The sequence below is a fragment of the Echiichthys vipera genome (assembly GCF_963691815.1).
Source record: "Echiichthys vipera genome assembly, chromosome: 15".
Taxonomy (NCBI): domain Eukaryota; kingdom Metazoa; phylum Chordata; class Actinopteri; order Perciformes; family Trachinidae; genus Echiichthys; species Echiichthys vipera.
The window spans coordinates 27,254,733-27,398,911 of NC_139840.1; the positions used below are offsets into that span (position 1 = coordinate 27,254,733).

A 144,179-nucleotide genomic window follows, 5' to 3' on the forward strand; every position below is an offset into this window, starting at 1 on the left:
TGTGGTCCATTAATAATATTATTTTAATAATTAACATTGTTAATGGTTTAGGTGAAAAAGAATGAAAAAATAACAGGAAGTTTTAACTGTGAGACAAGTCTTATTTACATTAAACTCACCAATTAAGATTACATCTTAATGCAGACAAAATAGCATGTTCTGGTTGTAAGTGATTTTGTTGCCAAACTATTTGTCGTCACTGTGGTTTGCCAGGCAGAGATTTCAGGAAGTCAGAAATACCATGCCACTAGGCTAAAAATGACATAATAAACCAGTTGTTTGAGCATGTACTGTATTGTACTGATTGGACCTAACCTTTGTTGATTACATTATACTGGATATGTTAAGACATCTGACACACTTTATCAGTTGTTGTTGCTGCATATCATCAATAATAATAATAATAATAATGATTCAATAAAAATAGTTTGTATGTGATATGTGTATCCAGAGGGGAGATGGGGTGATTCTGCTGATCTCAGTTTGTGTGTGTGTGTGTGTGTGTGTGTGTGTGTGTGTGTGTGTGTGTGTGTGTGTGTGTGTGTGTGTGTGTGTGTGTGTGTGAGTGTGAGAGAGAGTGTGTGTGTGTGAGAGTGTGTGGCTTATCCAAGCTCACTGGGAGTTACTGTAGCTTGTTAGCAGCCCTTATACCAGTGGAGCTGTCAGGTGTTGTTAGGCAGTTGTGTCACGGGCCCAGTAGGACAGAGGAAACTCTCTCTATCACACACACACACACACACACACACACACACACACACACACACACACACCACACACCACACACACACACACACACACACACACACCACACACCACACACCACACACACCAACATCCCACATCTCCACTACAAAAGCAAAAATGCAAGTACACACACAGCCATGCATGCAGCATACACATCAACACTGTGGCCATGGCTGTTCATCTGTAAAAAAAAAACTGCCTTGCGAGCAGTCTGAACCCTGGAGCAGTTTCCCATAGCTGCCTGAGATGTGAGCTCACTGTTTTATAAGATCAGAGAGAGTGGACTTCTTACAGCACTGTTACCTGCTCTAATAGTGCAAGCTGATTGGATGGGTTTGCCTAGTACACTGAGAATAAAGGAAAAAGACAGGCTTTAAGATGGAAACGGAGGTTCACTTTTAATACTTCTCATCCCTCTGCTGCTTGTGTTTGTTTAGATTTATTGGTTCCAGTTCTTGAATCATCCACCCACTCTTTCAATTTGGTCCAGGGTCTCAGGGCGCACTCATACTTGGCCCAGATGATTTGAGCCAGGCTTTGGCGTGATTGGCCGTTGGGTGTTGCCCCAAGTGACGGCTTGTTCTTGGTTACCAACTGAGTCACTCAGAGCCTTTGTGTGTGGGACTTGACTTGAGGTTGATGTTTTAAAGGTGTGGTTACATCACACTTTTGCCCTACAAATGTTGACTCCTTCTACAACAACAGACACATCCAATAATGTGTTTCCAGTTCCATCTCCCGTCAGCTCCAATGCACTTGTTGATCACTGGTATCCAGTTTTGACCATGTGGATGTGCATTATCAACCGATCAGGCCATCATCCCTCCATTGAATGGGTGTGCTAATTGTATAGATCTGAAGATGCAGATGCAGCACCATCCATATTTGAAGCTTTGCCTACTGTCATGGCAACAAATCTGTGTTCTAATGGTAGTTCACCACCAGCTCATTGGTTTTGCTGATGCTGAGGTTCAGGAGATTGTTGCTGCACCATGTGATGATCTTTCAGTCCTCTGTACCTGTCTGTGAAAAGGTGAAGACAGCATGTCTCTCACTGGAAATAATTCGTATAGGCCTGTGCTCAAAATATTCTTATTGTGACGTATCCCGTGCTGATACATGGACTGATACGGATGTTATTATATCGATACAGTAGCAAATGCTTGACGGCAGTTTTGAAAAAAACAAACATCACCTGTGGTGCAGTGCACAGTTAAGCCAATAGGTGGCAGCCAAGGCCAATACACATTAGACACAGTGAATGTCTTAATTTAAAACAAACATTCGTTTACGCATGTTAAGTTTAAAAATGTAACAATATTTTATTTGCATTTATTAATAACTACTATATATATATAGTGATTCTACGAAGTAATAAAGAACAGCTAATGTAGTGAATTATTAAATCAATCAATCATGTATTCAATCACTTGTTTACATGCACAGCAGTAACCCGGAAATGGTCTTTCCCCGGTTAAGGGAATAGGTTCAGGTTATTGAAGTTCCCCACGTTTACATGAAAGGGTGATAAATGGGAAAATGAGGGAGTGACTCTTCCTCTGGTACAGTAGGTGGAGCACCGCCAACATACAGCTGATCTGACTACAGCTTTTTTCCGGTTCACCTTTGTCAAAATCACAAGCGTGGGGAAAACCGGCGAGTTTTGGACAGAATTATGACAGAAACAGGTCTTCTTGGTAGTGATGTCAGTTGCCATGGCAAAGTCCTCCCTCAGTTTAAAGGTAACGCTCTATTGTTTTTTCACATTGTTTTCAGCGCTGTTGCGTTCCTGGCTTATTCTATTTCTGGGTCAAAAGCCACTGCCATGGAGTGGGGAGGGGGCGTTATTACCCACAGAGCATGTGCAGAAGAGAAACCAGATAATACTCCGGTTCAGCTGTTTGAATGCATGAATATTTGGGTTACTGAAGGAGTTCTCTAGGTCTGTAAACCGGGGTATGAAAACTCTGATTTTACCCGGGGTACGGTGTTTACATGGTGTTTGAGAAACCCGAGTATGCCCTTAACCCAATTATAATCAGGTTTTTAAAGTGTATGTAAACGAACTGAGTGGTGGAAATGGCCAGGTTTTACCGGGGGAACGTTGCTGGGATGGGCCCGGAAAATTATGATAATCACTGAAGATACTTTTATATTCCCAGGTTTTTTTTATTATAAACAAATAAATGCACAATGATATAGAATATTCTTTCTGTTCAAGGGAAGAGCTGAATGCTTGATGTTTTTCTTATTGATTTTACTCATTATCATGAGAGCTGCATAAAAAACGATTGCAAAGATCTACTGATTATTTCCCCCGAATTTTATTAATGCCATATATGGATTACACTGCCTATTCAGCTTCATTAAGCATGTTCTACTATTCTCTGCTCTGCTGTTCTCATGCTGTCTTCCTCTCCACTGGTCTCCTCAGTTCTCCTTTCTGTTAGAGACAAATCACTGACAATGAAGAATAATAGTTCATATTAATAAACTACTTGTAGGCTACCAAATTAATTCATCATATGTATTGAAATTCTAAAATTAACATGAAATAAATATAATTTAGCTTCTAAAAAGAGAGGGTTGACACTGCATCCTCCCCTCTCCAGTCTATTCTGTCTCAGTCCTGTCTCATTCCTATGAATCAGTTTTCATTCAGGCATTCATTAGACTCTTTTTTTTTTTTCTTTTTTTCATTTTTTCATAAATACAGCCTGCACAGTTTATTAACCCTTCTTCGTACAAAGCACCTAGCATTGTTTAAAAGCTCAAGTCATGCCGTTTACAGAGGTATGCCTGCAAGCTAGTTCAGGCAGTTCAGGGGTAACGTTATTTGATCATCATTCCCCAGTATCTCCAGTGTCCAGTATGTAAACGATCTGTGGGGACTTATGAAGTCTAGATGACAAACTCTACCTATGTTCTGCTGTTGTAATAAACATTTCAACGTGAGTTGTCTGACAGAACACCAAATGTGCATTTGATGAATAATTCTACCAAGACAAAACCACGCAAATTTGAATGCAAAGTCAGGCTCATCAAATAATCAAGATCAACATAACTTAACATGCCCAGATATGTAAAAGATACTTCAATATTAGAATTAGAAATTGGAAAGCTGTCCATCGACTGTCGACTTACCCCTCGGTCCACCTGTAGGGGTAGGGGTGTCTCAATTCCATCTGGCATCGAGGGGGAGGGCTAAGGGAGAGGGCTAGATAGCCCTCCGAACAGAGATTTTCCAGACCCACACTTCAAACGGAGGGGTATGAGATTCATTATTACATAGGCTCCAAAGAAACCAGTGACAGACACGTTATAGTTAGCATGTTGTGAAGACAGGCAACCTACACAACCTTTTCGCAGTCTATACTACAGACCATAAACTGGTCCACCAGCATTCCCAGGCATTGGTGACATATTCGTTTTCTGACAAGTCCTCACTTTGCTGTAGAAAAGTGCAAGAGGATGCCAATAGCCCACCACAAGCGATAACAGCTGTGGACGACACGTTGAATCTCCAGCAAAACAAGCTCGTCTGCTTACATAAAGTGGGATCTGGCCTTAATACCTATGAGAAAATGATTCAATGTCTGGACAGACCTGATATCTGTAAACAGATTCTGCATGCAAAAGCAGAATCTGTAGGCATGGAGACAGATTTGGGTAGCAGAAGTGCTCTGGTTTCTGTTTGCAGTGCAGTAGTTATTATCAATCATGTTTGAGCAAGCTTTGGATACATGCAGGTAAACAATCTGTGTGGAGAGCAAACAAGGCACAACGCATCGCCCAAAATGAAATCACAGAACCCATGCGCTATTGGCGAAAGCGATTCAGCTTTCCATTAGCTTTTTTTTAAATTATTTATCTGCAGTCATATGCAGATATCTGTTTATAGAGAAACCGTCTCTCAACTCCAACTCCATTCTTGTGTCACAAGTTAATAATCAGACCATATATTCTGGCTACTCCAGAAAGCCGGAAATATTAGCCGTTGTCGTCAGAGGCTGAAATGTCCTCAGACAGATAGAAAGTGATTCTGAGATTGAGACCGACATGGATGTAAACTGTAATTTGACTTGTTGGTGGTTATTCTAGTTAGTACAAAATTTCTAATTGCAAAATGTAACCTATCCTTTAAAACATTTCTCCCCTAGCTTCTTTTGGTAACATCATGCAGCACAACACTTTTATTTCCACTCTATTGAAATAGTTCACGGGTTAGAACTGTCACCGCATAGCAAGTAAATCTGGGTACAAATCCACAAGCCGCCTGCGTGGAGTTGGCATGTTCTCTATGTGTCTGTGTGGGTTCACTCTGGGTGCTCTGGTTCCTCCTACAGCCCAAAAACGTGGGTTAGGTGAATGTGATGATATGATGTGGTAAGTGTGAACGCGTTATGTGTGATAGACTGGCAACCTGTTAAGGGGCTACCTGCCTCTCAACCAATGTTTTCTGGGATAGACTCCAGTCCTCCAATCCTGCACACAATAAGCGACTATATGGGTAAATTGATTGGCAGATTGGTGAATGGATCTGGAATCAAAATTAAGTGATAAGTTAAGATTTAAAAACACAAGTAAAATCGGAAAGGTATCACATGTGTGTTTATCTTGATGGTTTGTAATGTTTGAAGGTTTTTACTATGAAAACAAAAAGGATCATCAAAATCTGAGGCATGGGACAAGACCTTGGCCCCTTAAAAACAGGACTGTGGGGCACATGAAGACACTACAATTAAAGGTCAAAAGTTTAAAAGCTGAAAGGTCTTAACGTCTACAACACTAATATGATTTAATTAAACCCAGAGGCTTCATCATTGCCATGGAATGACTTGTTGTTTGTTGGACTTGTTGCCTTGCATTAACTGTATTGCCCCTCTCTCTTCCTGTCTTCCAGAGTCTGCAGCTCTCCTCTCAGGGACGGTATTCTGCATTCCTTCTCTGGTCACAGGCCTGCCTGGCATCTCTCATCTATATCATTTCTCTATCCATCTGCCCATCCTTCCCCCTGTCATGAAAGGCCTGTCCAGTAGTCGGAGTCACCATCACGTGGTCTCCTATGAACCATCATATGATCTATTGGGTCACCATGTTGACCGCAAGCCATATTTAATCAGCCAGAATGACATGCCTGTGCCCATTCCCATGCCCCATCCAGCTGAGCTGTCCTACTACAATGCTCAGCGTACCCCGTACCCCTCTGACAGCAACAGCATCGTCCCATACGGAACCTTCCCAAGGAGGTGCCACTCCACCTCCTCATCTCACCATCCTGAGGTAAAGGATGAGTGTATGGCCATGGTACCATATATAGGAGGAGGAGGGGGAGGAGGAGGAGGAGGAGTTGGAGGAGGCTATGGAGGTAAAACGCCCACCCGGGTACCAGCAAACTTTGCGGACCCGTTTGAGCGTCAGCCATCATTGTCCAGAGATGGCTACCATACACTGCAGTACAAACGAGGAGTGCTGGCCCACAGTGGGGGTATGGGGGCCAACAACAACAACAATGACAGCCCAGGGAGAATTCGCCACCTGGTCCACTCAGTCCAGAAGCTCTTCACCAAGTCACATTCATTGGAGGGGCCACACCATTCACAGTCTTCCAAGGGAGCCAATAATGGGAGCGTTAATGGTGGTGGTGGTGGTGGAGGAGGTGGTGGTGGTGGTTCACGGGCCAGCCCAGAGGGTGAAACTCCAGTGGGACTGCGCCACCGGAAGCGCAGCAAGAGCCGTGAGCGCTGTCGATCAGCAGAGCCCAAGCATCGAATCCACCACCACCACCACCACCAGCTCCACGGCTCAGCATCTGCCCCAGGCTCCGGATATTGGAGCTCAGATGACAACCTGGAACGGGAGCTGTGTCTCTACCACCCTCACCACCACCAACCTCCACCCTCACCCTCTCCCTCCCTTTCCCCCTCGGCCATCGCCATGACAATGGGCCGGTATCCCGGTAACAGCCACGACAAGTTCCCCCAGACTCCCCTCCCCAGTCTCTCCTCCTCGCAGTCCCAGCAGTACTTCATGATGGACCCTTACGGCACACTTAACGAGCACACACACACCCACGCACACCATGGCCACACACACCACCATTCTGCACTCAAAGTCTCCCGGAGCAACAACGACGTGAAGTATGCAGCGCCGTCGGCATGTGTGCCAATTAGTGGTAGCAGCAATAACAGCGGTGGCGGTGTCGTTGGAGGAAGTGGCCCCTTGCTGCCACCGAGTCTTGTGGATGGGCCCCTTGTGAAGAAAGGGGCATGGTCGTCAAGCCTAACGGTGAGCAGGGCCCGAGAGGTCTACACCAACAACAGCAGCCACAACCAGCTACGAGCCAGCGCAGGATCCGGTAACCTAAACCTAGATAGAGCTCTAGTCAAATCTAAGGGCAGTCAGCAGCAGGAGCGCTCTTGCCATTTCTTACAGGTAACTAATTCCTCCCCGACTCCCATCCAAAACCAGTCAATTCACTATTCTCCCCTCTGTCGCCTCCCTTTTCTCCACGACTTACTTTCCTCACCATTGTTTCCTTTAAGTCAGTGGTGTCCAGTTTTGTGGGATTCAGGTTTTCATTTATACCAAACACTACACTCTCTGACTCTGCTGAAGAACAGCTTCAGTTAGAGGGGTGAAATCAGGGGAATTCAGTAATACAATGGACAGGTGGTCATTCTGAGGTTTTGGAAAATTCAGCCACAAATTCCAGGATGTGCACAGCGGCACATTCAGTTCTTATTTTTTGTGTCATTTTGGTCACAAAATATTACTTGAGCAGGAATTATCTGTAAAAAAATTGAGGTTATCCATATTCAAAAACCATTTCAGGACACCGGACATTTGCTTCTTTGAAAGTCCTCAGAATGATCTGTGATATACCAGTGAGAATCACTGCAATCTATTGCCACCATCATTGGGAAAAGTACTCATGATTACAACTTGGACTGCTACTCGCTGTTCTAGTTGTTGGGAACATTAGGAAATCTAAAATTTGATTATTTACACACAACATTAGTCATCACAACTTCTTTCAGATATTTATTTACAATATTTACACATAATATTGATCATAATGAGCACAGAGAGATGATAATATCTGAAAAACAACTGTGTTTTTTAAGTTGTATAGGTTGCACAGCTGTGTCCATTCCAACAGCCAGCCGTCTGCCAGCTTACAACACATGCTAACTAGAACCACTGTTCACCACATTTCTTTTTAATTTAGTAACATCATGTAGCACGACAATTTCATTTTAACTCACAATAGAAATATTGTGGCTCAGGGGTTAGGTCAGGGTTTTTCCGTAGAGGTTGCATGCTTTCCATGCTGTATCCTTCAAGGGATAACCCCCATAAAGTTGCTTTAGTGTTTGGCTGGAATGACAACTGCAGATTTACATTGCCGGAAACACTGACTGGATATCACTGCCTAAGGCTGGGGAAACACTACAACTGGCAACATGAGCGCTTTATGATTCAGTCTTAACCACATTCATCAACCTACAGACTTTGAGCCATTTGGATGAAATAAAACAAATCTATCCCTGATTATACCTGGGATCACAAACTACCGATGTTTCATTATATCATGTATTTGAATAATTTTATTTAATTTAAAAATATTTGCAGATAGTCTGCAGATCATTTTTTTCAACATTTCCATTAATCAATTATTTGATCCTTTGACATGAAATGTCAGAACATGAAAGTTTCATGAGGCTGAAGGTGATGTCATCAAATTGTTTGTCCAAAACATTACATAAGATGAGAAAAGCAACACATATATATATTTCAGAAGCCGAAAAAAGGTGGATGTTTGGTATTTATGTAAAAAAAAAAAAAAAATAGTTGTATATCTGTTTTGTTGACAAACTAATCCATCAATCAACTAATCATTTCAGCTCTAATTAACATATTGTTGGATAACGTGTTAAATGAGTAACTAAACCCAAACTGTCTGAAGGCATTTTCTAACCTGGACCCTTTTCCCACATGTATTTCTGTGTAAGTGACTAATGGCAACAATTTATTTTAAAATTGGTCCAGTATTGAGGCGAGGGCTGCAGCCTGGCTGCTGTGAACCAGGCTGCAATGTAATCAAATGGGGCAACTGCATACCGACAATTCATGTCAACTAAAAGTATTAGTTTTTACACTGACAGGCTCAGATTGTTATTATACTTGTCTGACTACATTATATAAAGATGGAGAGGTTGCTGTTATCCTGCCATGCTGTAGTATGCAGCTACTGATGCAGTTCAACACAGTAGCTTTAGCTAATAGCATTAGCTATTAGCTATGGTCTTTGGTAGTCTTCTCCACTTTGTTTGGCAGTAGTGTCCCGTTCAAACTGCAGACCTGATGGTCTGTAAGGTGCAGTGTATCCCACAACTTGTGCCTGTCTGCATGCAAAGTAAAGTTACTCTATGAAAGCTGTGTAGTGTAGCTCCACATAGAGTTGGCACAATTTGGAAATGCACAAAAATAAACTTCACAATTCTCTCCCTCTCTGAAGTTCGACTCTCGTGACTTCTGGCTCCACCCCGCAAGATTTCAGAACAAGACTTTACCTTCTTTCCATAATGTGGTTAGACACTTAATAACAATAATAACAATCTGAGCCTATTGTCGGTGTGCAGTCGCCCCGTTTAATTACATTGCAGCTCCGTTCATAGCTGCCAAGCTGCAGGGCTCACAAAAAAGGTTCTTATTATTAGTCACTTAAACAATTTCAAGGAAATAGGGTCCAGGTTAAAAATACAGAAACTCCCCTTATTATTTATTTTATTTTAATTCTCCACAGTCACTAAACCATATGATTGTTACTCAATATGAATTAAAATGCATTTTTTTACCCAACTATGTAACATTTTTTATTGATTGCTATAATTTGGAATAATAATTACTTAGATTTGAATAAGCCTGCTGCTAGTGAGCTAGTCAACATCACTGTACCTCCATTATGGAGTCTAACCTGCACATTTGGGATGCTTCAGCCCTTGGTGCATAAGAATCAGGTGGCAGAAGAACAATACTGTGGATTTTTCTTTGTGCCTGGACTACAGTTAAACATGTGTCCTTGATTCTAGTCAGATTCTTCTTACATTGAGTAAATAATTCCAGCCTATTCTCATTCTCAGGGTATCACATATCGCCTTTTTGTCACTGCCCTCAGCTTTTGATACCGACCGCGACACACAAGGTACCCTTGAGCTTCTGTTTAAAATGCACCAGGCTTTCAACTGTAAACCCATCTGCTGCATAATTAGACACTCAGAGCAAGTGCTCCATAATTAAGAGCGACAAAATCAGTGTAGGGAGGAGGTTGGGGTGGGGGATAAGTCACACAGCAGACCATGGTTCATGACCTGTTCATGTTACATACGTCACATAACATAACATAACCACACAGCTTTGTTTGAATTTACATGAACCACGTGTTCCCGGGTTCAAAACAGCGGCCGTAGTAGCCAGACTGGTAAATCCAGTGTAATAAATAGCGGACAAATCAAAGAATTTCATTACATTGGTGTAACAATCTTGCTGATATTGTCATAAAGCAGCCATGGGTACTCTGGGTACTTGTGCACGTTATAATTGAATTGAAAACACCCTGCTGTGGAGTTAAACAGTGCAATAATACAATAAGCTAAATCTCCAATCATCCTGGAAATGCAGCATAACTATGGCTAATTTATACACTACACTAGTCTAATGTCAACGGATGAACTGTGCAATATGTAGAATCATGTAGTATAAAACTGTTGTAGTGTGTCCTCACTCTTAGAGGGAACATTGCTCCCCACCACCACTCTATTATTCTGATCTCCCAAGAACCCCACTCCTCCCCTCCTGCCTTTCCTCCACTCACCCAACTCACTTCTTATCCACCCGACCCCCTGCCACACACAAACCCACCTCCACCTCCTTTACTTCCTCTTGGTTTGGAGAGCCTTCCTCTTCCTTCTCCTCTTCCTCCTCTTTCCTCCTTTTGAGTTGACGAGAGAAGTAAGTGCAGAGTCAGTAGCAGCCTTACTCTCTGAATGCTAGGTAATGACATGAACTCATGAAGAACGACATCCTTTCCCGTTTGTAGACTTCATTTTTAATTTAGTAGTGCTTCCCTTCCTGTCTCTCTACTAGTTATCTTGCCTTTCCTCATTGTTTGTCTCGATGGCTTGTTGTTGTGTCATGCTGTGCTGTTCTTTGAAGTGCTGTGTTGAGCGAAGTGTTGGGGAGGTCTTTAACTACATATAGGAGACTGAACAGTAACCCAGTGGTAGTTCAACTTATTTTTTAATTCGGTTTGAGTTTATTGATTTTGCAAACTTATTAGCCTTCCCTTCACTTAAGTACCCCCTCAAAATCCACTGGGTCACCAGCTTCTTTTTGGGCATTCAAATATTTTAAAACTTTTGTTAATATGGAAATACACATCGTTAGTTCAGTTAGATTTTCCCAAATTCCATCATGGGCACCAAAGCATGATTCATTCAGATTAACTGGAATACACAGAAGAGACAAGAAAACATGGTGACTCCCTAGCTGTTTGGTAGCTGTAAATTCCACATATGGGTCCATTCTGTGATTATTTATGTCATTTAAGTGTCCATCAATCCAAAGAATCAAAAGGGTTTTTCATCAAAATGAATCCATGTTGTGGATAATGTCATGTGGAGTCCATAGCTAACGAAACCAAACTGGTTCAGACTGAAAGTATTTCATCTTCTTCTTGCACAGGGTTGTTGGATATGTGTAGTTTCCTTAGATTGCTGCCTACAAAATGAAAGTATTCCCACCTTTTTCTGCTGACTTTTCACACTGGGACAGCCCCTGACGTACAGCAAGCACTCCCAGTGTGGAACATCAACATGGCTGCATCATGTCTCTAAGCAGCCATGATAGAACAAGCTGTCATTGGTTATCAACACGTCAATCATGAGGATTGTAGCCAATCATGTTCCCTTTCCATCGGTGTATTGCATGGGTAGTAATAATTAATGGGAGCCCAGCTACATCAATGTGTAACCTCTAACCTGTGTGTAACTGGCCCAGTCCCTTCTTAAAGAGCCAACCATCACATCAATGTGTTCAAACAACATTTGAATGAATGTAAAATGATTTATAGTCACCTAAATGCTTAAGTCTGCTTTGTCCAGGGTCACAGAAGTGAGTAAAAGTAACTGGCACATTGTGGACACTGGTTTTGGAGAGGTTCTGCCAGGTGTGTCCGGGGACATGTGGGTGAGGAACAGTGAGTGCAGGACAGGCTGTGTCCAGAGCGTAGACATGACAGTAGTGAATGATGGCGAAACAGTATGCAGGTTACATTATCAAGGTGTAACCGGGGTAGATAGTCTATATAAAGACAAACCTCAGATACAATGTCCATATAGCATATAAGCAGATTGCTTTGTATGAAAACTATTATCCCACCTTAGTGTGTGAATCTGGACAGGAACAATTCTGAAAACAAAATCCAACTAAAGAATGTGCCAACAAAAACTTGACACTTATGTTGTCTCTAGTCGAAACTAATGCACACACGCACACACAACCACTTACAGCCAAACTGCATGATCCATTCGAGGATTACGCCTAGCGGAGATATCTAAATGGGTTTTGGTGCCCCTCCTAAATAAATGAGATACAGTTGTCCCTCGCTATAACCCGGTTCACCTCGCAGTATCGCAGATTTTTTTAGTGCAATTTTGCATGCCTTTTTTTTTTTTTACAGCGCATTGTTTTCTGCGTCCTGATTGGCTTAGGGACTGTAGACCATTGTCAATCAATCTCCTCCCTACTGTGTCTCTTGTATAGTACAGAATGTGTTCAGCTTTCCAAATTTACATATACTTTACCTTCTTTTTCTACGAAGGTTTGAAATGTGAGAAAATGTTAATGCCTGTCTGAGAAAAGTGTATAAAGTGTGTAGTGAGGGGTTTTGCAACCTTAAAACATTTATAATCATTGTAAAAAATAAAGCTGACTACTGCGGATTTCGCCTATTGCGGGTTATTTTTAGAACGGAACTCCTGCGATTAACGAGGGACCACTGTAACTGGGGAGTACTGAAAATTCAAATAGAAATGCAGTTCAACTCGTTCAATGTGTAGTCAGTTGTAACTGTAAAAGTTAAATGGCCTCCCCAACACCTGCTGGTTGTTTATGTGTTACCTGTACTGTGCTGTGTGTGTGTGTGTGTGTGTGTGTGTGTGTGTGTGTGTGTGTGTGTGTGTGTGTGTGTGTGTGTGTGTGTGTGTGTGTGTGTGTGTGTGTGTGTGTGTGTGTGTGTGTGTGTGTGTGTGTGTGTGTGTGTGTGTGTGTGTGAGAAAGTTCTTGTGCAGGTGCATGGTTGCTTACACATGTATGACATACTGTGCATTTCCAAGAAAAAAGCTAACAAAGTTTAACATAAATTGTGTCTATAGAGACAGACTGTTATCTTAGTTTTCTCTAATGTCTTCCTGATCTGATCCCATTTTCATTTGGGTTTCATTTCATTTCAGTTTGTTGTCAATGCAAACTCCACACTTTCCCCCATGCTTACCTGTTGTCTTGATAAATTTAGAATAATGTCAGTACAATTCATGTCATACTCACCGCTCTGCTGTGCTCACTTGCTCTGGGTTCTTGTTGACACTTTTTTTGATTAAGTTCAGAATATGGCCATGGTACCATGCATCTGCATCAGTAGACCTGAGTGGGCAACAGATAGAGGGACTGATTAGTGGCTCACACTCTCTTTCTCTTTGCCTGCTGTAAAAGTGTAGCCTCGTGAGACCATCCTGACCTCTGAGCTCCACCGTATTTTGCTCACAGATCAGTCTGGTAAAGTGTGGTGGAGAAAATTTGGAGAACTTTGCCAGGCAAACATACAATCAGCAATGGTTTTGAGGTTTGAGTGTGACACATCACATGAAATTCCGACCTGATCTAAACAGATTTTCAGACAGCGGTAGCCCCAATTCTGTTAGCCGCTCGTTAACTCTTTTTTTCTCTGTGATCCTTCTGTTGGAGTATGGACTGGGCAGCTGAAATTGGGCCTTTTCTCTAAAAAAAAAAAGTAAATTTGTTACACAAACGGAAAAATATCCTTTACCGACATGTTGTTTACTTTCTGAGCTTTGCCCCGCGGCTGTTAGTACGTCATAGTCTTTGTTGATCTGATTGGTTGATTTGGCCCGTATATTGGTGATAGACAGATATTTTATCCAATCAGCAAATGAGAACCAATCCATCTGGCAGAGTCAGGTTAGTGAAAGTGGGCATATTTCACTTGTTTAAAGTCAGTAAGATTTTATAAAAACACAAGTTTTTGTCATATTTGCTGAAACTGTCATTATACGCTGACAGCAAAATGAGAAAGAGGATCTGTGGAAAAAGTCATGTAGCTCTGGCTCCATCTGCTTCACTCTGTTTGCTCCTAATAGCATCTGCAAGATTCCACCACGACCAACCTAGAGTAACCCCTCACAGCTGAGGGGTCTCTGACACAGTGTCAAAAACTACTCTGAACTCTGACCAAACTGTGAAACTAGGCAGCACTGAGAAATATGAATCAAGATACTCTCACAGTATTGCATATTTCTTGCAGAAAATGATTTCAGAAACATATTTTTGAGTACTGTTTAGCTGTAAAATGAGAAAGTTTGTGACCAAGTCGAGCTAAAACCAAACCCCATCCACCGGCCGAGTAACCATACCCAACCTATATTAAGCTATACAGACTACACAAATTGTGGCTTAAACTTACTTAAAATAATATTTGACCTCATGTTTGCTATGCCAACATAAACATTTTACCAAAATAAAAAAAACATGCTCATGCAGCCCCTACAACCCCATTGAGTTTAGTTCAAATACAACACAGACCGTGATTGTTTGAACTAGGATTAAACAGCTTGTGAATTAGATTTCAGTGAACAGTGAAGTACTCTCAAAGACAGAGAGGCTTTCAGGATTTGTTTTTTAAAACCTTTAAGCAAAAAGATAAATCCAAAAGGCAAACTAAAAAAAAATAAAGCAAGGTAAAACAGCGGGGGGTGGGGGGGTGGGGGGACTACATATCCCTCTCAAACAATCTGGTTCTTCTTTGATTGTGGCAGACAAAACACAGAGAGCTGCTGCTTCAGTCATGTCAGAGAACACATTAAAGCTGTCCTCATTCCCCTTGGCTCTATACTGTATGTTTAATCTGCAAATTATTATATTCAGCATGGCTGCTGGCTGCACTGCTACAGTACCTGTTATTTCTAATGCTGCTGCCGCCTGAAGCCATCACAACAGCCAAGTGTTGCCTAGGAAACTATCTACAGCCTGTAATACAAACGACACAGTAGATGCTCTGGATATACTCTTTACACACTGTCACTGTAAATGTCACATGCACAGTGAGTTATTCTTAAAACATGGACCGACAGACAGAGTATCGGTTGTCTTGTTACACCAATGCACCAAATCTCCAGAACACAGCATCTGCACTAATGACAGTGTGAACCATAGAAAGCAGTGTTCCACTGTTCCACAGCCATTACAGTAGAATGAGTATTGCGCCGCAGTGGAAGTGAGGCCTGTGCGTGGGCGAGAGGCGCTGCTGATGCTACTGCAGCTGGTTCTTTCCCCGCATTCTCTTTTTATAGCCAAACTGCTCATTTGTGTCTCTTTGACGTCACACACATACAGAGGGAGAGAGACAGACATTGAGCCCAGCAGATCGGTTCAGCCTCTTTCCCTCTGTGATTCATATATAATTAGTCAGAATAGCGGTGCAATTCTCCAGCTGTCTGTCTCTGTTATTGTCTGTCAAATTCTCACTCTGGCCTCTAGTCTGAAGGCGGTACAGGTGCCGGATTCGCTCCATCTGGCACAAACACATTAAAAAGGTTTGGCTAATTAAAAATAATGAGCTGTGGTGGGTTGTATATATAAACTCTAAGCTACATATATAGAATAGACCTGTAATCAACTATACAAAATCTATGTCAACTAAGATTTTACCTTTAACCATTTGATTAGCTGTTGGGGGAAAAAAATGTCACGTTATCTTTGGATTAACTGAATCATCCACAGTGCACGCATATATTCAATATCCCGTAAGAAATGACCTTGCACGGCAGCCATATTCTCACAATGTCACAGGATCATGTGAGAATCACAGGATTAAAGCTAGTCTTACCTTTCCGGCATGTCACACAGGGCTTAGTTAAAAGTCCCACCCTCTTCATCCTGCCTGACCTCTGACGCTCCCTCCTCCACTGACTCGCAAGCGGGGACAGCTGTAGGCAACTGGAAGGGACGCGGCGACTTTATGAAAGTAACTCCAGCAATTGTCCAACCAATGAGAATTAGGTCGGACTAGACCATATTGAACGACCAATCCACCAGAAGACGTCAGCAGAAATACAGGCATCATGTTACTTCATCACAGTTCAACATGCCATTATATTATCAGCAAAGTTTCAGTTTAGCAGTCTTGTTGTGACCCAGCAAAAACATGTGTAGGCTTAGGAAGAGGAGCATAGGTCAGAGGAAAAAACACTAGCTCTCAGAGTTTGGTTTTCTAAAGGTACTTATTTAAACATTCCCTTGAGCAACTTAAAAAGGTTGAATATAGCGAATGAGAAGAACACTACCATCTAGTGTCTCGAGATCCTAGTCGAATGTAGTAGTAACAAAAAAATGATTCCAGTCATTGTCATTATCAAACCCGTCAAACTTTTTAACATTAATTCAGACTGATTTTTTATTTTTATTTTTTTATGGAAAAGCGATATATTCATTCTGTACCCCTCAAAACGCCCTGGGGGTGTATTCTTTTTTCTCTTAAATATAGCTTTTAAAAAATACTTTTAAAATAAAGCTTTAACACTCCTTTGCATATCCAAACTCCAGATATATATATATATACTGTCATATTCCAACTGGGACTGAACAATCAATCTGTGATTGGATCCTGAACCTCCTGACGGGCAGACCCAGGCAGGACATTCAGACTCCGCCACATTCTCCACCCCGACTCTCATCACAGGAGCCTCTCAGCCTGCTCAGCCCTCTCATCTACTCCCTGTTCATGTAAGACTACATGGCCATCCATAGCTCTCATTAAGTTTGCTGACAATGCAACTGTCATCGGGCTGATCACCAACGGCGATGAGGCGGCCTACAGAGATGAAGTCAGAGCTCTGACATCTCGGTGCCATGACAATTACCTCCATCTCAACGTCGGTAAAACTAAGGAGCCAATTATGGACTACAGGAAGTGACAGGGAGAAGGGCACGCCCCCATCTTCATCAACCAGAGCACATGGAGAGAGTTGGCAGTTTCAGGTTCCTGAAGGTTCACATCACCTGACCTGGATTCGCCACACAGAGACCATCACAAAGACTGTAAGACAGCTACTCTTCCAATATCTCCACTGCCTGGTATGGCATTAGCACCGCCCTCAACCATAAGGCTCTACAGGGGCCTATTTTTTCTCTCTACATGAAGCCACGCTGCCCTTGAATACGGCATGGAATTTAAAAAAAATACAGTACAATCTGTTTAAAAACTTAAAAAAATAAATACCTGATTGTACCAGAGTCAATGTGACAAATGACACAATGGTTCCGTTCACACTGCAGTTCCAAGTGACCGCAATCTGAACAGCCAGGTAGCGTTTAATGTGACTTTGACGTCATTCTGACCCTCGCTGCACTGTTTTGGAAATGAATGACAAATAAAGTTGATTGAAAAAAAAGGTGTGCCACACGAGCCAGGGACAGAATGCAAACAAACAAGGAGGACAGCAGTGAAGCAGGCGGCCAGTGGAGGAAGAGGGAAGTTTTAGACCTCATTAGTGTTTGGGGGGGGCACTTCGGTGCACGCTAGACTTAGCATTTAGCCATAAAGTCCTACAATACCTGTCGCGGTCTCCATGTTGGCTTCAGCAACACTGTTGTGGTGTGATGTCTTCAATGATCAACTGTTGACACAGAAATCTGAAGACAGGCCACATTTAAAGAGGTAATGTGAACAGACAAACAAAAAATTGGATTTTAGCAATTAATCTTTATGGCTAAATGCTAACTCTAGCGTGCACCAAAGTGTCCCCCCGAAATACTAATGAGGTCTAAAACTTCCCTCTCCCTCCACTGGCCGCCTGCTTCACTGCTGTCCTCCATGTTTGTTTGGATTCTGTCCCTGGCTCCTGTGACACACTTGAAAAATATATATATATATATATATATATATTTATATATATATATATATATACTGTATATTGAAATTTTATTAATTTGATGGGATAAACCCCTTGAGTTTTACCAACTCGTTTTCGAGGGGGTCCCACACAAAACAGATAAACACAAAACAGACAGAGCAGTTAAAGATAATCGATGATAGAACAGACAGAAACAACTAAAAAGCACCACAATAATACAGAGCGACATAGAGCATTACACAGAAATAATAATTATAATTGGTAAAAAAAAAAGGGATCAATGAGTAAAACGTAAAAATAAACATAAACATAGACAGTGACATTGTACGATGAGATACTGAAAACATATAAAATCAGATTTAAGGTAAAGTCAAATGTCTATGGGTAAATGTTTCCAGTCAGAGGGAGCCCTAAACATAAAAGCTGTTTTACCAAATTGTTGAATAGTGTATGGGACTGTTAAAGGTATTGAGCAGAGCTTCTGAGTGAATAAAAGTGCGATGTATACAGTAGGGAACAAAAAAAAATAGGGCAATATGGAGAGTCAAAATGGATTTATTTAAACAAAAAAGTGTAAAAAAAAAAGAAAACTGACGTCTTTTGTCTAAGGGAAGCCATCCGAGTCTGCTAAACAGTACTGATGGGTAAAAAATGAACAACCTAAAATAAATCTACACAGCCGATTATAAGTAATATTAAGCGGCTGGAGATCCGTTTTGTTAGTTTGATATACAAGGTCTGCATAGTCAATGATAGGAAGGATGAGGATTAAAACAAAACACCAAAACCAAAATAAACTTTTTTAATAACGTGATCCATGTGTTGTTTAAATGTGAGTCCAGAGTCGATCAATACACCGAGTTATTTATTTAGCATCGATACCCTGAAGGATTTTACCGTTACTGGAACTTAAAACCAAAGAGCTGGATGGAATTCAGTATTTTGTCTTATTCCTAATGACACTGATTGTATATATATATTTACATTCACTTTATTCACTCAATACAGTCTACCACAAATTTATATTACTCTATTTCATATTTATTTCTGATTATGTTTTAGAACTATAATTGACTTGCATTGTATCAGACCCTTGTCTCTCCTGACATTTGGACTTAATAACATTAGTAATGGCTGTGTCCCAATACAGATGGGCCAGTTCCAGAGTTCTGGTGCTGTGTCTGCTCTCTGTCATGGCCTAGTGACACAGCTAAATGGAGCCGAGTCTCATTACTTTTATTAGTTCCACCTGTGCTTCTCCTTCTATGAGTCAACATATTCACTGTGAGAGGTCTGGAAAAGCTGCAACCTTTAGTTTTATTAGCCAACTCCTATTATCTGTATAATCATTATCATACATAATGTTGGAAAGAAGAAACAAAACAAAGACACTCTTAATGAATCATTACAAATGTGTGTTGGCTCTACAGTTAGCAGAAGCACCTGTAATAGTCCATAAATAGTCAAATCGAGCACATGATTCCAGCACACTAATTTTCGTTATTTTCAGCTCCTCTTTTATACAGTATTCCTAGAATAATCTTATAGAGACTGTACAGTAAGAGTGACTTTTTAAAGGTTTAATGTGTAGAATCTTTATTAAAAGCTATATTTATAAAAAAATATATAATAATACACCCATGGGGCATTTTGAAGGGTACAGAATGAAAGCATTGGTTTTCCATAAAAATATATATAAGTACGTAGTCTGAATTAATATTTAAGTCCCGTTGTGTTTCCATGGTAGCAGCCAATAGCGCTGGGCGTTGCTGGTTGCCAGTGTTGTCTGTTGTTGGGTGCAGCTACTGTAGGCTGGCACTGGGTGAAATGGAGTTTGCCAATCCTGCAGCTGCTTCGGAGCCTCAGTGAAGGGGGCGTTATTTGTCCCAGCAGCTGAGTGAGCGGAGACGGGCAAAAACCAGAGTCAATATAGGCCGAGCATTCACTCCATGGACTGAGAGAAAGGAGAGAAACACCATTAAAACACACGCCCAGATGGCTATGGTTTTCCTTGATCGCTAACATCACTTTCATCTTTACTTAGCTAGAACAGCTAACAGCTAACGACTAACGCTAACTGTCAGTCAAACTCCTCTAATACTTGTTTTTATGGTGTGATTTGTCGGAGGGGACGGGTTCAAACAGGCTCAAACAGAAAATATGGAAATCCCCTTTTAAAAATATTTCATATTCTTTTTTACATAATTCTATATTTTTGTCATATGGTATTGTAGTGACTGTTACATTTGTAATGTTTCTCACATTTTAATCAGACATTTCCTTGGAGTCCATGCCGACCTCAGAGAAAACAATTATTAAAGGAAAGTAGTTATTAGCACCAATTATCCGCCCTCAAACTAACAGTCCACTTCTGTTTCACTCTATTGACTCCTTCTTGTCTGTTCTAAACATGTTTGCAGGATTATCACTGCGAGGAAACAGTTGTTTTGTTGCTGTTGAAGTTTGTATTCATCTTTTCTCGATGCAGCACACAAAATACAGAGATTTCTTTTTGTGATTTTAGAGAACTGAACCGAAAGTAGCTTCTGAATAACAATACCATCTTGTTTCATCTTGCCTGCTACATCTGTATGTTAATTTGTAAATCTATATTTGTTCAGTTTATTTATTTATCTACCTTTATGCAGTTGGTGTCAGTAAAAAAAGTGTCAGTATCTTACTGTACTCCATATAACAAGTATTTCTCAATTAACAAACAGCCCCTGGGGTCAGATCAGTGCAGACTCATATAAACACAGCCACACACATGAATGCTCATGCACACATTACACATCCTCCTGTGCTCATGTATGGACACAGTCCTGTGTTGGAGACGTGAGCTTGCTCCTGGAAAGCAGATGTATGAATTAGCCAGAGAGAAATTTCAGACTCAAGTTCCATGCTAATTAGCTAACAGACTGTACCACAGCAGTGTGGGAGCCGTGTATGGATGCATGTGTGTAAAAGAGTGATGGATGAAGAGAAATGCCAGCCATCAGTTTAGTCCAGTCTGTTTTTGGATGCTACATCTAGCTCTGCATCCTGGTTATCGTTGTACAGCATGTTAGCTCTGTTTTCATAGGTTCCATGTACCATCAGGACAGTTTAGTTAGCCAGTTTGGTGGCTGGGACACAGACAGCAGTGGAGTGGATCCTCCTGACTGTGTTTCTCTGTCCTCTATGCCCGGTCATCAGGTACCTCAGGATGAATGGAGCGGCTTCTCTCCTTTGGGGAAGGAGGAGGACATCCCCTGTCGGAGGATGAGGAGCGGCAGCTATGTCAAAGCCATGGCTGAGGACGACAGCGGAGACTCTGACGGCAGTCCCAAACCCTCCCCCAAGGTCCAGGCACGCCGGGCTAGCTACCTGAAAGCCACACAGCCATCACTGACTGAGATGACCACTCTACAGTAAGATTTCAATGTCTCTCTCCTTTTTTCCCCTAACATTTCCCAGATGCACAGATCTGAAGTCCGTCCCTCCAAGAGTTGCTTCTCTTTCAGTTTATTCTAATTTCTGTTTTTTGTTTAAAGTTGTACTCCGTAAGATTTCCATCTATTCAACTGTCTTTTAAGTTCCTATCTATCACAGAGTGAGTTTGAATAATGGTGAGTGATCATGTTACCCACTAATGAAAGACCTTGTTGCCTTTTTGCTGAGTATGCTAATTTGTGTGTCTGTGGAGACATTCCCTCTCTGGATGTAAATAAGTCGTCATCTTAGTGACTCTGCTGACAGTGGGAACATATAGGGGACGGACTAGAAGTAGAGGGGTGAATGTGTTTCAATTTTACAAGTTTACAAAAAAAGAATACACAGTGACCATGAACATGACAATATGGAGGCTCTGAAAAAAACAGGCTCACCTGCAGTTACATCTTACTGACACAGAGGACGCTAGAAACAAGGGATCTCAAATCTGACAGTACAACTTTAAGGCAGAAATGTCTCAATTAAACCAATATAAAATGTTATTTAAATAGTACGCTGGACTTTTTCTATTGTTTTTAAACCATGCATGTGTTAATGATGCACATGGGCAGGCCTATTACTTTGTTATTTTACTCAAATATGTCTTTAAGTTTCAATAGGCTATATTTTAAAAGGACAAAACCATTACTATTTTTCTCCCTGTATTTGTGTTTCCTTTCATAGCCAACTCAAGGCCATTTGGGTTCATTAAGTGCAGACTTGATTAAAAGGTACAGAACGTATTCAGGTCATGTAGTTCACATCACAGCCTCTACCGACTTGTATTTTTTAGCCTAAAACAGTCATTCATGTTGGTTAAACTTGAAAATATAAATGATTGACATTGTAGGCAATAATATTAGTTAGCAGAACAAAGCAAGCCAGTTGTTTACTCCAAAATCAATTTGATTGGTTGTTAATACTTCTATCTTTGAGTTGAAGTTCAATACAAGGGACAACAGTTGCAAACTCTTAATTCTTTGGTGCGGGAAAGCCAACTTCCGAGGCTCACTCTCATTGTTGCTGTGCTGCCTCGAGCTGGAGTCCACACAGGTAAGAGAGCTTTAATTAAATTAAGTTAAAATGATACAGGAATTTTATTCAGAGTTCTGTTGTGCCGTGTTGTACGTTGTTTGATGGAGAAGGCGACCTACACATTTTAAGCATTTAAACACAAACAGTTTTTCAGTCATTAGCGAAAGCTAACGTTAGCGGCTAGCTTCTCTGGGCAAATACCAGCCTTCTGACTGGTTGGTATTGTGTCAGTTCATGTTCGACAACTTGTTAGAGCCAGTAACGATTACGGTAACAATGCCAATTCAAAATTTAGGTCACAACATTAGCTGACAATTCATGGCGGTGTTACCAACACTCTTACCAATTTAGCCCACATTGTTTATGCTCAAGGCCGCAGCAGCTGAGCAGCAGGGTGGTTTGGCAGTAACGACAGAGAGAGAAGCGGTAATTGAGCCGGCCACAGGCTGCAGCTGCAGGTTCGCTGTGCAGTTAGTTTGCTGTCTGCCTCTCGACTCAGTTCTCTTTACCATCTGTTGGTCTCAATAGGTTGCCAAATGAGTGTTGAGTAGGCTACAGTTACTTTAGCGTGTCCTTCCTATTTTAGACGGTCGCTCCCGGAGATGTTTTAAATTGATAAAATGTTTAAAATTTCTAAGGACTGCCTTACTAATACCCAGCAAATTATTATCTTTGTTTTTCAGATTGAAGTGAACCCACGCCGTTGAAGCTGTTCTGCTTAAACACTATCGACTGCATCACAGAGGTTCAACCTGGCCTTGCATCCACAGGGACCGCAACAGTTAGTGCTTTGAAAACACATTTTCAAGATTACACAGGGCTGTCCCCGGGCAAGAGAACTTGTCATTGCTGTGCTTGTTGTGTTTGATGGGACGGATTTGATGGTGGTACAGTTTAAATAAAACAAATGTTTTGAATGTACATGTGCATCTGTAATTATTTATACATTTGATTAGAAGTTATTGGTTATAACTTAACTTATAAAGATGAGTTACATTCTAAACTATTGCAGTGTGCAAATTTAAATTCCACTTAAATGATTCTGCTATACTAACTTAACCAAATGTAGGACTGTTGTGTAAGAAATCAGAGTTATTTCAATATAAAATGATAATTTAGTACAATTTACAGGAGAGTTAGCAGAAGTAAGGATTAAAAGTTATCACAATGTAAATGTATATGTGAGTACAACTTACATTTCAGTTGACAACATTTTTTGAGAATTCAGAGTTGAGCAAACTCAAAAGCAAAACTTTAAATATTTAGTTTAATTGTCCAAATTGAAATTTTATTGAAGTTTGTTGCCTTGAAATTTGGAGTTCACCCAACTTTTGCAGTGTAACAGCCACCATACTTGCTGGCAAAAGCTGGCAAAAAACATGTTGTTCATTTTCCTGCAAGTCTGTAAATGCATTACGATGACAGCATATCCTTATCAAAGGAACCCTCCACTGTAACAAACAACTGTGTAAAAAGCCTGACCCATATGGATTTTTTAAGGCCAATACAGATTTTAGAGGGGAAAATCCACCTATTACAGATATGGCGGCTGATAGTGATTGTTTTTTTGTTTTTTTAACCAATATGCAACCATTTTTCCCAGATATAGCTCTTAAGGTGTAATCTTCAGTGTGATTCACAGCATGAAGCCAGAAATATCACCTTCTCCTTATTAAGCTTTCACTTCTCTAAATAGTGAAAGTAATTACAGTCAGATAAACACAGGAATCCGGTGCACAGGCACTGACGAGAACTCGATGGGAGGGAGCAGAGGAGCTTGGTGGTAGAGGGGGAGGGGCGTGAGAGTTGTAAACATTCAAAATTTGACTGAGTCAACTCGATCTGCCAGACTTGGAAAATCCAGTACGCTTGAAGCAGTTTTACTTTACTATGAAAAAACGAAGGGATATTTGAAAAGAAGATCAGAAAGTAGACTGATCCCAACCCTGGGTGAGATGGCGTTGGCCTGTTTCAGTTTAACGTTCACCACTCACTGTAGGAGCCCATCCTACTGCTGTGATCTACTCAGTTGCTTTCAATATCACAGTCACCTGTGTGGTGTACTACGAAGCGCACTGAACGTCCCCAGGATTTCTTTGGATAACCTGCATCAACCAACACGAAACTGGCAATCACAGTTAAACGGTACCACAAAGCTCACTTAAGAGTCAATTTGTCAAGCCAGGGTTTCTGCTTTAGTTTCAATGTCTTCTCATAAAAAGGGTGTGCGCTCAAATATAATGGTAGGGGAAACACAGGAGTCATTGATCAGCCTGTGGTTTTAATTTTTCACTTGGGATTTTAAATCCAGCCCTCAGTGGGCTGATGATTTTGGTTTTCCATTTTTTGTATTTTAAACTTTTTTACCTATAGACCTGTGAATGTTCTCATTCGTCCAGGTCATCGTTATCCTCAAAGCAATTTCAGTCCAAAAACAACTGGACTGGTTGTTTGTCTAGGAAGACGTTTCACCTCTCGTCCAAGAGGCTTCATATAGAAGTCATCCTATAGACATTGTTTGAAAAACAGCATTTGATGCAATGAGTCAGGAAACATAAGCTACTCATGAAGTTACTATTGTGACCTGATTTCATTAATGAAATACAATCAGTTTATTTTTTTTCACACTGTGATTCTTGTGGTGTTATTATAATGAAGAGCACTGAAATCCATGTTAAAATCATGGCGCCTGCAGCAAGATGTGGTGTTGGCCTTAACATTAGTCTGGTTACCTAATTAAGAGACAGATGGGGCTCTTTGTGAGGGATGAACCTGAACTAACATCAGAAAGAACCAGAGGTGGCCTGCTCATTAGGAATCCTTTTTTATTTCTCTTTTTTCATTTTCTCACCAATGTCTGCAGTGTCTTTTTTAGGTATCTTACAGTATTCTTGATTCCCTAAATATTAGAATATGAACTTGATAAATATGAGTCTTAGATTGGCATAATTTTAAAGCACCGTTTGTTGTAAAGAAAAAAATACATGTTTTATTTTTATTTTTTTAATGAAATGACCTCAGTCCTTGGGGATTGCCATTCAGGTTGGAAAATAAATCCTGTGTTTTCTGAATTAAATAATTCTTCAAGCTGACTTCTAATCTGATACATTTAGTGAATATACACAGTTAGTTATCTCTTTGTTATTTGGCAGACTTGAAATGAAACCACTGTATTTTCATTGTCTGAATAATATTATTCAATAACATTTATTTGATTGATTGATTCTTTAATTGGTCACATTTGTTATCAGTACAGCTTGGTACAGATTCCAATCACATCAAATATTAAACATATAACATAGATAAACATACAGACAGACACATTACATAATACATTAGGTCCATGCTTATTTGTATGCCTCACCTTTCAGAGTTTAAGATGATAACTGCAGAGGGGATGAAACTGTTTTTGAAGCTTATTACAGTATTATTTTGCACATTATTACAGTACTTTTGATCTGTATATATTACTATTACTATAACTATTACTATTACTATATATATATATACAATTATTTCCCCCTAGGATTGGATTATAAGTATTTCTGATTCTGATTCTGAAATCGTTTTCGCCCTCAGCTGCTTCAGCAAGGCTGGGTAAGTCTGCTCCTGAGGGAGGTGTAATCTTCAGTGTGATCCACAGCATGAAGCCAGAAATATCACCTTCTCCTAATTAAGCTTTCACTTCTCTAAATAGTGGAAGTAATTACAGTCAGTAGTCATAGACGGCCTTGTACTTTTCCTGTCCTCTCCTCTTACTGTGTCGCGCTCTCTCTCGCGCTCTCTCTCTCTCTCTCTCTCTCTCTCTCTCTCTCTCTCTCTCTCTCTCTCTCTCTCTCTCTATTAGTGCACCATTGAGTTTGGGGCATCCTATAAATGGATTAGACCACTGTGTAATTTTACAAATGCAAAGGTGTAATACACCACACTGGCCATAATTCCATAACCTTTAGTGAATAAGTTTTCCATGTGACATAAGAATTGTTTTTTTTTTTAAACTACACATAAATGCACATCGCATGGGAGTCGAATCCCGCACACAGAGTTTTGGTCTGAGCCTAAAACCTCCTCCCCACCAGGTTTGGTTGAAAGCACGAGTTGCCATGGTGATACAGTGACGCTTAAAGAGAGCGTGACTTTCATGTCACAGCTGACATGCTTTGAGCGCAACATACCAAGCTAACCCACTAATTCAGCTTTGTAGTACACTCCTCTGGCTGATGCGCTGTATTGATGTTACCTTGCTGTGTGTGGCATTCAAGAATCTGAATGCACAAGTCCCGTTTATCTGTAAAAACCTCCAGAACTTTGGCTATGAAAAGTGAAGGTTGTTAGCTCTGAATCTAGCAAAACCTTAGCTACTACTACCCACTACTTAGCTTTATACAAATAATGGCACAATGACATCACCAATATGCAAATAAACGTATGACATCATTTGCACCTAAGCGCTCTAAGAACCACAGAAAACCCTGGAGTCTTAAAAGTCATATACTATATGGTAAACAACTTCTCATTAATAGACCGGGTAGGTATTGTCAGGAGATTGTCATATATTCAATGATTACATAATAAACAGTAACTGTTACAGTACAGCAAAACCTATATGTATAATTTTTTAACTTTCATGAGTTACATAGACACTTCTAACATTTATTCTGTATGTTTGCCTGGCTGGCTTTGTCAAATCAAGCAGACTTCCTCTCTGAAAAAAATAAGGTGTTCTAACAAGAAACACTAAGAAAACTGTGTGGTAATATAATGTACACAGAAGAGCTCATATCGTTCCTACTTGATTCCTATCAATAACCAAAAAAAAACAGCTCTAACGTTTATAAGATAATGATTGACACATGCTTGTGATTTCAAAGACGTTTGGGGGTAATAGATGATGTTTGATTACCTATTATTTTACACTTGGTTTTGTGGAAAAGAGGCTTTACGGTTTGGTGCACTCTATGATTAAAAAAGAGAAAAAAAGAAAGCCAACCACAGCTGGGGTATAATTCGGGCTGCGTTTATGTTTTTTCAAACCCAGATTAAGACCTAGAGTCAGTATGTATGTGTGTGTGTGTTTGTGTGTTTGTGTGTGTGTGTGTGTGTGTGTGTGTGTGTGTGTGTGTGTGTGTGTGTGTGTGTGTGTGTGTGTGTGTGTTTTTGGTTTAGTTTATTTATTTTCACAAAGGCACAATGTACTGTACATTGATGAACATTTTTTTTTAAATATGTAAAAATACAGATGGTCCCTAAAATTTAATAAAAAAAAAAACCATTATAATAGACACAATATATCTGTAGGAGAAGAGAGAAATACACGTATTATAATAAATTAATTACTCACCTCATTAAGTATTAATTAGGATAATTAGTTATTCCTCGTTAAAAAGGGGCACCTATAGACAGGTAATGTGGACTAAGCCCGATGGACACCTAGTCACCTGTAAGAATTAAAGGAAAACGTTTCTACCAGTTTCTCTTATTAATTAAACTAATCGCAATCTGAAAACGTTTGTTCTCGTAAAACAGTGACCTCAAAACTTTGCAAAACAGAATGAAAGCTCACAGACAACAGCTCAGGGTTTTGGGGGTTTTACTACAAAAATATTAATATATTTATATACATAATATGCATGATAGATTATAACATGAAATGACACAGAGAGGGGACGCTTTACTGTGGCACATACGTTCAGCATCCACAGTGTTTCCCACAGACCAGGTAGCAATGTGTGGTGCAGGACTGTACAGATGCCTCTTTTTGCCAGACACCTGGATTTGGGGGGCTCAGACAGACACTGTTGCCTTTTCTTTTACTTTATTATCATATTTGTTTGGATAATCTTTAACCAGGCCGCGTGCCCGATAAAAAGAGGAAAAAACAATACTGCAGCTGGACCAGAAGCCTGTTATTAAACACATTTTAAGGAGATTGATCAGTAGGTGTGGAATGATACACTGACTCAACCCACCATTGGATTCCATTCACAATACTGAGTTCACAATACGATGTTTTTAACAAAAAGTGATCAAATCTACAGAATATATAAGCTATTCTCTTCTCTTTTCTTTTTCAAATGAAAGAATGATTATTTCTGAGGTATAAACTGTAAAACACTGCACAATTCCTTTTCTTTGTTAAAGTTAAACTGAACGTTTATATTTGTTTAAATAACAAAAGCAATAATTGAATTAAAACACAAAGAAACTAAGGCTTAACCTGTGTTCCTACAGTAGTTATCAGCATATCTATATTTTCAGAAGCTGAGATCTCTGCACATTCGCAAATGAGTGCGTTTACATGGACATGAATATCCAGTTTATGAGGCTTATGATCATATTCAGGATATGGTGGTTTACAGGAGCACAGATACTCTGGTTATTCATATTTCTCGTACACATGATGAATACCATTCTGTTCGCAGAGGCGCTGTTTACAGAAACAAACCAGCGTCAGGAAATATGAAACATTTACTAAAACTACTCTTCTCCTGAACACACACACAGACGAGCCTCCGTAGAATACGGAGGCATTCCTAAAATGAGCTACGTAATAACTTGCTCTGCACCACTGCCAGCCTGTGTCACTGACAGCCTGTGTCACTGACAGCGTGTAGGACAGGAAATCAGTAGATAAGAAGATACACAAATTCTTGAGTTTGTAAAAGACAAAACTGAGTTAGAACCTCCAATAAATAAGGCCAGTGCGACCTGGGGCCTGTTTCACAAAGCAGGTTTAGTGAAAACTCTGAGTCTGTTAACCCTGAAATGAGGGAAACTCTGAGTTTTCCGTTTCACAAAGGGAGGTAACTCAAACCAGAGACAGAGGGGTAACTCTAGCCTGTTTCACAAAGAGAGGTAACTTAACCTCTCGGTCAGTTACCATGGTAACATGCTCTCTGAAACTAACCTGGTCGGGACCAGGTTTTTCTCAGAAAACCTTGAGTTTCTCTCTGTCTCCGCCCTCTTTCAGCCACACACGGTGTTTGATTTCCTCATTCGTTCAGTCAGCAGGCGAGTTTTGGCGTAGTATAGTTCCGTCTGTTTTTTCAGAAAATCAGACATTAGAAGTTATATTAGGTGGCGACTATTTCACTACCATGGCGTGTCCTTTTGATAACGATCCCGTGGATGAAGGTGCAGAATTAGTGCGCAGAGAATTCAATATTCGTCGGGAGATGATTATCAAACTATTGATTATAGATGTTCTTGCATTTCCAGGCAATTCTCTTTTTGAGCGGTACCGTTTCATATCACAGCAGATATTCTGTGTTGCGCTGCGTTTTTTTGAGTTTTTGTATACAACGTGTAAAAGTCATTCAGTAGGCCTATATATAAGTTATATTAGGTGGTGACTATTTCACTACCATGGCACGTCCTTTTGATAACGACCCCGTGGATGAAGGTGACGCATTAGTGCGCAGAGAATTAAATATTCGTCGGGAGATGATTATCAGACCGCGCATAGACGTCCTTAATATACTGCAGCCATAATTACAAAATGAGTGAAATGGATCTTTTGAGCAAGTTGAATGTATTGGACTTAGCGTTTCCTAAATATAATCCCAGCTTTTCTTGCAATTCATAGGTTCAAAAGTGTGTGCTTTTAGTTGGGTTACCGGTATATAAAATACTCCTATATAGCCTTCTGATCCAGAATATCACCTATAATGCGAGGGGGCTGAATACGCACAACACCCTTTCATGTCACAGTCCATCTCACCCCTCCTTTCATTTCCAACATTAACAACCAGTAATGCTCTTATATCACAGCAGATATTGTGTGTTGCGCTGCGTTTTTTTGCAAATGGGAGTTTTTTATACAACATTTATATGATGTATAAAAAACAGCCACTTACGGTAATATTTACTTTACCATGTAAAACATGCTCAAAATGAGGCGTCACCATGAGATTTTGCCAATGTTTTACCTGTTTGAATACCTGTGTGTTTTTATGTTTCATCTTAAGCTAGTGCCAAGTGCGCTTCTGCCCCGCGGGGTTGCACTTAAATGAAATAAATTAATAGGCTCCCACTCAAGTAGTTTCCCCTGTGATATTACTGTGATTACAACAGGACTACATTTAAACTTACGCACTGACCCGAGCAGCAATGTTCTCCTGCACCGTCTCCCTCTCTTTTGCCGCTGCAGCGGTGTAAACCTGCTCAAACTCACCGTATGAGCGCATTAATATTTCCAGTTCCAGTTGTAGCGTAGCCCTCCGCTTCCCCGTTGCCATGGTGACTCGTCGAATCAGGGCTCCATTGATGCTGCCTTTTTTTACTTGTGGTGCACGCGCTTAACTCCAGGTCAAACTACTCTGAGTTGATCAACCTAACGCAAATCTGCTGTTCTGGAACCGAAAACTCAGAGTTTCCTATCTCAGAGTAGATCAACTCAGAGTTCAGGGTTAGACTCAGAGTTTTTTTAACCTGCTTTGTGAAACGGACCCCTGGTGTGACTGTCCCATCTTTGCACCGCTGTCTAATAAGCCGACTGACGTAGAATGTCAACAAAGTCAATATAATAATAGTCATATCAAGAAGATGGTAGATTCATTTTTCATCTCGACCAATTTGAATCTTTACACATTTAAATCGATTTTAACTGTCTTGTGATGCATCATTACATCCCTAGCTCAGATTTCAGCAGCAACCTGAAGTTAGAGAGTGAAACTGTGCGTACACCACAGACTTTTGGCAAGAGAGAGAGAGCTACTCGATTGCAAATATATCTACTTTGTGTGAATTAGCCAAAATGTGGAGATGAATGATCCGAACGATATTTATATATTTAAAGATCGCTTTGAAAAAACGAACAAATCCAGAATCAATTCCTGGCACTGCGCCACACATTGGTCCATGTATGGGAAACACTGGGGTCCGGGTTACCTTGTGTTCACCCTAAATGAATGAATTGTGCTGTGAAGCACTTTGAGTCTGCCTTGTGTATGAAAAGTGCTATACAAATAAAGTTGCCTTGCCTGCCTAAATCTTCAGTTTTGATGCCAAAAGTCTTTTTGGACACTTCTGCAGGGACAGCTTTGACTAGGTGGATGAGTTGGTTGTTGTTGTTGGTCTCTTCTTGTGAGCTCTTGGTGAAGAGGCCTACAGGATGTTGATATAAACTTTAAAGACTAATGCTTAATTTCTCTGGCCAGAATAAAAATAAGCTTGTTCTCAAAAACACAAGCACTAACTTAAAACGATGTTTGACTGATTAATAAAATGAAATAGATAGATGTTACAAAATAAAAACAATAGACAAGACAAGACTAAACTAAAAGAAGGACAAAACTAAAGACTAAAACAAGACTGAAACAAGACGAACTGCACAAGACTGAGATAAAACTATAGACTAGACTAGAAGTGGAAGAGAAGAAGGAGGAAGTCGAGGAGACAGCTTGTTTTTGCTATCTTTAAGTCCAGCTCTAAGGTGTGGCCTGGATAATGAGATGGATTCATTTTCCCGCCTTAAGTGGGGAAAACTCCCTTTTTCCTTGTTCCAAAAGAAGAGGGTGGTTTTTTATATGAATAAAGCACATCAGACCAAATGTATGAATTCAACAGTAATTAAGCACAGTTACACATAATGTCAACGTTCTCTTAGTTAATATATCCAGTGGGAATGTTGTCAGTGACACATTCTATCAACACATTCATTAAAATAATCATTTGCTGATAATGACTTAATATATCTTGATAATGTGTTAAAATAACATCTTATATGATAATATACAGTATGACCGTATGGGACATCCATACAGACAGGGACAAACTTAAAATATAATCCCTATTTAATGTATTAATGTCAGTACAAGTGGTATCATGTTTAATGTCACAACAATTCTTTTAATGATTATTAAAATACCCATTTTAACAAGTTACAGTTTCTTTAAATAGTTGTTTTAATGACCATACTAAAATGAGTCTCTTTGGTCCACTACTTATCTGATCAGTTAGGTCTGAGAGTTGCTCAGAGTCATAAAAAGTATCACAGGTTTTGTGTGAGAGGAATGTTGGAGGAGTCTTCTTGAGTTAGAGTCAGGGTGCAATAAAGATGTATATCACACAGGAAGAGTGCAAGGGGGGGGGGGGGGGGGGAGTCTTTTCTCTATTAGTTAACTGATTCATTTTTGACAGTGTCTGTTTGTCTGACATCCATTAATTAGTCTTACAAGGTTCTTCTTTTAATGACCTTGACGTCATTTTGTTCACTCCTCAATGACTGAGTTCCTCTAAAGTGTCAAAGGATCACGAGAGTAAAGAGGGAGGGGGCCAGTTCATAGCTGAGCCAAGGAACAGAGAGGCCAGGAAGAGAGAGATGAGAGCCAGTTCTGGTCAGGCTGGCATTAGGGGCGCCATCACAAATTGTGTCCCCATTCTTTGATGACGACATATAAGGGCGATGCTTCCTACATATAATAACAGACTACAACAGATCAGCAAGAGTGGACGAGTTAAAAAAATATGTTGGAATTATCCCAACTAGTGACAACAGCTTGGATTTTCAAGAAGAGACTTTTTCACGATGTTTGGAAAAAGAGGTAAGAGTTGATAGGCCACGTTTTGCACTATAGGTATAGAGTTCCAGGTATTAGTTGCTCTGTAGGGAAAAAAATTGCTTGGCCAAAAGCACATCTCTGGTGCTGGAGCTAGACCATGAAGGAATTTAAAAGCTAAAATAGAGTCAATGTATTTCCCAGTGTTTCCCATATCCAGCAACTCAAGTTTTTTATGTTATGATACATTTTAGGTTTTCTATCTAAAACTTTTATAGCTTGTTTATATGTTGAGTCTAGGGACTTTAGAGTTGTCTTACAGGCTGAGGCCCAGCTGGTTAGACAATGGGTTATGTGAGACATGAGCATTGCATCGCAGTATAGCTAAGCTGCTTCAAAGAAACAATCTTACCTTTGAAGCAGCATAGCTGTACTCAGTTGTGATTTTTTTAAGTATGTAAACTCTTGTTGGTCTATTTTATTGCCTGTATGCCTGAAAAATAAAATGAACATAATTTTACCTTGGTTCTATTTCCATGGTTGTTTGCATTACTTTATGTTGAGCTCTGTAGCACTTTGAGATTGTCAAATGTAAAGTGCAATACGAATAAAATTATTATTATTATTATTATTATTATTATTATTATTATTATTATTGAGATGGACTTCATTATCTATTAAAAAAAGCTTAATATAAATATTATTTCACTGAATGAACCACCATTGTATTAAAATATATGCTGGCTGCTTCACAATCTGCTGTGGTTGTGCACGCTGAATGAATTCAGCAGCTGAATCACTGAACCACCACCACCAATCACCGCTGTTTTGAGGCGGCTCGAACTGTGACAAAATAAGAAGCTACTGTTCAGTGAAAACAACATGGCAGCTTCCACGGATGAGATGAGCGCAGTTATGGAGCAAGACCCTTTTTCAAAACACTTTTTTCTCTGGATCCTTCTGTTGGAAAATGGACCGGGCACCTGACATTGACTTTTATCCGTAAATTCACGTTTACACAAACGGCAAATATACTTTACCCACATGTTGTTTACTTTCTGAGCTTTGCCTCAACACTCTGTTAGTACGCCATACTCTTTGTTGATCTGATTGGTTTATTTGGCCTGTCTTTCACCATCTATGTTGATGATAGACAGATGATTTATCCAGTCAGCAACCAGTATTTCTGCCTCTTCCCACAAGATCTCCAACCAAGATGGATATACAGAGCAAATGTGAATTATGCGAATCAATCCATCTGGTGGAGTCTGGTTAGGTGACCACTGCTCTGACTGAAATAGATTATTGCATGTTGACCAAGTTTGTAGATAATCTTTTGTTTAACTCTACATCCCTGTCGTCCTTCTGTCAGGATTTCGACGGAGCACTCCCCCAAACTGCAGATCAGGAGCCACAGTTACCTGCGTGCGGTGAGTGAGGTTTCAATCAATAGAAGCCTGGATACCTTGGACCCCAAAACCCTCCTCAACCCCAAATCGCTGCTGTCCTCACCCGAATACCGCTCACGCAATGAAAGCTACATGAGAGCCATGAGCACCATCAGTCAGGTTGGTTGCCAACATTGCTGCCCCACCCAATCATTTTACCATAGATACACTGGATGTGATGGAATATGTGGGGGGTGGTCCACCACATTGAAAACAAATCATTTTTTTCTTCCATTTCAACCATTTCTTCTAATGACACTATGTCTAATTTTTTATCTGATGTATTCATGTTGGGAGATGACTCCAAGAGCTCCGGCATTATATACAGTATGACCAGCTGTGTCTTTCTCCTGCTGTCCTTAAAGGAGGGGTTCACTGTTTTCCAACAAAGACCTTATTCAGATGTTTACTATCATATATGACTATACATTACACTGTTTCACCATAATGTAATTTCTGATCCAAAGCATTTACCGTTAGGCTAAAACACAATCCAATTAAGTCATTGTTTACTCCCTTAAAAATCTGCATAGTCGTTGACAAAATGACCTCAACTCAAGGTCCCCTTACTCATCCGTTCAGAATTTTATGACCATATCACACGGTCATCATCAGCAACAAGACTTGAGTTTTTTCAGTTGCTAATTTGCCATCTATAGATGTTCAAAGTTCCCATAATGTGAGAATAAGGTTGTTAGGGTTTGTAGGTCTAAAGGATTGAGAAAAGCTGCTTCAGAGGGCGATGCCCAAAAACATGAAGCTATCAGTGAGGTTCTGGTATGCCCAGAGGTACATGCATGCATAGTATATTGCACATATCCACCTCTAGGCAGAAGAATTTACCCTATACATCCTAAAAAATCGGTGCAAGGCTGCAGCCAGTCCTGTTAGTCTTCCATGTAATCACGGTAGACTTTGTTGTTCCCTGACCTTATCCTTGTTCTTTGAGGCAACTAAGGTTTTGTAGTAAGCAGGCGTTCATCAACAGCCCTCTGTTGAAAAAAAAATTCTGTGATCATGTGGCTGTATTTAATTGGCCAGCACAGTATCTTTCCAAATGACATCAACTAACAAGACTTTTTTTCTTGCCTTCTGTTAGTCCTTGTAACCAGATGAATCTGCTGAGCTCATGTTTCATCTGCTCTGTGTTGCTTGGCACACCAGGTACGTCCGGCCTCTCTCCCATTTTGATAGTTTTCCAGCTGGCCAGAGTCTGGGCAGGCCAATCACAACCATTATCTCATGTGTTTAAAACGATGGCTCGACAGGGGGGCGTCATGGTTACTAACAGAACGGGCATTCTACATATAGCAAAGCTTACCCAGCTCACAACACTCAAATCAGAGTGTCAAACTAGGAAGTGCTGATCAAATATGAATCTATATATTAGATTAGATATTTCTCTCCTCAAATGTTTCCAGAAACACATTTTAGTGCATTTGTTTTGTTGATCTAAATGGTTGTAGGCCGCGTATCGTTGCTCTGATTGGTTGTTGGGCTTTCAAATTGTATCCAGATGCATCTGCACCTTTTATAACGTGCCTTGGAAATCAGAAAAGAACTGAGAGATTCCAGACTAATACATGTATGTGTATTGTCTGTGTGCCAGGCTAGGTGTCCGTCTGAACCCAATCTGAAACAGAACCAATCCTGAGGAGAAGCTCTGTTTTGGGGGCATCCACACATAACTGCCGTTGTTGCTCCTGAAACAGGAGTTTTTTGTAACCAGAGTCCAGGGTAAACTTTTTGGAAAAGTCTAGTTTCATCAGTCATGTGTGGACAGGAAAACCATTGTTTGACATCACACTGTACGAGTAAACAGTAAACAGTCAGTTGTATCCATGGAGACTTGTGGAGCGCTCTAGACGCGTTAATCGATATGGAGATATGGGGATTCTAGAGATAATTTTGTAAAACGTTTTAGATTTAGTTTTAGTTAAAAACCAATTGCCGGTCTTTTCTTCAACTGTTGAGCTGATCGCAAATAAGCACAAACCGATAAATGATAGGACACAACACAGTCCTGGCTGAAAAACAGTGCACCCATCCTTACTTTAAAAAGCATAAAGCTACTGTATGTGAGCCAAGGGCTGTGGACAGTGCACCAGCAGCATCGGCCGTACTGGAGAATGAGAGTCAAGTTTCCAACTCCACAAATCCATCCATCACATTACAAGTGTTTTCTTAAAGGATGTGTCTGGTGATACTGATATTTTTCATCTTGTCATCAACTCCCATGTGCAGACCTTAACCAACACTGAATCCTGCTAACAAGTATGTGTGTGTATCAAAGCCTTATACAGACACACAAACACAGACACACACACACACACACACACACACACACACACTATCTGCATACACTTCTACCTGTTTGAGTAGCATATGTTAAAACTACAGCAACCAGCTGTTTTAGGAAATTCCTGAGTCTATTTTTTTTTTTAAATGAAATGTATTTGTGAGCTGTAAATCTTCAGTAGGAACCAGTGCTCCTCCACCAGATGTCAGAAGGTATTGAGAGACAGCCTCGAACATTGTTGGTTCGGGTCTCTTTATGGGATTTATTGACAAAATGAAAAATACAGAATGACAGCAGAAGAGGTGACAATGCATCACATTGTAGTTGTGTTGGGGATAATTCATGACCGCATGGTTACTGAAGAAACTGCACACAGCACTGATGGATGCTTCTGTGGAGGTATTTTTCCTGGCTTATACAATGGTTTTGTCCACAATCCAAATATAAATATAGTGATATTCAATCATGTTTTGAGGTCATTCAAATGAGAACTTGGTGTTGGCACAATTTTTGGTAACCTTGGAATGCACGGTACTCCACTAAATAACCCCACTGCACCATTCCACACCTCTGCTTTTCTTTAAAGCTACAGTAAGTGAAATCAATCTGTGCCCAATAAGCCTTCATTTGTCCCACCTTAACCTTACCTTGAACCTCCTTTTGTATCACTCATCCTGAACCTGTCCCTAATTACCATCACCCTACTGAATTGCCTCCATTAGCAGTTTTAGTCTCCTCCTCTGCATGGACCCTACCATAAAACCCCAATTAAACAACTTACCACAATGTGCCTTTGTCTTGCAGTTGCAAATTCAATTTGTTTTCAATTTAAGTAAATGTGAAATGAAACTATTGATTAAATAATGGGATGTTGCAGTAGGCTTGCTGTTTTTATATGTGGTAAAGACAGAGAGACAGCAAGAATGTATCTATTTTTCATCAAATTGAAAAATAATAAATTTGACACCACAAAGACTGTGTTTGAGAAACATTATCTTGATTGTAATTTTACATATAGATGGCACTCAGGTATCCTCATTCATTTCTAAATATCAGTTTAGAAAGACGTAACAGTAAGTCATTTGGAGTAACACAGGTGTCTTCAGGATTAATGCAGGGATCAGGCAAATTTGTCCTGCCATTTTGAAAAAGTCCAAACTGCAGTTGGAGAAACTTTTTGTAGTTGTTGTGAGGTCATTGTTTATTTCCAGATACCTGAACCTGTCCAGTTTGCATACCCTGACTTGCCCCTCACCCATACAGCTCAACACAAACAGATCTGATATCCTATTGTTCTGTTATAATAATACCTGACCTGACCTGTTATCAAAGATATGCTCATGTTCATATTACACTTCTGCCCTTACTACAAGCCTGACTCAGAAGTTGGAAATTCCCAATCTCCGATGACAATGAATAAAACGTAGCATAACAGTTAGTGACGAGCTCCACCTGCAGACCAACCACTGTCAGCAGCGTCACTAACATGACGGCGTATTTACATCGAGGGAGGGGAGATGAGTTCCAGCTACAACTCAGATTATATGGTCATGCAAGACCATTGCTACATCCATCTCTTCAAATGAGGAGGTATCGAGACAAGTGTGATCAAGATCAACTGAGATCCAGGCAACCTGGATGTTCTCTGCTAAACATCCTGCAAACCAGTGTGGTTCACAGGATGTTTAATGATAAACAGGCGTTGGATGATAAACTGGACAATCTCCATGTCTGTATCAACATCCTGTCTACGAGTTGGCTGATGTTCTCACTTCCATCTTCAAGCTCTCCCTCAGCCAGAGCACCGTCCCCTCTTGCTTCAAGACCAAACCATTGTCCCCCTTCCCAAAAAGAGCCCACCCACCTGCCTGAAAGATTGCAGGCCAGTAGCACTCATTCCAATAATCATGAAGTGCTCTGAAATAGTGGTGCTGCCCCATATTCAGAGCAGCATACTGGACCCCCTGGAATATGCCTACTGTCCCAACAGGTCCACCTAAGACGCTATCGTTGCTGTCTTCCATTATTCCCCCTCCTAGGGCTGTAAACTAGTAGTCGCCACTCACCAAACGCAACTAAAATATTCCCCTGGGGCCGGTAAATATTTGTACCGATGGTCGTGCTCGTGCAGTTAATTATGCATGCTATAGCAAAACATTGTAGTAGATATAAAGGATTAATGATGATGGTAGCAAAAGTTAGCGCTAAACCGGTGATTTGTTGTGTGTCACACTGAAGTAGCTCCCCCGATGTCACTGCTGTAGAAAATAGTTCCCCTCAGAAGCAACGTAGTGTATGCGTCACCGCTCTTTAAAAGTTTGACGCAGTGACTGTGATTCAAGCGGTCCAGCCTTCTGTCTGACACTCTGTCAGAACTTCTGATTATCCAACTCTGCTCCCCAGACATGAAAGACGTTAATCCGAGCCCAGCTATGATGCTGTGGCAGGAGAGCTCAGTTAGAAGCCGGTCGCCTGAATGTTATATTATTATAATATATTATATATGGATGGTGGTTCTGAGAGGGTGTCGGCTGAAGACAGTGATGAGGAGTTCTGATTAGAGATGCAGACTGGATCGGTCCCATCTGTAGTTCTGATGAGTCATTATGAGTCATGTTTCCTTTGTCAAAGTTTTGCACTGTTGAAGTTTTCAATTTGCAATGTTTTAAAATTCAATTAATAAAATTAAAATGTATTTCTAAGCAATACTTTGGCCTCTTTTCCAAGCATGCATTGCTAAATAATAATGTTCAAGGAAAAGTACTGAAACAGATGGAAAAGCGACAAAAATAGGCAATTTATTATTTGGCCAGTAAAAAATGTACTTGGCTTTACAGCCCTGCCCCCTCCCACCTAAAAAAATAAAGAATCTGACATCAGGACACTCTTTGTTGACTACAGCTCCGCTTTCAATACAGTCATTCCCCACAAACTCATCCACAAACTGTCTACATTTGGTCTGCACCCCACTCTCTGCGACTGGCTCCTGGTCTTTTTCAATGGCAGGCCCCAGCCTGTCAGGACTGGGAATAGGACCTCAGCCAGCATTATTACCAACATTGGCACTCCACAGGGATGTGTCCTCTGCCCTATCCTCTAAACCCAGTACTGCTCGACCTTGGCCTAACAAAACGCTACACACCGACTGGAATTGAGGAGCTCATCTAACAGAAGCTAATTAGCAACAAGATGCCTCCCTTTTCCAAGGATGATTACCACAAACTGCTCCAGAAGATAGCAGTACTGGAAACAAAAATGCTTTGGCTCGAAGTGAACGTGGAGATAAATGGACAATATGGGAATGAAACTACTCTGCCGAAAACACTGAAAGGGAGCAGGCTTAAAGAAAGCTAACTAGCACCACCAAGACGCGGCAGAAGCCAGGTGTAAATGGCAGTAAATCAAACAGTCCTCCCTGGAACTCTGTTGGTGCAAAGCCAAAGCGCTACAAATTGCCTCCCTCACATATGGGAAGACAGTTATCAGGCAGAACCCAGCATTGGGAGACTCATCATGACACCGAGTGGCCTGGTCTCTTCAACCCCAATACCACGGAGAAAGCAACCGCGGACCAAGGCTACTACAAAAACTAAGGGCAAACTGCCCCAAGACACAGGGATTCTACTAGAGAACAGATTTGCTCCCCAAAAGAAGGCTCATCTCCCAGGACCAGAGAAAGGTTTGAGGCTACACCATATGCTAAAGGGCTACAGAAAGAGCTAACCACTGGGTGACAGAACTGCGAATGTGATAAAACGCTTTTGCAGTAAGAAAAACACCAAGGTACTCTGTTTTCCCAATGACATGGTGTCTGATGTCTCAAAGAAGATCCTTAAGATTGCTGCTCAGCATCCAACATCCCTCATCATCCACACAGGAGCCCTTGATGTTGTGAAGCAACAATCGGGGGTATTATAACAAGACTTCACTGATCTGATGAACAAAGTTCTGTGTTTAAATACTAAAGTGTTTTTCAGTAGACCTCTACCAACAGTTCGGCGAGGAGATGAGATATTCAGCAGGCTGATGATGCTAAACAGATGGCTCAAAGACGTGTAATTCTCAATCAATGAACTTTATTGACAATTTCAACATCTTTTAGGACGTAGGCATTTGTTTAAGGCAGATGGATTTTGCCCTAAAAGGTCTGGAGTACAGCTGCTTAGTTCTAACATTTTTAAAAAGTTTTGCGTCAGGCACCAGCAGTCCCTGTCAAGCACAAGAGACGAGAAAATCCAAAACAACAGATAAGACGACACTCTGGTGAGGGTACTGAGATAAGGATTCACCATGGAGGACTGCGGACTCAGAAAGAACCTGCAACGTCACGTGGAATCTCCCAAAGCCCCAACAGGAGACTCCCAATCTTCAGCCCCCCACTCTCTTTATTTAGTCTTGACTCCCCATTTCTGGATTTCCTAGAAGATGAAATTGAGCCTTGACAATACTGGAATCCAACTAACACCATGCCAGGATTTCATCCCCCCCCCCCCCCCCCCCCCATCAACCTCCCACATCGTCCACACCCTCCCACTCCACCACCTCGGAAAGAATCCTCGACCAAAAGTCGAAAAATTCTTGTTAGTAAATGACATCATTATGACCTATAATCTAGACTTTTTATTTCTTAGTGAAACATGGCTGACTGAATGAAGCTGTAGTACCATTCTCAATGAGGCAGCACTAACAAATATCGTCAAAGTGGTAAAAAAGGCGAGGGTGTTGCTGCCCTTTTTTAAATATGTATTTCAGTGCAAGGAAACTAAATTTGGGGATTTTGGAATACCTCTGTTTTTTAGTAAAGGGGGAGACAAAAGTTCTCTCCCTAATTATCTATATACCACCAAGATACCCAGGAAAATTCTTTGATGAGTTTGCTAAACTCTAGAGGTGTTGACATTACTTCTGTTGATATCAAGGACTTGGCTCTTTCTGATCATTTCTGTATGTTCTTTGACTTACGGATAACTCCAATCTTTCAGTTAACCTCTGTGTCTGTTATGAAAAGGTATATAAATGAGAATACCAGTGTTAAGTTTAGGGAAGCTATTGCAATGTCACCAAGTGTGAGTGCAGAGACAGTGGATTAACTCCTGGATAATTTTAAATGCAGATTCTCAAATGTCATTGATGCAACCAGCAACAGGATCACCATGTGGCACCACTTCTCAGTCAGAAGTCCCTTTCACACATCCACTCCAAACCGGAATTTATCGAGACATTACTTAGCAGAGCTGTATGTGTGAATGTAAAAAACTGGTTTAGTTGGACCAGACATCGAACTGAGTTAACCCTGCCAGCTCCCTAGTACAATACTGGGTAATCTCTGAGTTAGCCCATGTGTGAATACAGCTGCTAACGCTCTGGTGTATCATGCGCCGGCCAACAACGGAGCAAAACAAACCTCAGGTTAAAGAAGAAAGATGATTTATACAAAGAAACAACAAAAATGTCTTACTGGAGAGACGACAAGATTCAAGTACATCTGATAGAAAGGACCAACCCCAAATCATCATCATCAATCATCATGGCATTCTAGGAATGGCAAGATAGAAGAAGATACTGTTGTTTTTAACCATTTCAAGAACCGGCTTTGTCGGTGCACTGTAATCCGTTTCTAAACCAAACAGAGTATTTCTAGTAAATGAGAATAGGTCTGAGGAGTAGAATCTCCTGTTGTGTGCTGCATGTGTGAAAGAGAAACTCTGGACTATTTCTGAACCTGTTTCTTTTGTTGTTATTTGGAGTTCATATGTGAAAATGTATAGTGACTCTTCTGCTTGGGCAAACCAAATCCAGAGCTGACAACAGCTCGTCCCTCCCAGATTGTGTATTGCATTGCAGCCCTGTCAAGAGCTCATTAAAATTAAAATATCTGAAAAGTCTCCTCAGTGAAAGCTTAAATCGAGACCTGCATACAAAGTGTTCCCTCAAAATAGTTTTTACAGAACAAGAGCAAAGTGTCATCACCACCAATAAAATTTCCACCAAAGAATCGAGCAGTTAAGCGCAGGCATGTTTGTATGGTTTAAAATAGTCTGGAAGTTTCCCCAAAGTCCCTCCTCTTCATTGTTCCCTCTGTTTCTCCCTCTTTCTCTCTTTTCTCTCTGCCTGCTCCTCCTCTGATGTCCTTTCGTCTCCTCCTCCAGCTGAGCGAGGTGGAGGTGAACGGGCAGATCGAGCAGGTGTGTGAGCAGGTCTACAGTGCGCTGCAGGCCCAGGCCATGGAGGCTGCCATGGACAGCATGGAAACCATGGACACCCTGCCCATGCCAGGATGCTTCAGGATGCGGAGCCACAGTTATGTGCGGGCGATTGACCAAGGCTGTGCAGGGGAGGAGGAAGGAGAAGGGGGGAGGCCGCTGATCCTGCTGCCTTCCTCCCCACCACACACGTCTGCCACCACTGTCAGAACCATCCAGAGCAGCACAGGTAGGGCACCAGAAGCAGGAATGGATGTTCAGTCTGAATTCGATTGTATGTCTTTTTCCCTTTAACATAAGTGTGTCCAAACCTATCATACCAGAGTCCACATGAAGAAAAAAAGTATAGTCCTTAAGTCATGAACCTTTTCATTTAGGAGACTATCTTAATAGGTTTTAAGCACTTTGTGTTTTATGCAACCATAATGAGAAGAGATGCTGGGTCTTGGAAGGAACAATTGCTGGTGCCACATCTGTGGAAATCTTTTCCAAACCCCTGTTGATACTGTGAGCTACCACTACTTGGGAAAGTATCATCAATACTCATCATTTCAATACTGAACGTCCCCCTGTACTCCTTTCACATCAGTAGAGAAGGTGTTTGACAACAGCTTCATGTCCTTTTCAGTGGCAACCTAGTCTCGCTTTGCCACCTCCTTCTCCAAAATTGCAAATTCCCTGCAAAATGCTACAAAAAATATAAAAACAATATTTTCACTGTGTGGTGAGACTTGCCAAAAGAAAAGACAAACACAACTTGATGGTCAATAACTTAGAGGTGATGCCTGCATATACTTTAGCTCTGGAGGAGCTCATTAAAGTTTATGGGCAGCACCTTGACAGTTAATACACAAGGACAAACAACAGATTAAACATGTAGACAAATATATGGCAGAGGGAAGCTGTAGAGTTTTTTTCTTTCATCTTGTCCTTTTGTTGAGGGCTGCTATGGCTGCAGGCACCAGGCTTCTGCCAATAGCGGGCCCTACTGCACACCAGGGACTTGAACCTGCGTCCAGAGGGCATGATGGTGAAGTGGAGTTTGAGTGGGTGTGTGTTGTCCTGTACTATTGTCCATGCATTGCCTTGAGATTGAGCTCTGACAGTGTGGGTGTGGGAAAACCATTTAATTTAGCAGCTATGTTTGTGACTCATGTGAGTTTGACCCGTTTTTTGACAGTCAGCATGTTAAAGAAGCAGGTAAAACAGTAACTCACAGCAGATGATAGGCCAGCCAATCATGCTTCTAGTAAGCAAACATGCTATGTCATCTGTTAGACAGCAAATGTCATAAGCATATTATTTGTAGATCTTTACAATCATTCACTAAAAGAACCAAGCGGACCTGCCTTATTGCTCGAAACAAACCACTTGCCCTTTTTTAGGGTGTAGGTTGCTAGCTTGGAGGTTGCTGTTGTTTCCCGTGGCAAAGGGGTTTTGAGAACGTTAACGTGCAGACCACATGCCTGATGTCTGGCTTTGTCCCAGCATTGTTAATCTGTTGAGCCAGAATTATGGCAGCCCAATCTTGAAAGCCAGTGATTAGTGGTGTGAGCCAGTCACATACTTCCCCATTTTCACCGAATTTTGGGCATTTAATATCTAACACAGTTGTGAAGTGTGAAGCATTGCCTTCAATGATTTGTCTCTCAAAATGCTGAAGTTGACAGTATTTCATGTGTGCATATTGTATATTTGTAAGACAAGCCTTTTTTTCCTCGAAAGCTTTTTTTTCATTGTGTACAGTGAGCTCAACTAAAGAAGTGAAATTCATTTATTCATTTATTATATTAATTCATTTAAAAGTAGGTTCTTTTATTTCCTTACTACCATTTTCTCTTCAGCTTAAGTTTAACCCTCACATATATGATCATTACTGGGATGTTACATCACTGGCTAACTGAATCAGCTTCACAAGTCTCTCAAGAGAGCTGACAATTTTCTGGCCTCCATTTTCAAGTGACTTCTTTCTATCAACTCTCATGAGATGGACATTTTTCACATGATAGTTTGAATGTTAAAATGAGTGGTGGGACACAATTCAAAAAATGAATCTAATTAATCAAAGGCTTTTTATTTAATTAATCGTGATTAATCGCATATCAGTATGATAATAGGATTTTGATATATGACTTCATATATTGTAAAAAATAAAACAGTGCTTAGTACGGTATAGTCAAGAAAAGTGGAACCCTAAAATTGCAAAAATATTTAGAATAATATCCTTTGCATGAAATAAACAGTTTAACATAGAGTGCTTTTTCTCCATGTTTTCAAAAATAAAAACAAAAATGATCCATCAACTAATGACAGTCCCTCAGGAGTGTTGTCTGTGCTAATGTTAGCTGCAACATGTTCAGTGTTGTCTGTGCTAACGTTAGCTGTAGCATGTTCAGCGTTGTCTGTGCTAACATTAGCTGCAGCATGTTCAGCGTTGGGGTGGAGCGGAGGCTGAAGAGGTTCGGGGGGGGGGGGGGATTTTTACACAGCTGTGCTCTCGTCCATGTTTCCACTTGGTCATTTCTAAAGCCCAGTTCAGACCAAAGATTTGCAACGTAACTGATTTCCAACGTCACAGGTGAAAGTTGCAGTGGTGTGAACTGACCCATCTCGTTGCTAACCGGCTGATGTCTTCACAAGCGATTCAACTTCTCTGCTACAAATTATATAAAGCTACGAAAAAAAGCCTGAAAAGTCTGAAGGCAGAACGGAAGTACAGAGAGGCGTTGCTATGGAGATGATACACCGCTTCGTTGCATGGGTCTGAACGGGCAGGTTTCAGAACTTTGCAGACCTGAACATTGCAAGTTTCAACTCGTTCGGAATTTGGTCTGAACTGGACTTTAGAACTCAAATGTCGGCCACTGAACCCAGCAACAGTTCATCATCTGCTTCTCATCGGTTTCATTGCTCTTGTGTTGCGTCCTGTGTGTCAGTATTACGGGTCGGACAGGAACCTGTGCAATGAGAAACATTCCGCACTGAGTGCAAAAAAAAATTGCGATTAATCGCATTCTTTTTTCTGTAATTAATTAATCCTAATTAACGTGTTAAAGTCCCAGCCCCAGTTAAAATATATAATTTAAATTCTAACTATAAAGCACGGGATCTGTGTACGTTTGTTTGTCTGTCTGTGTGTATGTCCTTGGCATATCTCAAGAACCATTTATCTGCATTTCATCTGACCAAATCTGCTGTAAAAACTCCACCTCTGCATCAAACCACCGCGGGCCATTCGGCAGCATCTTTTAAAATGTCCGTCGGGGGGAACAGACGCATATAAATAGACATTAGGACAGCCGTCAATGCTCAGACCCCTGCTCGTACACGTGCATCCGTGCATCCATGCTTTAAGAGATTCCACCTCTCTCAACGAGGCTGCGGCCGGCAAGCGTGCCATGCTAGGGCACGGTACGAATGGACAGTGTGAGTAGGCACTAAGTAGGTATTGTATTTCATATGCTTCTAGTTGCCAGTAATGGCACTGATGGCAACCAATGGCAAACTGGCAACTGTTAATGTTGAGCTCCACCACCCACACACCCAAGCAAGGAAACCGGCCTGTTCTGAACAGGAACTGCACAAACTCTTAGTAGAAGAAGAAAAAGAAGCAAAGGATATATTTAACAGCAAATAATTACCAGTGTTTCCCCTACCATTATATTAAGGGGGCACCCCGCCCCCCCCTGAAAATTAATTTTCTTTAATTGTATTTTCTGAATAGCGTCAGATCCCCACAGGTGTCATTTAAGGATCCCTTTCCTATAGAACAGCTCTGTTCCTTTTACTATATTGCAGTATTAGTCTGATTATTGTTTGTATGATTGTGATCTTTCTGTCACGTGATTTTTACAACCCCCCCCCCCCCCCCCCCCCTGTAAACCTAGGGGAAACACTGATTACAGAATATCAAATGTGTATAAATGCTAATGTGTAAGACTTGCTAACTAAAACCAAAGGTGAAAAAAATAACAACCACATTCCTCTTGAAATAATGTAGGCCACTGGTTTAACAGGGATCAGTTCATACCTCATTTTATTGTCTTCTTTTCATTTTAATCTGTAGACTTGTAGATTATATGACTAGATAACTCTTATCACTGCAGAGATCCCTCTGGGGGGAAGCCAGTCCCTATTTTAATTTGACTCCAAGTCTAGTGTCTACCCTGGATCCTCCACAGGACTGCTGTATGCCCAGAGTCAATTTGACAGAACTCACAGTCTTGTACAACATCACGTAGCTACACACATAACAGGAGGAAGAATTATAAAACGCTTCGGTTTGCAGTTACGTGCTTAACTGCACTCTGCACACTTCTGTAACAATGAAGCAGAAATCTCCCAGAGATAATCTTGTAAAAGCCAAAAAAAGCCTGTCTTCATGCGTGGTATTCAGATGAGAACATGCCAGAGTGGATGCCACAGGGGGTTTGGTGTTGGCTGCATGGTATTAGGGTTGTCTTTATTTTCAAAGTGCTCAACTGGAGATGACCTACATTTGCTGCTCCTCTGGCAATTCTTATATAGTTAACCAAGAGGATAAATTGACACACACATGCTGATAAGCACAAATGTGTATGTATATATATATATATATGTATATAATTCACCCATGCACACACTCACACACATTCTTCTGCAGTCACACAGTACAGTAGAGGGTGAGCTACACATCCACATGACTGGAGATTGTGTTGATAAATGTTGGTCCAATGTCCACTGAACTGACCCATTCTTCAACACAGTTATTATTACCACACGACTTCATTTGGCATTTTTATCTTTTGACTCATCTACAGTGTGATATATTTGATCAAACATGAGTTCTTACCCGCAAGGCCAGATAACACAAGATACAAAGAGCTGTCTCCCTGAAATGATCACCCACCAGATGACAGGACATCCACTGAGCCATTGGCTTGTTGTTGCTACCAGGACAAAATGTCATTAACCAAGCAGTGTTTCGCTAAATCATGTACTGTACATCAACATTATCAACATCATAGTAAAATCCTTGAACGTTTTTTTAAAAGTCAGTGGGAGACAACCCATTTCCACCTGGAATTAACGTGATCTGGATCTGAATATTTTCTGTGGAGAAGGGAAAAAAAGCAAAGATGTCTAAGAATGCTTTCAGATGAGCCAGGCCAAATCTGGAGGTGTATCAACAGTGTCGAGATACATGGTTGCAGACAGTATTACCTGCAATATCCATGACATTTAACTTGTTAAATCTGCAGGCAACGTGGCCATGGTTGCCCACATCAAGGATAAGCTGCATACCATCAGCAAGTAAACAACCTGATGACCTGGGTAGAAGAGAGCTCCTGGAGCGCAATATCTCCAAGACTAAAGAACTGTGCTGTGGGGGAAGGTGAGCCTTTGACCCCCACCACCCTCTCTTTGAGCCCCTTAGAGTGAATGGGCAGGCAGTGGAGCCGGCGGAGGCTATTAAGTACCTGAGCACAGAGATGGACAGTCTTTCTCCCAACACACTTGTGCGTTTACATGCAGTTTAAAAACCTTATTATAATTAAGGTTAAGGGCATTCTCTGGTATCTCAAACACCAGACCTAGAGAACTCCTTCCGTAGCCCCATTATTCTTGCATGTAAACAGCCGTCCTGGAGTATTATCTGGTTTTTGGTCTGCACATGCTCTGTTGGTTATAACTCCCCCTCCTCACTCCACAGCAGTGGCTTTTGACCAAGAAATAGAATAAACCAGGAAGCAACGGCGCTGAAAACAACGTGAAAAAACAACAACAATAAAGCTTTAACTTTAAACTGAGGGAGGACTTCCCAAGGCAACTAACATCACTACCAAGAAGACCCGTTTGTGTCGTAATTCTGTCCATTTTCTCCCCGCATGTGATTTTGACAAAGATGAACTGGAAAAAAAGACGTATTCAGTCCAGCTGAATACACACACATAGACACTTTCCGCTTTGCACATATTGTATATTGTAATTTTTTATCCTGCGTAAATTATTTTCATTAGGTAATTTAGGACATTTAGGTTTATTGTAAACTGGGAGCTAAAACACAGGCTAACTTGTAGCGTAACTTACAACACGGACTCTGCAGAAAATAATATTTAACCGTGTACAGTAATATAGGCTAGCCTACATCTGCAGCTTGCTGGAAGAGAAGACTTTGAGACATGTGTGCGTGTGCGCGTGCATGAATATGAAAAACAGCATGTTTAAAACTGAGCACCAAAATAAATTACTGCACATAGTAGCAAGAAGATAGCTGCCTGAAAAAAGTTCCAAATCGAGGCATAGATTTGGCAAGGGAATATGTTTTAGGCTATCAGGCCATGTTTTAGCATTAGTCATATATATATATATATATATATATATATATATATATATATATATATATATATATATAAAGCAGGCAATTTATTGAGGACTACATTTAAACTGAAACAGGCTGTTCAGCAGCTGATTAAGGACCAGAGCCTTAAATGTCAGATTCTGTGCTAAAAATCTGGCTTTCACATCATTTTCTGTCGGACATTCAAACTGTCATGACCTCCTGATGGCAAAGGCAAAAAGGTTTTCTGTCTTTGAATGTGGCAGGATTGTTGAGCAAGCCCCCTTTGCAACGAGGCATCGCTGCTGAGGTTGGACACAGCCAGTCATTTTAAATTTCCTAAAACATCCTGAGGGTTATGGGACAAAAATTATAAGTTCTAATGCTCTTTTGTAAACTTTATTGACACACATTCACCTCTCTACTTCCAGTCTGTCCACTATATGTTCCCCTCTTAAATCCTATTACACTTATGTCCTTACTACAAGCCTGACGCAGAAGTTGGAAGTTCCTGATTTCCGATTACAAGTAAATGCAGCATAACCGTTAGTGACTCTGCTGACAGACCAACCTCTGTCAGCAGAGTCACTAACATGGAGACTTATTTACATCTAGAGAGGGAATGTCTCCACAGACAGTGGGTCATATGATCAATCACCTTTAATTCACTCTGTGATAGATAGAAACTTAACAGAAAATGAATGAAAATCTTACAGATTTACTAACTTTAAGCCTTAGTTGGTAAACGCACCAGATGAGAACAACCGAGCTGAAACTTCAGAAATGGAGTGTAACTTACAGATAAGATTACTCAGTGACAGAGTGTCCAGACGTCCAGAGTGTGTAGGGCTAAACACGAACATCCACAGTTTGTCCCTCAGCTTGTTAAACGAGCGAACAAACAAATATTTACCTGTGAAAAGTGCACTGCTAATCTCAGTTATCAAGCTAGCTAGCTAATTGGCCTGTCATCTGCAGCAGCAGCAGGTAAACATACCTGCGAAGTGTGTCACTTCGGTCCGTTCCTTCCTTTTTACAACCGCCAACTCTCAGTCTACATACTCTCTGTCTGTGAGTTGTAATCTACAGAGAAGTTTCTTTACTTTTTCTCTCCTTCCATGTTACCTGTGGAGTTCCACCTGACAGTCTCTCAGCTCTATTCATATCCATAGCTCGATATCAGTGGGGTTTTTTTGTTTGACCCTCATAAATAATGTTGCCGTAAATAATACATTATTCGCTTCACGTTAGCAAGACAGTGGAGATTGTTAAAAATGAATTGCCAAAGTCACATGGGCATTTACATGAACGTGCATCGCTAAGACCGGTTGTAGTTGCGATTAGGTTTAAAGTGAAATTCTGGCATAAATCATCCTAGGGTTTTTTTGGGTAAATACACACATTTTTTTTATACAATAATAAGTAATAATATATTAACAGAAAAAGTCAGGTAGAGTTGCTAACAGTCGGACTTGGCTGAAACTGATTAACTTTTGGCAGCACAGTGAAGGCATTAAAATGTCTTTTTTACCACTAATACTGCTGAAAATAACAGCAAACCTCTGCAGTAGCATGAGAAGAGTCCCTACACAGAAAACAAAGCACCAATGGGCTCCTTCCTTTTCGATTGACTTTGGTAATCCACTTAAATGGACTTTACTATGAGAGGAGCTGGTACAGGGGCCAGTTGGTAAGTCTTTAAAACGCTCTTTTAATAAACTCTAGGTTTGCTAACTACGTTGTTGGTGCTTCGTTTTATGTGTAGGGCAGGGGTGAAAGTAGTTTTTATTTCTTGCCGGTCCTATCATATTGACCCATAGTTCACGCACATTTTTATTTACAAATAAATTGCAAACACATCATTTCAACAACACAATCATTTTAATATTTTATTTTTTAACTGAACAGTTGAAAACTATTTTGACTTTTCGTCTTCTATGGGTATTGTTCTGCTAACTTTACCTGATATGTTTTTGTGTTTCATCTTTGCTGCAGCCTTTTCTCTTAAACATATTAATTTTTATCTGCATTATTATCTGCATTATTACTTTTACTTACTTACTTTTTACTTACTTACTTTTTATATTTTTCTATTGTCCTCTCTTCCTTATCTTATCAAAAAGAACAATTTGAATCATGATTTGAATATCCCTCTTAGGCCGCAAGGTGAACCACGAAAAGTCTTTTTGAAAAGGATTTCCTCCCTGCAGTCTGATATCTACACAACCTCTAGTTTATAAAACAGAACGAGTGATGCTAAGCTAGCAAAAAAAAGGTTATCGCTGAAATTCCAGTAGATAATGCGTTTATGTTTTATGCAGAACAACCATCCATCCATCCATCTTCAACCGCTTGTCCCTGTTGGGGTCGTGGGGGGCTGGTGCCGATCCCAGCTGACATTGGGCGTGAGGCGGGGTCCACCCTGGACAGGACGCCAGTCTATCACAGGACACATAGAGACAAACAGAGACAGACAACCATTCACACCTACGGGCAATTTAGAGTCATCAATGAACCTAACACCTGCATGTCTTTGGACTGTGGGAGGGAGACAGACACAGGGAGAACATGCAAACTCCACACAGAAGGGCCCCAGCCAGGACAGTGCTAACAACCACACCACCGTGCCGCCCTTTTATGCAGAACAGCGTAATAATATTTGGCCGCGGGTGGTGGCACAGTTCGACACGTGATCGTGCTACACCAATAAGGTAGCTTTATGTCAACAGAATGGCAAGATGGCGGCTCCCGTGGCTAGATTCAACATTAGCGATAAAGAGGAAAACTTCAGAAAATCCTCTTAAGTGGGCCAAATGGATTCTAAACAGTGCTGTATACATAGGTGACTTTTGTCATTTAGATCAGTGGTCCCCAACCTTTTTATCACTGCGGACCGTTGAATGCTTGACAATTTTACTGCGGACCGGGGGGGGGGGGGGGTGTAGTAGATTGTTTATATTGCGAATATAATAAACATGATAATAAATAATAAAGAAATATATATTATAATAAAATAATAAATGTTAAAAAAATACGAAGAGCCAGCAATTCCACATTTCACATTTTTATTATTAAACACTCCATGAATGATATTTTTCCACAGCTGAAATAAAGTTTGAACCCTCTCCCCTCCCCTCTCCCTCCTCCCCCTCTGTTGGCGACCACAGCCCTAACGCTGTCCGACTCCGGTCGCTATGGTAACGTGTAAACAGACCTTCAAAATAAGATACAGATACGCCACAAAAATGAATATCAAGTGCATGAAAAATTTAACTCACTCGCTAAATCAATGAGAGCCCTGAGCTTGTTTCTCTGCAACGAGATGGTCCCATCTTGGGGTAATGGGAGAGACTGACACCCGAAGTGTGTTGCTTATGTCCAGTCTACTCCGTTGTTTTGTTTTGGTTGCGGTCGCAGCAGAAAACCCCGCTTCACACAGATAGGATGTCGGAAATGGCAACAGGGTTTTGAGTGCTGTGGTGGCGATCTCCGTGACTTTAATCATCGGCAGGGTTGATGTTTCGAAAATACTTTTAAAGCCGCCGTTGTTTGCGATCTCCAGCAGCTGATCTTCTTCTTGCACAGACATGCTGGATTCACCTGGTGTGCTCCGCGTCCATCTCCTCACAAAGCTGCTCAAAAAGGCGTGAGTTAAGAGCATGTGCTTTAATGTGGTTAATCACTTTAACGACATCATTCAAAACGCTGTTTAATTCCGGTGGCATTTTTCGGCTTGCAAGCATTTCCCTGTGAATGATGCAATGCGTAGATTCACACTCAGGTGCAACCTCCTTAATCCGAGCCGTTAAACCAGACAGCCGTCCGGTCATGGCAGCAGCTCCGTCTGTGCATATGCCGACACAAAAGGACCATTTCAGTTTTCCTGATATATAACCATCCAGCGACTTGAACAGTTCTGCGGCTGTTGTGTTGGTTGGCAACGATAGTGCACACATGTCCTCATGGACATCCTCCTGATAAAGATATCGCACATAAACAAGTAGTATGGCCTTTTTTGTCAACATCTGTAGATTCGTCTACCTGGAGCGCGTATCACGGGACGTATTAATCCTCTCCAACAATTGTTTCTCAATGTCTTCGGCTATTTCCTCAATTACCCGTGCTATCTTGTTAACAGCAGCCTCTCCTAAGAGTTCACGGCAAATGTCTTTAGTGGAGGGCAAGATCAACTCTTCACCAACAGTGAATGGCTTTTTAGCCTTAGCAATACGGTTAGCCACCAAGTATGATGCTCTCAGCGCATTCGCATCTATTGATGTGGTGGCCACCAGTAATTTCTTCTGTCCTTCATGTTCCTGTTTTTTTCTTTTAAAATACTCCAGGGGCTTGTTTTTTAATCCAGGGTGCTTAGTCTCCAGGTGGCGAAGCAACTTTGAAGGCTTCATTGCCTCGTTAGAGAGCCGTTCGCGGCATATCACGCAGAGCGGGCTTGGTCTGTGAGAATCCCCTGTCGCGATAAATCCAAACTTCAAGTAGAACTCCTGGTACTGTCTGTTAAAAAATTAATTTTTCTTGGAAGTTGGCTCTTCTTCTGTCTCTTCACCGGCCCTCTTCCCCTTTGAAAAGACACTTTCCAAAGACGTCTGTTTTCTGCTCATTTTGCTTGTAGGTTAAATTTTTGGCGCTCAAATGACCGGGATGTAACCGAGAGAATCCGGTCATTTTTCAAAATAAAAGATTGTTCAGACTCAGATAATAAATACAACGGAAATAATTAATTATTTCTTGGGCGGCCCGGTACCAATTGGTCCGCGGGGATTGGGGACCACTGATTTAGATCAATAAATGTGTGTTGTCATGCTGAAAATGCATTTTATTTCAGTGACAGTATATTTTTGTTTCCTGTATAACGCAACACCTCCAAATCTCTTAGTGGTACGCCGTACCGGCCAGTACCGGCTTGCTTTCACCCCTGGTTTAGGGACTCTTCCCATGCTACTGCAGAGGTTAGGTGTTACTTTGAGCAGTATTAGTGGTTAAAAAAGACGTTTGAATGCCTTCAACGTACTGCCCCGATCTAATCACTATAAGCCACATTCAACTGGTAGCGACTGTCTGTGATTTCTCCGTTAATAGTTGTACAAGGAAAAAGTTGTCTCTATGGCTTATTTGATGAGTGTATTTGCTGAAAACTACCCTGGGATTACACCGGAATTTCACTTTAAGTTTGGTTGGTGTAATCAACGTTAAGTCCATTGTAAAGATTACACAGACCGATTTAGCGATTAGGACCAGGCTAAGTAAAGACCAGTTAGTGCAACCGGCTCCTGGGCTGCAATTATTTTTTTAACCTTCTTATTTCTTCATGGACGGTAAAAAATGTTAGAAGTACAGTTAGTGAGCTCTGTAATGCAAGGGGAAAATGTATAAATCAGAACAAAACATTACGTTCTAGTCAGAATGTATTTAACAAATTAGTAGAATAAAGCTTTCATGAAATTGAATCCTCAGAATAAAATCTGGATGAGAGACCAGGTCACACACATTTCTTTCTTAGGCCAAAGTTGAAGCAAATTGTCATTTTAAATTGGATTATTTGACTTCGGTGTCGACTGAGCGGTCCACTAGAGCGGAATCAGTGGAGCCTGTCTCATCATGCATTTTAAAGAAAGCTTCCCTACTCTAGTTGTGAGCTGACGTCCTTGACAGAAGAGAGCGCTGAAACAGCTGAAGCATAATGATGTGTGTAGTAAAAGAGAGAGAGAACCAGAATAAAAAGAACATACAAGGTAACACATGAAATCAGTATGGAGAATACAACACAGAGATGAGAGTCCATCACAGAAAAATGAATACCAGTGTGACTGAAAAAGAGAGTCAGAGGTTTCAATAGTAAAATGCAACTTAAATGAGGTCATTGTGAGTTAAGCAGCAGAGCGGACTGATGAGCTGTGTAAGCCCAGTTAATCACTCTTCTCTTTGTGCTTCCTCACAGATCCAACTTTCCCACCAGCCCTTTCTCTGTTCTCCATTCAGCTGCTGAGGGCACACTTGACATTGGCCAGATAACATTCTCCATATTTATATAAAGAAAAAAACTGCGATATTAGCCTTGATGGCATACACTCTACAAAGCCTTTTTGTGATGCTTTCGGCTTCTATGATGTTTGACCTTTGTTGGATAATGTTAGCAAAACTCCTTCCAGTCCCTCTCAAAGAGGCCACAAGTACCATATAGTTTTTAGTATGTAAATTTATACATTCAATAAATTTTTTTTTTGCACCCAATTTAAACTAATGCAGTCTAATCATTTCTGGAGTCAATCCACCTATGTGAAGGTTAAAATGTTCCGTTTGTGTTGGAATTGTTGATAAGAGGTGTTGATTAGTGTAGCAGTCTGTCCACCTCATTAATATCAATGAGAGATGAATGAAAAGACTTTAGGTTTAGCTAGGTGTACCTACTAAACAGCCAACTGAGGCCCTGTTTAGACAAAGACAATCTAGAAAGGAAACGTATAAGTGCCGTTGTGTTTTAACTTTTTATTCTGTGTTTAGATGAGCATTTTTGGTGGGAAATACGGTGCGCAAAAATATGCAAAATTCAATGTTGTGTGCACGTCAGGTGTGTAGGTGGAGCTGTGAAGCACTGCCACACAACAGCACCCAGAGCTGGTGCATGCATAGAAACTTCCCTCTTCTTCTCTCCCTAACAGCGGAGAAGCAGGACGCTGTACAGTGTGACAGGGATCTGCAGCACGGTCTGCAGCCTCCCACCGCCTCGGCTCCACCCAGGACACTTTAATGTCCCACTGATGGAAACAGTCCCACATGCTTGTTGTTGTTTACCTGAACTCTGCACATGGATGTTACGGAAACACGTACGCCACGTGAGCCAGTGTGAGCAGATCAGAGCTCACTTTAGTGTTTTTACCTTTACGCGCAAACACAACGCTGGAGCAGATCAGAGCTCACTATTGTGTTTTTACCTTTACACACAAACACAACGCTGGAGCAGATCAGAGCACACTTTAGTGTTTTTACCTTTACACGCAAACTCAATGCTGGAGCAGATCAGAGCTCACTTTAGTGTTTTTACCTTTACACGCAAACACAACGCTGGAGCAGATCAGAGCTCACTTTAGTGTTTTTACCTTTACACGCAAACTCAATGCTGGAGCAGATCAGAGCTCACTTTAGTGTTTTTACCTTTACACGCAAACACAACGCTGGAGCAGATCAGAGCTCACTTTAATGTTTTTACCTTTACACGCAAACACAACGCTGGAGCAGATAAGAGCTCACTTTAGTGTTTCTACCTTTACACGCAAACACAATGCTGGAGCAGATCAGAGCTCACTTTAGTGTTTTTTACCTTTACACGCAAACACAACAGTGGAGCCTTTTTAACATTTCCACTCTGGTGGGTGGTTCACTTTTTTGCATTTTAAAGCCCAAAAAACGCCGTCGCCGTCTTAATGAAAGGCACATCTGATGATAAATTTTGTCATTTTCACCCGATATTTAAGTATTTACTTACTGTGGTTGGCAGTTCCAGGTTAACCCACCAGCAGGCCATGCAGCAAAGAGTGAGCGCTACTGAGCCCCTATTATGCTATTATGCTTTAATTAACTTGTGTATCCATTACTTTGGAAGCAACTGCTTGCTTCATAATGTAATGTAAATGCCTTAATTTGTATTAAAGGTGTCGTACAATAGATACCAGTATTTTTATTAAATTATTACATCATTTAACTTCACCTTAGGCCACAGCCCTTCGAAAAAGGGAAAATGTTAACCAATAAATGAATTCAGTGTCAACTGTAAAGGTTGCTTGTGCTTGTCTCACAAACAGTAAACAAACACCTCACACATACAGGCCAAGTAATTCAATTCTTTATAAATGGAACATTTATCTGACGACTCAGTATATACACACTACAACTCAATGAATATACACATAAATTAATGAATGCTGTGTATTGTATTGAAACTATGAGTACAGCAATAGGCATTAATGACTGAATGAAGTACTGTACATCAAACAGTGATGGAGAAGACTACCAGTGAACAAAAACTTTAACATTTTCCTGTTGAAATATAATTAATGCACCTTTTAGCGACTTTTTAAACAAACCCAATATTACCTAAAATGCCACTGAGGGGCAAACATGTGAACTTGGTCAGGACGCGATTTCTGGGACGAAAGTTAACCCATGTCCAATGTAATCCATGCGTTCAGATGCAGTGATCCATTTATCTACAATGTAAACAGTTAGATGCTACAAATACTCTCCACAGCGACATTGTCCATTTTACACAGGAACTCGAGATCAACATCATCTGCCGCTCTGACATTTTAAACACTGAAAAGAAAGATGTAACAGTACCTTCGTCAAACGACAATCTTGTAGTTTGTTGAAGGTATGCCATCCCTTTTACACACCTGCCTGCAATCACCTGGAGCATACCTATACGCAGTTGCGGGCTGGCCCATTGAGGGCGCTATGGGCGTCGCCTTCATCAAAATTCATTCATTTTTTATCGGTTTTATTAATTCATTATTTTCATCCTGTGATTACAATTGCGTGGTCAATGAGTAGCTTGCATTAAAATATTTGCTGCTCTCTCATCTCTGTCTCTGCCGAGCTGCGCCGCTTCCGAGTGGAAAAGGAAAGCCGGTCTTGCGAGTTTACAGGTCTCAGATGAGGTGAGGGTGCTATTCGGAGCGCACATCGGTTCCACATACACACTCATTTAGAGGACGCAGCTTGCTGTGCTCTTTGGGACGAATACATTGGACCTTGGGACGATAAAGATATCGCCGCAATCCACTCCACTTATCTCTCCCCAAGTCTAACCCATTGTGTTTCTGATGAGTGACCAGAAACTGAAACGATAGTTGAAGAGGTAGGGGCCACAACATGGAGCCAACAGGAACAATATGAATTGTGTCTGTGTACATTATATTGACAGCCTGCCACCAATACACCTCCACAGCAGCTAAGTGATGCTTGGGAAGTCAGAGAGTATTGAATTGATGCTTGTTTCTAACACTCTTAGGACCAAAATTCATGGCTATGTTTGTGACGTGGCTGTCCGCACAGAGTACGTACATTATATCCATTTGAAGCTTCTACATGGGCATGGTTCAGCTCTTTTTTTACATGACTCGTTTATTTGTCTACCTTTACGTATATGGAACTGTCTAAAAAACGAGCAGAGAAAAAATGATTACAATACATATCTTATTGCACCAGAGGTAAATGTGAGACGGCACAGCTTTCAAACCTAAAGAACCAACTGCATTAAAGCTTAGTGGCAGACAGTGAAGCTGCAGCAGCCACACAGCCTACAGACACAGCGGCCCTCATTTATCAAAAGAACATACGGCAGAAAAACGTGCGTATGACCATTTCCTGGCAAACTTCGGCATTTATCAATTTGGACGTGAGCGGGAGCTACGATCGAATCTCACGTCTGGTCTGAGATCGTGTACGCAAATTTCAGCCTGTGTATTTGCGGTGCAGCACAGCAAAATCTGGCTGAAAATAATGAACAAATTGTCAGCTGCTTATGCTGTCATTTAGCATAAGCAGTCACATATTAAGAACAGATCAAAACGGATACTTAAAACGAATAAAAAAAAATAAAAAATGTGGTTGGAGCGATTGATTGTACTCATGTGCGTCTGAAGGCACCATCCATGAATGATTACGCATTCATCAATCGCCAAAACTACCACTCGATAAATGTACAGGTGATTTGTGATGCCAAGCTATCGCTTTTAAACGTGGCGGTCAGGTGGCCAGGGGGGGACACACAATTCTATTATATTTCAAAACAGCTCGGCTCCAGCCGTCTGCGACCCCGACAGGGACAAGCGGTTGAATATGAATGAGTGAATGAATGTGTTGGCGCGCGGCTGCAGCAAGACGCACTGCAGGGCCAAAGTCATCTTCTCGGTTAGTGGCTACCCTCGATAAATTGCATTAAATCAAACAAGGTATCAGATGATTAACATCTTGGTATGGTTCTTCTAGGTGACAAAGGTTATCCTCTAACAGAATACCTAATAACCCTGCTGGCAAACCCCGCTACAGAGCAGGAGCGCAGGTTCAGCAGTGCGCACACACGCACAGGCACACACGGGTCACAGTGGAGCGCTGCTTCGGGTTGACTGCCTCCGTTATTCTTTTCCACACAGCGTTTTTATGGGCCCCTTTTATTCCACTCTTAAGACTGCCAAAAAGCACGTCCTTATTTTGCTCCATCTCAGATGTCAGGATGCCGATCTCTGTGTCGGAAAAGTGTTTTTTCTTCCCAGCGTTTCTCCTCTCCATGTTTGACCTCAGTGGGCGAGGCCTCCGAACCAGGAATATTTAAGGGCGTAACATGTTAATGACGATCAAATTCAGCCGCCGCATTTATCAAGGCCCGCTCAATCATACGCTGAGATTGGTCATAAACGAATGTTTCATAAATCACACGTGGGTCCTTTCCTACGACCAATTCTGCGTCTGTATTATAGCTGTTATGCTAAGGCATCAACCCCCATTACAGGACAAGGTACATTTTCACCTACTCAGATGGATAGATGGTCAAGATAGAAGTTGCTCTGGATGGTAGAGGGCAGTGCATGATTCAGTGTCAGCTCTTGCGCGGATTGCTTCCTGGAGCACCCAGGTTTCCTCAGATGTGATTGATTCTACTGGGCGGTATGCGGCTTACCGATGGTAGGCAGGTGATAACACTTCAGCTTTAATGCAATTCAAGAGACAGTTATTTGAACTCTGCTACAACACCACACTGGTACTGTCGGTCTACGACTGTAGACAGTATTGTGGCACTTTCTACTGTGAAAAATCACCAATAAAGGCTTCTAAAACAAAAACTACACAATCAAACATGTTCCAGCAGGAATAAGGTCCAAAATTGGGGAGAAGTTAACATTGGCAACCGTCACTAACAATTAAATTGTATTACAGTGCCAAATCATAGCAAAAGTTATCTCAAGACACTTTACATATAGAGTAGGTCATGACTACATTCTATGACTTGTTTATGATTTACAGAGACCAAACAATTCCTCCATGAGCAGAAACATGTTGCACTATCTTTAATAATAATAATAATAATAATAATAATAATAATAATAATTATTATTATTATTATATACAGTATTAATCCAGCAATCTTGTGCACACAGTGGTGACGAAAACCTTCCCTTTAACAGACAGGAACGCCAAACAATGCCGACCGAGCTCCATGGATGCCTATGCTCCCTTGGAGCATTACTGCTTTGAACTACACACATCTGCATTCATTTCCAATTGAACTGTTTATAGTGTGTGTTATATTTTACGGCTGGGCTGTGATGGATACTTATTCACACGTGGAGGTGGCAGAACAGCTGACTTTGACCTGACATTGATACTGTTGCTCATGCCGGCCAGTTGAGTTGCTGGCACCTGGCCATAATGGAAATAAATGTATCTGAGCAGTGGACAGGCCAGGTCGTGAAGCTGTTATGGATGCCCAATCTACAAGGTCATGCCCCATACTGGGAGACCTGAGCAAGTCAGAAAAAGAAAAAATAGTTTTGCATAATTTTATATGAATTTAAGTTTCCCACAAAGGTTATACTGTGGATATTCAGCAAGTCATACTTGTCATATATGTGCGTGGGATTGAGGCAAACATCTTCACTGACTGCTGAAGGGAAGGAAAGGGAAACAATATAAAGTGATACTTAAGTATCCAGGCTTAAGGAAATTAGGAGGTGGGGAGAAGCTCTGCTGCAACTCAAAGCTTAGCTTACCCCATCTAGTTCAGAGACCAGGTCCCACACAGTTACCTCTGGCAACACTGCAGGCTTTTATGATGCCAAATTGAAGCATATTCTTATTTCAGATAGGAGGTTTTAGAGAAGCTGAATCAGTTGAGCTCTGTCTGACAGCACATGGACACATTTATGGTCATGAGCTGAGGGAAATGATAGGGTGTGGAGCTCTGATATATGAAAGCCAAGAGTAGAACTGCAGATTGAAACTAGATGGTTTCAGTGCATCACATATGTACCCTGCATGTGGAGGTATTCCCAGCACATCTAACAGGGAGACCCAGGGGCAGGCCCAGAACACACTAAAGGGATTACATATGCCAGCTGGCTTGGAGACCTCCTGGGAGAGGTAGTTAGAGAGGGGCATTTCTTTATTTGCTGTCAGCACGCCCTGAACCTGAATAAGCAACAGAAAATGAAATGGATGTATTTTAATTCAAATGCCTTCTGCCTGAAATTGAAAAAGCATTGCTGTGCCTCTGTAGTGTGTGTGTGTGTGTGTGTGTGTTCGTGTGTGTGTGTGTGTGTGTGTGTGTGTGTGTGTGTGTGTGTGTGTGTGTGTGTGTGTGTGTGTGTGTGTGTGTGTGTGTGTGTGTGTGTGTGAAGATGGCCTGTCAGGTCAGATATTGATTTTTTTACGGGATATTGTTTGCATATAAGATTGTAACCTGTTTAATTAAATGTTCAAAATAGATTTGATGTTCTCTGAACACCTTTTTTGTATAACAAAATATTGGTGTCTGCCAAATAAGCTTAAAGGTGCTTTTCCACCCCTACCTAACAAGTTGACAATTCAGGCAGATATCAGGCAAGCAATATCTAATTCTTTTTTTTTTAGAAAAAAACTTTTTTTGGGGAAATTGTGAACCAACTCAGAATAAGAATCTCAATTTTGACATGACTTGTTTAGTATTAGTAGTACCCAAAACCTGAGCCTGTCCTTTGACGTACAAGCAGTTTCTCAAAGCATTACGTCAGTCAAAGGAGCTGACTTCCAAGAGCAGGAAGCTAAAGATCCGTCTTCCTGACGAGGCCCCAGTAAAACATTCCGCTGATGCATCAAAAATGAAGTGCCTTGACCCTGTCTAAGAGCAACCCGAATATTTTGCTGAAACACTTGAATTACGACAAGCCAGCTCTGTCTGGGGGTAACAGTTCACCACTGTGGCAGGCTGATTTAACAGAGACAGGGAGGAGGAGGCTTTTCTCCCTGCACATTTAAATATACAGGGTAAACACCCCCCCTCTATGAGGATTATCCTCATATTGCATGTTTAGCCCTTAGGCACCCTTACAGCCAACACTCAAAGTTTATGTTGAAGTATTAGAGAGAAGGGAGATCAAGGAGGCTGATGTGGGAAATTACAACTTTGATTTATCAGCACTGTCAGCCACAAACCAACTTCATCCTAAGCCGACCTGGAGCTGCACCACCATGGATCCCCCGGGCAGTCTGCACAGAGACCGTCCATTTTTTGGTTCATTATGAAACTGTGGCGGACCTACCTAGACTGTAGGTGATTAATGGGAAACACTGTGTGAGTCGTGGAAAAGAGTTAATTTGCCTTACTTGACATGACTGCAATGTGACTACTCATTTAAAATGACTGCTCTGTGAGTAAAGCAGCCTGACAGCAGTAGGAATAGAAAGATTTGGGATGTCTGTTGGTTTTCCTCAGAGGTGCATGATAACATCAGCCCGGAGGCATCTCCATTGATCTTGGAACAAACCTTACCAATGCTATTTAGGCTGTTCTAGGATAATCCATACAGATAAAAGAACATGTTGAAATCGTGTGATAATGAAGCGTTGTAAACTCTCACGACAGTTAACTAACTCACCCACTGTGTTTTAAAGCACCCAAGGACTTACATGCCGCTGTTGTGTTTTCCCTCTAACTATTTAAAGCACATGGAAGCGCCTTGCAGTCCCATTAGAAAAAAGAAATTGGACACCCAATCTCGGAATTTTGAGTAACTGTCTCGTCTGGAAAAGATCACATAATAACGAGATCAAACATCTCAAAATTCTGAGTAAAGTTAAGGTAGCCATCATCAATCATCCACTAAGCTAGGCTACAGGATAGGGGCTAAGACTGTGGGCAATGATTAATCTGCTTTTATTTCCTTCTCCTTATAAGACACTGGGAAATATGAATGTTTCCTAATGTCGAGGGCATTAATATAAGTAACACTGTTCAGGCATCCGTGAGTCTGACATGCTGGAAGTCTTAGCAGTCAAATCAACTTATAGTATAGATATTCTCTTGCTTAGGTAGACAACGCTAAATAACCCCATTTTCATTAAAATGAGCCGTCCTCTGAGCTGAATAAATAGCGTAGTGTGTATGTAGGTTAGTGCGTGAGACAAGTGCTCAGTGACCATCAACACTGTGCAGCACTGAAGAGAGATAGAACAAACATAATCCATAACCTTATTTCAATGCAGTCAGCGTAGTGTCACCAAAATCAATTAACACATAACTGGACTCCTATTGATTATTCTACAACACTTACTTTGGAAAAGTAAACGTTTACATTATTATGGGGAATATGTATTGGGGAAAATCTGAAAGAAAGAACTAAAAGCTTAATCATTGCCCACTGTTTTAGTCTGTATCCTACAGCCTAGGTTAGCTCATGATTGATGATAGCTACCTTCACCTTTTCTCATAATTACGAGATAGTAACTCATAACTCTAAAATAATTTGTCTGATTTTATTTTCTTATGTAAATATATTGTGCTTCCGTAGAACCAAAAATTGTCCTTAAACTTTAACCAAGGAGGGGGCGCTACAGGAAACGATTTCAACAGGAGGAAAACACTGTTCAACTCACCACAAAAACAACTGGACCGAACATCAGACACATTGTTGAAGCATACAAACCAGTCTTGGAGCAGCTTATTTTAAAAAATGGAAGCAAATAATATGAGCGCGACCTCGTTCTTTCGGTCATGACCCAGCTTTCATGACCATAGGTGAGAGTAGGAACGAAGATTGACCTGATAAAGAGCTTTGCCTTCCGGCTCAGCTCACTTTTCATCACAACGGTGCGGTAGAGCGACTGCAACACCGACCCCCGCTGCTCTGATTCTCCGGCCAAACTCACGCTCCATCGTCCCCTCACTCGGGAATATGATCCAGAGGTACTTAAACTCCTTCACTTTGGGTAAGGAATCATTCCCTACCAGGAGTAAGCAATCCACCGGTTTCCTGATGAGAGTCATGGCCTCAGATTTAGAGGTGCTGATCCTCATCCCAACTGTCCACCTGGAGAGGGCGCAACAGGACCAGAAGTGCTGGCATGACAGAAGGGCTCGGCAGAGAGAGCTGATACCAGGTCAGAGGGTCCTTCTCTTGCTCCCAACCAGCAGCAACAAACTGTTAGCCAAATGGCAGTGGGGCGTATGAGATGCTGAGGAAGATGGGACCAGTGACGTATGAGGTGGCTCACCCAGACAAGGGGAAAGATTCCCAGGTCTACCACATCAACCTGCTCAAAGAATGGAAGAAGCGTGAGCCTGCCAAGGTGTTAATGGTACGTCAGGTCAAGGAGGAAGATAGTGAGTCTGACTCTAACCTGCAACAGCTCCTCCAGCAAAAAACCCTCATCTTGAGCACCTGCCCTAACCACACCAGCAGAGGATGCAGATGTTGTTTCGGGAGATGCCTCAGCTGTTCCGAGATGGTCCAGGTCCAACAACATTGATCCAGCACACCATCCGTCTCCAAAAGGCAGACACTCCTCCCATTCGTCAGAGGCCATATCGCATTCCTGAACGGTTGGTAGGTCCCCTAAAGGATGAGGTCCAGAAGATGCTTGGTCTCGGAGCGAGTGGTCCAGTCCCATTGTAATGGTGCCTAAGAAGGATGGCTCACAACGGCCCTGTATTGACTTCAGGAAGGTCAATGCTATCTCCCTGACGCCTACCCCATGCCTCGCATAGATGACCTTGTGGAGCTGCCAAGTACATAACTACACTGGACCTTTCGGCTGATTATCGGCTGATTCCCCTGGAGGAGAGCTCAAAGCCGTACACCGCTTTCCGTACACCATCAGGACTGTACCAGTTTACAGTAATGCCGTTTGGACTGCATGGAGCGCTTGCGACGTTCCAAAGGTTGATGGATGTGGTTCTCTCCGGGTTTGAATCCTTCAGTGCTGCTTACCTAGATGATGTTGTTATCTTTAGCCATTCCTGGGAGGACCATCTCATACATCTGAGACAGATCCTGGCCTGCATTGAGAGGGCCGCCTTGACCCTCAATGCTCAAAAGTGTGAGTGGGCGAAGGGTGAGGTCCAATACTTGGGATTCCAGCTGGGAGGGGGTCACCTCCGCTCGCTCGTGGATAAGGTCGAAGCCATCCGTAATGCCCAGCGCCCACATACCAAGAAGCAAGTGAGATCGTTTGTGGGCCTTATAGGGTGGTATTCTAACTTTATTCCCCATTATTTCACTCTTGCCACCCTACTGACTAATCTGACTCGGAAAGGGGAACCAAACCCGGTAAGATGGTCCCTGAATGTGAACATTCCTTTACTGCACTCAAGAATGCCATGTGTTCATCGACTATCCTCTGTAGTCCTGACTTTCAGAAGCGCTTCATGGTCCAGACAGATGCTTCTGATGTTGGCCTCGAGGCTGTGTTGACACAAGGGGACAAGGGTGAAGAGAGACCAGTGTTGTATCTCAGCCGGAAGTTGGAACCCCGGGAGACCAGGTATTCTACAATTGAGAAGGAGGGCTTGGCCATTAAATGGGCTTTGGAGAGTCGGCGTTACTATCTTCTTGGAAGGGAGTTTGACTTGGAAACTGACCACAGAGCCCTATCCTGGATCAACACGATGAAGGATCGCAATGCTAGGATCACGCATGGGTATCTTGACCTGCAACCCTTCAGTTTCAGGATCAGGCACAAACTTGGCAAAATAATTAATTTTCTTATTAAAATACACCAGAGCACAAAAGTAGCACACTGGTAATCTGCCACCATGCCTGCATATATTTAAAAAGTAAGCTAAATCTGAGGAGCAGAATGGTGCCCTTAGTTGAGTCATCATAAAAAACTTAATCAGAATAATAATAGGCTGCAGCTTCGCAGCATCTGTTGGCCTCACAGAGAAAGTGGACTGGGCACAGTCACATTATTATAATGCTGAATGTTTCTATTAAAGTCGTTATTTAAAGTCCCCTATAATGCTGTTTTTCCTGTTCATGGCCACGGACATGTCTGCCATTGACTGCACTGACTTGTATCTGAACAGAGAGATGTGTTTTCACATTCCTCTCCTAAAGGAGGAGATGTCTGTGCACTTCTCTGCAGTTTGAGATTGAAATTTATCCCCGGCAGCTTTAGTTGGTATGTCACTTATCCAAAAACCAACCACTATAAGCATTAGCCAATATGCGAAACACTATGGGACAGGGGAACGACTTCAATACAACTTTCAGTACAGAGAGAAATCACAGTGTCATCATAGCTGTCAGGACTGGTGGAATTTATTTTTTTTGTGTGGGGGGGGGGGGGGGGGGGGGGGCTTGTCATAAATACAGCGGTGTGTTCAGAAACAGTGAGAAGATTGTGTGTCAGTAGAATGTACACAGACATGGTTCATCTCATCTCATCTTCAACCGCTTATCCGGAGTCGGGTCGCAGGGGCAGCAGCTCCAGCAGCGGACCCCAAACTTCCCTTTCCCGGGCCACATCAACAAGCTCCAACTGGGGGATCCCGAGGCGTTCCCAGGCCAGTGTGGAGATATAATCTCTCCACCTAGTCCTGGGTCTTCCCCGAGGCCTCCTCCCAGCTGGACGTGCCTGGAACACCTCCCTAGGGAGGCACCCAGGGAGCATCCTTACTAGATGCCCAAACCACCTCAACTGGCTCCTTTCAACGCAAAGGAGCAGCAGCTCTACTCTGAGTTCCTCACAGATGGCTGAACTTCTCACCCTATCTCTAAGGGAGACTCCAGCAACCCTCCTGAGAGAGTCCATTTCGGCCGCTTGTACCCGCGATCTTTTGGTCATGATTGGTCTGTCAAGTACCTCTTATTTTAGTAAATTAATTCAAAATAACTGGACTTGTAATGAATAACGTATTGATAAAATATGTTTATATCTTTTATGTTTATGCTGTTTCTTTAATGAAGGTAATGTAGCCTCACTAACAGATAATAACTGTCTCAGAGGGAATCTGTATATTGTCTAAGATTAAAGCTTTGGTGCGTCAGTCACATGTTCCAATCAAGTGATGGTATTTGCTATTATGTTACCCTGCAATACTCAAATTAAATTGCAGAACTGTTTTCCCTTCAGTGAATGACAATGTCATGTGATCAGCAGATGGAGCATCGTATCCTAGCGGCACACAACATGAACGGACATCCAATAAAGTTAGTTTGGGTATATTGTTTTTGATTGTCCTCAGTGGCTGAGAGAGACTTTTTTCGTTTGCATGTTTATATTTATATGAACAGCTGATTCACAAAGTTTAAATATGGGTTATCTTAACAAAACATTCATTCTGACTACAAAACCAAAGTTAATGTTTTGTCTTAACTCAACAGGCCAGACAGAGGGTATGTCCACATCCTGAAAAACGACCTTTTTTCCCAGTTGTTCTTAAAAAGTATTCAGGCAAGGTTCTCTCCAAATCTGGCGACTTCCCAATCCTCCTCCATCCTAGAGAGAAATGTGTCCACTGTTTCTGGTGTTAGTGGAGACTTTTGTGCTGCTTGGACTCTGATGCACCAATCACTCTGCAGTTAGTGTCCTCAACAAGCAGAGGGTGCTGCTGGTAGCCCCTTCCCCGTCCCAAAGCACTCACAGGCGCCACTTTCTCACTACATTTAGAGACGTTTCACACCTTCTTCGAGTTTGATTTAGAAAAAGAGATTAGAGAGCAGTTTAGCTCCTTATTCAGAGCATCAGGGAAAAGGGAGAAATCTGTGGTCGGCCTCATTCATTCCCATACTTGTGGCTTAGAGTCCAGTTCAGTAAACAGCCTATGGGTCCGTCTCTCTCCTCTCATGCAGCACTGTTGTTGTTATGTGACGTCGCGGGGTTAGAGGTTGGAGGTGGGGCAATAACGCCATCGTTTAACAAAGTCTGGGGTTTCACCGTCCAGACGACTACGCCACAGGAAGCATTTTCAAATCTTTCCACTCTTGATGTCAATCAGAATTCACTTCAACAGGAAATAAACTGACTGTTTTGGAATGTTTATGTTTGCATCTTTGAAAATGTCTATAGGGGAAACCCTGGTGTACTGTAGGTGGTGTACATGCTTAGTGGTAGCTCCACCAGTGAGCCTACATAGGACAGACTCCAGTTTCATGGCAACAAGGCTTTCACTCATGTAAAACTTGATTAAAAGTCTGTTTACTACCTTTTTTCCAGAGCTTCAAACCACATGTCAAGGACTTCACAGACCTCATACTTCATATTATTTACACTTATAGTCTTTGTAAGACATATTAATGTTAATAAGCCAGTTATAAAGACTTATATGGCACTTATTACCTATTAATGAATCTCTATAACAAGGACCTTAATACATTTACAGTTTACATTGCTTAAAAGCACTTGTCTTGATCTTTTATATCAACATCTGTAGGTTTGAAAACAGTCTTGTGGTCACAGGATCAGTAAGCACTGGGGCTGTTTGTTGAACTGCTGCTGGGTGCAGAGGCTGCAGACATACAGTATAGAATTGTAACGTTTATTTCCTGTTATCTTTTTTCTCATTCCTTACAGTTTCATCTTGCATCACCACCTATAAGAAAACCCCTCCACCAGTACCGCCCCGAACTTCCACCTGCTCCACAGCCTCCAAGCCTTACATCTCCATCACAGCCCAGAGCAGCACAGAGTCGGCACAGGTACTGCACAAGTCTACAACATTAATCTGCCCCTCATTTAGTTATACAACATCATCATATCTATTTCTGAAATGTTGTGCATTATGAGTAAGGGTGAACCTATGCTGAGGGCGTATTCACACATAACAATAAAAAATATATTTATTTTTCATATTTGCTGAAACTGTCAGTATATCCTGATAGCACATTGAGACAGATGATCTGTGAAAAAGTTATGTATCTCTACCTCCACCTTCTGTTCCTGTCTGCTCCTAATGGCACTGCTGGTTTCAACAACGTCCGACCTACAACAACCACTCAGGCCCTGTTTACACGACAACGCTTGTGGTTGAAAACGACAATATATATTTAATCAGATGTGACTTTCATTTAGACAGCGACGGCATTTTTGGGGCTTAAAAACGCAAAAAAGTGAACCAACCTCCAGAGTGTAAATGTTAAAAAGGACCGTTGTGTTTCCGTGTAAGGGGTTAAAACACTAAAGTGTGCTCTGATCTGCTCCAGGGTTGTGTTTGCGTGTAAAGGTAAAAACACTAAAGTGTGCTCTGATCTGCTCCAGCGTTGTGTTTGCGTGTAAAGGTAAAAACACTAAAGTGAGCTCTGATCTGCTCCAGCGTCGTGTTTGCGTGTAAAGGTAAAAACACTAAAGTGTGCTCTGATCTGCTCCAGCGTTGTGTTTGCGTGTAAAGGTAAAAACATTAAAGTGAGCTCTGATCTGCTCCAGTGTTGTGTTTGCGTGTAAAGGTAAAAACACTAAAGTGAGCTCTGATCTGCTCACGCTGGCTCTCGTGGCCTACGTGTTTCGGTAACATCCATGTGCAGAGTTCAGGTCAACAACAACAAGCATGTGGGACTGTTTCCATCAGTGGGACATTCAAGTGTCCTGGGTGGAGCCGAGGCGGTGGGAGGCTGCAGACCGTGCTGCAGATCCCTGTCACACTGTACAGCGTCCTGCTTCTCCGCTGTTAGGGAGAGAAGGAGAAGGACGTTTCTACGCATGCACCAGCTCTGGGTGCTGTTGTGTGGCAGAGTTTCACAGCTCCACCTACACACCTGACGTGCACACTACATCCAATTTTGCACACTTTTGCGTCACCGTGTGCACGCAGTTTTCCCCAAAAGACGCTCGTCTAAACGTGGAATAAAAAGTGAGAACGCAACGCCACTTTTGCGTTTCCTCTCTAGATTGTCTTCGTCTAAACAGGGCCCATAGCCGAGGAGTCTTAGTTTTATTCACAATTAACCCTGGTACCACTGAACACCATAAATGTTGTTTTATCTTCATTTAGTGATAACTTATTAACATCAAACCATTTTTTTTTAACATAATCAATTCCGTTTCCACCCTTTTTAACAGTTCTTTCATGCCCTGTCCAACAAAATTAATTTGTGTCATCCGCAAATTTCAACTCACTCGATACAGAACAAATATCATTTAAATAAAGTATAGTAACCTACATAGGTCCCAATACTGAATCTTGCAGAACACCACAGGTTATTCTTAAAAAATCCATCCATCCATCTTCTAAAATGTGATTTTTTAAATTTTAACAATTTTTGAATATTGAAACCTATTATTTAAATAACGTTTTACACCATATAATATACATTTGGTTTTATCGCAGTCTGGCTGTATATCACTGCTTGAAAGTGATTGGGAGGGGATTTTTTATTTGAGAAATTAAGAAATAAATACACTTTTATAAGAGTTTTTTTTTTGTTTATTTTATTTGATATTACGTTTATTTCACTGAATATCAATAATTATTATCCAAAATGAATTTAAGTGTTAACTTTTTCAACAGGTTAGATGATTTAGCCAATAATATCATTATTGGATGCTTACTAGTAGTACCTTGTATTTTCTCTTTATAAAGGTTGGTGGTGACTTAACTTTCCTGAGAGATAATGACTGGCTTGAGACTTTGACTATATGACATGAGTAATGTGTCTGTATGATACTATGTCAAATGAATGGTCATATTAACAGCAATGTTTCATGTTTTCTAAAACCAACCAGGATGCATACATGGAAGAGGAGGGACCCAGAGGTGACATGACCATCCAATCAGGGCTCAGTAACTCAACAGAAAGTATTGACAGCATGAAGGCCCTGACAGCTGCCATAGAAGCTGCTAATGCTCAGGTTAGTGCTTCGTACTGTTAAAATACACACCTATATTTGCTTTGTGCCGTTTACATTTCGTAAATTTGTAATAGCCAGCAAAAAAAAGTCTCCCAATTTTGGAAGTGATTGTTAAAACGCATTGGAATTGTTGGGTCTATGTAAATCATAAATAAGTCATAGAGTGTTTACCTAGTTTGTAAAGTGTCCTGAGATAACTTTTGTTATGATTTGGCACTATAAATAAAATTGAATTGAATTGAATTTTCATTGCTTTTGTGATTATTGTATTTACAACGTATTTACTGTAATGTCTGTACTAATTAATCATGTTTAGATCCATGGACCAGCTAGTCAGCATGTCAGTAACAGCACCATGACAGTCAGCACCCCCACTCCGTCAATCCTGAGCAGGGGGCCAGTTGTTGCAGACCACCGGGATGTATACAGGAAAGAAGCACTCAGGAAGGGCAAATGTCTCTCCATAGGCATCCAGGTATGTATGAGACAGGAGTGGACGTAGAGAGACAGAGGGGGAGGAAATAATGGGCTTCAGTTTCCTACACATTAAGTAAAGTCTACGTACACATTTTAAGTCACTTTTGCCTTCCCCAATCAATAATATTTAACAAAACTTTGATTTCACATAAATTAATCAACCCTGTCCGTCATATGCTGGAAATGATGTAATTGATTAGTTGTTGTACAACCCCAATTCACATTAAGTTGGGAGGTTGTGTAAAACGTAAATAAAAACAGAATACAATGATTTGCAAAAACTTTTCAACCTATATTCAACGGAATATACTACACAGACATGATATGTAATGTTCAAACTGATAAAACTTTATTGTTTTTTGGGGGAAATATTCACTCATTTTAAATGTGATGCCTGCAACACGTTCCAAAACGCTGGAACACGGGCATGTTTACCACTGTGTTCACCTTTCCTTTTAACAACACTCAGTAAGTGTTTGGGAACTGAGGACACTAATTGTTGAAGCTTTGTAAGTGGAATTCTTTCCAATTCTTACTTGATGTTTGACTTCAGTTCTGGGTCTCCGTTGTCGTATTTTGTGCTTCATAAAGCTCCACACATTTTCAATGGGAGACAGGTGTGGACTGCAGCAGGCCAGTCTAGTACCTGCACTCTTTTACTATGAAGCCACGCTATAAGAACACGTGCAGGATGTGGCTTGGTATTGTCTTGCTGAAATAAGCAGGGACGTCCCTGAAAAAGACGTTGATTGGATGGCAGCAGATGTTGCTCCAAAACCTTTCAGCATTAATGGGGCCTTCACAGATGTGCAAGTTACCCATGATGCCAGGGGATCTAACACATCCCCATACCATCACAGATGCTGGCTTTAAACTTAGCTCTGATAACAATCTGGATCGTCCCTTTCCTCTTTGGTCTGGAGGACATGACGACCATGATTTCCAAAACAATTTAAAATGTGGACTCATCAGAACACAGCACACTTTTCCACTTTGGGTCAGTCCATCTCAGATGAGCTGTGGCCCAGAGAAGCAGCAGAGTTTCTGGGTGTTGTTGATACATGGCTTTACCTTTGCATAGTAGAGTTTTAACTGCACTTGTAGATGTAGTGAGGAACTGTGTTAACTGAAAATGGTTTTCTGAAGTGTTCCTGAGCCCACGTGGTAACATCCTTTACAGAATGATGTCAGTTTTTAATGCAGTGTCGTCTGAGGGATCAAAGGTCACAGCCATTCAGTGTTGATTTTTTAGCCTTGCTGCTTACATGCAGAGATTTCTCCATATTCTCTGAATCTTCTGATGATATTATGGACTGTAGATGATGACATCATCAAATTCCTTGCAGTTTTACGTTGAGAAACATTGTTCTTAAACTGTTGGACTATTTGCTCACACAGTTGTTCTCAAAGTGGTGAACCTCACCCCATCCTTGCTTGTGAACGACTGAGCCTTTCTAGGATGCTCCTTTTATACCCAATCAAGGCACTCAACTGTTTCCTGTTCACCTTTTGAACATTCCTCAACTTTCCCAGTCTTTTGTTTCCCCTGTCCCAGCTTTTTTGGAACCTGTTGCAGGCATCAAATTCAAAATGAGTGAATTTTTCCAAAAAAAAAAAAAGTTGTATCAGTTTTAACATTAAATATCTTGGCGTGGTCATACCAAAGTAACACAGAAACTCCTTTGGCGTTTTAACTACATATTTTAACTGAGGAAAAGGTTTAAGTCATCAGAGTCTTGGATCATTTACCCAAGATGTTTTTTAGTCGCTTCCTGCTGCCCCCCGGCTCGCTACAACCTGGAAACAGATTTTGTCTGAAGCCTAATCTCTGCATTGGGCCTCCTTGTTGGGCCCATGCTGGTAAGTTTTGCTTGATGTCTTTACTGTGATTCAACCCTGCTAAAATCAGATCAATGCTGTGGGCTCCGTGATCAGAGCCCCTGCGTGTAAGTGCCCGTGGCCTCCCTGACAGCGGCTTCTTCGGACTGCACCATCCTTATACCTGTAAATGCATTTATGGACCTTGTGCTGGCCTCCTTTCTATCTCTGCTCCCCAGCCACCACAATAACAACAACCCATGGCTCCACTCATCTCCCTGCCTGGCTGCGTTGACTGTGACCGGTTTGCAGAAAAAATCATGGAGTTGGAAGCCAGATCCTGGAAGCAGAAAAGTTGATGGACACCATCATCTTCAGCTCAGCACACATCGACACAACCTGTGGCTCCACTTCCCATCATGCTGCTGACACTCGCTGCTTTGACTCTGTCTGCTGCAGCTGCGGCTCCGGCTGCTGGCACCGCTGCCCCGGTCGCCCTCCTGGCTGCAGCCTCTACTCTGCCCGTTGCCGCTCCAGCTGCCGTCCCTGAGGGCCCCTCACTCCAGCTTGGGACCAAATGTCCCACCGATCAACTCCACTCCACTATATCCAAGGCCCTGGGCTGCTGCTGCTGGAAACAGAGTAACAGAGAGACACTCCATTACTTGCATCTCCCATGGCACAGGATATTCAGCTGAGAAATTGACATGACATTGACGCAATTCCAAAATGTGTTCAAGATCATCCAAACATCTCGACGCTGGTAATACACGTAGGTCTAAATGATATAAAAGTCTGAAACAGTAAAACTGGACTTTACCCTCCTCCTGCAAACATTGAAAGCAACAGTCAAATATATTTTCTGGCCCCTTCACCCCTCCCTGCTTTGGTAGTTCAGTCACGTTCGCCAACTACACATCTGGCTAAAGCCAAACAATAACAAACATTTATGTGGACAATTTTTTGTGTTTTTTCAACAGAACTGAGCTTTTTAAACATGACCGCCTTCAGGGTCCACTCACTGAGCTTGCTGTAGAATCAAATACAATCTACTGAGATGTGCTGGGCTCAGACTACAGGATGGAGTGCACTCATCATGACATTTTCCAGGGTCCAAGTTGGGGCCCAAGTCGATAGCTTCATCATTTCCAGCCATGATAAACAATCAAAAAGCCAGTCCCAAAACTTGGGGAAGATAATGACGTTTAAATATGAATAACAAACTAAATCTAGGCTTTGTTTATTTTGAACTGAAACCTGGTTAAATCAGGATAACAGTGGTGCTCTTCTTATTGAATCAGCTCCTCCCAACTTCAGATTTAAAAGTGAAGCCAGAGTTCATAAGAAAGGAGGAGGAGAGGCTGTTTTGTTTAATGATTCCCTCCAATGCAAGCAGATATCTTATGGAAACTTTACCTCCTTTGAAAATGTAGATCTTAAGTTGAGTTCTTCCTCCCGAGTTATGCTTCTAAATGTCTAACCCTAACCACCTAAATACTGTGCCACCTTTTTTGCTGAATTTTCTGAAATGCTGTCTATGATCTGTATTAACTTTGACTGTGTAGTTATTATTGGTGATTTTAACATCCATGTTGACAAACTCAATGACAAGGGGACTAAAGAACTTCATTGTGTCATTGATAACTACGGACTGACTCAGTATGTAACCAAGCCCACACACAACAAAGGTCACACTCTGGACTTAGTCATGTCCAAGGGTGTGAGCATTTCTAAGGTTGTTGTGATTAATGTGGCTCTTTCTGATCATTCCTGTGTTTTCTTTGAGAGTGCTACCTCTGTGCAGAGTGATGTTCAAAGAAAAGTCATCACAAAATGTAATATCACAGAAAACACCTGTGGAACATTTATTCAGACTTTCTCCTCCACACCAACCCTCCCCTGGGTCCCAGTAAATGAGTTTGACGATAATTTCAATGTGAAAATAACAAATATTAGCAATGCCATTACATCCTCTAAGGTGAAAGTGGTCTCTGGCAAAAAAAACCGTCTCCATAGAGAAATTCCACGTTGGTAAGAATTAAGAAAATAGAGTGTCGGTAAGCTGAACGCAGGTGGCAGAAAACAAATCTCCAGGTTATAAAGAAAGACTTCAAATCTACAACTTGAAGCTCAAAAGTGCAAGACAATCCTTCTTCTCAGACATCATTGCCAAAAACAATAATAATGCACGTGCCTTGTTTTCTACTGTCGACAGGCTAACAAACCCTCCTGTGTCAGTAGCCCCTGGATTGCTTTCCACCAGGGCCTGCAATGAATTTGCCTCCTTTATCAATGACAAAATGTAGAAAATTAGGCAAACAGCCAGTGCCTCCACATCAGGTGCAGGGCATGTGCTGCCCATGTGTCCACCTAAGGCTAACTCAAATACCATGGAACAGTTTCATGTGATTAACCATAGGGCCTTGGAGGACCTCCTGCTGCCTAGATATTCTCCCAACAGGCCTTTTCAAAGATGTATCAAACTGCATGGCCTCAGATCTTCTACAGATTGTAAACACTACTCTTCTTTCCGGTGTCCTCCCAAAGGCCCTGAAAGCGTCTTTTATCAAGCCTTTCTTAAAAAAAGAACAATTTAGACACTTAACTAATGAACAATTAGAGACCAATATCAAACCTCCCATTCCTCAGTAAAATCATTGAAAAAGCTGTTTTTAAGTAACTGAACAACTTCATGGTAATGAACAGCTGTTTTGATGTCTTCCAGTCAGTGTTTAGACCTTACCACAGCACAGAGAAGGCTCTTGTTAATGTCTTCAATCAGTGTGTTTACATGCACATCAGTAACCCGAAAATGGCCTTTCCCCGGTTAAGGGAATAATCCGCTCAAAACTCAGTACCTAGTTTCTAACGACAATGCTAGAAACCACAAACCAAGCCAGAAACCTAGATGTAATCATGGTCTCAGACCTACTCTTCAACAGCCACATTCAAACAATTACAAAGTCAGCCTACCATGACCTAAAGAATATATCAAGGATTAAAGGATTTATCTGTCAGCAGGGCTTAGAAAAATGTGTCCATGCATTTATCTTCAGTAGGCTCGACTACTGTAACAGTGTCTTTACAGGTCTCCCTAAGAAGTCCATCAGACAGCTACAGTTAATCCAGAACGCTGCTGCTCGAGTCCTCACTAAGACCAAAAAAGTTGATCATATCACTCCAGTCCTCAGATCTTTATACTGTCTTTCTGTCCGTCAAAGAATTGATTTGGTTTACAAAGCACTGAATGGTTCAGGACAAAAATACATTTCAGATCTTCTGCTCAGCTACGAACCATCTAGACCTCACAGATCCTCAGGGACAGGACTGCTCTGTGTCCCCAGAGTCAGGACTAAAGATGGGACAGGTCTGCTCTGTGTCCCCAGAGTCAGGACTAAACATGGGACAGGTCTGCTCCGTGTCCCCAGAGTCAGGACTAAACATGGGACAGGTCTGCTCTGTGTCCCCAGAGTCAGAACTAAACATGGGACAGGTCTGTTCTGTGTCCCCAGAGTCAGGACTAAACATGGGACAGGTCTGTTCTGTGTCCCCAGAGTCAGGACTAAACATGGGACAGGTCTGCTCCGTGTCCCCAGAGTCAGGACTAAAGATGCGACAGGTCTGCTCTGTGTCCCCAGAGTCAGGACTAAACATGGGACAGGTCTGCTCCGTGTCCCCAGAGTCAGGGCTAAACATGGGACAGGTCTGCTCCGTGTCCCCAGAGTCAGGACTAAACATGGGACAGGTCTGTTCTGTGTCCCCAGAGTCAGAACTAAACATGGAGAGGCAGAGTTCAGTTTTAATGCTCCACTTATCTGAAAACTGCAGGTCTGATGCTAAATTTTAGTTCTTTTAAAGCAAGACTGAAGACTTTTCTATTTGCCGCTGGTCTTCAGTAATCCACATAATTTATTAACTGCTTGCAGTGAAATTTTAATACTATTATCTGTAACTGACACTTTCCTGATTTTTTTATTATTTTATTTGAATGTCACTTTATATGTTTTAATGTATTGTTTATGTTATTTAAAAATTATTTTATTTTTACTTCTAATATTTTTAATGTTTCATGTAAAGAACTTTGAATAACCTTGTTCTTGAATTGCGATATACCGTATAAATAAACTTGCCTTGTCTTGTCTTGTCTTTTTAATGTATTCAATTGAATATAGGTTGAAAATAATTTGCAAATCATTGTATTCTGTTTTTAATTACGATTTACTCAACGTGTCAACTTTATGTAAATTGGGGTTGTTGTAATTGGTGTCGCTATAGGTGATTATTAGGGATTTATCCTGCCTGTCTCCTATAGGTGGATGGTCCGGAAGAAGTTCCGGATCCAGAGGATCCATCCAAGTTCACCTCTGTAGGTGTGCAAGTAGAGGATGACAGAGGGTGAGGCACACATTTTTCTTTGCTCTTAATCTTTTCTTTGGTTGACCCTTCTCATCAGAAGCAGAATCAGAAATACATTCATAATCCTAGGGTAAAATTATTTTTGTTGCAAACTCCAGTTACACAAACGACATATTTAAAAACAACAATATATACAGACAATATACTATATATTTGGAAAAACAGAAATATAAAACAATATATATATATGTGTATATATAAGTATCAAATGTACAATAGTAATATATACAATGGTTGAATGCACTTATTGGAACTCACTTTGGATAAAAGGAAGGAAGCTTCCTTGGCAGAAGTGCAACTGATCAGCTGTTTTGGTCAGACTTTCAATGGGTATTCGAAGAGACAAGAAATACCAAAAAATTTAAATGAGTGATTATGACAGCAGTGGCAAAAAGCTGTTCACTCTGGATACAAGAGGGTGCCTTTATAAGCTTACAGTACATACAGATGTTACTGCTGGCACCATCCACACCAGTATATTAATTTGCTTCCATGTGGACACTCCGAACTGGGGACATACGACCTCCATCTATTGTAGGTAACAGTTTGGATAAATACCTCATAGAACTGCACTATAAATCAAAACCTACCACATCAGTACCTACAGTGGAACTATGGATCTAGCTTTACTCTAACCTAATCCTAAGACATCATCTTTATTGTTGGCAGTTTTGTTCATTGCTACTTTTGGTGATAACATAAGCCTGATGGTAGCCAAAGTACAAACATATTTTCTTTTATATACTGCTGAATATTACAGTAGTGAGCACACTGTGCAATATCATATCACTGAATAAAAGATCAAGACTTGCTTATAGTTAGTCACAAGTTTTTAGTGCAGTAATCGGATTAAATGATGCATTTAGTTATTGAAGTCATGCTACATGATGAGTATTTTTCTTCAGACTTGCTGAGTCATTTCCGGCTGTGGTGTAATTATTTCTCTCTCTCTCTGGTCACAAACAAACACCCACAGACTCATCTTCCAAGGTTTTCCTCTGCAATAAACTTGTAACTGTGGTTGAGGGCATAATTCACTGACCTATAGACTCACTGCAGTTTTTTTCAGGACCCTGTCTACTCAAGCTTCTCTAAAATTATGTTAAATAAATGTAATTGTAAAAGATTATGGTATACTAGTATCAATAGAGTGACATCTGTTTTCTTGATGGACTGTACTGACTCTCCACACTAAGCCCCATACTGCACAAAATGCACATTTATGTATTGCTTTTTATTAAAATATGATCAGACTATTGAGATATGAGCTGTACTGTAGATTCAACCCTTCCTCATCCCAACTCGTCACATATGGCCATTGTCAGGACACTTTGGCGTCACTTGTCAACGAGTGTCCATGCTCATCTCCATGATGCTCCACTACAGTTGCGTGGTTAATATTGTGAATTCAGCCAAAACTACATGGTTAGGTTTAGGCAACAAACTCACTTGGTTAGGGATAGGAAAGGATTGTGGCTGGGGTTAAAATAAGTTTGTTTGTAATGTGACTTTAGTAACATGAACAGCAGTGATGTCCAAACGAAGCTTCATGATCCACTAGTTGTATTTGTTTATGGCACTCTTTAGAGAAAGGTTAGAAAACAGGGGCGTATCTAGGAGGGTGCCCCAGTTTTCAAGTTGATTGAGGGTGTGTGAATTCGGACCTGTAACCATTTTGCTTTGGCAAATAAATCCTTGAATCATGAAATAGTTGCCTCAGAGCTGACATGAGAAAAAATGGTGTTTAGTGTTTTATGTTTGTCTTGTCGTCAGGTATCGCCGGTTTCAGCGATCCAACAGTGTGACAGCAGCTGTACAGGTAAGCTTTCAACATCGCTTTTTGTAATTGAGTTACACAGCTTAAATCATTACCTCCTCCAATGCACTTGAATTTTTCCCTGTCTGTCCACAGTTTATTAGTCAACTAAGGCCTAGTCCACATGAACATGGGTATTTTTGAAGCCGAATTCATATGGCCTCTGTTAAAAAAAAAAAATCCTGTCCACACCACCAGTGTCATAAAAAATATCTCCGTCCACATGAAACTGCAAAATCTGTCAACTGGTCATGTCTAGAGTGCTCCACAAGTCTCTATGGATAAAATTTGCTGTTTAGATCTCTGGAAAATCCTCGGCAACAAAGTAATGTGTAAGAAACCCACTCCAGTTACTGAACTGTGGAAGAGACTGAGTCAGAATGGACCCAGATCAAAGCAGAGCAGTGTGAGAAACTAGTGATGTCCTGTGGGCGCAGATGTGCTGAAGTCATTCAAAGCTGTTCTCTAATTTTGATCACTCAATTTCTCACAATGAAGGTTTTTGTTGAAGTGTTTTGGTTATTTAAAAAAGCATGCTAGTACAGCAGTGGTATAGACACAGAGGATATTATATCAAATTATGAACAATAAAACAGTTATTTCAGAATAAATCATGTATTAATACTTTGTTCTCCAGTGTACATTTTCAAATAAGAAAAGTGACACGTGATGTGAAAGGAACAGTTAGATTTGGTTCAAAATAGATCTGAAGATAAATGACCCTGATAAAAATGGGGTTGACCCAAATAGAGGGACACAGTAATCTTGTAAATTTAATCTAAACTACTACGATTACTTCTTTCTTCAGTGACACCTTTTCATCGATAGGAAAGCATTAATATGACAATTTCATCGTTTTTTTTTTACTCAGATCTATTCAAACAGCGCACTGGAACACAGCACTGTAAAAAATACAAGGCTTGGACCGCTTTGGGCCTGGAAATCATATTTTGAAAGGGCGTCACGTCACGACATAACAGCCGTTTATGCACGTACAGCAGTACGAGTATCATCAGCATAGAGGCGGTAAAGGATTTCCTTGATCAGAGCCCTGAGGTACATCAAGGTTGTGATGATACATCTCCTTTGATGATTTTGATACACCACATGATCAGAGCTGATACAGTCACAGACACAGAATTATAGTCAAGTTCTACCTGACCCAGTTTGACCAAATATTATTTGGAAGTGAGCGAACCTCTAGTGGACAGACAAAGCCTTAACAGACCTGGAGCACTCCAACAACTATTTGTTAATTCAGTCAATTATTGAGATTTATTCATTATTTTATCCAGGCAGATCTGGACATGCCAGACCTGCTGGACACCCCTCTAGACTCCCCGGACACTGACATGGAAGTCCTGTCATCTGGTGCCCTCTCTCGACAATACTCTCGCGATGCTGCCACCTCTACCGTCAGCATCCAAGGCTCAGGGAACCACTATCACGCCTGTGCCTCCGATGAATATGATGATGTGGGCTTTGACCCGTCCATCCTCCCCCCTCCAGACCCCTGGATAGACAGTGTAACCGATGACTCACTTGATGTCAACTTCAACAGCTCTGCTATTCTTGAGGTATGTGGAGACATATTCTGTGACATTATAGGAACAGGTCCGGGAATGTCCAAGACTTGAACACAGAAATACTGCTCTCCCTCACTCCAGTCAATAACTACATTTTTACACATTGAGCTGCTGTTAAAGCTGCACTAATAAATATTTCCATATCAATAATAGAGCTGAACAATTAATTTTTTATCAAAGTTGTAGTATGGCCAACTGCAAATGAAATATGAAAGAAGGAATTAGTTCAATTATTAAATGAACTATTATCATGCTGCAGATATGTCCTAGCCTCGTGAGACCATCCTGATCTCTGAGCTTAATTGTATTTTACTCTCAGATCAGTCTGGTAACATGGGAAGGAGAAAATTTGGAGCCGCGACCAACCAATCAGTGCTGGTTTTGAGGTGGATTTAAGTGTGATAAAAGCGACTGTTCAGTGTAAAAAACATGGCAGCTTCCAGCACAGCTATGGAGCAAGCTGCTCACTAACTCTTTTTTCTCTGGATCCTTCTGTTGAATATGGACCGGGCTCCTGAAATTTGGCCTTTTATCCGTAAATTCAAGTTAAACAAACGGCAAATATCCTTTACCAACATGTTGTTTACTTTCTGAACTTTACCTTGATGCTGTTAATACGTGATACACATTTATCTAATTGGTTGATTTGGCCCGTATCTTGGTGATAGACAGATGGTTTATCTAATCAGTAACCAGTATTTTCGCCCCTTTCCAAAAGATCTCCAAACCAGATTTCCCAAATGGATATGCTAAGCAAATGCGAATCAAGCGAATCAATCCATCTGCAGGAGTTAGATTAATATTCTGGTGTCTTATAACAGATTTTTTGGCTATAGCATGAGAAAAATGATGGGTACATTTTGTAATTTCATCTAGAGGAAGTAGTCAGCCCCAGAACACATATTTGAAGATTAAAAAGCTTCAAGTATAGAAATTGTCTCAATGACTTACTCAGAGACACTTCCATAATAACCACTCATGCTTTATTTAAACTTGAGGATCACTTTATGCTTGCATGCAGTTGCAATTTCTGTTAAATTCATTTCATGTTATGTTAAAGTTGTACTTTGTAAAATTTCCATCTATTTAATTGCTTTTGAAGTTAATATCTATCAAATGGTGAGTTAAAACAATGGTAATTGATCATGTCACCCACTAATGAAAGAGTATTCCAATATCTGTGTCTGTGGAGACATTCCCTCTCTGGATGTAAATGAGCTGCCATGTTAGTGAGTCTGCTGAAAGGGTTGTTCTTTCGGCCCAGATCGTCACCAACGGTTGTGCTGCGTTCACTTGTAATCAGAAAACGGAAATTCCAACTTTTACAGTCTATGCTTGGGAGTCAGGCTTGTAGTAAGGACAGAAGTGTAATAGGAACATGTATGTATGTGTGTATGGATTTAAGAGGGAGACATATAGGGGATGGACTGGAAGTAGAGAGGTAAATGGGTTTCAATAAAGTTTACAAAAGAGCAAGATAAATAAATAGTCAACACACACAGTGACCGTGAACGTGACAAGATGGAGGCTCTGAAAGAACAGGCTCACCTGCAGTTACATCTTACTGCCAAAGAGGACGCTAGAAACAAGGGATCTCAAATATTATGGAGTACAACTTTAATGTTACAAATCAATGAATAAAAGCTACCTGAGGCATACCTCAAATTTTATGTTGTTAGCAAGTTATCTTGGTGGATTTCCACACACATTTTTACACATAACACTGCTGGAGAGGCACTCCAGTGGAGTGATGCGTGGGTTCAGGTAAGATACAAGAAAATATCACAGGTTCGGGCAGGCGGGACATGAATCAGCGCAATGGATCTGTAAAGAAGTACTATTACAGCCCTCTGTAAAGACTGCAGAGTGCATAGACCCATGCACAGAATTTCAACATGGTAAATACATGGTAATGTGTGTGTGTGGTTGGGGGGGGGGGGGGGGGTGACTTGTCCATATGTCTTCATGTAATAGCTGAGACACCCATGGACTCAAGTATCTCATCTCCTCAACAATGATTCAACTCTTTCACACAGATTTCAGTCTCCATGCTCATTAAAAAAAAACTTAAAACCTTCCTGTTCACCAAGGCATTTTGCTCAATGTCTTTTAGATGTTCTCCTTTTAAATGATTACTTATTTTTCGTTTTAACTTTTATTTTTATATTGTTTCTATTCTGCTCTGTAGCACTTTGAGATTGTTGAATGTAAAGTGCAATACAAATAAAATGTATTATTATTATTATAATTATTATGAATATTAATAATAATAATATTATTAATATTATATATACTGATGTGTGTGCTCCTATTTGCATTTGCACTAGCCTCTCAGACAGCAGCTGACTCTGATTTTAATACCACTTCTTAGCAGAGGGGGCCAGCTGCCCCGGATGCTCCAAATGTTTCAGTATTTTCATGGATGTTATTATTAAATGCAGCTACTGTTCATCATCAGCATTGTTTGGTTTGATGATGAAATCTAGAGTATTGAATTGGTCTTCTATATCTCATAATCACAACGTTAACAAATAACAATAATGGAGGGATTTTAAAAGACACATTGATTTAGTGATCAGTGTATAAGGCATACGTCTGTGTTGTATTTATACAAATTACTACTCAAATATTATTGATACAAATAAGGAGTAAAATTAAATTCATTGTAAAATGTAAAATGTGAATCATCAAATTTAAGAAGCATTAGATTAACATTGCATCTACCTGATGCTTAACAAACATGAATACACTACCCAAAAAGTGCAAGAATCATGCAAGTTCATAAACATTATTAAGAGGCAAAACTTCTTAAAGTGCTACTTTTACAAGTAATTATATTTATATATATATATATATATATATATATATATATATATATATATACATATGTGTGTGTGTGTATGTATGTTGTATTTGATGTTACAAATGCACTTACACTTTACGCCACTAATTTGTTTTAGAAATGCAATTGTATTCAACACTCTTCTGTTCCAGGAACCCATTGGTTTCCATGCATTTTTTTTAAGTGTGAAACTGAATTATATGTATGATAAGGAGTCTTGTTGTTGAAACCTGCAAGTTACCGTAAAATGATCAAACTTAAAAAACAAAAAAGCTCCAGCGAACTCCTTGCTTTAGTTGTTAATTCACCAGAGTAAACATCAAGTCTGCACTGATATTTCTTACATCATTGTAAAGGAGGTAATGCAGTGTAGTGGTGCAGATATTTTTAATCATAATGACCTTTAATTGCATTACCATGCAACAGATATATAAAATTAACAAAAAAATATATTCTTGACGATGTGGGCTGGGATTAATAATGTTCTATAAAACTCAACGGAGTCTCAAGAGTCCACTAATTGACTTCTTCCAGATATGAGAGGAGGAATATCATATACATATACATATGCATTTATCCTGCATTTGAAAAGGCTCAGCAAGGGCCATGGCCATGATCCTTTAAATAGTTTTTTCTCCCTTAACCATAACAGTAAAGCAGTTATGTCATTAAAGGGAAGCATATTATGCAGTGTCGTGCACAGTCATATATAGTGGGTCCTGGCCCCTCAAGAGAGCACTTGAGCACACAAATTAGCTCCTAAAGGGCACTTTAGCACAGGTTGTGACTCCCATTAGTGCACTTTAGCGCGCGTCTTTCAACAATCGGGCCCCTCGTGACACATCCCCCCACCCCCTTGCACGATATGAGATGTAATGATAAACAGGACTGAGAAGATTACAAAAGTACAATATTTTATTCTCAAAATTATATTTCATGAGAAGTTATAGGTTAATTTGTCTTCTAGTTGTCAGCCCATTCAGGAATTTTGATTTCCACATTATTGGCTTTGTTCCATTATAAAGAATATACCTCTGCCTCTGCAGGTGTCTCTGTTCTTGAAGGTCTGAATGTTTTAATGGCAGGTGGTGCAGCGGTCAGTGTGTCATAGAGATGGACGCTGGTTTCTGAAGCTGCTGCAAGCTGAGACCGACCGCATGGAGGGCTGGTGTCGACAGATGGAGAACGACCAACGGGAGAATAACCTGCCTGAAGACAGTAGGTCTTTGTGTGTGTTGTTCGTCATGTCTAGGTTCCAAGTATGTATGTTACTACATAGGAAAGGTAATTGTTTAATTATCCCCAAAATTTGACATTAAAAGATTATTCCATTCTGGTTCCCAACAAGGAAAACGAAGCACCAACAATGTAGTTAGTGAACCCGGAGTTTATTTATCGAGTGTTTTGAAAGACTTACCAACTGGCCCAGGTACCAGCTCCTCTTGTAGTGAAGTCCATTCAAGTAGATTACCAAATGCAATCCAAAAGGAAGGAGCCCATAGGAAAAGGTCATGAATAATTAGGGGCGTGGCCTCTTGAGTCACAGCTAGCCGCTGTACCTGACTTCTCCTCGGAGGCTAGTTACGTCATCTCAAACGGGACTGCGGTCATTCGTGTGGTGGTGTTTACATGAGTGACAAGCTGGTTTGCTCTTTCATCAACTGTACAAACAGATTGTTTAGCTAATTGTTAGTTTAAAGCTAATGTGAGCTAATGTGGCTAATTCTGTAAATGTCAGCCAGACGGATGTATCTCCCTCCCCCCAATGTCAAATCAATGCCCTTTTTTGGTAAAAGGAAATGAGGAGTCTAAGTCGGACAAGATGGCAGCTTCCAGAAGCGAATATGATTGGATCAAGTTTAAAGACCGCTACGTCCATTTTTTCATACAGTCTATGGTAGGGACTCTTATCATGCTACTGCAGAGGTTTGGTGTTATTTTTGAGCAGTATTAGTGGTCTCTTTAGTTCATACATGAAAAAAACTGTCTCGATGGCTTATTTGATGTATGTAATTGCCGAAAAAGACCATGGGTTGATTTTGTGCCGGAATTACACTTTAAATGGAAAATAAAATTTAAGCTTGAAGGCGTAAGACTATACAGTATTTCACAAGAACAGAGCAAATATTAAAAAAAAAAAAAAAAAATGAACATAATTTACTGTACTAGTGAGCAGGAGTTAGGGCAATCTAGAATAGTTGTGTTGTCTTAGAATGAGTCCTTCAAATCTACAATGAAGTTGGGACATTGTGTAAAACATTAAAAAAATGATGTGCGAATCCTTTTTAACCTATCTTCAAACTGATAAAATTATTGGCTTTTCTGGGACAGGGGAAACAAAAGACTGGGAAAGTTGAGGAATGTTCAAAAGGTGAACAGGAAACAGTTGAGTGCCTTGATTGGGTATAAAAGGAGCATCCTAGAAAGGCTCAGTCGTTCACAAGCAAGGATGGGGTGAGGTTCACCACTTTGAGAACAACTGTGTGAGCAAATAGTCCAACAGTTTAAGAACAATGTTTCTCAACGTAAAACTGCAAGGAATTTGATGATGTCATCATCTACAGTCCATAATATCATCAGAAGATTCAGAGAATATGGAGAAATCTCTGCATGTAAGCAGCAAGGCTAAAAAATCAACACTGAATGGCTGTGACCTTTGATCCCTCAGACGACATTGCATTAAAAACTGACATCATTCTGTAAAGGATGTTACCACGTGGGCTCAGGAACACTTCAGAAACCATTTTCAGTTAACACAGTTCCTCACTACATCTACAAGTGCAGTTAAAACTCTACTATGCAAAGGTAAAGCCATATATCAACAACACCCAGAAACTCTGCTGCTTCTCTGGGCCACAGCTCATCTGAGATGGACTGACCCAAAGTGGAAAAGTGTGCTGTGGTCTGATGAGTCCACATTTTAAATTGTTTTGGAAATCATGGACGTCATGTCCTCCAGACCAAAGAGGAAAGGGACGATCCAGATTGTTATCAGAGCTAAATTTAAAGCCAGCATCTGTGATGGTATGGGGATGTGTTAGATCCCCTGGCATCATGTTTAACTTGCACATCTGTGAAGGCCCCATTAATGCTGAAAGGTTTTGGAGCAACATCTGCTGCCATCCAATCAACGTCTTTTTCAGGGACGTCCCTGCTTATTTCAGCAAGACAATACCAAGCCACATCCTGCACGTGTTCTTATAGCGTGGCTTCATAGTAAAAGAGTGCAGGTACTAGACTGGCCTGCTGCAGTCCACACCTGTCTCCCATTGAAAATGTGTGGAGCTTTATGAAGCACAAAATACGACAACGGAGACCCAGAACTGAAGTCAAACATCAAGTAAGAATTGGAAAGAATTCCACTTACAAAGCTTCAACCATTAGTGTCTCAGTCCCCATACACTCGTTGTTAAAAGTAAAGGTGATGTAAAACAGTGGTAAACATGAAAGTGTCCCAGCTTTATTAGAATGTGTTGCAGGCTCATTAAAATTAGTGAATATCTGCAAAAGAAACAATGCAGTTTATCAGTTTGAACATTTAATATATTTTCTTTGTAGCGTATTCAATTTAATAAAGATTAAAAAGGATTTGCAAATCATTGTGTTCTGTTCTTATTTAGGTTTTACACAATGTCCCAACTTCATTGAAATTGGTTTGTGCATAGGGAATGGGTCCTCTTCCAAAGAGCCTGCCATGTTGCACTATCATGTTTCTATTGTAGCCCAGAACGATGATGTTTAAGGGCTCACTCACACTGTCCTTCCGCACCGGGCCAAAACCGTTTTTTCAGCTAAAGCCTAGTATGTTTGAGCAGTGTGGGTGCACCCGCTCCACGCATAACTGCGGACAGTGGGCCTACCACGGCCCGCCTGAGAGAGATGGGCTATTGTAGAGCCCGTTTGCATGTGTACGAGCACGAGCACGAGCACGAGGCCTACGGCGGTTCTGACGTCCTTTATGTGCGCCTGTTCGGACATAGAAATTAGAAGGACGGACCATGCGCGGACATTTAACAACAACAACAATGGCGGTGAAAGGTTCACGTTGGTGTGATGCGGATGTGGAGTGTTTACTGCAGATTTTGGTCGGATGAAAATATTCAAAAACAGTCGACAAGACGCACAAAAACTCTGAGGTCTATGGAAAGATTTGTAAACAAAGCGACGCATCGGCATGACGTCAATCAATGCGTGTGACGTGTTACGGCGTGATGACGTATGGACAGCAAGAAGCATTTGCGCGAGGCCCAGGTAGTGTGAGTACAAACGGGCCTGGGGCGCGGGGGGAGAGGGGGGGGGGCAAGTACCCTAAAGCCCGGGTTGTGGTTCGAAAGGACAGTGTGAGTGCGCCCTAAGTCAACTGAAAGGCCATCGCAGATTCTATTACACACTTTGAAAGGGAGCGGTAAGCTAGCTGCAATTCGCATTCTCGCCACTAGATGCCACCAGATCTCATACACTGCTCCTTTAAAATCAGTTTGGAAATGAAATTATGCTTTTAAGGTTCGTGTATGACATTCACAAGTGACAACCAGTCCCAACCACATAGTCCCAGCCATGGGCTCCTAGAAAAGCTCAAAAATGGCTAAATGTGACATCAACTTTGTTGTCACTTGCCTAGCAATGGTCATGAGTCAAAAACAAACAATTGCACGAAGGCTATCCTTAGTTCAGGTACTGTACAAAAGCACATAGAAGTGCTAAAATTAGTTCAGATCTGGGTCTTGGTCTGTTGTACAGTTTGTCAAGAACACATGGATGTAATGCAGGTTGGTCTTGTTCAGACTCTGTGTTTATGCTCACAGTCCTCGGGAAGATGAGGAGTGCTGTTGGAAGTGCTCAGCTCCTGATGTCACAGAAGTTTCAACAGTTCAGGGAGCTGTGTGAAGAGAATCTGGTGAGTCTGAAACACTCAATGAGAACATGCAGTTCACACTAATTACATTACATTACATTACATTAATTTAGCTGCTGCTTTTATCTAAAGGGACATAGTGCATTCAACCATAAAGATACCATCCAAAAAGTGCATACAAATGGTAAAATAGGCAACACAACTTCAAGAAAGTATATATATATATATAAATATAAATATATATATATATATATATGTACTTTCTTGAATATATAAAGATAAGCAAATAAAAAAATAAGTATATATATATAATTTTTTTTATTTGCTTAATATAGGCTATCAATTAAGGGGAACTGCAAAATGTGTTTTCCCAGTACATTCTTGGACCACTTATTATTTTTAACTGTCCTGTGAACGTAATAAACCCTCTCAAATGATATTGCATCAAGTATTTCAGATATTTTCTAAAAAGTTTGAGTTAATGTGCTTGTTATTGTCGAGTTAGACATAGCAATTGTGTTTCACTATATTTTGATATATGATTTCATCACCATACGATTCCACTCAAAGACAATAGATCATCATATTTAATAATCGCCCAGCCCAATGACAACATACTGAACTCTGTTGTATAAACTTTCATTACTGTCAAGCTGTTTTTAGTGCCACCCAACAGCAGCTGCACTATAATTATCAATATACTGTATGGTGGAGTTCAAGCGCTTTTAAAAGCTATTTAGCTATCTACATGTATTGAAAAAGGGGGTAAGTCAAATTTGATGAAACCTATCTCACCATGATATGCCAGTAATTAAATATGTATTCAACTTTTAATATATTTTTGCTCACAACACATTTTACCTTCTCTATAAATTTGGAGATGACCTAGTGTGTAAAAGTATTTTCGTTGTTTTTCATCTTCCCTGTCTTGATCTTTGATATTTGCTTTTCTCCACCTTCTCCTCCCTTTCTTCTGTCAGAACCCCAACGCCCACCCCCGTCCAGTGGCCTCAGACCTGGCTGGTTTTTGGGATATGCTTCAGCTGTCAATCGAGAACATAAGTCTCAAGTTTGATGAGCTTCACCAGCTCAGAGCAAACAACTGGAGACCCCTGGATCCCCCTGAAAGAAAGGTACACACACACACACACACACACATGCTTCCAGGATGCTGACTGGTTGACCAGGGATAACACCATCATCTTCGTGGGTCATTATATGAATGTTTCATTTGGCACCAAATTACTTTTGTTTATAGCACCCAAAGGGATCATTTCCTCCTCTGCTGTTCTGCTCTTTTGTCAGTGAGCTTTTCAAATCGAATTGACTCTAAAACTGAACCGTCCTATTTTTGCCCTACCTCAACTCCAAAGCAAACTCAATGCTTTGGAGTCAATTCAGGTTGGGTGAACTCTCAATAAGCAGGCTCAACAGAAATCACATGTTCCTGGTGAGACTTCTTATCTAGAATGAAAGAAAAAAAGGTTTAGCTGTGTAATAATCAGAATGTGAATTGTATTTTGTGCAATCGGTTTCAGATTCACTAAGAACTGCTCACTGAAGATTCTCAAGCTATTAGGAATTAAATGTCACTCACAATTTAACTTCCTGTCATTCAATTAGGATGTTAAATAATGACGATTATGTCAAAATGCATCTGTGGATTCACTATGAGAAGAAGGCTCACAATTGTCATTAATTAAAGCTTTGTTGGCAAAATCAGTCAAAACAATTCATCAGTAAACACTCTTGATCCTCCTCATCTTAAAATATTTAAAACACTTCTTGCTTTCTCAGTTCTCTCTCACACACAAGGTGCCAAATATCACGCAAGCACCGGCTCTTTCTGTAAATGTCCTTTCACGTCTGAAGGTCAGGAAGATTATCATAAAAAAACACCTTTGTGCGAAAGACAAAGAGCCACCACTCTGACAGACAGATGAAGCCAACAATGTTACATATTAGCTGTCTTAAAGAACAACTGTGAGGGAACCATGGTGAAATCTTTTTTCATCAAAGTTTTTTTTTGTCGTTCACCTGCTTCTTCTGATTTACATCTGTTAAGACCATAAACAGCCTGCGTCACAATTGTCACAAATTCCAGACTAAGTTCTCACGGCGTCTAAAAGCCACAAATTCAGAATATAGCCTGAAATGACAAAATACACTGACATTGATACAAGCCAAACACTTGTGCATCCATGAGTCGCAGCTCTATCAGGGCGTGAGGCGGGGTACACCCTGAACAGGACGCCAGTCTATCACAGGGCACAAAGAGACAAACAGAGACAGACAAACATTCACACTCACATTAACACCTTTTTAGAGTCATCAATCAATTTAGAGTCAATTAACTTACACACAGACAAAGGGAGAACATACGAACTCCACACAGCCTGTACAGTACAAGTAGATACCACACTGGTATGCGTACATCAAAGCACTGCCAGCTCTGTGGCCATAACATGCTTTTTGTTATATTTTACATCTGTTGTTTTCCTTGTTGACAATTGATAACCAGTCATTTGTTGCACAATCTGACAGGCTTTTAATTAGAGATCACAAATTAGGCGAGTTTCCATTAGGGTCAAATGTGGCCGCTTGGAGAGTTTCAGGCCACGCCCTCTCAAGTGGCTATTCACTCACCGTGTTTCCATTACAAAAAAAGGCCCCAGAGGGATTTAGGAGACTCTGGAGGTGACGTACCACTCTGAATGGGTTTAGATCGTCTGTGATCAGCTGATCAGTGATCCTCAAGAGAAATACAAAATAGTTGTAGTTTGATTTAAGGTGACGCGTATGATTCACAACGTCAACTTATGTACAAGTGACATGAAAGAATACACTCCACCTTAAAAATTCTGGGCGCTTTAAAAGTGTTTGTTGACAGACAAGTGCACTGTCACTGCAGTATGCTGTGTGTGTGTGTGTGTGTGTGTGTGTGTGTGTGTGTGTGTGTGTGTGTGTGTGTGTGTGTGTGTTCTACCACACGTCACATCCTGAATTACATCAGCAACCAGGCTTCTCTCAGGGGTACGAGCGGCTGTTTTTCCGCCCTGCTCTCCCACAGGGCCAACAAACGAGTGGCTTGCATGCAAATTAGGGGCGTTTTGGCAAGATAGACCCGCCTCATTCTGGGTATTAGGAAACGCACCTATTGAGACTAAGATTGTATAACACCATCTCACACATTGTGACCTGACGTGAACCTGTAAGACTGTTGTTAAAGTGTGTAGGGTTATTTACATGTGTTAATGTCAAATATTTACTCTTACAGAGCACTTCACAATCTCCAAAAAAATGTTTTTAGAGGCCTACAGTTCAAAATTTACAGGCCAAAACATAAAGTTTGTTGCTATAGCGCCACCATCTGGACAAATTCGACACAGCACATCTTTGGGTCCTCGCAATAACCTGCCAAGTGTGAAGTAAATCGGTTCAATGTTTCTCCAGATATGCAAAGGATACAGAGAAAGACAGAGTTCCTTTGCTTTATAGTTAGAAACATGCATGACCATGACAGATGCCATAAAAACTGTATTTTTGATCATGCTGCATCACTCAGCCTCTCTCTCTCATTGTGCAGAGTTAGTGCATGGCTGTCTGACTCTGTGGTGCTACAGATACTCTTCCTTCTGTATATCTTGAAGTGTATCTGTGAATCTCTTTCAGATGTCTTCTGCCTGCTCTGTTGCTCTCTTTCAGCAGTATCTGTTGTGGCTTTGCATCATTGTGAATATTTGCTCTGCTGGCTTCCTCATTTGCTCTCATTGTTGTCTTTTTTCTTTCTTGTGCTTTTTTGTGTTGACAGTGAAGCCGCTTGCAAACAGCCACGCATCAATCAGCATAACTTCAATGCCAACAACACCACAGGGCCTTGACACCTCTGGGCCTCCGTAGACCCATCATGTCTGTCTTTCCATCCACCTGTCCATGTTTCCTTCTGCCCTTACTTCCCTCTGCTGCCTGCAGCCGCCCGTGTGGCTTTTTTGTTTCCTGTGATGTAGCTGCTAATGTAAAGACAGATGAACTGGAGAAAGTGTGGCTAACATTTCTTCTCCACAAATACAGCACACTGTTTATACAGCAATTCAATTAGAAAAACGTACTTAAACACCAAAACAAAGACAGCAGGGACTTAAGAGGCAAATAAAACCAAATATGTTAAAACACCAGTATTCCAACAAGAAACAAAATGCAGTATTACAATATGACAAGGGATTTATTAAAAACAGCACCCACATTTATGTATTTAAGGGTGTCATTACTGGACAATTCTGAGAAATATTGTATTTTGATCACAAGCAGCTTCAGGACCAATAAAAAAATTATAAATTTCATTCTAACAGTTTTTTGACATTTAGTGTTTTAGGTCCTGTAAAGTGTGTGCGTTCACCCGGTTAAAGAATATATCTGGGTTATTACAACTTGGATCATATATAGAAAGCTTTGGATCGTCATATCTATCAGTTACGAGATTTGGAAACACAGTAATACTTTCTAAAAATAAGTCTGATAGGTTAAGAATGGGCAAACAGATGATGAGACAGGTTGGAAACGAACCCCCAGGTTAGTCAGACAAATTTAGACTGGAGAGATCAGTAAAATTATTACTCAAATAGTCTTCTGTTACAGACACAATAACTCCTTTTTTCCCCACCAATGTAGTTTATGTACCTGTCTGATCGTTAGATTGCTTGTGTTTCCTTATCTGTCAAACTTTGTTGTAGCGATTACTTTGCTGAGTACAGTGTATTCATTATTCACTCATAGAAATGATGTAACAAATATGATTATAACTTGATATACCGTTGAGGGCATCTGTGGTATCAGTAGAAAGATGGAACGTCATGTCATCTGCATAGTAGTGAAACTGATGCAATGTTTATGTGTACAGTTAATGAAAATATCCAGTAGGTGCACAGAACAGACCTTGCCAGAGGATGTTCATCAATTAATTATATTTACCTTTTATAATAGTAAAATACCTAGCTTGCATGCATATGAAAGCCTCAGACTGTACAAGGTCGTGTTACACACAAACACACCTTTGACAGTAATGTACAGTAGGCACAATTTTAGTTGTCCCCATGCAGACAGTTGTACAGCGAGAGAGAATGGAACAAATGTGTGTAAAAGTGTAGCTTCTAAAATAACAGCATGTAAACTAACTGCAGTATTACTGAAACAGTGTGTGATACATTATGTCAAAACTGTGGAGGATGATCCAAAAAGAGTTTTACAGAACAACATCTTCTTTACTTACAGTATTACACACAGGAACATTAAACCAAAGGCCACTAAAGATGGCAGTTACAACCGACATCACATTACACACACACACACACACACAAACACACACACACACACACAAATACATGTCTGTGTTTTTCCTGAAATGTTCTCCCCTCCCCCCAACCATCCTCTCCCACCAGGAGAGGCGGCTCCCACCTCCAGTGCCAAAAAAGCCACCCAAGGGCCCCCATCACCACCCCCCTCTGGCCAGAGACCGCTCACTGGAAAGCTCAGAGAAACAGCGGCAGGAGGCCAGGAAGCGCCTGATGGCCGCCAAGAGAGCCGCATCCGTACGACAAAACTCAGCTACAGAGAGCGCTGACAGCATCGAGATTTACATCCCTGAGGCTCAGACAAGGCTATGAGGACACTACCAGGGACACACACACAGGGATGACACACAGTACACGCTCATCATACACAACACAACACAACACAACACAACACACAAATGTATGGTTGTCCACGCCAGGGTTTAGGGGTGTAACTGAATATGAATACTTTGTTTAGATATGCACAGATCATGCGCTCTGAACAGTAACAAAAATGTCTGGATTTTAACAGTAATATTCATAAACATAAACACACAGACATCATTAAGTCATCATAAGTCTAATGATGGTCCACATGTGTTATTTTTACCTAAAAATCAGATATTAAAGTCAGACTGTGTGCAACTTGAGAGAAGATGGGATACAGAAGAGCATCTTATGACTATATGTTAATGGGCCAGGGCTTGTCCCATTTTTGCCAATAGCTTTCTAATTTTTGTGACATTTTAGAATTCATTTTAATCTGGTCCCCTTCCCATTGCAGGTACAATCTCCTTAAAATTTGTGAGCTGTTTTAGTCTTTTTTGCAAATGGCTCTCCCATTTCATCTTAGACACTTCAAACCCACTTTGATATTGATCTGAGCCTCCTCCCATTATAAACAAAAGAAAATCATGCAATATAGCCCACTGCAATTCTGACTTTGTTTTTCTATTAAACTCGATTTGATTCATTTAGCTAAGCATTCTATTTTTTGTTAGCACTTGGCAGCTAAACTTAACTGCAGGTTGAAAAGCATTTTAAGTTGCCCTTTTTTGTTAAAAGTTTCAGGCCTGTTTCACCTCAGACCCCCCCCAGCATCACTGATAGGTATGGTAGGATGCGGTCTATATACCTGTAACCACACCCAGCAGTGATGTCACGGGGTCACAAGTCGACATTTTGTCAGTAGAATCATTGCACCGAGGGCAGCAGCATGTTTTTTTTTGTTGGCAGCTCCAGTGTTGAAAGCAGCGAGATCTGCTGTCATGTCTCATGTACGATATTTGCTTTAGCTTACACCCCTACCAACTTATGTGTATTTGACCTGTCAAGACCCACAAGACCCTACATACTGTACACTTCAGTGGTATAGCATCAGTTGACCATGACCTGTAAGAGCTGTCCAAACCTCTAATACACTTAGGAGCAAATTTGGAAAGACTGGATTGCGGTTGATAGCATCGTTACTTGTCACATCGTCACTTTTTATAAAGCCACAACTACAGCTATGTTACACTGGTTCTCCATAGCACGTATACTTCCTAGATTGAGCTGAATTAAAATATTGATCTCTAAAATTTCACATTTATTTGATAATCTAATCACTTCTTGTCCATCTGCTGAGGAAAATCATGTGATATGACCAGAAGCTCTAAAACAGCTGATTGAACCATCACCATCTACATGTTTAATTTTCCAGAAAGTTTATGTTCCCAGGTCGATTTAAGGCGTCAGTATGTTTAAAACAAGGTGCCTGTTGAATCCGTGACTGAAACACCCTTTCTCCAGCTCCCTTTTTGTTACACATTTCATGTGAACAACCGAGTTTAACATCATGAACTAAAAGTTATGCCCTATAGGTTTTTTGCCAATGACTCACCACACTGTGAGTTTGAAACGCCATGATCACCATGGTCAGTTGGTTAAAAAATGTCACAGTCTTGTGTTTATCGGAGGGGGTGGGGGGTGGGGGGGATATGTCCATCTGGCTGACGTATACCTCCGAGGGCCAGAGGCTAGCTGTCACTCAAGAGGCCACGCCCCTAATTATTAAACGGCCTGTTTAACATGGGGGTCAATGAGAAACTGCTCTATTAAGAAACCAGGAAGTCGCTGTGGGGGCTTGCAACAAACACTTGCACGATGAACCTAAGGTTGTTTTTTGGGTGAGGACAGTCTGTCAGTTCCTTGTGTTTGGACTACAAACATCCAAAAAGAGTTGTTGGAGAGATCAGGGAGGCAGTGGTATACAGCCAGAAGGAAGGCTCTGATGCCAGGCTTTTCATCTCGCCTTTAAGTGTGGAACTGCTAGAAACAGTTAAGACATAGGCCGGTCACTCTCTTACAAGCTTAACATAATAAACGCTTCAGGATAAATAATAAAAACTCACCCTTTCAAAATACGATGTCCTTGTCTAAACGCTCCGTTGAAACAAAACAGACAACAACAGCCGAACATGTGAACAATTAGGATCACCTCTTTGGTCAGTTAGACATCTTTTTCATTGATAAGAAAGAGGTTAAATGACAATTACGTTGTTTTTAAATTGCTCGGAGCGACTTGGACCCGGAAGTCATATTTTGAAAGGGCAATACGTCATGACTTAAAAGCCGTATTGGTAGAAGCTGAGAATGTCAAAGTCCAACATTTTGTTCAACCAACTAATTCACCTTTCCATGATATATGTGATATGCTGCAGTGTTTTCAGGTTTGGTCAGATCATTCAGGACTAGTTAGCTCCAGGTTTTGTCTCCGGGTCTACAGAGGTGATGGACAATCGTACACACACACATATCACACAATCATTGACTGAAAACACTTGAAGTGCACAGCAGTTTACACTCACACACACTGAACACATCAGCACTCACAGGTAATTCTTTCAGGTCTTGTGGCTGTATAAACACTGCAGGCTGTTGTAATATAAAAAGTCTCTCCTCCCTCTGGAGAGGAGTAACCGCCATGATCTTTCATCTTCCTGTCTGTCCACACTACATCCGTTCTTTATTGAACTTACGGACTTCATGTAATCAACACTAGTATTTTCTTCCTCTATGACCTCCTAAAATGGGGGCAATACTTTAAAAGAAAATTTTGTTACTTTACAAACTTAGATGCATTTTCACAGTTTTGGTTGTAATCATTTTTTACTCAACAGTTGGGACACCAAATTTTCTAGAACCCTCAATCAAAGCTTTGTTTCAGGTAGTTCAGATTTTGATCACTAAAACTACTAAGTGGTAAATAAACACAGTTTTCTTTTAAGTCTGCCTGTGTAACATAAAAAGCCATAAGGTGAATTATGAAGTGCTGATCCTGTTGAAGACACTGTCACAGGGGAAACAATGCAAAATTATGTTGTGAAATGAATTGATATGGTTAGTTTCATCACTACGTTCATAGGTGCCACATTTTCTCCCTCTTTTGTTTGATCTTCACGTCCATTCTCTTTGGATTTCAAGGTGATTTGTATTTTACAGGGTACATTTGCACTTAAGCAATATTTAGTGGAGATAGTGAGCTTTATGGAAGTGCTGAAAGATTTACTATGTAACACAGGACCTTATGATTTATAAGAAGGACTAAGTTGAATGTGCAGTGTAGTGTTAATCTCATGGCGTCTTTTAAGCAGCTACTAAAATGGAATTCATCTTTCTAATTTTAAGATTTAGAAATGCATTTTTTCTTTACTGGATTGATGTGTAGACAAGCCCTGCCAAGAAAGAATTAAACAATGTTGAGAAATCAAATGAATATTACAACAGAGATTATCTTCTTCTGGCTGTTTAAAGATGGATAAATATGGAAGCTGCAGTCCTCTTTAGACAGCCATCACACAGTTTCGGGCGCAAAGGGCTATAAATGTTTACCTTGCACGGCAGCTGGATTCTCATGATAATACAAGATCACATGAGAAACTTGAGATCACTGGCGAATCAGGCTTAATAAATCTAGCTATTAGTAGGAATCCAGTGGTTGCCATACAAGAGCTTCCATGGACATGGAGTTAATTATATCAGTACTAGAGATTGTCCCAATTAGAGGACACCTAAGAAAGAATAAAGTCTTCATTCATAGCTTTTTTGTAAACCAATGAGCTGTTCAGAGATGAGGCCATTTTTAATCTACACTGCATCTTTGACCAATTTTGAAATCTTGCAGAAAGCCATTACCAGTTGATTTGATGATGTCTGAGCTGGTCTGACATTAATATCTGCTGTTTATTGTATGACCTTTTCTACGTTGCTAGAATGGTTTTAGCTTCAGGGTCTGGTCCCATCAAACAAGCTGACATTCATCCACATCATTCATTCATCATTGTGCGCACAGGCAGTGGCAGAGGTTCACTATGAAAACAGAGATAGCTCTCTGGCCAACTGAACATGAACTGTATAGAATCTGCTGAGCTAAAAGAAGATGGTCTCCTTCATTTGGACTCTGCATCCTCCTCTTCAGGTCAGCTGCTGGTGTACAGAGCTATTTCACCAAAGTGATGTAAAAACAAGGAGCAAGTATATTTGGTGACCATGGCTACATCCACTGCTTCACTAATTTACATTACATTTACTAATTTACATGAGTACAATTAGTGGAAAATAAGGCTATCATAGATGTTACTGTGACCAGGCTCAAAGTGACATGGTAGTCAACTGCTCAGTGTGTGCTGATGGTTAACCATTACTGGTTTCTGTGTTTCTATGTTATACTAAACACTTAAAAGGAATAGAAGTCCAGGGGAATTGCCGTATTTTTCTTACTTGCCCATAGTCCCTTTTTCCTGTGTGTGCTATTTGAAAACCGTTGTCCAACTAAAATGCCTGAAATCTACAGGAACAATCGACCGCTCTGTCCGGATAAGGTGTACTGACTTCTTTAGAGATGAGAGCTTTATATTTGGAATTTAGCAGCAGTTGACTCTGGCTTAGTAGGAAAAATGTAACTCCATATATAATGAAATGTGCATTAGAGTGACAGGAAAATGACAATATGTCTGGACGATAAAAAATACAATGTAACATATTCTTGTTTTGCTTGAAGTCACAAAAGTAAAATCTAACTTTGGTACTTGACTTTTGAAGAGGAGCGTTAAGCCAACCAGAGTAGCAAATATGAAAAGAAGACTGTTGATTTCAAAATTAAAAATAAATAATGAAAACTAGTAATGACCAAGCTTCATTTACCATTAGTTGTAGTTGTTGACTCACTATGTTTTTTTTTTTTTTAAAAAGGCTCAAAGAATTCAAATTCAAAGTGCCTTCAATCCTTTATTGAACAGTGAGCGCCATCCAGTGGACTCAGAAGATAAAGAGAATGCTTCATGAAGCTTCATTTGGACATCACTAATGAAAACACAACTTTTGATGTAATTTCATCTGCATAAATCACAGAGATAAATATTAGTGATTAGTCCAAATGAAGCTTCATGAAGCATATTCTTTATTTAGACCACTAGATAGTGCTCTCTGTTCAACAAAGGGTTGATAGAATGCTGAATAACTATTCGTTAAACCTTCATTAATTTCTTTAACCAAAGAGCTTCATCTAGTAGGGTCAACAAACACAACTAATGCATCACAAAGCTTTATTTGGACATCACTAGGAAATATACTTCCTTAAACACTGGCTAAAGATACCACTGCTCTATCTTTGACTCTAAAATTCTTTAAAAAATATATATATCTTTTGTTTTATAAATACATCAGTTTAAATCCATCTCTTGGTAAAATGTACTCATGTGCTTTTTATTTTCTATTTTAGTGTTTAGACAACCAAGCCAGCCATGTGATTTTTATATTTCGAAGGACAGCATATTTAGCTGAATACTAGAGCATTGGTTGTTTTAGTATAAGTCAAACTAAATTAAAATTATATTCTAAACTCTGCATATTTTTTAAAATCCAGCATTATCGTCATTTCTGCTTCTGTCACTTTGAAGGGGCACTCCATGGACTTTACACATTGAAGTCCTTTCACTCATCTCTTTAGGTCTTCTCAGCCTGTGAAAACAGCTGTATAATGTCTTCAGTGTCTCTAGCTTTATCAAGTCTCAGAAAATAACCCTGATGATGTCACAGTGATGTTACTCTAGCTTGAGATTGGAGACTTCAGTCATATCTATAACAGAAAACCTGTGCTACAAACTGGAGTTGTGGAGTTGATCAGCTGTTGGTGGAAGTCGGGTTGACGGTGTGCATGTAGTGTATTCTGCACTAACTGTGTTGGCACCATTGGCACTCGTCACAATAGTCAGCCATCGTCTGCCCTCATTGGCCCTGGTCAACCGCATTTCAGTCAGTTTAGCATGTCAAATGGGTGCCTGAGCCTGATGGTGAGAAAAATCACTCTGATAATCAGGCGGCTGAAGTCAAGAGTCTGTGTGCTCTAATCAATAATCAAATCAATAATTTTTAAATCAGGTAAGATGACTTTTTAGTCATTGAGCTCTTCAGCAGAGACGAATGACGAATACAGACTACCGCCATAGCATTAGAGCAGAGTGAAGTGGTGACAATTTTACGCTCCTTGTTCCCAGCGCTCGAATCTACTCATAGATTTCACTCAAATCACTCACCACTCACTCAAAAAAAAACAATCTTGTATTTATCAGATGAACAACTCTAGCTGTGAGGGAGAGCCAGGGCTCCGTTAATCTCATGCTCATCTGTACTGCCGCGGTGCAATAATTTAGAGACAAGCTCAGACTTGCTTCAAACTCAGGATGTTAGCAGCACTGGACCCCAATTGGACCGAAATCTGAAAAATGTAAACAAAACTAAAACTAGCAAACACTCTGAAAAAAAACTAAAACTTTAAGGTTGAATATGGAGAATGAACAGAACTCCGCCATCTATTGTCTTAAGATCGTAGTCGCAACAACCAAAAATAAATCCAGCAGTCGGGTTGCCAGGTTTGTTGCAGAGTGTGTCAGTGATCAGCCTGCTCCATGTCAGTGATGAATCAAACAGGGGAACCACTCATTTGGACTCATCAATTCATTTGACATCAGTATTTAACGTTAGCAGTCTTCACCTGGAAGTCTTTCTGTGAGTGCTGTGGAATCCATTAGCTAGCTCTCAACTCAACATGATTCTTGTTTCTGTAACAACAACAGACAACCCTGGCAACCAGCAATGCCCAACGCTATTGGCTGCTACAATGGAAACAGAACTGAACAGAAACAGAAAGTCATTGTCAAACCTTTTAAAAAATGTTTAAAATATTAATTCAGACTAAATATATTTTTTTTATGGAAAAGCAATACTTTTATTCTGTACCCCTCAAATCGCCACGTGGGTGTATAATTTTTGATTATTTGTTGTTGTTTTTTAAATAAAGATTCTACATATTCAAGCTTTAACTAAAATAAAATGAAAGTCAAAACTAAACTAAACACTCAGACTTAATTGCCACTAGTTCTTTTGGACTAAAAGTCGGGATATCTCAGCCTCTGCTGCTGCTGCAGTTTTCACCACTCTTTTTGAATCTGTCTTAAATGAGTCCCCCAACTTTATCCAAGCACAAAACTAAACCCCTGGAGTATCCCTTAATGTAAAAAGACACCAAACCTATTATGTTGGACTAATCACTTTGTGTGCAGAGCCATGTAGTAATGGGGGTAATGAATCAACACTCAGTACACATGATACACTGCTGTCTGAGTTCTGAAGTGCCATAAAGACATTCCACATCCAGCTTTCATATTCCACAGCTGAACCTGAAAGAGAAACCATCTTTGGGCCCCCTCATGTTGTTTACCTGTGATAATGCCATTTCTACTTCTTATGCCAACATTTAATGTGACAACCTCTTATATAACTGCCATTAGTTTCTCCAGAGTAACACTGGAAATCAAAAGTAGGACTCTAACGATGATTCTATGATGATGTGTTGTTGAGGAAAGTACTCAGTATTTATTTTCTTCTTTTGTAAAGATTAGCTGTGTGTGTGTTTGGGGAGGGGGTGTAATTTTGTACAGGATCTAATTACCTCTGTGTTTAAATGACAGTGAGCCATATTTAATGTGAAATACTCTTCTTATCAAGAGGAAAGGGCCATACAGATACTGAAAGACTTTTTTTTTCTTTTTCTGTTATCATTTATTGGATCATTTCTTTAGTGTTCCAGTAGCAAGCTTACTGTCTGTGTGTTTGGGAGGAACAGTAGAGCAGGAACAACATGACACAACTGTGTACCGGGGGAACAGGAAGATATTCACATTGGTATCTTTAGTGTATGTAGGCTCTGGAAGCTTCTAAAAAAGAAAAGCCTTTCCATTTCCAGACATGATGACTCATATTAGAATAGAGCCACTCACCCCCTTGTTGGAGATGCCAAATGTCTGCCAGAGAATGTCCAAACTTTGAAGTTGTGGTTTTAAAATGAAACATGAGGACAAAAAGGTAGAAAATTGAATATCAGGGATGCCAATACTGAAACAAAATAAAAGTTTCTATTTGTTTGCGTGTGATTGGTTTACAAAATAAAATTGTGTTTAAAGGATGTAGTGTTTGAAAATGCTATAATGAAAACCGAAACAAAATGAAGTAAATGAACGACTGTGAAATCAAAACGTTAACTTTAATTTACTGTGCACTATAAAAACTGCATTAAATAGATAGCAGTGAAATGTGAGATTTGACAGGAGAAGTTTTACTTTCTCCCCATATCATGAATAAAAAGTAAAATGTATTTTGAAAAACTAATATGAATAACTAAGACAAAAAACAAAACAAAATACAACAATATACTGCAATGCAACAAGCATCCATTTCCAGGATAATGCCATAACATGATGGTTATTATAAAACTGAAACTCAAATGAAAAAAGCAGTGAAAAATATTTTCAATAAACTTAAACGGAATAAAAACTAAACTCAAAACTAAAACAAAACTTTATCAAAGCCTGACAAAAAATAACATAGATTCATTTCCGTATAATATTTCACTACCAGAAACGGAGACAAATGAAACAAATTTGAGATAACAGAAGAGAGGGCTGTGCAAAGGATAAAGGGCCGTTCTCCAACCATGTATTTTGTATGCTACATACTTCTGCTACATTATACCTGGTTCTAACAAAAACAAACTAAAACTAATGTAAAAACTAAAACCAAAAGCCAACACTAAAACCTTTTTGAAAAATGCTAACTAAACTAAAACTGGTGAACACACTCTAAAGCAAACAAAACGAAATAAACTAAAATGAAAAAGTGAAAATTCAAACTATTCTAACCTCGCATGACCTTTGGCTTTAATAATGGAACTGTCTTGCAGCTCTTACAAGTTCTTCAGTAGTTCTTTTTGGTTTTTTCTTTTTCAGTCGTATTGATATCATCAGCAACCCAAATTTGGTTGCTTGCCAGTTTTATGTTTGGCAGTTTTTTTTTCAACTGAATTAAAAAAAAATGATTTTGCCACTAATGATACATTTTTAAACATGTAAATGATTCAGGGTTTTTACATTGAGATTTAAACTTAGTCATACATGATGCACACGCAAATGGAAATTTAAACTTGAAGTTAAGATTAAATTTTCTATTGAAATGTACATTGGCAGTCCTGGACTTCCGTAGAGCTACCACGGATATAATGCTGCTGAAAACCAAGTAACTCCAAACAGTGGTGGACTTGAGCTGGCTCTGTGTGACTTTTTTATTTCCTCAGGAAGAGATGGGAAATGCAGTCTATCAAATCAGGATCTCCCAGACGTGTGTGTGTGTGTATGTGTGTGTTATAGCGTTTATACACATTTCATATGTATATATTACCAATATGGAAGATGCACTGTGTGTGTGTGTGTGTGTGTGTGTGTGTGTGTGTGTGTGTGTGTGTGTGTGTGTGTGTGTGTGTGTGTGTGTGTGTGTGTGTGTGTGTGTGTGTGTGTGTGTGTGTGTGTGTGTGTGAGGTCTCTATAAAGTGCTTCCTGAGTCCTTGTTTTCTATGTCGGGCCCTTCCTCAGTACGGTCTAGTAGCCTCGTAGAGTCATTCTGTACATTAACCGTCGACAGATCTCATGTGTTTGTATAGAAACTGGTTGAGGGTATTTCATGACGCATGCAGACACAATATTAATACTTATGAATCTATATCTAAGTTGGAAACATGTATTTGGTTTATTTATGCTCTTATTTTTTTTAAACTATGAGATTCTGTTGAAGTGGTCTGTCATGCTCCTCTGATCTTATGTTGTAATGTAAAGAGATGATTCTATGTCCATAACTATGAACCCATAATAAAATTAACTATCAACTCTTCTTCCATGACCCATCTCTGTACCTATTTGCAACTTCTTTTTTTGCATGGATTCAATTAGTTTCCATGGTGGAGTGGATATTTGCTCTGGGCATCGAGTGGATTGAAACATCAAGGCAAGGCAGGCAAACCGAACAATTTGTACGGTTCCTTCTTTAGAAGAAGGGTCAGATTTATGATATCATATATAATTAGACATTAAATAATCTGTTTCTGAGCAGTAATAAGCATTAAAGAGAAGAAAAGCCTTGGTTATTTTTTTTTTACTATGTTGAACACTATAAAAAAACAAGAACATTCCTGCGCACTACTTTAGTATGGAAGCCAACACTGGCCATGCTCGCAATTTATTGTTGTCTCGAGTAAATTTTCTCCCTATCACTAGTGTTGTTTTCTTCAGATATGGAGATAATTAATGTTTCCTTTGTTATTGGTAATACTGTTTATTTATTAGGGATCAGAACTTGAAGTGGTCCAGATCAAGCTGATGGTCACAGACTCGGCGGACAGAAGGATACATGTGATTTTGTCTGTTTTCAAAATAAGGTGTTAACAAAGTATAGATAGGGTCGACAAAATACACTTGAAATATGATTCATTGGATTACAAGAGGCATAACACATGTTACCTGTGTCCAATGTAGATAAAGAAAAAGGAGAGGCCACTAAGTGGTAAGGGAAATGTCTTTATTGTTTCACTTTGGGGTTGCTGGGAAAAAAAAGTCCAATAAATAATTGCTCTCAATGACCCTGACTATATACATATAGGCACAAAATCAAGCAATTTACTGAATCAATTTAGAGATATCATGAGATTGATCTGGGCCATTAAATGCATTTAACATGAATTAACATTAGCATTAATGTTGCAGTACACTACAGTCTGCTGGTTTGACTGCAGCACGTGACGGCAAGGCACTCATAAGATCTGCTAAATATTATAATCAATAAGAGAAATAACTGGAAGACTTTTCACCTCTCATCCAAGAGGCTTCATCAGTTCATGGACGCATCTGACCAGGCTGGTCCCAGCCTGCACACAGTGTCCATTTCAGAATGTGGCAAGAATTATAGTACTGAGTTGTACTTGGGTTTACACTGAAAAAAAGTCAGTTGAACTTTTTGGATTCAAATTCTCCTGAAAACTGGAGATTGTATGTATCAAATTGCAACTGAAATTTCTTTTTAATTGAGTATTTTCAGTTTATTGCTGAGACTCTGGTGTAATGATCAGTGCAGCCTCTAGGGGCTGCTGCAGGGTCTTTAGGATGTCATCCCAACAACATACAATGCAACAATTAGTTGTACATATGACACTTACTGGTCAGTTTAGAGTGTGGGGTCACTGTTGTAATAACAGTGTTGTGAATTAGAGGATATTGTGGCAACTTCACTCTTTTATAAATGATCCCAAACATATAATTGGAATTAGAAAGACCTCATCATTTGGGCTGGATTCCAACCCCCACTAAAGCTCAAAGGATGGAGAAACACCTAGACACCTAAAACATTAGTTCAGGATCAATTGCAAGAAAGATTTGTGGGGATGTATCTTGTTTCTTGGTTCTTATCTATGCCAAGTGATGAAGAAACGGTGTTTATATAGATCCATCGGTCAATAGATAGATAGATTAACAGATAGACAGATAGATAGATAGATAGACAGATAGATAGATAGATAGATAGATAGATAGATAGATAGATAGATAGATAGATAGATAGATAGATAGATAGATAGATAGATAGATAGATAAATAGACAGATAGATAGATAGATAGATAGATAGATAGATAGATAGATAGATAGATAGATAGATAGATAGATAAATAGACAGATAGATAGATAGATAGATAGATAGATAGATAGATAGATAGATAGATAGATAGATAGATAGATAGATAGATAGACAGATAGATAGATAGATAGACAGATAGACAGATAGATAGATAGATAGATAGATAGATAGATAGATAGATAGATAGATAGATAGATAGATAGACAGATAGATAGATAGATAGATAGATTTGTATGTTCTTTGATGTGTGTAGGAAAGTCCTCACCATGCCTGCTGGATGTGCATGTGTTCTCCCCTGTAGGCACATGATGGCGGTAGTGAATTGGGGATTAAATAAAGCCCATCTGCTGCAGGATTAGAGGCTTAGAGGAGTGTCCTCCAGAGGACGCTGTGCATCAAAAAAAGCCATGTGCTTTATATATGAGTATATATATGAAAACATTATGAAGACATTTTTATAATGCATAGTTTTCTAAGTTAGAAAATTGCATAATCATCATTTTTGACCTCTTATCTTTCTGATCAATAGAGATTCATCTTAAAATGTAGAAATTGAAGATAAATCTCTCTCTCTCTCTCACACACACACACACACACACACACACACACACACACACACACACACACACACACACACACACACACACACACACACACACACACACACACACTCACACACACAAACACCACAGGCATTAAAGGCATCTTTATCATCCATAATGCCATGTTATGCAATTAATAATCCAGGAGGATGTGAATGATTGTGCTTCTATGTAACAAAGTTGGTGTTTTTCCCTAATTATTATTATTATTATTATTATTATTATTATTATTGTTATTATTATTATTATTATTATTATTATTATTATGAATTAATTAATTAAAATGGTCACATGGAATACCTGTAAAACAAGGCCTGTGGTGAAAATGTCCCATAATTAACAATTTCTCTGATATTGAAGTTGTACAGATATTAAAATTGATGGCAAGATGGCAGCGAGTTCAGACGCAGCGGCTGAGTGCTCTCCCTTTCGACGTTTTGTTTATTTACTAGTGAAATGTGTAGCTGGACATCTTTGTCAAGTGTACTGTGCTTTAAGCACCAATAAATGAGGACATAGCATGATGGAAAAGTTGTTATTCTTATTTGTATCATTAAATCCCTAACCTCCTTATTGATTCGGTCAATGTGAACACTGTTTTAAAACCAATCAAGGTGCACTGCTTTCATTCAATATGTGTATGTGTACACATTTTTAAATGTATTTTGTGTTTGTTCAAGGGGAGATGTTCCAGGCAAAAACATAACTGTCATATTTCCATGCACAGGTCAATGTTGAGTTTGGGGGCTTTTTTTGCCTCCATGGACGGTTTCATAAAGATATGTTAGACTGGTGTGGATTGTTAGACCAGTCTTACAGTGAATTTGCTGCTTGATAAGTCTCCATTTGTTAAACTTTTTTAAACCGGCCTCCAGGCTAACTGTGGGTGAAGAGCCATGATATTCAGATGGCTTTTTACATATGTCTAGAGTGTGACTGGCAGTTCGATCAAAGCCAAAGTCAAAGTCTATCTTTGTGTAAAAAAACATGTCTTCTTTCAGACTAGTGCAAAGAAAACATTGATTTGACTTCACTTTGTTTGTTTGTGTCTGTAGATTTCTCCTAAGTTCACCAAAAGTTAGCATTAGATAAAGCCTCATTTGCATATTTAAATATAACATTTCAGAAAACCCTCAGTCACCCTCTGGTTCCCCAAGCCATGTCCCCAGACCGAGCCAAATATATAATATATAGTGTCAAATCATAACAGAAGTTATCTCAGGACACTTTCCATATAAAGCAGGTCTCGACCAGGATTTACACAGACCCAATCATTTCCCCCACGAGTATGCACATTTATCCAATGGTGGCGATACTACAAAGAGAAAATAACAATGTATTTTAAGGTAGCCCATAAACATACTGAAAGCAGTAGGAAAAAGAATGTAAATTCAAATCTGTGAACACCACATGTAACAATAAAGTCACACAGCTGCCAAAGAGAAATTATGATTATGATTATGATTATTATGATCTTTGGAATATGAAAAAACCTGTGTCAGTAAGCACTTGGAAACCTGAGAACTGCATTCAGACAGACTTGAAATATTGTGATCTTGTCTTTTAATGCAGACTCCCCAAAGCAGTTTCAGTCAAAAGCAACTGGACTTGGTAATTTGTCTAGGAAGACATTTCACCTCTCATCCAAGAGGCTTCATCAGTCCTAGGACAGTCCTAGCCGGTCAGATGCGTACATTAACTAACTAAAAATGACTACTGCTACTTACTAACTAAATTAAAAATTCCAAATATTGAACCCTTGATAGAGCATACTGAGATTAGGAAGTAAATACAGGAATGAGGAGGTCTAAGAAGACAAGAGCTGTGTGTGTGCGTGTGTGCGCGTGTGTGCGCGTGTGTGCGCGTGTGTGCGTGTGTGTGCGTGTGTGTGTGTGTGTGTGTGTGTGTGTGTGTGTGTGTGTGTGTGGAATAAGCATGTAATGTATAACTGCATGCAAATATGTCGTGGCAAGAAGGGGGGGGGTCTTTTTAAGGAAGTATTAATAACCAATCTTGAGGTGATTCACTTGATCACTTCACTTGATCCCTATTTGCAACTGTCGACAGACTGACCAACCCCCCGACACAAATACCAGCCGAACTCCATTCCACACAGAAATGCAATGAGTTTGCATTCTTTTATACTGATAAAATTGAAGGTATCAGACGTGCCATCAATATCTCAAACAAAAAAGTTGGATCACCACCCCATTTAGGCCAAAATATCACAGCAATGATGGCAAGCTTTAATGCCATAGACTCTAAAACTCTAGTGGAAACAGTGATCGATCTAAAGCCAACCACCTGCTGTCTCGATGCTTTACCTACCAACTTCTTTAAGAATGTTTTCGACTGCCTATCAACAGACGTATTGCAAATAGTTAATAACTCTATTCAATCGGGCAATTTCCCAAAGGCCTTCAAAACTGCAGTCATTAAACCTCTTCTAAAAAAGCGGAGCCTAGATGCCTCTATTATCAACAACTACAGACCAATTTCAAATCTACCATTCATAAGTAAAATAATTGAGAAAGTTGTACTCCAACAACTAAATCACTTCTTGGCTTCTACTGGCTGCCACAACAACCTCCAGTCAGGATTTAGACCTTTTCATAGCACCGAGACGGCCCTTATTAAAGTTATAAATGACATCCGTCTTAACACAGACTCTGGCAAAACTTCAGTACTAATGCTATTGGACCTCAGTGCTGCATTTGACACTGTCGACCACTCAATACTTTTGGACAGGTTGGAAAACTGGGTGGGGCTCTCAGGCACAGTCTTAAACTGGTTCAAGTCATATCTACAAGATAGGAACTATTTTGTTTCCATTGGCGACTTTGTATCAGAACAAACCTCCAAGGTTCAATCTTGGGGCCGACTTTATTTAACATCTATATGCTCCCACTAGGACAAATCATGCAAAATAATAACATTGACCACCATTGCTATGCCGATGACACCCAAATCTATGTAGCACTATCACCAAATGACTATCGCCCCATAGATCTTCTGTGCCAGTGCATTGAGCAAGTCAAACACTGGATGTGCCAAAATTTCCTTCAACTAAATGAGGATAAAACTGAGATAATTGTTTTTGGTGCTAAGAAAGAAAGGTTTAAAGTCATCCAACACCTTCAATCACTGTCCCTGAAAACCTCAAATAAAGCCAGAAATCTTGGGGTTATTATGGATTCTGATTTACATTTCAACAGTCACATCAAATCAGTAACAAAATCGGCCTATTATCACCTTAAAAATGTAACAAGACTTAGAGGGCTCATGTCAGCTCAAGACTTAGAAAAACTTGTCCATGCCTTTATAACCAGTAGGCTAGACTACTGTAACGGTCTCCTTGCAGGTCTTCCCAAAAAAACTGTCAGGCAGCTACAGCTTGTTCAGAACGCTGCTGCTCGAGTTCTAACAAAGACCAAAAAATGTGAGCACATTACACCAATTCTTAAATCATTACACTGGCGTCAGAGAATTGATTTCAAAATCCTCCTGCTCACATATAAATCACTACATGGTCTAGGGCCGAGGTATATCACTGATATGCTCCCACTACATAAGCCTTCTAGATCACTAAGATCCTCTGAGACCAATCTGTTAGTGGTTCGCAGAGTAAACTCAAATCAAGGGAAAGCATCTTTCAGTCATTATGCAACAAACAGCTGGAATAAACTTCCTGAAGATGTAAGACTTTCACCCACTCTGACCACTTTTAAAACTAGACTGAAAACTTTTATGTTCACCTTAGCTTTCTGCTAAATCTTGGCACTTTTAACGTCCGCACTGTTTTGATTATTGTCTATGTTTTTATTCCCTTTGTCTTTCTGTAATGCATTTGAATTCATGACATGTTGTGCTGTGAAGCACTTTGAGTCTGCCTTGTGTATGAAAAGTGCTATACAAATAAAGCTGCCTTGCCTTGCCTTGCCTTGATAACGCCTAACTAAAAAACTAGAGGCTAAGATGATTTGCATCTTTAGAGCACTGTGGTTAACTGTCTTATATTTCATTGATTTTTAATTCTAGCACCTTTTTTAAAAACTACATGAAGTTGTTTATTGTCTGCGTAGTCCTGGCTGCATATAGTCCCAACAACCTTCACTAAAAAGGTAAGGCAGCCTTTATAAACCTGGGAGGCGAACACCTGGATAAAAAGATATGACTCTTCCAACCTTGTCAAGGACTTTTAGATCTCATGTGTTTCCAGTCCAACATCTCAAGTCCACACTTTGGCAAAACGTAGAACCAAAGCAATAGAATGAGCAGTAGGAACATTGGACTGTTTACTGCGATCATTTGACTATAGGTCAAAAGAAAATCGCGCTCAGCTCTGTGCAATGGCCATAGAAATAGTGGCAGGACTTTCCCCAGACCCTGACGCTGTTGCTTCTACAGACAAGCAGATAAACACTTGAGCAGAGTTGTTCCTGCAGGACGCTCAGAAATCTCTGATAATCTCCTTCAATCCTAATGTAGCCATCAACAGCCCCGGGGCAGAGCTGGACTCTCTCCAGTCTCCTCACATTAGCCCGGCTCTTAGTCTGGAGACACCAGATTAACGCCCAAATCAATTAGAGCCAGCAGCAGATGAGTCAATTACCCCCCCCCCCCCCCCCCCCCCCCAACACCCCCACCACACCCAACCCCTTAGAATACAGACTTCAGTGCTGATGCTCGACATCTTGGGGAAAGGAATGGGAGGGGTGTTTAGGTGTCTTCATAAGGGTGGTTTTTGTTTAGAGGTTAAAGAGGCACAGTAGTAACTCACAGGGACAAAGATTGACTCCCTTTCTTTTAACAGCTACTGTCAAGGTGTCTTTAAAAAAGGCAGTGAACCTCCAACTGGGACAGAAAAGCTGCAAGAGTTTAGAAACGTGACGTGAAGTTAGCATGTTGTCACTTCATCTGGATGTTTAAGTTCAGTTGTGTGTAGTTTAGACAAATTCAAAATATACATACATATATATACAGTATATATGTATAATTAAGATTTGATTACATCATGAATTTACTTTGAAAAGAGATGTCTTTTTTATACAGTGAGAAATAATGTTGTACAAATAATCTGTTAGACTTGTGAAGCTGTCGAGTCACTGATCTGCAGATGAGAGGGTCTTTTAGTCAACACAGGTTAATTAAAGGTTGATGACAAAACAATTATGATTGTTCTCACGGATTTAAAGTCCTTAAGCTACAGTTCACCGTATTCTCATGAACAGGTTCGTAGGACGATGTACGAAAAGTTATGCAGAGGAATTTGAAAAATGTTGCATTAAAAAAAAGACGCGGATGGCCCAAAAAAGGACCGATGGACCTGAAGTCGACTGACCTTACGTGACCAATTTTAGCTTATAAAAGGAGATGGTTAGGGTAAGGCAGGTAAACCTCTTGGTTAGGATTGGAAAAAAGGCTTCTCCTGCTCTGACAAAAATGCTCTTTTTTCTCTTAATGTATGTTTTCTGTATAATTAAGTACTTTATAAACCTTCAGTGATTATTAACCTTTTTATGTTTTAGGAGTTTGGTAGGGTGCAATTTACATCCCCTCCCCCTCGTTGGCTGGTTGCTTGTATTGTTAGTTATACTGCATATTTGATGTCCCTTAATGTGGCTCCAAAAAAAGCAGAACGTTGAATTATAACTACTCTTTAAAACTTGAAGAAGAACATTAGATCATTCATGAAGGGAGGATTTATTGCAGTTGAAAAACGGCATTACAAAGGATCCACCCTGTTGCACCAACTGAGTTTTCTCAGATTTTTTCCCTTTGTAAAGATTTGTGTGTGTGTGTGTGTGTTTGATCCTTCTGGATCAAAAAGTTGTTGTTTTGTGTGCTGTAGAAGTCTATAACAGGCCTGATCTGTCATTAGTAAAGTTGACCTGGAACTCTGATGTCGTGCCCCTGACACTCATTATCCTCCACACAGAGAGTCTGCAGAGTGAGTACCCTCCAGACGTCTGTCCGTGTGCTGTCCGCGTCCTGCCTGCATGTGGCGGGATTCCCAGGCCTCCCCGGTGCTAAGGCAGCAGCTCACACACTGACACCCTGTGACCTGCTTTCATCGCTGTTTGTTTGAGTTTGTGGGACAGAGACACAGAGAGAAAGTGTAGCTTTGTAAGGGTGCATGTATGTTCAGTTAACAGGCGTGTAAAAATGATGGTGGTGGCTGCGCCACACAGTGTTTCTGGTTGAGTGCACTCTGCTGTTGCAGTCAAAGTCCATTAGTTATCAGTTCAAGAGTGAAGGCGCCCCCTGTTATCTCTATCATTAGGCAGCAGAGGACATGGACACTCAGAGGAAAAGACAGTTATTTGGTTGAAACAGCTTATGTGTATGCAGAATACAAAGCAGGAAGTAGTGTGTAGTGCCAGACATTTTTATAGTGCGGAGAACTGCAGAGAAGTTGCTCAAACCAAACCAAGAGAATTGATACAGGATGAATCTGCACAACCCCAGATTAGGTTTAAACTTTATCTACAGCTAAGTTTAAAAAAGACACGCTGGTTAGGATTATGGTTATCTCTTTCTTGTTGTTGGAGTTAAGCTAAGATAATGTCAGCCGGTACTTGTTGCCATAGCTACGGTAAACATTCTGAGTCAGAAATCTCCATTTCAACAGCACTTACATACACCAGACTTTACAGTTTCATTCATGTCTATATTCTGAAAGAAGCCCTGGGAGTCTAGATGAAATAGTTATAGTAATACTACTTTGCTCTGATGGCTGGCTAGCAATTTGTCTGCATTAGCAGGCAAGCTAACATAAGCTAGCTAAAACCACGATATATTTCACGTCAGAGTTTTGCTGTGCCTCCACTACACACACGCTGCAGCAGCCAGTGGACACATAGCCAATATAAACCCCAACACCGGGGGTCTGATCCCGGTACCGCCCTTACAGGACACCAGCCAACCTTAGGTCCATCTCCAGGGCGCATTCACATTGTCCTCAGTAAAGGTCAATCCACAGGCTGTTATCAGCAACAGTTTTTAAGTTGTGTATCAGTCCGTTTTACACACAGTAGCTTTTAATGCATTTATGTTAGTGGGGCCCAAAAACTATTTACTTGTCATAATTCACATTTTCTGATCATCAACCCTGCTGATATTAATTCTATAAGGAAAAAAAAACCTGAATGCAAAGATTCTTACCACAGAAGCCTCTAGATCCTTCTCACTTACACCTGAGAGATACAGAGAACCCATCTAAGGACTGTTAGAACCTGGTCATACCCCTACCAATCAGAGTAGTTTTGTTATTGTTATTGTTATTGTTATTGTTATTATTATTATTATTATTATTATTATTATTATTATTATTATTATTATTATTATTATTATTATTATTATTATACCTTAACCAGTTGTTGCCACAGTTAAAGAAATATTGCGGTCCTAAGTCCATATTCCTCCAGCACACCGACCAAGACACTTTGAACCAGCCACATACCAAATGCTTTCACCATTTTTTTATTCATTTAACAGTCTTATTTCTGTAGATTCTACCTTCACACATTATGTTCTAAATGCTGTTTAAAGCAATGACTACACCTCCTGTCCAGTGGAGAATACTAAACCCCTTTAGTTCTCATTTATTTAGAGTATACAGAAGTCAAGATATTTAGACTTAAACAGTCACAATCTAAACTCCAACATGTGGAATATTTAATGGTAAGCCAATGTTCTTTAAAATATCATATCCCCAAATATATTACAGAAGACAGATATGATATACATATGATATGATATATATCATAAACTGTGAAATATCAAACAACTAAACTGTACATATACGTAGTCATGTAAAAGGACAAAGTTAAACTCGTTTACGACCTTTTCTGTGGATTAAAAAGGTTGCTTAAACTAAATTCAGCGACCTTCAAGTGGCCAACATGCAAAGGCTACAGTGAGGCTCGAAGATACATCGACTGGATCTGTTAAATTACTGTTGCGTAAATCCCTTTAATTTGTTTAAGTCATCCAGATGGATAATCCCCTGTAGCCAGAGATTAGAGGGATTACCGCTGAATCACTGTGGGCGAGGATTAACCCCAGATCTAATTCCACACATTTGTCTGCTATAGTTCACTTTCTGCATTTCCACTTCCACTTTATGACAGGCAGTGTGTTTATAGAGATACTGCAACCATAAAGCACAATAGGTTCAGAAAGAGCAGGGAAAAGGGTCCTATGGCTTTGTGGTTGAATTTCAAAGAGACACTGAAAAGACAAACCCCTCATGAAGATGTGGATCAGAAACAGTAACGTTTTACTTTATGGATCATCAATGTCATATAATGTCCGATAAATGTACTGACATTTTAAGTTCCCTGAAATCAACTATGTCATTTGGTACTTATAGAGAAAACAGTGCTGAAATCAAAATTGAAATCATGCATAAACAATATAACAATACACTGTAGATGAAGTTTCAAGTAATAACTGAAAAACAAATAAATATGTTAGTGATGTTTTTTGTGAAGGAGATTATTATTCATAATTAGTGACAAAATGACAAAGCAAATGACAAATGGATATGGGAATTATCAACAAGTTATGTCTGGCGTAGTTTAAAAGATTCAAGTAGGCTAACTATTAGAAATACACACACACACATACACACAGATACACACACACACACACACACACACACACACACACACACACACACACACACACACACACACACACACACACACACACACACACACACAGAGAGAGAGTGAGAGATAGAGGCTATATACATATAGATGACATTCATCAGTCAAAATGATACTTAAGACTTTGCATCTTATTGATTGCCTATTAGTATCTGAACATATTTTTTTACAAGTACTTACACAAAAATCAAAAATAGAAGTCACAATTTAAGTTTGAATACGGAGAATGTGCAGAACTCCGCCATCTAGTGTCTCAAGATCGTAGTTGCAACAACAAAAAATAATTCCAGCAGTCGAGTTGCCAGGTTTGTTGCAGAGTGTGTCAGTGATCAGCCTGCTCCATGTCAGTGATGAATCAAACAGGGGAACCACTCATTTGGACTAATCACTTCATTTACAACAGTATTTAACGTTAGCCAGTCTTCACCTGGAAGTCTTTCTGTGAGTGCTGTGGAATCCATTAGCTAGCTCTCAACTCAACATGATTCTTGTTTCTGTAACAACAACAGGCAACCCTGGCAACCAGCAACGCCCAACGCTATTGGCTGCTACCACGGAAACAGAACGGGACAAAGTCATTGTCAAACCTGTCAAAAAAATGTTTAACTATTAATTCAGACTAAATATATTTTTTTATGGAAAAGCAATACCTTCATTCTGTACCCCTGTATTACTTTTTTTTTTATAATATAGAGATTTAAAAAAAGATTCTATATATTCAGCCTCTAAACCTGGAGCCAAACGTCATCTGAGCACATTCTCAGCCTCACACTTTTTGCAGAACGCATAAATGGAACATGATGTCACTTTGGAGCCATTTCAAGGCTCTGTTTTTTAAAATACCACAGGTGTGAACCCACTGAGTGAACACAGCCCTCAGGTTTATAGACACTTAGTTGCTCAAGTGTGAACACACCATCTAAGCAATGTTGAAGAGGCAAGAGGTGAGTGTAGCCTGTACTCTTCATGAGTAATGTTGCAGTAAGATAGAGTTTTTTTTCTTTTACTGTAATCCATGCGTTCTTTTTTGTTTCAACAAATGTTCTGATGTGTTCATGTACAATGTTAAATTTAGATTATGTTCGGTTCAGCTTTTCAGTGCAGAATGCAACCTTTAAAATGCATGGATGTCCTGAACGTTCCTCAGCCTCTGAGGAACAATCAAAGCCAGACTATTCCTATCTTTATAAGGTTTAACTGGTAGAAGTGTTTTAGGTCAGCAGTGTGTAGCTGTTCAAACAGAATCAGTGTATGAATATGGGCCATATGGGGACAAGATTACGTTTTTCATAAATAATTGTATAGTTTTGAATAAATTCTTTAATTTTGAAAAAAGCTTGATTGATTATTTTTTTTATTTGATTATTTTTTCTGTTAATATATGACCCATTTTTATTTCGAGGAACATTTAACCCCACCAGCAGGCAACAGTGTGTGTGTGTGTGTGTGTGTGTGTGTGTGTGTGTGTGTGTGACACCGGTGGGGCCGGTGTTAATGCACCGTCCAGCCTGCTGCATGCTGCAGACCGAGGGGCTGCATGGGAACCGAAACACTTGCTCCGCTCGCGCAGGTCGGACCGTTCAGATGACAGCACGTTCATCAATGAGGCGGCGTGGAGCGCGCGGTCACGGCGCGTTAAAAACCTGCACGGTTCGAATTGTCATCTGGTTTAGAGAAAAAGGGGGTGACACACACACACACACACACACACACACACACACACACACACACACACACACACACACTGTTGCTTTATATATATATATATATATATATATATATATATATATATATATATATATATATATATATATATATATATATATATATATGCTTTTTATATATATATATATATATATATATATATATATATATATATATAGAGAGAGAGAGAGAGAGAGAGAGAGAGAGAGAGAGAAATAATAAACAAAAATAAGCAAAGGAAAGCTGCGTGAATTCTGTCTGCATGTAAAATGACTGAAAATGTTGCAAGACAAAAATGTCATCATATCGATTATTGTGAGGTTTGTCAGAAGAGCCTCCATATTTATTATCCATAATGACAGAAAAGAGATCGCAGCCATTTCAAATGTTAAACCAGCACGTATGTGGCTTTTTTACAGGATGAATGTTCGGTTAACGCAACAGTTACACACACTCACCCGTTCATGTTTGCCTACTTTATATTTTCTGAAAGTAGAAGAATAAAAGATATCCCACCTTCCACCATGACAATGGGTCTACTTTTATCTTATTTTTCCATCTATACTCTGATTGTGCCTTCATAATTGTTGGGCATTTGTCACAGGAAACGCTTTTTCACACATAAGCTATTATTTCTATTGAATTATTAAAACTAACAAAAATACATCCTGGATAACGGTTAGAAATGATTTGGATTCATCTTAAGGCTTTGTTTAGTTCTTTCAATGGAAAGTCATTACATGCATTTGTTCGAAAGTCGTGGTAAAATGGCGTCAAAGTGCCTTCAGTCAGCCCGCTAAAGAGAACCTGTGCTCAGGACTCCGTCGGTCTTCAGGGGACACTTCCATAGCTCCGTGTAGGAGACCGCTGTCTGTCCACACCGTAGATGTGAGACTGCTTCCCCCTCCTCCTGGGTGCAGTAGGTGCGGTGCTGCAGGCTGCTGACAGGCTTTGGTTTGGTGGTTTGGTGGTTTGGTGTTGTGTTCAGCACCTGGTTGGTACCGGGACGTGTGTGTTATTGTGTGTCTTTTCAGAGGCATGTGCGCTCCGAGCTACCGCTTCATTATGCCTCATTTAGAACACGACATGTTGCATTGACTGGCGTTAGGGACGCAAATGGCCTTCTTCCCACGGCCGCGGCCCGGGTTGCAGCTTTCTATCGCACCACCAATAATCCACAGACACGCGGTGCGCGCGCACCATGCCTGGCGCTGCCAAAGGGCCATTTTCTCCGCAGAACAAAGTGAGCCCTTTCACTGAATGGACTGAATAGATGTGTACTTATAGAGCCCAGACCGGTGGGCAGTCTCCTTTCGGTCTACCGAGGAGCGTTAACATGTGGCGTGAGGTGTCAGGGAGGCGCGCGCTCCAGGGCCCACCACTGTGCTTTTATTTGTCAACCAGTTCTCTCAATCAAAACCACAGTGGCGGGCACAAGTGGCGCATCGACCACTCTACTGGTGCATGTATTTATGGCAGCAGCGCTCCCCACTTACTGCTGAATAAATGACCGGGCTGAGGGCTGAGGGCTGAGGGCTCCTCCGCAGCACCAGGCGGGCTGCACACACTCACGGGGACTGGGTCCATGTGTGAGGGGGGCAATCAAATGCTTCTGTTAATTAGATAAGAACGCTGTGAAACGAACGCACTTGTGCTGTGTCTTATATTATTGTATGCCTTCCTACTTTTTCTTTATCTTTAATATGTGATCAACTTTTTAATTCATTTAATTAGGAAAAAAGAAAATAATATAAAACATTTAATATTAAGAAGAAGAAGAAGAAGAAGAAGAAGAAGAAGAAGAAGAAGAAGAGAGGAAGAAGAAGAAGAAGAAGAAGAAGAAGAAGAATAGTCATCATCATGGGTGCAGATTCGGAAAAACATTCACCTCACTAGGAAAAAAACGTGCCCCCTAAGAAACATTGAAAAAATAAGTAATTGGTTGGAGAGATATGGGACACATTCACCCAACAGTACAGTGGCAAAATGTCAGAAAGGAAATGTGATGGTGGAGCACAAAAAGAAAAGCACAACGACTGAAAGAACAGCGGGGCCAATATCTACTAAAGAAAATGTCAAGGTTTTTCCAGGTTACGGACTCTTCTTCTATTCTAGTGGTTTTTTTTTCTGATAAAACATGATTATTAATGTGGGGGGCCCAAACAAACAGTAGGGGCCCCTGACCACCTTAATCCGCCACTGCCTGCAAGCCACCTGTGAAGAGAGACAGTGTCTTCATAAGGGTCATTGTTGCTGTGGTCAGACCTGTGAAGTAACGGTCACTCATTGGGATCTAAAATGGTTCGGGCTCATTGGAAATAGAATGATTTCTCTAATCAAAGAAAAACAAACCTAAACAGGTATCAGTAAATAGAGAGTGTGAGTGAGAAACAGTGGTGTGAGGAAGATCCTGGGACCAGTCTCTTCACTCTGATAACAAGGTGAGATAAAATATTCCTTTATTAGTCCCACAAAGGGGGAAAGTCCTTATTACAGCAGCAAAGTGCATAGCAAACATAGAAGCAGCATCAATAAGAGACAATAAATAGAAAAAATATTGAAAATGAACAATATCAACACAGGGAAATATAAAATATAATATATATATATATATAATATTTACAATAATAATAATAAACAATTTAAATATACACCAAGGCACGGAGGAAAATATTAGTATTGCACATTGAGATTGAATCTCACCTGAGCTGTGTGTGTGTGTGTGTGAGTGTGTGAGTGTGTGTGTGTGTGTGAGTGTGTGTGTGTGCGTGTGTGCGCGTGTGTGTGTGTGTGTGTGTGTGTGTGTGTGTGTGTGTGTGTGTGTGTGTGTGTGTGTGTGTGTGTGTGTGTGTGTGTGCGTGTGTGCGTGTGTGTGTGTGTGTGTGTGTGTGTATGCAGCAGAGTTGAGATGTTAGCACAGACCCGGGCAGTGGGGGGCAGGCGGGGCGTGGCGTTCTGGGGGATTATCTCGAGGTGCGCCTCGCGGACAGCGCTGTGATTGGTTGGCACTCCTGGCAAGCGGCACGCGACTGTGGATGTCGCTATAAAGAATCCTCGCGTGCCTGTTCTTCAACTTAAAGTAAGTGTTGACCGTGAGCAGCGAGCGCAGAGCAGCGAGTCGATAAAAGGAGCAACAGTGTTTCATTGTTATCGCGACAGCAGCAGAGAGACGCGGCGCGGCAGAGATGGACGGCGCGCTGGACCCCTTCTCTGGACTCGACTCATTCTCCTCCCCTCCTTATTTCGACGATGACGAGTTTTTCACCGACCAGTCCTCAAGAGACGGACACTTGGACACTGATGACTTTTTGGATGACGACGTGGACTTCCTCGCTAGTCACTTCCAAGACTATTACGGCAAAGACGGGGGCGGCGGCAGAGCGGCGCCTCACGATGGAGACTATGACATCGGCAACTTGTCCTTCTCCTCCTCCTCCTCCACTTTCTCCTACGGCTGCGCCGACAGCGCCTCGGACCTGTCCCCTCACGGCGGGCCGTTACTGAAGCGGAGGAGGCGGATGCGGTCTGACATGGAGATGCAGCATCTGCGGCAGGCGGCCAACGTCAGGGAGCGGCGGAGGATGCAGTCCATCAACGACGCGTTTGAGGGGCTCCGCTCCCACATCCCGACGCTGCCCTACGAGAAGAGACTGTCCAAAGTGGACACGCTGAGGCTCGCCATCGGCTATATCAACTTCCTCGCCGAGCTCGTGCAGTCTGACCTGCCCATCAGAAACTCCAGCAGCGAGACGCACGCGCAGCCCAAGAAGGTCATAATCTGTCACAGAGGAACAAGTAGGTCCATTTATGCACTCTATCTCTGATTTATGGCATGATCAACAGCTGTCTCTCTGCGCATCTCTGCCCTCCAAAGCACAAGTGCAGTAACTACAAAAGGTTTTAAAGGTTTATTGTCCCAGCAAATGAATATTTGGCACATTGATAATGGGATATGGGTTATTAGTTTGCCATTTAATATTTTTTATCCAAATCAGTCCTAACCTCCTATACTACTCCATACCATAAGTCCAGTTGTAGTGATTTCAGAGTTACTTTACTTGAGCTTTAGGGCAGATTCTCTTCTATGTTGAGGAGTCTGATGAATACAAACATTAATACTCTTTATCTTTTCTCTCTCCAGGGTCCCCCTCCCCCAGCGACCCGGACTACGGCCTGCCTCCCTTGGCCGGTCACTCTCTATCCTGGTCGGATGAAAAGCAACTCCGGGAGCAGAACATCATCCGCACCGCCAAAGTCTGGACACCGGAAGACCCCCGAAAACTACACAACAAAGCGGGCCTTACAGACATTGAAAACGAGCCTCCCTTCGGCCTGGTGGCCTGAACACAACCCCCAGAGTCCCGCTGCCCCGGTCCCTGTAAAAACGCACATTGTAAATGTGAAGACTATAAAGTGGATTATGTTAATGTTGATGCGCACTCGAAGGCGCATCGCAGATCTGTGAACACCATGTGAGCTCACTGTACATTTATATTGTATTCAATGTTGTAAATAGTTTTATCATGTTGATAATTTTATTTTTGTAATTCAGGCAACTGGCAATCATGTATTTATTTTTTTCACGAGTGATAATATATGTATTAATTTAATTGCAATGAATGAGAGACAAATATCTTTATATTGTTGTACAATGATTTATATTTATACTCAATCTGCAAATAAAAGCACTTCCTGCTCATTAAAAAATATTGTTTTCTTTATTTTGCTGATTGTATATGACTGCTGAAATATGAAATAAGAAGTCCTGCATTACATGTTTGTGAGCGAGCCTCCTTTACATGAAGCTGAACATTCATGATTGGAAAAAACAGTTGGACCTTTTTATAGTTACATTACAAAGATACAGAACAAAACATATCAGTGGGCACATCAATAAATACAAAAATAAACATAAAAACGAACTTCAAAATATGTAGACATTGGTGGTAGATTGCTGGTTTGGCAACTGACTGGTTTAAAAAGAAAAGAATAAAAACATTTTGCTAGCACCTACAACAGAACATTAATTGTATCCCACAGAAGTGTTCTCTCATTTCACACTGTGATCAGTAAGCAAAACAAAAACCATCACACAAAAAACAAAACAAACAAAAAAGAAGAACAGTAGACTACAAAACTGTCGTGGAATCCTCCCCTTCCAGAAACTCCATAAATGAGCCCCATGTCTCTACAAATGTGTTATATTTGCCTTAAATAGCATATGTGAGTTTTCAGATGCAAGAGAACGCAGTAGCCTCTCAACCCAGGTTTGGTCTGCGAACACACTTCCACCATAGTGCAACTTTATCTTTAGCTTCAAGAGACGGATTATGACCATCTTCTTAACTGCTAGGAAACCAAAACAAAATTCCAAAGCTTGGGACAGAGTTGAAGTTGTCCCTTAATAAATAGCCTCTTTCCAATATATATATATATATATAGTCAAATATATATTACAGGAAGGGAGCAGTTCAAAACCTGAGTCAGTCCAAGTGTTGGACTGGAGCTGGGTGTTATGATGTTGATGTAATTTCATTTCTGGATAACGATTTATACCACGATATAGCACGTTTTATGCCTAATATCATAAACAAATAGTCTATATAAAATAACAACATGTTAAAGTCAAATTTTTTTAATAAACTCGATCCATTCCGTTCCATCACAGAGCCCTGTGTTGTCCCTCTTAATAATCCCTGTCCATATCATGCTGCACATCTGACTGCAGGGACAGAACAGAAGCATCAGGCCTCACAAACAGAACCCTCTTCTCATTCTGAGGATGGTGCTGTGAGGAGAGCCAGCAACACATGGAGCTGCTTTAAGTCTGTTTGAGTGAGAAGAAGAAGAGGAAGCTGACAGTTAACCCAACTCATACAGCCCAATATTGGGACATAAATATGCAAATGAGATGCTAATGAGGAGACACTGTATACCCACAACAGCTGAAGGTGTTTAAAGCGCACGCGGGCGTGCAGCAGTATGGTGGGAAGCTGTTGAATGCGGCTCTGTGCTGCCAGGTGCTGCCGGGACAAATTTTCCCGTGGTAGCGGCATCCCTCCAACATGTGTACCCACGCACGGCCTCCTCTGGGCCGCCCCCACACCACCACCAACACACTGCCGCATATATGGACCCTGTGGCCCCCAAAAGCTGCAAACAGGAGGCTGAGGCGACACGCAAAGCACTGCTGCAGGGCCGTTTTAGGATGGGCAAAGTTTGGATTTTTAAAAACCTCCGGCAGCACCACAGGTGGGCTACAGCTCGGATTTATATTCCTCATCACCAGCATCTGATGACTTTTACGCCTTTGAAAGACAACATCTGGATATTTAATGTTCTTGGGATGGGATGTTATTCTGCTTTTTTTAACCTCAAGGTTCGTGGAACTCCAACTCTCTCTCTTAAAAACTGTGGGTTTTTTTTAGACTGTGAGGGAGGTTTTTACAGAGACTGACATTTTTGGTGCTGGCTACACACGACATAAGAAGCAGCAACGATTGAATTGTATTGTTGGTCAGGTCAAACCGTCGATTGGTAAAAGCAGGAAAAACAACGTAGAAAACTGGAGGAGCTGACCAAACTGTTTGTGTCTGTCTCTCTTTCTCTCCCCCTCTCTCTCTCCCTCTCTCTCCCTCTCTCTCCCCCTCTCCCACTCTCTCTCTCTCTCTCTCTCTCTCCCTCTCTCTCTCTCTCTCTCTCTCTCTCTCTCTCTCTCTCCTCTCTCTCTCAGCAGACTCTACAGGTCCTCTGTGATTCCGGGCCCCTCCTCAAGCGCGACAGGAGCATGTAATCCGATTACAGCTATTGGAAAGTCAAATGTTAGCGAGTCAATGCTGGGCAGCTTCATCTCTTTGGCAGGAGGTTCGGTTCCACTTTGATTGTGCGGCCTTAAAACAGTGGTAGCATTGTACTTTCTCGCACCTTAACGCTTTTGTGCCGTTGATGGTTTTTTTAGTGTGCGCAGCGCAGAGCGCCTCTCAACGTCCTTTGGTGCGGCCGCAGCCAAGCGGAAGGGACAGGCTGAAATACTCCCGGCTATCTTGTCACTCCGGCTACGGGCTTGGCAAGGCTTAAAAGGACACGAGCCCTTTAGTGTGTGACAGGGTTTATTTCCTTCAGTTCTGAGCGGGCCCTGACATATAGAGGTCCACGCCAAGCGGTAATTTGGTTGAGAAAGACTCGGCGCTGAGCTCAAAGGCCGCTGATTCACCACACAGAGCGACAGTAGATGCTGAGAGCTGTACACACAGCACACTACTGATCCACAGAGTGTGGGAAATATGGCATCATATGCTCTTATATCATATTATATATCATATAGTTGCTGAGATTTATCTCAGCATTCTTATAATAAAACGAACAACACAGAATAAGAAATAGCCACGGTTCATGAAATGAAGAAACAGAAAAGAAAAGGTCAGATAGGATGTCTCGAATTTCGGAATTCTAAAGAAACGTCTTCCACAAAAAGAAACTCTTCATGTGTTTTTCGCCATCACTTCATCAGTCAGTTTACAGTAAGTGTTTCAGTGGATTTATTAAATGGGTTATTTACTGAAGAACTCCACTATTCTCATTCTTTAACACCGTATTGATTCTATATTTCAGATCCGCGGCGTCATTTACAGGATCATGATGCGTTCATTAAAATAAATAAGTTATTGAAGTTCAAATCCTCAGGTTCAGATACAGCGAATAGTACATTTACTCATGTTTAACGGACACTTTGGTATTGATACTGTAACGTTTTCCCTGATGGATGTCTATTTCCCTTCAAACAAACAATGCTCCGACATAGAAATAATATGACATCAAAGAAACGACTTTCTGTAGAAACGTAAATCGATTAATATAATTCATCTCCAGTTGAATTTCTTTGAGAGCTCAGATGATACTTATCTAATAAAGTATACATTCATATTACAAAACATGTCATGTGTTAATTAGGTTAACTCGGTTACTTTAACTCTTAAATTTTAATGTGTGTACGATTCAGTCCTGAAGATCACTCGATGTCTTGATGGGTGTAAAATGCAGAGATTGGCGCTTTTACGCACCGGTGGCGGTGAATATGTGTAACGGTTTGGTTATCAAATCCCTTTTAAGCCCGCATGTCAGAGACGACTATAACAACAGCCACAAATCGGCTTGATTTTTCAGATGATCTCGCTTCGGGAATGCAGCCCTCTGGAGTCATTCTTAACACCTCTGACTCTTGACATGGCATCTGTGTGCCAGCTGGGAGGCCGACCTGCCCAGACTCTCAGCTCCGTGCCGTGCGGGACCCCTAACGCTCAGGTCTTCTTTGCGGGGTGTCTGTTCTGAGCCGCTGGGTAACCAACCCGTGTCGCAAGTGACAGAGCAGGAAGCAGAAGGAGATGTGGGGCAGGGAGGGGAGTTAGCTGGGACCGTTCTCCCTTTCCCGTGCGCTCTTTTCTTTCAGACGTGACCTTCCAATCTAAATTGCATCTTTATGAGCGCGTCCTTGTCCTGCTGGAACAGATCGGTCTCCGCCGTGTTCTCCGGGGGATGCACCTGGTAGCTCAAACTTTGTCTCTTTTCATGTCCTTACGCCCGAGTCCCTGGACAGCAGCTGCCTAAAAGCAAGCAAAGAGAGAGGCCCTTGCAGTGTCTTCGAGACGTGTTGGCACCGTTTTCCACGTCTTTAATGTTCCATCAGCCTTTGTCCAGTACACAATATGGCAACTGTAAAGCATGTGACGTTTTGCAATAATAAAACACATTTTCAATGATGTGACACCGGGCTGAAAGCGCAGCGCGGGCCAGCCAGGCTAAACGTGTCCCTGCGTTTGTTTTGTGCGCCCCCAGCCAATTAACAGCGAGCTCTTTTCGCCGCGCCTTGATAAGCCAATTAAATTTATGTCTTGTATTTTTTTCAAGGAGAGAAAGGAGGTGTATTTGGTGTGTTCTCCTCCTCGGAACGGAGACTTTCTTGCCATCACCTGGTGCTCCACAAGAGAGCAAACTGGTGCCCCCGGAACCATACGGCTCTCACCATCCTTCTCCATTGTTTCCCGCGTTGATCACTCATTACCAGGATTTAACACATCCTCCATTCGCTGTGTTTTGTGTCATATTTTTATCCGCAAGATTAAGCAGATGCTACGATTGTGAAATCCAAACTGTAGGGCTACTCAAGGCTGAAAGAGAGACAGGCACTCGGTTGCGAGCGAGGGAGAGAAAAAAAGCTTTGGGCACATCTTCAGAGGAATAAAACATTTAGGAGCCATAAACAGACTTCAACCTGCTCTATTTCAGCCTTTGTGTTGTTTGTGAATAATTAATGTTAATAGGGACAGGTTTGTATACTTTGAATGCAGGACCACAGGTGCGGAGTGACAGGATGAATAACCGGCCCTGATTTTTGCCAAAGCTCGAGGGCTCTTGTCCAGGGTCTCCAAGCTGATGGAAAATATTGTCATCTCTTTGATTCGCAGCATTACTTTCACTGAGAACAAAGCCGGGTGATGAAAAGCTTATGTTGGACTGAAACAGGCGATGACGGTGGCCGCTTCAGACTCCTGAAAGAAAGAGAAAGGGGGCGAGTCAATGGCCATGCGCGCTTCTGGTTTTGTGCGCAAGTGCTCCATCTAACTCAAATAAAGGAGCCTTTCCAACTTTTAAAGGGCCACTTTTTTGCCTTTAATAAAGGCTGGACGGCTGTAGCCATTAAGCATATGGTAAGGCGCTGGTCTTTTGTCCCCGTGAAGCCCTTGAGATACTAACGTGTGTTCTTTCCGGGATATTTAACTTCCAAAAAGCTCCAACTTTATGCGCCGGCAACAAGTGGCTCCGGGGCGCACGAGTAGCTGTCCCCATTGAGCAAACCAGGGTGACTAAAGAGTACTAGGCAAAATAATGAGTGGGTACATAATCCGAGGAGGAGTTTATTTCTTTATGACACGCACTCTCGTACATTATAGGGAGATTAGTTTATAGTTTTTAACTTGGAAATTGATGCGTTATTTTGGATATGTTCCAAATTACTACTCTTTTGGCGCATGGATATCCATGGTAACGTATGGACAGACTGGCACTGGGCATGGGGTAAATTATAACTCTTAATTAAACTAAGATCAATGAGTCATAAATTTGACTATTGGGCCACCCCTCATGATAAATGGTGTTTTGTCAAAATCATGTGTCAAATGGAACTGCAGTGTACACATGGAAGGCTAAGAAAAAGAATAAGTTACATTTAAATTATACCAAGGACATATAGGATTTTACCATCTTATAAAATTACATTCTCACTAGGAACTCTGATTTCGGCTGCAGTGCATTCATGCGTAAAAGCTGATGGCATGTTTCCAGTTTCGTCTTGTTGCGTAATGGTGCGTCTGCTGCGCGCTGGGATACTGCACCTACACCAGAGACACGCTGTGCGCCCTATCAACAAACACGACAAGGTCTTTGTCCCGCGCGTGACTTGAAGAGGAGCCCGTAAATACGGAGCGACACGTTAACATTTTTACAATATAAATTCAACATCAGCATTTTACCGACTCTTCCATGTAAGAGTTCAGAAGTAAAATGTGAAGAGACGGCTTCCCTGTATGAAAGCTGCAAATGCGTAATCTTCAGCACACAGCAGGTGGAAAACATTTTCACCACAACACACTGGAATACAAATCAAACAGATACAGGGTGTTATAAGAGTGTGTTGTATCGGAAGTAAAACCAAGATGTGTCTCAGTCTGGTATCGATATGTTGACGAGGAATATTTTTGTACAAAAAATAAAATAACAAATCCGACTTGTTGTTGAAGTTGGCTTTGGTCTGATTAGAAAACTTGTCCGTTTTATGAGTTTTTAAAATAGTTTTCCATCTTTTCAATTAAGGCCTTCAGCTCTGTGATCTCCAGAAGAAAAAACTCACCCTTCGTTATTCTGACCTTATGAAATGACTTAATGCCCGTACCGATAAAGTGTGTGTGTGTGTGTGTGTGTGTGTGTGTGTGTGTGTGTGTGTGTGTGTGTGTGTGTGTATGTGTGTGTGTGTGTGTGTGTGTGTGTGTGTGTGTGTGTGTGTGTGTGTGTGTGTGTATGTGTGTGTGTGTGTGTGTGTGTGTGTGTGTGTGTGTGTGTGTGGTGTCGTGTGACGGAGCCAGCTGGCCGCCTCTGGCCTCTGAAAACCCCCCTGGTGGACGGAACACGGCGGGCTGACCTCCGCGCCGGAGGACGGGAGATGCGCCTTTGAATGAATTAGCCATAAAGACGTCTCGCTATGATCATTGTTGCGGCTGAAAGCAGAGTGGATATGAGAGGCATTGTGCACAGCTTTTGCGTGCCCCATCATGAAATATTACAGTCTATTCATGAGGGAGCTCCATTGAAAAATATGGAAATGAAGCAGACTGGGCTGACTCCAGAGCGGATTTTTTAAGGCAGAAGACAAAAGGCAATAAATACATAAATATAATAAATAAGAAGGTAACCACGTGTTGCATTTTTAAGGGCAACAGAAATGATCTCAGGCTTTCAGCAGTAGTTCGTGCACTGTTGAATGTATTGGAGAAAAGCTCTACCTCCGCGTTGACAAATGACCAATTTTCTTTTTTTTTTAACTCTGTAAAAAAAATCCCTGAATAACTCAACAAAAAGTGATAAATTACAAATATGCAAATTTCAGTCACGGCCGTTTGTACGTGTGCGTCTCCATCCATCTCCCACATTCTGCGCTGCTGATCCCCGTCGTGCGCTAGAGGACACTCAACCCGTTTAGACCGGGGCTCTTTTGTCCGACTTCAGCCTCCAGGGAAGCGAAAGTTTCTCTTTTTTTAGTCTGTTATACCCCCGCCCAGCCCCTGCTCTGTCAGTTGCCAGGATTCAGATGTGTAAAAGCATGCATCATTTTTCACCAGCTCTCCGTTTTGATATTGACAAAAGCGGCTGCTATGAAACAGCCTCTCCGCTTGTTCGCCTGCTTGAACTTCACTGATGTCCGACTGCTCTCTTTTCCTCGTCTGAACGCGGCGCAGCGGGGATGGATTTGCAAGACAAATGCAGCTGTGTGTGTGTGAGGGAGTCAAGTGGCACAAAAAGGCCGTTTCAGTCAGCCGATGGGATGGAGAAAGTCAGCATTATGCGGACGTCAAATCAATCAAAAACAAAAGCCCGCATGCAGAAAATACTGCGTTTTATGGTGGTTAAATGGCAGCTTGTTTTGTCAAATTGGGAAGACTGCAAAGCAAACTGTTGTTGGTGTAAGGGAGATGGTTGGAAATGGTCGAAATACTTGAAGGACCTGCAGATATCCCACTTTATCACCACTTGACTTGAGAAAACTGAGAAGGTGTAGTTTGAGTTGTTTTTTGTTGTTGCAAGCAGCTAAACTCAAAGTAAGTTTTTTGGTCTTTTGTCTTAAAATTGCCTTTGAAAATATATTTCAGTGTTGTATTCTGCCAGCACTGGTCTGCTCATTGAAAGCAATGTGGGGTTGAGTGTCTCAGTGACTTTCACATGGTTCAACCCGCAGGATGACAGACAGGCTGCTCTCTCACCGGTGCAAACAATGTAAATGTCCACGAGTCTGTTGTGTATGAGGCTTCCCAACACGACCATTCTAACTTAAGTTCATACAGACTGCTATTATTGTAATATTTCAGTGTCCTCTTTTAAATCACTTCTTAAAACTCTTCTTTACAGACTGTGATGTCGTCTTTTATCCTCTTTTTATCTTTCTTTGCAAGCACCTTAAGCTAATAACAGTTTCCTGTGTCCTTTATTAATGATGCTCCTTCTTTCTATACAATGACATGTAAATATGGTTATGTTGTACCCTACTGGATTTCACTATTATTATTATCATTTGTTTTGTTTATACTGTATTATGTGTATTTTGATTTGCGCTGTCAAAGCATTTTGTTAACTGCTGTTTTTAAAGGTGCTATACAAATAAAGTTAGGATTATTATTATTATTTGATACTTTCATTCAAATTATTATAATATGTAATATTTTTGTCCACCGCTAACTACAATTTACCTAAATGACATCAAAAGTGTAAGTGTAAAGCTGCTCCATAGACAATGAGTGGAGACTAATTGTGTGTGTTATCTTTGTTCTGTAGTATTATAATATGCTCAGAACATTCCTGTGGGTGAACATCTTTCTCACTTCTAATTTTTCCAAGTCTTTGAGCAGTTCCAGGATTTCTACATGACACCCTCACAAATTAGGGCTCTGGTTTTTGGATTTGGGAGAAAGTTGGTTATGTTTACTTATATTTTTTGACTGCCTTAAACCATATGAATACAATAAATGAATGTTGAAAATGTGCACAGTTCCCCTTTAACACTTTAGTCAGACTACAAAATCCATCATTTTAGACTCACTGCAAATGCACTTGATTAAACTTGTTTTAGTGAAAATGGAAAAGTACAGCATTTCCTTCTGAACTGATGCCCTTAAGATAAGAGAGATTCATACAATGTAAAACTGTGCTTACTGACAGTATAAAGAAGAGAAATAACAGATGTTGTGGCTGTCCTTAGATGAATAAATACCCGTTTAACAGTTCCTTCCTCTCTCCCTGCAGCTGATCCCTGCCCGGCTGTGCTGTAAGTCAGAGCCTTCAGTGGCTGGTGGCCAGTGCTGACTGGGAAAGCTTCCAGCCTCAGAGGGACCGTGATTAACCCAGGAGCGGTCAAACTCGGCAGGAAGCCCTCCACAACCAGCCACCGCTATTTATCCACTTTCCAATGAAACCAATTACTTTTACAGCGAGCCTCGGTGCCGACACTATATGTGTTGTTCTAGCAGACCAATAGAGTTAGGCTGTGAAAGGAGAGGCAGACGTGAAGTAGGAAACCCTCCTGAGCTGCTTCAACAGGCTGTAAAATATACCTAAAGTCAGTATCCATGGAGACTCCCTGATGTATGAGAGCAGCCTAAAGGACACACAAAGCTCTCTATAAAACTTTTTATTGCTATTTTTATTGCTCATCTTCTAATATCACAGCAGTTTGATAGTTGTAAACTTTGCCTAGTTGTTACCAAAGATGAATAAAATATTTATACACCATATATTATTACATTGTGCTTACTTTTAATTTTTACATCATGCTAATAGAACAATGGAATTAGCTCACCTTCGATTGAATCCATGTTTTTCTGTGCTTTTACTAGTAATTTATTCATTTTTTTTCTTTCTATCTGAAGAGTTTCTAGAGCATGCTGTAATTTACACTTTTTCACAATGTGTTTCCCTTCCTTCCTTTTTTTATGGAAAGGTGAACCCTGACTGTGAATTCTGTCTGCATTACTGTTGTCAAAGTGCATGCAGCTAAAGATACAGATTTATTTGGATAGCACATATACAGTATTTGAAATCTGTAATGTAACACTCTTCATTTCAGCCTTAAAGTGTAATTCATTTTTTGTGTGTATCAACTATTAACAGAGTTATTCCGGGGAGTTGCTCACAGCCGGAAGTGGCTAACACATTCAAACATTTTTTTTTTAATACTGCTGAAAATAACACTAAACCTCTGCAGCAGCATGAGAAGAGTCCCTACACAGAATACAAAGCACCAACGGGCTCCTTCATTTTGGATTGACTTTAATCCACTTGAATGGACTTTACTATGAGAGGAGCTGTTACAGGGGCCAGTAGGTAAGTCTTTAAAATACTCTTTTAATAAACTCTGGGTTCCCAGAGCTAATCAGTGTTAGCTATGTTTGGCTGCTAGCGACTCTACTGGATTTCTCTGTTAACAGTTGTCTCGATGGCTTATTTGATGACTGCATTTGCTGAAAAAGACCACGGGACGATTTTATGCCGGAATTACACTTTAAGGACACACTTCTGCCGACATTAGCAATGAGCGTTGGTATCGGAAGTAAATCACGAGGAGGTCTTACTGAAACAGATGTTCAATGATTACTACTGTTACCCTAGCAGTATAGGAGCTCCAGACTCTGTGTAGGAAGGAAGGTCAGGGAAGTGGATACTCATAGATAGCAACTGCTAACGTCATTCAGCGTAGCTAGCTTGAGGCGTGTGCCTGTGATATTGTAACATGCGTGAGGGGGAAGGGGGGATCTGTGGCGTGTACACGAACTGTGAACTGTGCTGAGTGGATGGGATGCGCAGTGGATTTTTGCAAAACAATCAGGCTCTACGTGAACATAGAGGTGCGTTGAAATTAAATTGAACTTCACTTTAAATTGAATTTCATATTTCCTAAGATGTCATACAAACCCGTTGATGAGAACATGAATTTCATATTTCCTAAGATGTCATACAAACCCGTTGATGAGAACATGAGACTTAAGTCACCCATATGTGAGAAAATGATGGACTGAACACATGCTTTATGAATAGGGATGGGAGTCAACAATCCCTTCTCAACTGGAACTGGTTCTCGATTCCCAAATAAATTGGAGTTCGAAATGGAATCGTTTTAACATTATTATTATTATTATTATTATTATTATTATTATTATTATTATTTTTAATTATTATTATTATTCTTATTATTATTATTATTCTTATTATTATTATTATTATAACTCTAAAGTATTTTTTCGCAGGCCTAACATGGTACTGGATTGGTGCATGTCTTGCATACTCACCGATACAAGCATTTTATGCATTTTCTGAGGTAATTCTGATACCAGTATCTGAACTCTATGTACACTGTGTTCAGACTAAGAGATATTAAAACAGTTGCACTGATGCTAAGAATCCGTGTGAGCAAAGTGTGAAAATCAATAGAGAATCTCAGAATTAATACCAGCATTGGTATCAGTAAAATCTCCCCATCCCTACTCATGAATGTTTTTCTGATATTAGTCTCTTATAGGCCAGATAAATATCTTGGAACGAGATAAAGGGATCCAAAAAAATTAAATATTCTATCACAGTAACAATGGGAATATTATAATAAAGGAATTCACAAAAGTCTCGTTGATACACAGGAGGCCCCAGAGATCAAATGCAGCTTTTGTTGATATGACCACCAATAAGCAGAAAGAAAGTGTAAGGAAGCCATTGTTAAGGCAGAATTGAGTGAAAGGCCACAAGTCAAATGAGTGCTGGTTACAGAGGTGCCATCATGTTGTGCTGAGAGCTGGATTAGTAGAAAGTAGGAGGCCAACTAATAAATGTCAAGTAAAAGTGTTGTTATTAGGTTACCAGTTGTTAGTAATGTAGTAAGCAGAGGAGGAGGGCAGCTGGATCAACTAATAAAGCAGTCATATCCCCAATCACTGAGCAGCCTAATTGACAGCCACATGAAGAGAGAACAGCTAATTGATTATAGGCTTGTCCTATTCAAACACACTAGGGGACTGATAGGAAATGGACTGAGGGAATATTTGTTTCTGACCCTTGTGTGTGTGTGTGTGTGTGTGTGTGTGTGTGTGTGTGTGTGTGTGTGTGTGTGTGTGTGTGTGTGTGTGTGTGTGTGTGTGTGTGTGTGTGTGTGTGTGTGTGTGTGTGTGTGTGTGTGTGTGTGTGTGTGTGTGTGTGTGTGTGTGTGTGTGTGTGTGTGTGTGTGTGTGTGTGTGTGTGAGCGAGAGAGAGAGAGAGAGAGAAACCTGTCCACACAGATGTTTTTTCCTGTAACTGCACAACTTAAGTCTAGTTCATTCCCCCACCTCCAACCTCTAACCCACTTGATTTAGAAACAGAGACTAGAGAGCAGTTTAGCTCCTTATTCAGAGCATCAGGGAAAAGGGAGAAATCTGTGCTTGGCCTAATTCATTCCCATACATGTGTCTCAGAGTCCAGTTCAGTAAACAGTCTATGGGTCCGTCTCTCTCCTCTCACGCAGCAGTTCTGTTGTTATGTGACGCTGCAGGGGTAGAGGTCCAAGGTGTGGAGATGACGGCATCGTTAACAAAGTATGCATTTTTCCCGTCCAGACGACAACGCCACGGGGGGCATTCTCAAATATTCCCCCTCTGGGACCTGGTTATAGAAAAGACGGTTTTCAGGCTCCGGTAACGCCGGCTGCGTGTGGATGGTCAGCCTAACCGGTATTAAAAATGTGTGTGAAGAACGAAAGAAAAAAAAAGTTGTTTTCGATCATGTGGACGAACCCTCAGTGTGTACACAAGTTATTATTTTGTCTCATGACAATTTGTAGTGATATAGTCCTACGACCCACAGTGGCTGCATCCAATTAAATAAGTGAGGGCTTGTTTCGTTTTGGCTTCTCCTTTTCTAAACGGGGCTAAATGCAAAGAGAAGTTCCACATCATGCCCTCCTCCCTGTCCCTTATTGTGTGTCAGTGAGCTGTTACTGACAGAGAAGATTCCTTTATGAGCCCTGTTGGCATTCCTCTGTGTTTTGTGTACCACAAAAGCAAGAAAGCTACGGTTTACTCTTTAATCTATCAACCACTGGCAGCAGAAGCACAGGAATACAGTTAATCAATCAATGTTCAGTGTAGTAATTGTCTGTTCCAGCTCTTGGGTAATGAATTGGCTCATTACAGTGAATGAAATGTACTTGTAGTTTTAGACATAATAATGGAGGTTAGTTTTTTACTTTAGGCTGTGTTGCAGCAAAACCGTAACATCCTGTCTCATAACTGCATTTCAGGCCTTCCTGAACGTTAGTTGACGTTAGCTTAACTGTGTTCCTCCACTCCCACATTATGGGAACCTATTCCCCTCATATATGATTGAGCAAATGACTCCGAACCTGGTAGAATTTCCCCTTGTTATCATTTATCCTTGCTATCATCGATTCATATGAAGCATTATCCGTCATCAGCTTAGCCCAGTCAGTAAATTCTGGTTTAGTCTGACTCTTCCAGTGGCGAAGAATGATTCTAGTTGCAGTGATCAAGCCTGTCAGTGCTAAACCAAATTCTGATTCTGAAATGCCTGGTGGTGACCTTGACCTGTCTCCCAGTAGGCAGAGTTGGGGGGATTCTGGTAGGGGTTTTCCAAGCCATTCACCCCGTTTTCCTATAACCTCTTTCCAGAAAGGAAAAACAGAAGAGCCCTCCCACAGTGAGTGTAAGAAGGTCCCTGCCTGTGCATTACACTTCCAACAAACATTATTCTGTATTAAGCCCATTTTATGGAGCCTTACTGGCACTGTCTTGCTTCTTAGAAGTCTCTGGCTCAACTAACTTTTTTGCTTTCATTTACTTTCATTAACTTCCTGGTTATTTAACTTTGTTTTTCAACTCCAGTTGACCTGAAAACATCTAATGCAATTTATGTGTGAAACTTCATTCCCTAGTATACTCCCTGACAAAAAACAAACATCTTGTAATTCACCTCAAAGTTCCAAGCTATTTTAGGGTGGTCCGTGATAACGATGTATAAGTGTTATGAAAGCTAAGTAATCAGCTTTATGGTGAACAAATATGCAAAGTTTTTTTTAATAAACAATGTCCTTTACAACCCCTGTGCAAACCAAACAAACAACAAAATATATTCATATATTTCTTTCCTCTTGATTATCACGTTATCCCTTATGCTATATACAGTGTATTGAATGTGTTTTAACTTACACTCCAAAAATCTTGGCATTTTTCGCTTGTTCTAGGAAAATAAGGTTAATGTGAAAAAAATACTTAACAATTTTTTTTGCAGTGTAGGCCAAGCTTGTGCCTCCAATGAATGTGCTATGTTTACTGTATAGATTATATCTGTATATTCTTAGTAAAAGTTTCCAAAATTCTGTGTTTGTGCTGTACAACCTTTCTTTTTTCAGAAGCTGTTTTACTTTCAACCAATGCCCCATCAAAGCTTGTCCCATATACGCTAGAGTGAATCACTGCATCCTCCACTTCAAAGTCCTCCATCACCACACTGTTAGGTTCCACCATAAATTGGCAATTCATGGTGGTTAAAAAGAGCCATTGGTTTAATCCCATCTCGAGTCATTTTTTTGTTACCTATCAAAGTGAATGTCGGGTCCAGCCCATGGGAGGGGCAACATGACATTTCCACGGCAGCTTCTAAACAGGTCAGTCAAGGGAACCATGGAGTCCAAAGCGGTGGGAGGGGGACACTTTCAACCAAAACCGTGTAACTGAATCTAAACCAGTGGTTAAACCCATTCAGTAGTGCAGGAATGGGGAGAGCCCTAACAATACAATACCATTCATAGGCTAACACAGTCCCTGTGGAATGACCAGGGAGGGGTTTTAATCAGGCAGAAAGGCTCTCAGCCAGTCAGCCAGTCACTCAGTCACTCAGTCAGACTACAGAGGCCCTTGCTTCGCATAATGCCCCTCATCTCCACACTTACATCTATCTCTCTGTGTTTGTTTTGGAGTGCGTGATGCTTGACTCTCATTCTTTCAGAGAGCTTGAGAAATAAGAAAAATGTAAAGACGCTTCAGTTGGCAGCGGCTGAGAGATGTGATAAAGTGAAAGGGGAGTGAGGGGATGGAGAATGGGGAACTGAGAGTCAGTCTGCCCTCGGCCTGACCTGCAGCTTTCAGGGGGCTTGAACACATCAGAAATCCCATTGTGGGAGGTGATTAATTGAGAGTGATAACTTACCATGAACAGAGATTGTTATAGGCTTTAATGTGGTAGGCCTGGCTTTTTAAACGCTGCTTTCACGTAGCTTTGTAGTCCAGCATATGGGCCCAGACGTATTCACTGACAAAAGACGAACGGAAATTTATCACGCTTGTATGTCCTGCTAACAACGTGTTCACTCTCTTTTTAGTTAAACCCCCTCTTCTCTTTTAGCCTTACTGGCTTTTGGACCTTAAACACTAATGGGAAAACATGTTCATAGAGAGGCCATACCGTGTTTTGGTTGAAAAAAATATATATCTGCAACTAATGATTATTTTCATAATTGATTTCTTTATTAATTAGTCTTATTAATCTCAAATGACAAGAGCCTTCAAACTGTTGATTTTGTATGGGCAGCTATATAAAACCCCCAAACAAATGCCATTAAAAATATTTGTTACACAAAAAATATTTTCAGATTTCAGACGCAGCAAATATTTGGTGTTTTTACTTCATAGATTAATTGAATTGTTACTTTATTTTCAAAATTAAGTCATTTTCTGCCAACATAATCCCAAACCGAAAAACAGGTTTTGGCCAACTCGCCAACTCTCATAAAATAGTGAGATAACCTTAATTTGCCAGTGTGTAGGAATTAGGGCAATCTATTGCAATATCATATGTATGTTTTCATTTGTTATAAATAAATAATAATAAATATGAATCATTGGGTTTTCATTAGATTAGAATGAGCCCTTCATATCTACATAGGGAGTGGGTCATCTTCCACAGAGTTCGCCATGTTGTCCTGCTATGTTTCTACAGTAGCCCAGAACGGACACCCAAACATCGACTCTATAATGCTATTCAGGTTTTCGTGTCAGCCACCATAGTTCTCCAACACGCTTGGCACACGGGAGAAGTTTCAGTTGGTTGCAGTATGCGACCTCAACGTTAGATGCCATTAAATTATTTAACCTTATCCCAACTTTATCAAGTATAACATTGCCGGGAGTTTCAATTAGTTAATTTTTGTGTTTATAGAGTAGACCAATCAGAAGGTATGAGTCCAGGTAATGTAGGCTGTTGTGTCTTTCACTAAACATTTCACTGTTCAACATTAACCTACCTCTTTGTAAATGTTAGCATGCTAGCCTGTTATTTTTTTGTGGTTTGTCCCAGTTTTTATCCATTTTATGTTTTTGCTTCTCCTCCCAACCTTACCCAGACAGTGGACATACTTAAGGCGTTTTCACACCTGTAGTTTGTTTGCTTTAGTCCGAATCAGTTGATCAGTTTGTAAACCTGGAGTGTTTTGCCCCTTGGCTCGGTTTCTTTTCACACAAAGAAAAATCCAAGCGAACCAAAATTCATCACCATAAAAGAACTTTCACTATGCTTATTGGTGAGACAAGAAAGTAAATACAGGATTAAGGTCATGTGTTCTGAACCATTACAAATACAAGCATTTATCTTATCTCCACGGTCAAACAGCTCATTTCATTCCAAACATTTCACAGACATTGCTTCACGAGCCACTTTATGCTCTGCCCATCGAGACTTTGCTGCATCTGCCTTTTCCTGTGTCTGTCTCCAACTTTACAGTGACAGGTTTGACGACGAAGATGCAAATGATGGTAGCTTGACTGAAGTATATTTCCGTAAGGGGGAATTTTAGTCTGGCTAGCTGCTCCTACTACTAAGCAAGCTGCTACAGTGTGCATACTCTGCCCATGGATGGATAATGTATAAAGATTAAAGCAGACCTGACTACAAGGGCAGTTTAGCTCAAACCAGTGGAGTACACATGGTAGTTGGGTGGGATCGAGGTCAGATCACTTACTCACCACAAAGGAAGGGTACCAGAACCGCCACAATGCAGTCTCTCATCCACTGCCGTATTATACATGTCATCGGACCAGCGTCCTTCATTCTTTCTAATCTTCCAAACACAGTATTTTTCAATACTTCAAAATAATTGGCCATAATAGGCTGTTGTAAATGTCTTTACCTTTTGTAAACATAATAATAATCAAATGATTAAAATGTGCCTGACACAAAATAACTGTCCAAATTAAAAGCATGTGCCAAAATAAACACTGCATCGAGTCACCAATTCTAACCCACTTTTCATATAAACACATGAAGAACTACATGGTGTGTGACTATGGGAAACACAATGACATCAGACAGACAGCAGATAAGAGTAAATATTATATGTTGAAGTAAACCTGGAAGTATTTTGTCTTAGTTGTTTCATTGCTTCACTATAGATATGATGTTTCACAGGAATACCACCACTGAAGAAATGTCCTATTGATCTTGACTGCAACCCAGACCAAAGTCCTGTCTGGGTTCAAACAGATGGACTGAGCCACAGAATAACGGGGAAAGCAGAGTGTGTGGTGACACACAGTGTTTGTTCTCGGCTTTTCAGTGGTGTCAGGACCCCAGGGTCTTGTCCGCTGGCCCTTATCTATCCCAGCTCAATTACTGATGTGTCAGCAGTGATCTATGAGCTGAGAGGGACCAGGGGGGAGGTTGGGACCTGGCCAGAGGTGGCCTGGGACCACATGGCAGAGTCATGGTGGGTGAGTTTGCGATTGTTCATGTGCATGGACTGGGGTAATATGAGGCTACCCAAAACTGCTGGTGGTAGTGGTGGTGTGTATAGAAGAGAGGGGGAGGGTTAACGTATTGGGCTGCTGGCCCATTGGGTCACATTGTATCTTTCAGGGTTTAAGTGTCTGAAGGCCAGTTGACCCAGAGCACTGTTCACAAGCAGGACGGACGTAGTGATAGATGGTTGGACATATGCTGACCTATTGATACTTCTTCCAGTGTCTGTGGATGAGGAGGGAGGAGTGCTATGATGACCAATAGAGGATGCAAGGGATACTGCCAAATCAATGTTTAGAGTGCTAGGAAGCATCTCAGACCATACCCGTACATAAGAGATTAATGTCAATGACTGCAACACAACAAAAAACTCAATTATATATATATCTTTATTAGATGCACCTGTTCAACTGCTCATTGACACAAACATCTAATCAGCCAATCACATGGCAGCAACTCAATGCATTTAGGCATGTAGATCTGCTGGAGTTCAAACCTAGCATCACAATAGAGGTGCATTTGAACGTGGCATGGCTGTTTGTGTCAGACAGTCTGATTTGAGTATTTCATAAACAGCTGATTTAATAGGATTTTAAACGGTTCAGGCTGCAAGTGGTAGTGTAATGCCATGGGGGATATACTTTCATTTAAAACATAAAAAAATAAACTAACATTACTTATGAAATCGTGACATCGTTAGCATGCTAACCAGCTAGCCCCAGTCCGTCCTGTCTTGTAATACCAATTGTGCCTCAAGAGTCGGTAGTCATGCATCCAGTCTGCCAACATGAGAGGACAAAGAACAGTTAGCTCCTTTACACCAAAATGTAGGTGAACTTATAAAGTGGCCGGTGGTGCAGTGGTTAGCAGCAAGTGGGTTCTGTGTTTGAGCCCGCTGGCTGGCCGCGGCTGAAGACATGCATGTGAGGTTCATCGTTGACTATAAATTGTCCGTAGATGTAAATGGGAACATGAATGTTTGTCTGTCTTCCTGCTTGTCAGCCCTGTGATAGTGTGGTGACCTGTCCAGGGAGTACCCACCTCACACAATGTCAGCTGGGATCAGCTCCAAATGACCTGGAACAGAAAAAGGACAGAACAGAAGTCTTTACAGCTAATTAATGGAATACCTTTATATATATATTATAATATACCTTTTAACAAATTGCAAACACTGGTAACAAGAATTTTTTCTTTTAACAGTACGCCGTGTTTAGGAGATGCAATTCTTATAATGGTGAGAGCACCTCTGCACAGCCACATAAACTATATAATCCATACTTATTAAAGGGCTTTTTATGAGGTGGGCAGATGCAATTTTCCAAACATCATAAGTTATTGTGTTAACCCCTCATGGCCTGCCTTCACTGTTCAATGTGCAGAGGAGAAGAGAAGATACAAACAGCTTTCCCCTTGTGTGTTATATAAGCCGGTGATAATGGCATAATTAATAGGCTGGCTTCTGTGCATCTGATAGCTCAGTCTGTGGTGTTAGCTTCCATATTGACAGGGGGCTTAAGCCCCCCCCCCCCAGACTTATCTATGCTAGGCGTGTAAACTAAGCTCATTAAGCTCACAGACTAATTATCACCGAGTCAATATCAAGCCTGCAGATTACTGCAGTCAACTCAGCTGTCCAGGTCAGCGTTCGTCTCAGCTCCCTCATCAGGAGCTTCAGGAGGAAGCACAGCCGTGATCTTTGCTCTTTTCTCACTTCATCACAACGCCAAGGAAAACACTGCCAGGTGTCAGTGGTGACAGGCAGTGAAGATAAACATGACATGAGGTGTATTTTACACTGAAGCTTTGACAACGGCTCTGGCTTTTGAAAATGGATTTGTTCAAGAGGTTCAAGGTTCAACTATTGTCATTCTACAACACAGGTTTGCACAGTGAAATAATAAATAAAATGAGCGGAAGTCTCTTTTTGCTTCACAAGAAAAAATGCTATAACTGAGGAAAGAAGCTGCTATATAGTCTGTTTAAGAGCAGGTTGTTGCTGTGTTGGGTATTGTCTTTTAATATCCCTTTTTCCTTTTTCAATAAATCAATAACAGTCTAAATGTACATTTATTTATATAAAAACAGAAACAGAACAGTAATGTTTACGTCACAACACAAAAGTTGCTGGCTCAACGCTGCCTTGATCAGTTAGTTTATTTGTGTTATGGTGTGATTTGAGTATTTTAAATGGTTGGGAATTAACAAAACTTATTAACAAAGGATTAGCATCAAATGGAAAACGCAGTTGGGGTTTGCACTGGAAGTCACACTGGTATCATGGGGCTAGGAATAAGATGGATAGTCCTAAGGAAAAGTATAAGCATGGCATTATCTCCATTACAGGGGTAGGCTACAGGCAGAAAACACCATGACTGATATATAAAAAAATTTAGCAAACAAAAAGCTAAAGAATCTGTATGCCTAGACATCATTAGGACTAAATGAGAATATGGGTTTGATTGTCAGTTGAGATCATTTTCCATTTTCATTTAACCCTGGTCCATGTGTAATTTTAATAAAAGCACAAAAACTGCCGTATTGTTCCCTAAATTACTTGTGCATTAGCAAATCCTGCAGAAGAAGAAACCTTGGTGCATGTGTGTGTGTGTGTGTGTGTGTGTGTGTGTGTGTGTGTGTGTGTGCGTGTGTGTGCGTGTGTGTGTGTGTGTGTGTGTGTGTGTGTGTGTGTGTGTGTGTGGACAGAGATCGCATTTGTTTCCCCCATGGCCAAGAAGACAAATTAAAGTCTCAGTGAACCAGCATGGACCCAGCAGTGTGAATATTCATAGGCTGAGTGAAAAGCTGGATGAGACGAGTAGGGCTTAACAGGACCTGCACCTGGTGAACCTTGATCTGTTTGTATCAAAATGTCCTACAGTGGAAAACAAGTGGAAGAAACCAATTCACACATGATATGTGCGTGCGTGTGTGTGTGTGTTTGTGTGTCTGTCTGTGTATGTGTGTGTGTGTGTGTGTGTGTGTGTGTGTGTCTGTGTGTGTGTGTGTGTGTGTGTGTGTGTTTGGGACCACAGAAGAAGAGAGAAGAATGAATACGCGGCCAATGAAGAGGTCACTGAATATGTATGCTTTATTTGAATGTGTGTTCACATATAGCCTTATGAGGAACATATGATAATGGTGACCTCTAGTGTGTGTTTAAGGCTTTGTTTGATCATATATTTAAGCAAAGTTTATTACATGTGTTTTACTTAGGTATGTTTATTTAACAACGTTTTTTCAACTGGTAATATACTCCCCCTCACATCTTTTCTTGCTCTTGTCTTTGAGGTTTAAAACATTCGGTTTGTGAAGTATGACCAACATATTTTTTCTGCGTCTCAGGAGTTCAGAGTCCTACAAGTGTTATTCCCCAAGCACTGCATTAAATCAACGGCTGGGTGCTCATGGTGCAATGAGACAGTTTCTTCTAGACTAAGACAAAGTCATTCTATTCACAGAAAGAAAGTCTACGTTGGGCCCTTATGCATTAACATCCTTGTATTTATATCCTAAATCTCTCAAACATTCTCTGTGAGTTTGCTTGTACAAGTGTTCCAAGTCAGATTTAGCAAACTCTCTTAACTCGTCAACAATAAACTTGTAGTAAATCGCTCGTTTCAGCCCGTTGAATGTCACCTGTTGCTGAGGAGGTGTGTGCTTGTGAGATTTCCTTCCATTTCATCATCTACATCACCTACACCAGAGGTTTGGAAGTGTGAGGTGGGCCTTCCCAGGGGGGCTCCAAACTGTTTTAGGGGAAAGGGGCACTGAATGAAATTGAAAAAATATGACATTAAATCTCAAAAGAAGATCACATAGAATAGCCTAAAGTCTGTGATCTGGCTAGATAGTTTAGAGATACAGTGTGAGGCATTCCCAAGCTTTGTCCGTGATGAGGCTTCCAGACTTTAAAACCCAGATCTACATCGCCTAAAGTGCCATATAAGGTGACCTGTTATGATGCGTTTGTGGGAAGGTTTCAATCAAAGAAGAATTTCACACCGCAGAGCTTAAAGTCCTGCTGTAAAAATAGTATGTACAGCTGTCAACTGCAGGACCAAATTTGAAGCAGCTTTTTTCTTTACTTGTCGGATTCACTTTAAAGATTTCCTATTATGCTAGTTTTCAGGGTCATATTTGTATTTTTCGGGTCAACTACAGTAGGTTTGCTGCATCTTAAAAAAAACACATTATATTTCTCATATTGTCCATTGCTGCAGCCCCTCTGTGTTGCAGCCCCCCCCCCCTCCCGAAAAGCCAAGTGTGCTCTGATTGGTCGGCTTGTTTGCTCCGCTGTGATTGGTCAACTCTTTATGCTGCGTGCCTGGAAAAGTTGTGCCCCTTACAATGTATGGAATCAGTTACCTCTGCAGCTGAAAACACCGTCTGCATGGAAGCTAGCCACGTTAGCTGCGCAACATGCTAACGTTAGCTTTAACAGCTTAACCTCCAAAATAAACACCAAAAAAGCATAAAAGTGGCCAAACTTACAGCTTACAGTTTGAGCCTGTGTGTGGCAGCATGACCAATAGGGAAGTCCGGATTCTTCTATGGAGACAAATTCTGGAAATTCAAAGAAATCTGTAACAGCAATCGACACCCTAGCGTTCAGAGCTGAGCACAGCCAAGCCAGACAAGGGCAAGGCTCACGTCTAAATGCAAGCACTTCATTATTTGATGCTGTGGTATTATTTAACATGACTATAAAACATTATAACAACATTTAGAAGTCTGAAAAGACAGAAAAGCATAATAGGTCCTCTTTAAGGTTAGTGCAATGGTTCCCAACCTTTTAGGAATGTGACAAGGGATCACACAATCATAATAACAACATTAATTAAGAATTTGTATAAAAGTTTGTGTA

The 144,179-nt window shown here is 40.7% G+C and overlaps 2 protein-coding genes across 2 annotated transcripts; both read left to right on the plus strand.

Moving 5' to 3' along the window:
- Positions 1–5,655: 5,655 nt before the first annotated feature.
- Positions 5,656–94,532, plus strand: LOC310958073 (disks large-associated protein 1-like; the record flags this gene model as incomplete). The annotated part of the gene is made up of 14 exons (XM_083928877.1): positions 5,656–7,179; positions 21,150–21,364; positions 34,332–34,527; positions 42,856–43,138; positions 68,792–68,916; positions 70,937–71,062; positions 71,379–71,537; positions 77,670–77,752; positions 79,547–79,592; positions 80,885–81,166; positions 85,103–85,235; positions 88,823–88,914; positions 89,853–90,005; positions 94,308–94,532. The coding sequence occupies exons 1-14, from the start codon at positions 5,764–5,766 to the stop codon at positions 94,530–94,532; spliced, it is 3,534 nt and encodes a 1,177-aa protein (XP_083785003.1). The 5' UTR covers positions 5,656–5,763.
- Positions 94,533–120,411: 25,879 nt separating this feature from the next.
- Positions 120,412–121,570, plus strand: ptf1a (pancreas associated transcription factor 1a; the record flags this gene model as incomplete). The annotated part of the gene is made up of 2 exons (XM_083927990.1): positions 120,412–121,021; positions 121,368–121,570. The coding sequence occupies 2 exons, from the start codon at positions 120,412–120,414 to the stop codon at positions 121,568–121,570; spliced, it is 813 nt and encodes a 270-aa protein (XP_083784116.1).
- Between the last annotated feature and the right edge of the window lie 22,609 nt (positions 121,571–144,179).